Genomic DNA, 141,478 nt, shown 5'->3' with positions numbered 1-141,478 from the left:
ATACATGCTAATCATAATGCCCCCTTTCTTCCCCCCGCCCCCGTATCCCTCCCTTCTCACCCATCCTCCCCAGTCCCTTTCCCTTTGATAACTGTTAGTCCTTTCTTGGGTTCTGTGATTCTGCCGCTGTTTTGTTCCTTCAGTTTTTTCTTTGTTGTTATACTACACATATGAGTGAAATCATTTGGTACTTGTCGTTCTCCACCTGGCTTATTTCACTGAGCATAATATACCCTCTAGCTCCATCCATGTTGTCACAAGTGGTAGGATATGTTTTCTTCTTATGGCTGAATAATATTCCATTGTGTATATGTACCACATCTTCTTTATCCATTCATCTACTGACGGATACTTAGTTGCTACCATTTCATAGCTATTGTAAATAATGCTGTGATAAACAAAGGGGTGCGTCTGTCTTTTTCAAACTGGAGTGCTGAATTCCTAGGGTAAATTCCTAGAAGTGGAATTCCTGGGTCAAATGGTATTTCTATTTTGAGCTTTTTGAGGGACCTCCATACTGCTTTCCACAATGGTTGAACTAATTTACATTCCCACCAGCAGTGTAGGAGGGTTCCAATTTCTCCACGACCTCACCAACATTTGTTGTTTGTTTTATATTTTTTAAAATACAACAAATACAACTATTCCTAAAAGAGAGACCAGTGGATACAGTACAACAGCTAAGCTACATCTACATCAGGGGGAACTCAGCATCTCGTGAAGGGGTAAGATAGAAGCCGTGGACTGGTGGGACCCAAGTGCACTCCCCACTCCAGCTCACCAGGAGGAGGAAAGGAGTCAGAGCAGGGAGGGAGTGAAAGCCCAGGACTGCTAAACAAGCAGCTCTAGTAATCTGCACCAGGAGTGCAGACACATACTGCATGGTGTGCTGGATATTAGAGAAATGGAAAAGCAAAATCTGTGAGTGAGTCCCCGAAACCAGCACCACTGGGAGAAAAGAAAAGCAAGTGCTTTTAGAAAGTCTTAAAGGGGCAGGGACTTCACAGCTAGATGGAGGCATCCTGGCACACTCAGCCCAGAAGCTGGGAATCCTGGGGAACTTCAAGTCCCCTAACCCCCTGGGCAGCAGTGCAGCTCTGAAGTCCCTCATGGCAGTAACCAGCTTGCCAGTCATTACCCTGGCTGGCATGGCCCCCGACACAGTGGTACAGCAGCTGGAGAGCTGCGGTGGAGCAGCCGGGGGCAGCCGTTCCCCCAGCAGCCTCCCAGAATCTCCTCCCAGTGCACAGCCACCTGGGCTAAACCCAAAGGCCACCGCTGGCATGCAGCTGCCTGGCACAGGAAGAAGAAACTGGGGCAAGGCATGAAGGAGCATCCCTCTCGCAGGAGAGCACACCCAGCATGCAGGCCACTCTCTGCAGGGCTCTGGGCTACCCTGATGGTGACCCTGTCCATGGCAGCTTAGGTGATTAATCTGGAGGCTGCTGCAGGAGGGTAGGTAACAGACACAGGCAGTGGAGAAGGGCAAGGCAACCAGCAAGCAGGAAAGGACTTTGTTCTCCCAGCTGACACACATGCGACTTGCCTACAGCTACCTCTATCACCATGAAAAGACAGAAGAATCTGGTCCAGTCCAGAATTAACAAGACAACCCCTGAGAAAGGGCCTGGAGAGATAGATTTAACCAATCTTCCTGAAAAAGAATTTAAAATAAAGGTCATAACCATGCTTGTGGACATGCAGAGAAATATGCCAGAGCTAAAGGATCAAGTTAGGAGGGAGAAAACAAAAATAAAATAATCTCTGGAAGGACTTAAGAGCAGACTGAATGAGGTGCAAGAGGCTGTTAATGGAACAGAAATGATACATAATGATAAAGGGGTCAGTCCAACAGGAATATAGAGAAGCTGAGGAAGAGAGAGATAAAAAGATCTCCAGGAATGAAAGAATATTAAGAGAACTGTGTGACCAATCCAAACAGAACAATATTCGCATTATAGGAGTACCAGAAGAAGAAGAAGAGAGAAAAAGGGATAGAAAGTGTATTTGAAGAAATAATTGCTGAAAACTTCCCCAAACTGGGGGAGGAAATAGTCTCTCAGATCATGGAGGCCCACAGATCTCCTAACACAAGGGACGCAAGGTGGATAACACCAAGACATATAATAATTAAAATGACAATGATCAAAGACAAGGACAGAGTATTAAAATCAGCCAGAGGGAAAAAAAGGTCTTCTACAAAGGAAAACCCATCAGGCTATCATCAGAATTCTCAACAGAAACCTTACAGGCCAGAAGAGAATGGCATGATATACTTAATGCAATGAAACAGAAGGACCTTGAACCAAGAATACTGTATCCAGCACGATTATCATTTAAATATGAAGGAGGGATTAAACAATTTCCAGACAAGCAAAAGTTGAGGGAATTTGCCTCCCACAAACCACCTCTACAGGGTATTTTAAAGGGACTTCTCTAGATAGAAGCACTCCTAAGGCTAAATAGATGTCACCAGAGAAAATAAAATCACAGCAAAGAAAGCAGACCAACCAAATACAAACTAAAGGCAAAAAATAAAATCAACTATACACAAAAGCAGTCAAAGGAAACACAAAAGCGTACAGATTAAAACACGTAACATATAAAGAATGGAGGAGGAGGAATAAGAAGGGAGAGAAATAATGAATCATCAGACTGTGTTTATAATAGCTTAATAAGCGAGTTAAGTTAGATGGTTAGATAGTAAAGAAGCTACCCTTGAACCTTGGTAGCCACGAATCTAAAGCCTGCAATGGCAATAAGTGCATATCTTTCAAAAATCACCCTAATTGTAAATGGACTGAATGCACCAATCAAAAGATACAGAGTAATGGAATGGATAAAAAAGCAAGATCCACCTATATGCTGCTTACAAGAGACTCACCTCAAACCCAAAGACATACACAGACTAAAAGTCAAGGGATGGAAAAAGATTTTTCATGCATACAACAGGGAGAAAAAAAGCAGGTATTGCAGTACTGGCATCAGATAAAATAGACTTCAAAACAAAGAAAGTAACAAGAGATAAAGAAGGACATTACATAATGATAAAGGGGTCAGTCCAACAACAGGATATAAGCATTATAAATACAGAGGAGCACCAACATATGTGAAACAAATACTAACAGAATTAAAGGAGGAAATAGAATGCAATGCATTCGTTCTAGGAGACTTCAACACACCACTCACTCCAAAGGACAGATCCACCAGACAGAAAATAAGTAAGGACACAGTGGCACTGACACACTAGAACAGATGGACCTAACAGACATCTACAGAACTCTACATACAAAAGCAGCAGGATACACATTCTTCTCAAGTGCACATGGAACATTTTCCAGTATAGACCACATACTAGGCCACAAAAAGAGCCTCAGTAAATTCAAAAAGATTGAAATTCTACCGACCAACTTCTCAGACCACAAAGGCATAAAACTAGAAATTAATTGTACAAAGAAAACAAAATGGCTCACAAACACACAGTGGCTTAACAACATGCTCCTAAATAATCAATGGATCAATGACCAAATTAAAACAGAGATCCAACAATATATGGAGACAAGTGACAACAATAGCATAAAGCCCCAACTTCTGTGGCATACAGTGAAGGCAGTTCTAAGATGAAAGTATATAGCAATCCAGGCATATTTAAAGAAGGAAGAACAATCCCAAATGAATGGTCTAAAGTCACAATTATTGAAACTGGAAAAAGAAGAACAAATGAGGGCCAAAGTCAGCAGAAGGAGGGACATAATAAAGATCAGAGAAGAAATAAATAAGATTGAGAAGAAAAAAACAATAGAAAAAAATCAATGAAACCAAGAGCTGGTTCTTTGAGAAAATAAACAAAATAGATAAGCACCTGGCCAGAATTATTAAGAGAAAAAGAGAATCGATACATCAACAGAATCAGAAATGAGAAATGAAAATCACGACGAACCCCCCAGACATACAAAGAATGATTAGAGAATATTATGAAAATCTATATGCTAACAAGCTGGAAAACCTAGGAGAAATGGACAGCTTCCTAGAAAAAGACAACTTTCCAAGACTGACCAAGGAAGAAACAGAAAATCTGAACAGACAAATTACCAGCAAAGAAATTTAATCATCAATCAAAAACCTACCCAAGAACAAAACCCCTAGGCCACATGGATTCACCACTGAATTTCATCAGACATATAGAGAAGACATAATACCCATTCTCCTTAAAGTCTTCCAAAAAATAGAAGAGGAGGGAATACTTCCAAACTCATTCTATGAAGCCAGCATCACTATAATACCAATACCAGGCAAAGACCCCACTAAAAAAGAAAATTACAGCCCAATATCCCTGATGAACATAGATGCAAAAATACTCAACAAAATATTATCAAACCGAATTAAAAAATACATCAAGAGGATTATACACCATGATCAAGTGGGATTCATCTCAGGGATACAAGGATGGTACAACATTCGGAAATCCATCAACATCATCCAACACATCAACAAAAAGAAGGACAAAAACCACATGATCATCCCATAGACGCTGTAAAAGCATTTGACAAAATTCAACATCCATTCATGATGAAAACTCTCAACAAAATAGGCTTAGAGGGCAAGTGCCTCAACATAACAAAGGCCATATACGACAAACCCACAGCCAACATCATACTTAACAGCGAGAAGCTGAAAGCTTTTCCTCTAAGATCGGGAACAAGACAGCAATGCCCACTCTCCCCACTGCTGTTCAATGTAGTACTGGAGGTCATAGCCATGGCAATCAGACAAAACAAAGAAATACAAGGCATTCAGATTGATAAAGAAGAAGTCAAACTGTCACTATTTGCAGATGACATGATATTGTACATAAAAGACCCTAAAGACTCCATTCCAAAACTACTAGAACTAATACCTGAATTCAGCAAAGTTGCAGGATACAAAAGTAATATGCAGAAATCTGTTGCTTTCCTATACACTAATGATGAGCTAACAAAAAGGGAAATCAGGAAAACAATTTCATTCACAATTGCATTAAGAAGAATAAAATACCTAGGAATAAACCTAACCAAGGAAGTGAAAGACCTATACCATGAAAACTACAAGACACTCTTAAGAGAAATTAAAGAGAACACTAACAAATGGAAACTCATTCCATGCTCTTGACTAGGAAGAATTAATATTGTCAAAATTGCCATCCTCTGTAAAGCAATCTACAGATTCAATGCCATCCCTATCAAAATACCTACAACATTCTTCAACGAATTGGAACAAATAGTTTAAAAATTCATACCGAACCACAAAAGACCCCAAATAGCCAAAGCAATCCTGAGAAGGAAGGAAGAATAAAGCAGGGGCATCTCACTTCCCAACTTCAAGCTCTACTACAAAGCCACAGTAATCAAGAAAAGTTAGTAATGGCACAAGAACAGACCCACACACCAGTGGAACAGAATAGGGAGTCCGTATGAACCCAAACATAACAGTCAACTAATATATGATAAAAGAGCCATGGACATACAATGGAGAAATGACAGCCTCTTCAACAGCTGGTGTTGGCAAAACTGGACAGCTACATGTAAGAGAATGAAACCGGATCATTGTCTAACATCATACATAAAAGTAAATTTGAAGTGGATCAAAGATGTGACTGTAAGCCATGAAACCATAAAACTCTTTAGAAAAAAAACATAGGCAGGGAGGCGGAGCCAACATGGCGGCGTGAGTAGGACAGTGGGAATCTCCTCCCAAAAACATATATACTTTTGAAAATACAACAAACACAACTAGCCCTAAAAGAGAGACCAGAAGACGCAGGACAGTGGCCAGACTGCAGCTACACCAGCAAGAAACCAGCGACTGGTGAAGGGGGTGAGATACAAGCCCCGGCCCGGCGGGACCCGAGGACCCTCCCCCCAGCTCCCAGCGGGAGAAAAATAGGCAGAGCGGGAGGGAGACGGAGCCCAGGACTGCCGAACACCCAGCCCCAGCCATCCGGGCCAGAGCGCAGACACAGTACATGCCCAGGGGGCCCTGGATACTGGGGGAACAGGGAGTAAGACCTCTGAGCGGGTGCTGAAGCTGATGCCCCTGTGACAAAGAAAAGCGGGGGCTTTTTGAAAGTCTTAAAGGGACAGGGACTTAACAGCTTGACGGAAACAACCCAGGTCACAGTACAGCAGCTGGAAATTACAGGGAAAACCGGGTGCACTAACCCCCTGGGCAACAACTCTGAGACCCCTCACGGAGGCAAACAGTCAAGCAGCCCCCCCATCCATTACCCCACCGGGCGCTGCGAAAGCAGAGAAGCAGCCTGAGACAAATTCCGCCCACAGAAAGGGAAATTTCTCCCTTCCGGCCGGGCAAGACACAAAGACCCACTCTACACGCAATTACCCAACACAAGCCACTAGGGGTCGCAGTTGTCCCAGTAAAGAAAGGCCAGTAGCAAGTGAAAATTTTGGCCCTCCCAGCTGACAGTCAATAGCACCTGTCAACATGAAAAGGCAAAAAAATATGATCCAGACAAGACTAACCCAGACAGCTTCAGCATCTGCTACATCTTCCCCTGAGAAGGAATCTGGGGAGATAGATTTAGCCAGTCTACCTGAAAAAGAATTCAAAACAAAAGTCATAACCATGCTGATGGACTTGCAGAGAAATATGCAAGAACTAAGGAAGGAGAATTCAGAAATAAAACAAGCCCTGGAAGGACTTCAAAACAGAATGGACGAGATGCAAGAGACCATTAATGGACTAGAAAACAGAGAACAGGAACGCAGAGAAGCTGATGCAGAGAGAGATAAAAGGATCTCCAGGAATGAAAGAATTTTAAGAGAGCTGAGTGATCAATCTAAAAGGAATAATATAAGAATCATAGGTATTCCAGAAGAAGTAGAGAGAGAAAAGGGGATAGAAAATGTCTCTGAAGAAATAATTGCTGAAAATTTCCCCAAACTAGGGGAAGAAATGGCCTCTCAGACCACAGAGGTACACAGAACTCCCATGACAAGGGATCCAAGGAGGGCAACACCAAGACACATAATAATTAAAATGGCAAAGATCAAAGACAAGGACAAAGTATTACAAGCAGCCAGAGAGAAAAAAAAGGTTACCTACAAAGGAAAACCCATCAGGCTATCATCAGACTTCTCAACAGAAACCCTACAGGCCAGAAGAGAATGGCATGATATACTTAATGCAATGAAACAGAAGGGCCTCGAACCAAGACTACTGTATCCAGCACGAATATCATTTAAATATGAAGGAGGGATTAAACAATTCCCAGACAAGCAAAAGTTGAGGGAATTTGCCTCCCACAAACCACCTCTACAGGGCATCCTACAGGGACTGCTCTAGATGGGAGCACTCCTAAAAAGAGCACACAACAAAACACCCAACATATGAAGAAGGGAGGAGGAGGAATAAGAAGGGAGAGAAATAAAGAATCATCAGATTGTGTTTATAATAGCTCAACAAGTGAGTTAAGTTAGACAGTAAGACAGTAAAGAAGCTAACCCTAAACCTTTGGTAACCACAAACTTAAAGCCTGCAATGGCAATAAATTCATACCTTTCAATAATCACCCTAAATGTAAATGGACTGAATGCACCAATCAAAAGACACAGAGTAATAGAATGGATAAAAAAGCAAGATCCATCCATATGCTGCTTACAAGAGACTCACCTCAAACCCAAAGACGCGCACAGACTTAAAGTCAAGGGATGGAAAAAGATATTTCAAGCAAACAACAGAGAGAAGAAAGCAGGTGTTGCAATTCTGGTATCAGACAAAACAGACTTCAAAGTAAAGAAAGTAACAAAAGACAAAGAAGGACATTACATAATGATAAAGGGCTCAGTCCATCAAGAGGATATAACCATTATAAATATATATGCACCCAATACAGGAGCACCAACATACCTGAAACAAATATTAACAGAACTAAAGGAGGAAATAGAATGCAATGCATTCATTCTAGGAGACTTCAACACACCACTCACTCCAAAGGACAGATCCACCAGACAGAAAATAAGTAAGGACACAGAGGCACTGAACAACACACTAGAACAGATGGACCTAATAGACATCTACAGAACTCTACATCCAAAAGCAACAGGATACACGTTCTTCTCAAGTGCACATGGAACATTCTCCAGAATAGACCACATACTAGGACACAAAAAGAGCCTCAGTAAATTCCAAAAGATTGAAATCCTACCAACCAACTTTTCAGACCACAAAGGCATTAAACTAGAAATAAACTGTTCAAAGAAAGCAAAAAGGCTCACAAACACATGGAGGCTAAACAACACGCTCCTAAATAATCAATGGATCAATGACCAAATCAAAATGGAGATCCAGCAATATATGGAAACAAATGACAACAACAACACTAAGCCCCAACTTCTGTGGGACGCAGCAAAAGCAGTCTTAAGAGGAAAGTATATAGCACTCCAAGCATATTTAAAAAAGGAAGAGCAATCCCAAATGAACGGTCTAATGTCACAACTATCAAAATTGGAAAAAGAAGAACAAATGAGGCCTAAGGTAAGCAGAAGGAGGGACATAATAAAGATCAGAGAAGAAATAAATAAAATTGAGAAGAATAAAACAATAGCAAAAATCAATGAAACCAAGAGCTGGTTCTTCGAGAAAATAAACAAAATAGATAAGCCTCTAGCCAGACTTATTAAGAGGAAAAGAGAGTCAACACAAATCAACAGTATCAGAAATGAGAAAGGAAAAATCACAACAGATCCCGCAGAAATACAAAGAATTATTAGAGACTACTATGAAAACCTATATGCTAACAAGCTGGGAAACCTAGGAGAAATGGACAACTTCCTAGAAAAATACAACCTTCCAAGACTGACCCAAAAAGAAACAGAAAATCTAAACAGACCAATTACCAGCAACGAAATTGAAGAGGTAATCAAAAAACTACCAAAGAACAAAATCCCCGGGCCAGATGGATTTACCTCGGAATTTTATCAGACATACAGGGAAGACATAATACCCATTCTCCTTAAAGTTTTCCAAGAAATAGAAGAGGAGGGGATACTCCCAAACTCATTCTATGAAGCTAACATCACCCTAATACCAAAACCAGGCAAAGACACCACCAAAAAAGAAAACTACAGACCAATATCCCTGATGAACGTAGACGCAAAAATACTCAACAAAATTTTAGCAAACCGAATTCAAAAATACATCAAAACCATCGTACACCATGGCCAAGTGGGATTCATCCCAGGGATGCAAGGATGGCACAACATTCGAAAGTCCATCAATATCATCCACCACATCAACAAAAAGAAAGACAAAAACCACATGATCATCTCCATAGATGCTGAAAAAGCATTTGACAAAGTTCAACATCCATTCATGATAAAAACTCTCAGCAAAATGGGAATAGAGGGCAAGTACCTCAACATAATAAAGGCCATCTATGAAAAACCCACAGCCAACATTATATTGAATAGCGAGAAGCTGAAAGCATTTCCGCTGAGATCGGGAACTAGACAGGGATGCCCACTCTCCCCACTGTTATTTAACATTGTACTAGAGATCCTAGCCACGGCAATCAGACAAAACAAAAAAATACAAGGAATCCAGATTGGCAAAGAAGAAGTCAAACTGTCACTATTTGCAGATGACATGATACTGTACATAAAAAAACCCTAAAGACTCCACCCCAGAACTACTAGAACTGATATCGGAATACAGCAAAGTTGCAGGATACAAAATCAACACACAGAAATCTGTGGCTTTCCTATATACCAACAATGAACCAACAGAAAGAGAAATCAGGAAAACAACTCCATTCACAATTGCATCAAAAAAAATAAAATACCTAGGAATAAACCTAACCAAAGAAGTGAAAGACTTATATTCTGAAAACTACAAGTCACTCTTAAAAGAAATTAAAGGGTACACTAACAGATGGAAACGCATCCCATGCTCATGGCTAGGAAGAATTAATATCGTCAAAATGGCCATCATGCCCAAAGCAATATACAGATTTGATGCAATCCCTATGAAACTACCAGCAACATTCTTCAATGAACTGGAACAAACAATTCAAAAATTCATATGGAACCACCAAAGACCCCGAATAGCCAAAGCAATCCTGAGGAAGAAGAATAAAGTAGGGGGGATCTCACTCCCCAACTTCAAGCTCTATTATAAAGCCATAGTAATCAAGACAATTTGGTACTGGCACAAGAACAGAGCCACAGACCAATGGAACAGACTAGACAATCCAGACATTAACTCAGACATATATGGTCAATTAATATTTGATAAAGGAGCCATGGACATACAATGGCGAAATGACAGTCTCTTCAACAGATGGTGCTGGCAAAACTGGACAGCTACATGTAGGAGAATGAAACTGGACCATCGTCTAAACCCATATACAAAAGTAAACTCAAAATGGATCAAAGACCTGAATGTAAGTCATGAAACCATTAAACTCTTGGAAGAAAACATAGGCACAAACCTCTTAGACATAAACATGAGTGACCTCTTCTTGAACATATCTCCCCGGGCAAGGAAAACAACAGCAAAAATGAACAAGTGGGACTATATTAAGCTGAAAAGCTTCTGTACAGCAAAAGACACCATCAATAGAACAAAAAGGAACCCTACAGTATGGGAGAATATCTTTGAAAATGACACATCCGATAAAGGCTTGACGTCCAGAATATATAAAGAGCTCACACGCCTCAACAAACAAAAAACAAATAACCCAATTAAAAAATGGGCAAAGGAACTGAACAGACGGTTCTCCAAAAAAGAAATACAGATGGCCAACAGACACATGAAAAGATGCTCCACATCGCTAATTATCAGAGAAATGCAAATTAAAACTACAATGAGGTATCACCTCACACCAGTAAGGATGGCTGCCATCCAAAAGACAAACAACAACAAATGTTGGCGAGGCTGTGGAGAAAGGGGAACCCTCCTACACTGCTGGTGGGAATGTAAACTTGTTCAACCATTGTGGAAAGCAGTATGGAGGTACATCAAAATGCTCAAAACAGACATACCATTTGACCCAGGAATTGCACTCCTAGGAATTTACCCTAAGAATGCAGCAATCAAGTATGAGAAAGACCAATGTACCCCTATGTTTATCGCAGCACTATTTACAATAGCCAAGAATTGGAAGCAACCTAAATGTCCATCGATAGATGAATGGATAAAGAAGATGTGGTACATATACACAATGGAATACTACTCAGCCATAAGAAAAGGGCAAATCCAACCATTTGCAGCAACATGGATGGAGCTGGAGGGTATTTTGCTCAGTGAAACAAGCCAAGCAGAGAAAGAGAAATACCAAATGATTTCACTCATCTGTGGAATATAAGAACAAAGGAAAAACTGAAGGAACAAAACAGCAGCAGAATCACAGAACTCAAGAATGGACTAACAGGTACCAAAGGGAAAGGGACTGGGGAGGATGGGTGGGTAGGGAGGGATAAGGGGGGGAGAAGTAGGGGGGTATTAAGATTAGCATCCATAGCAGGGTGGGAGAAAGGGGAGGGCTGTACAACACAGAGAAGACAAGTAGTGATTCTACAACAGGTTGCTACGCTGATGGACAGTGACTGTAAAGGAGTATATAGGGGGGACCTGGTATAGGGGAGAGCCTAGTAAACAAAGTATTCGTCATGTAAGTGTAGATTAATGATTAAAAAAAAATGCAGTTCCTATGTGGTGACCTCTAATGAGTTCTACACAATGATATAAAGGACATATAAAAGTGTAGGCAAAGGGTCTGTTTGTGTTTATACAGAGGATCAAAGCCTAATTTGGCTACCCCGAAAATGAACTAAGATACGATATGAAAAAGAACTTCCAACATCAGCACTCTCGGGAAGACTCATGACAGAAGATGATCAGAAAAAAAAAAAAAAAAAAACTTCAACAAAGATCCACGCACTGTCACAGGTGTAGATGCACTCATCCCACCAGTTCCTGGACTTGCCATGGGAAAGATGAAGGAGATATCTAAGCTGGCCTGTGCATGCAGTAAAACAAAAATTGGACTGGATCTATACTGTTGGAACTCAACCAAGAATTAGGAGAAGTGCAAATTGTAGTGCTCCAAAATCTTACAACTACAGACTATTTACTGTTAAAAGAACATATGGGATGTGAACAGTCCCCAGGAATGGGTTGTTTTAATTTGTCTGATTTCTCTCAGACTGTTCAAGTTCAGTTGGACAATATCCACCATATCATAGATAAGTTTTCACAAATGCCTAAGGTGCCTAACTGGTTTTCTTGGTTTCACTGGAGATGGCTGGTAATTACAGGTATGCTTTGGTTACGTAACTGTACTCCTATTATGTTAATGTGTGTGCGCAATTTAAGTAGTAGCTTAAAATATATACATGCTGAAGTTACTCTACAAGAAGATATGTCAAAGAAATAATCAATCTTCCCATGTTTTCTCCCGCCTGCTACTTCTATAGCTTTTCTTCTTCCTTCCTAATTACAACGAATTCTTAAATAGAATTCGTGCCTCATATCAAATTTACCGAGTATCATAACTCCTCCAAGTGGTAAAGATACCTCAAGACAAATGCTGGGCATAGAAGCCACAGGGCATAAATATGCAAAGAAATAAAAAGCTAACCATTTCAAACAATAAGGCTTCTCTCTCACTTACCAACTTAACATTTCCCTGTGTGGCCCCGGAAGATGACTGGTTAGCCAGAGACGGGTAAGATTCCTCAAGGGAGGAACAACCTAAGACAGGCACAGTCGCTGGGGGGTCATCAGGTGAGAAATTGGGGATCAACAGAGGTGAGGCTTAGAACCTCACCCCCCCTGTTCTGAGAGAAATCTTCTGCATATGTGGATGTTTTATTGCCCTTGTCTAGCTTGGATTAACACATAGTCTACAGGCACACACCTGATCATATACATTTGCTCTCTTACAACACTAAACTATGTTTTCTACCTTTATGTTGTATCTACCTACCACTTCAGCATCTTATTAAAAATAATAAAGAGAGAAATGTGGTATCCACATATAAATCAAGTATAAAAATCAAATGTGTATTCATATTTGAACTGACTGTTTATAGTTCATAATGCATGAGCAAAACCAAAAGTTTCTGTGATGACTGCCCTTGTACTGTTCACCATGTAACTTATTCACTATGTAAGAATTTGTTCTCCATGTAAGAACTTGTTCGTTATGCTTCAGAAGATTGGAGACTGACGAAAATTAGGCTTGGGGTGGATTAATGATTGTGCATTGAGCATTGACTCCCCTATACAGAATTTTATTGTTGTTAACAACCATTTGATCAATAAAAATGAGAGATGCCCTAACAACAACAACCAAGAAAAAGTACACACTTCCAATTGTAAAATAAATAAGCAACCGGGATGTAATGTATAGCATAAGGAATATAGTCAAAATATTGTAACAACTTGGTATGGTGATAGCTGGTACTTAGAATTATCATGTATATAAATGTTGAATCACTGTGTTGTACACCTGAAACTAATGTAATGTAATACTGTGTGTCAACTACCCTTCAATAAAAAATAATTATCTAAAAAAAAAAAAAAAAAAAAAAGAACATATGGGATGTGAACAGTCCCCAGGAATGGGTTGTTTTAATTTGTCTGATTTCTCTCAGACTGTTCAAGTTCAGTTGGACAATATCCACCATATCATAGATAAGTTTTCACAAATGCCTAAGGTGCCTAACTGGTTTTCTTGGTTTCACTGGAGATGGCTGGTAATTACAGGTATGCTTTGGTTAGGTAACTATATTCCTATTATGTTAATGTGTGTGCGCAATTTAATTAGTAGTTTAAAACCTATACATGCTGAAGTTACTCTACAAGAAGATATGTCAAAGAAATAATCAATCTTCCCAGGTTTTCTTCTGCCTGCTACTTCTGTAGCTTTTCTTCTTCCTACCTAATCACAACCTTTAAATAGAACTCGTGCCACATGTCGAATTTACCGAGTATCATAATTCTTCCAAGTGGTAAAGACACCTCAAGACAAATGCTGGGCATAGAAGCCACAGGGCATAAATATGCAAAGAAGTAAAAAGCTAACCTTTTCAAACGATAAGGCTTCTCTCTCACTTACCAACTTAACATTTCCCTGTATGGCCCCGGAAGATGACTGGTTAGCCAGAGACGGGTAAGATTCCTCAAGGGAGGAACAACCTAAGACAGGCACAGTCGCAGGGGGCCATCTGGTGAGAAAATGGGGAGCAGCAGAGGTGAGGCTTAGAACCTCCCCCCTCATGTTCTGAGAGAAATCTTCTGCATACATGGATATTTATTGCCCTCGTCTAGCGCGGATTAACACATAGTCTACAGGCACACACCTGATCATCTACATTTGCTCTCTTACAACACTAAACTCTGTTTTCTACCTTTATCTCGTATCTACCTACCACTTCAGCATTTTATTAAAAATAATAATAATAGAGAAATGTGGTATCCACATATAAATCAGGTTTAAAAATCAAATGAATATTCATATTTGAACTGTGTATAGTTCATAATGCATTAACAAAACCGAAAGCTTCTGTGATGACTGCCCTTGCACTGTTCACCATGTAACTTATTCACTATGTAAGAATTTGTACTCCATGTAAGAATTTGTTCGTTATGCATCAGAAGATTGGAGACTGACGAAAATTGGGCTTGGGGTGGATTAATGATTGTGCATTGAGTATTGACCCCCCTATACAGAGATTTGTTGTGGTTAACAACTATTTGATCAATAAATATGAGAGATGCCCTCACAATATATATATATATATATATATATATATATATATATATATATATATATATATAAACACACTTCCAATTGTAAAATAAATAAGTAACCGGGATGTAATGTATAGCATAAGGAATATAGTCAAAATATTGTAACAACTTGGTATGGTGATACCTGGTACCTAGAAATATCATGTATATAAATGTTGAGTCGCTGTGTTGTACACCTGAAACTAATGTAATGCAATGCTGTTGTCAACTACCCTTCAATAAAAAAAAAAAAAAAAGCTTGTTTATCTGTTGAAAGGTATTTAAATAATTTCCCATTTTATTGTCTTTTATTCAGAAACTGAAGCTTGTACCATTTCTATTTTGGAATTTATTTCATTTATTGTGGCTTAATGTAAAGTCAATTTTTGTGATTTCTTTGTGTAGCTTAAAAAATGGTGTTTCATAAGAATCAAATATAAACATACAATCATAAAAAAAAAAAAACATAGGCAAAAATCTCTTGGACATAAACATGAGCGACTTCTTCATGAACATATCTCCCTGGGCAAGGGAAACAAAAGCAAAAATGAACAACTGGGACCACATCAAACTGAAAAGCTCCTGAATATCAAAGGACACCAGCAATAGTATGGGAGAGTATATTCATAAATGACAGATCCGATAAAGGGTTGACATCCAAAATATATAAAGAGCTCATGCACCTCAACAAACAAAAAGCAAATAATCCATTTAAAAAATGGGCAGAGAAGCTGAACAGACACTTCTCCAAAGAAGAAATTCAGATGGACAACAGACACATGAAAAGATGCTCCACATCGCTTGTCATCAGAGAAATGCAAATTAAAACCACAATGAGATATCACCTCACACCAGTAAGAATCGCCACCATCCAAAAGACAAACAACAACAAATGTTGGCAAGGATGTGGAGAAAGGGGAACCCTCCTACACTGCTGGTGGGAATGTAAATTAGTTCAACCATTGTGGAAAGCAGTATGGGGATTCCTCAAAAAACTCAATATAGAAATACCATTTAACCCAGGAATTCCACTCCTAGGAATTTACCCTAAGAATGTAGTAGCCCAGTTTGAAAAAGACATATGCACCCCTATGTTTATCACAGCATTATTTACAATAGCCATGAAATGGAAGAAACCTAAGTGTCCATTTGTAGATGAATTGATAAAGAAGATATGGTACATACACACAATGGAATATTATTCAGCCATAAGAAGAAAACAAATCTTATTATTTGCAACAACATGGATGGAGCTACAGGGTATTAATGCTCAGTGATATAAGCCAGGTGGAGAAAGACAAGTATCAAATGATTTCACTCATATGTGGAGTGTAAGAACAAAGAAAAAACTGAAGGAGTGAAACAGCAGCAGACTCACAGAACCCAAGAATGGACTAACAGTTACCAAAGGGAAAGGGACCAGGGAGGAGGGGTGGGAAGGGGGGAATAAGGGGGGGGCATTATGATTGGCATGCATAATGTGTGGGGGGTGTCACGTGGAAGGCTGTACAGCAGGGAGAGGACAGGTTTCTACAGCTTCTTACTACGTTGATGGACAGTGACTGCAATGGGGTATGTGGGGTGAACTTAGTGATGGGGGGAGTCTAGTAAACATAATATTCCTCATGCAATTGCAGATTAATGATACCAAAATAAAAAATAAATAAATAAAATAAAAATAAAAATATATAAGGAAATACCTTGGAATAAATTTTTAATAAATGATGCAGAAGATTTGAATGCTGCTAATCACAAAACATTGTTGAAAGATAAAGAAGACCCAAATTAATGGAAAGACATCCTTCATTTTTAGATTGGAAGACTTAATATTGTTAAGATGGCAGTACTGTTAGTGGAGGCAGTTAGATAGACATGAACAGGAGGGGAGAAAGGAGGGGGACAGACCACCCAGTCTCCACCCAGACTGCCCTGTCTCCCTTATGCCAACCCCATTTGCAGTTCAGCACAAACTGATAAGTATAAATACTGGTCACTGGGACCTTCCCAATTTTACAGCATATGCAATTAAGGGAGCATTGTTGCTTCTGTTCCTGGGGCCATCATAACATCATTATATCATTTATATTACAGTTTTGGGCCCACCATGAGTTTCTCTTAGATGCTCATGAGACAAATGACAAACACAAACTTGCAAAAAGAAGCTAAAAGGGAGGGAACAAGGTGATCCAAAAGATGGTGTGAAAAATGACAAAATGGGAGGGAGGCATCCAAATAAACCCCCATAAAAGACACAATGTAAAAATCAGCCTGTTCCTCTGTCTCTGGAGCTTACTTTCCTTTCACTTTACTAAATAACCCCCCCCCAACCCCTGCAGCTTTAACTCCCTATCAGTTCTCTCAACTGAATTCTTTCCTTCAAGGAGACAGAATACAAGTACTGAGGAATTCGACAGTCCATCTCCCGGTAACAATACTACCCCAAATGATCTACAGATTCAGTGTAATATCTATAAAACTCCAATGAGTTTTTCAGTAGAAATGGAAGAGCAAACCCTCAAATTCACGAATCCCAAGGGGACCCAAAGAGCCAAAAGTTTTGAAAGAGAATAAGTTGAAGAATTCACACTTCCCAATGTCAAAACTTACTACAGTGCTATAGAAATCAAAACACTGTAGTACTGGTATAGGGATAGATGCAGATCAGTGCAATAGAAATGAAAGTCCAGAAATAAAGCCATACATCTGAGGTCAAATAATTTCTGTAGGGGTGCCAAAAAGTTCAATATGGAAAAAAAATGCTGTTGGGACAACTGGATATCCACATGCAAAAGAATAAAGCTGGATCCCTACCCACATCATAGATAAAAATTAACTCCAAATGGATCAACAACCTACATGAAAGAGCTAAAAGCATAAAACTCTTAGAAGAAAATCAAGTGGTAAATATTCATGACCTTGGATGAATGGAGTCTTATTTATGACTCTAAAAGCATGAATAACAAAAGAAAAAATATACAAATTGGACTTACAGCAGGCATTTACAGCTGTAAAATTTCTAAGCACTGGTTTAGCTGCATCTCATATGTTTCAGTATGTAATGTTTTCATTTTCATTCATTTCAAAATATTTCCTAATTTTCATTGTAATTTTTTATTTGATTAATTGGTTTTTTAAGTGTTTTGCTTTATTTCCATGTATTTGTATATTTCTCAAATTTCCTCCTGTTATTGCTTCATAATTTCATTGTACTGTTGTAAAAGCTGTATGATTCATTTTTCACTGTCAGTGGATGAAATATCAAATAATTTGCATTTATGGATGATTGGCAATATGAAATCATGACATTGTACCCCTGTAACTAATATAATGTTACAACATTGATTGTACCACAAAAGAAGTTGTATGGTTCAATGCTTTTAAATTTACTAAGATGTGTTTTGTGACAACATTCCATATACACTTGATAAAAAAAAGTATATTCTGCTGCTGTATGGAGTATTCTCTAGAATTCTATCAAGTCTGGTTGGTGTATCATATTCAAGTTGTCTATTTTCTTCTTGACCATCTGTCTAGTAGCTCTATCATTAATAGTGGGTACAAAATTACCCAATTATTATTGTTGAATTGTCTATTTCTGTCTTCAGTTCTATCAGAAACACTGTCAACCAAGAATTCTATTATCCTGGAAAAATTATCCTTCAAAAATTAAGGAGAAATAAAGCTTCTGTACAGTAAAGGACACCATCAGTAAGACAAAAAGACATTCTACAGTATGGGAGAATATATTCATAAATGACATATCTGATAAGGGGTTGACATCCAAAATATATAAAGAGCTCATGCACCTCAACAAACAAAAAGCAAATAATCCATTTAAAAAATGGGCAGAGAAGCTGAACAGACACTTCTCCAAAGAAGAAATTCAGATGGACAACAGACACATGAAAAGATGCTCCACATCGCTTGTCATCAGAGAAATGCAAATTAAAACAACAATGAGATATCACCTCACACCAGTAAGGATCTCCACCATCCAAAAGACAAACAACAACAAATGTTGGTGAGGATGTGGAGAAAGGGGAACCCTCCTACACTGCTGGTGGTAATGTAAATTAGTTTAACCATTGTGGAAAGCAGTATGGAGGTTCCTGAAAAAACTCAAAATAGAAATGCCATTTGACCCAGGAATTCCACTCCTAGGAATTTACCCTAAGAATGCAGGAGCCCAGTTTGAAAAAGACATATGCACCCCTATGTTTATCACAGCACTATTTACAATAGCCAAGAAATGGAAGCAACCTAAGTGTCCATCAGTAGATGAATTGATGAAGAAGATGTGGTACATATACACAATGGAACATTATTCAGCCATAAGAAGAAAACAAATCCTATTACTTGCAACAACATGGATAGAGCTAGAGGGTATTATGCTCAGTGAAATAAGCCAGGTGGAGAAAGACAAGTATCAAATGATTTCACTCATATGTGGAGTATAAGAACAAAGGAAAGACTGAAGGAACAAAACAGCAGCAGACTCACAGAACCCAAGAATGGACTAACAGTTACTAAAGGGAAAGGGACTAGGGAGGATGGGTGGGAAGGGAGGGATAAGGGGGAAAAGGGGGCATTATGATTAGCACACATAATGTAGGGGAGGGCACGGGGAAGACAGTAAACACAGAGAAGATAAGTAATGATTCTATAGTATCTTACTATGCTGATGGACAGTGACTGTAATGGGGTATGTGGGGGGGACTTGATAATAGAGGGAGTCTAGTAACCATAATGTTGTTCAAGTAATTGTACATTAACAATACCAAAATTTTAAAAATTAAGGAGAAATTAAGACATTTCTAAATAAACAAAAGTTCAGGAAGGTCATTGTCAGTAGACCTTCCTTATAAGAAATGTTAAAGGGGCTACTTCAGGCAGAAATGAAAAGATACTAGACAGTAACACAAAGCCATAAGAAAAAATTAAGAACACTTGCAAAGGGCCTCTCAGCCTTAGCACCATCTTTTTAGAAACCTTTATACTATGAGAGTAAAGTGGAGGAAGAAGCAATGCACAGGCTTGAAGCAAAAAACAAGAAAGATGAAGTAGAGGCCCAAGAAAACCACTAGCTTGTGCACCATGGAAGCCACAGGAGCAGAAATAAGGAAATGCAGAGGCTAGGGACATTGGCACAGATTGTTGGACTGCATGCCTACTGTCTATGACTTGTCTCAGTGCATCTAGAATATCCATCATCTTCTGATTGTAGAGGCCACCTTTGAGAGACCCACCTTGCTCATAACAAAACAGTCCCTTTTGGTCCTTTGCCTTGGATCTGCATCATTCTGGACTATTTATGTTCTCAGTTGTGAACTCAAGCTGAATGTAACACGTGTACAATAAATCATCTCTTCTGCTCTCTTAGCTGAAGGGAAAAATAAAGAACACTAGTACAGGTAATTTCATAAGTAAATATAAAAGCCAGTATTATTCTATTTTTGGTTTGATTTGTAACTTCTATGTTTTTCCTATATAATTTAAAAGGCAGTGAATAAGATAATAATTATAAATCCATGTTAACTGGCATACAATGTATAAAGATGCTAACAGAATTAAAGGGGGAAATAGAATGTAATGCATTCATTTTAGGAGACTTCAACACACCACTCACTCCAAAGGACAGATCAACCAGATAGAAAGTAAGTAAGGAGAGAGAGGCACTGAACAATATATTGGAACAGATGAACCTAAGAGACATTTACTTAACACTCCACCCAAAAGCAGCAGGATACACATTCTTCTCAAGTGCACATGTAATCTTTTCAAGAATAGATCAAATACTAGGCCACAAAAAGAGCCTCAGTAAATTGAAGAAGATTGAAGTTGTCCCAACCAGCATCTCAGACCACAAAGGTAGGAAATGAGAAATAAATTATGCAAAGGAAATAAAAAATCCCACAAACACATGGAGGCTTAACAACATGCTTCTAAATAACCAATGGATCAATTACCAAATGAGAACAGAGATCAAGCAATATATGGAGACAATTGAAAACAATAACCCAACATTGCAAAATCTGTGGGACTCAGTGAAGGCTGTGTTAAGAGGGAAGTATATTGCAATACAGGCTTACCTCAGGAAAGAAGAACAATCCCATATGAACAGTCTAAACTCACAATTACTGGAACTAGAAAAAGAAGAACAAATGATGCCCAAAGTCAGTAGAAGGGGGGACATAATATAGATGAGAGCAGAAATAAATAAAATCGAGAAGAATAAAACAAAAGAAAGAATCAATGCAAGCAGGCGCTGGTTCTCTGAGAAAATAAACAAAATAGATAAGCCCTTAGCTAGACTTATCAAGAAAAAAGAGTCTACATACATAAACACAATCAGAACTGAGAAAGGAAAAATCACTATGGACACGAGAGAAATGCAAAGAATTATTATAGAATACTGTGAAAAATTATATCCTAAGAAATTGGATAACCTAGAAGAAATGGACAACTTCCTAGAAAAATATAACCTTCCAAGGCTTAGCCAGGAAGAAACAGAAAATCTGAACAAATTATCAGCAACAAAACTGAATTGTTAATCAAAAAACGACCTAAGAACAAAACCCCTGGACCAGATGGCTTCACCACTGAATTTTATCAAACATTTAGCAAAGACCTAATGCCCATCCTCCTTAAAGGGTTCCAAAAAGTAGAAGAGGAGAGAATACTTCAACCTCATTTTATGAGGCCAGCATCATTCTAATACCAAAACCAGACAAAGACACCACAGAAAAATAAAATTACACACCAATATTCCTGATGAACATAGATGCAAAAATACTCAACAAAATATTATCAAATTGAATTTAAAAATACATAAAAATATCATCCAAAATGATCACGTGGGATTTATTTCAGGGATGCAAGGATCGTATAATATTAGAAAATCCATCAACATCATACACCATCTCAACAAAAAGGACAAAAACCACATGATCATCTACATAGATGCTGAAGAAGCATTCAATAAAATTCAACATCCATTCATGATAAAACTCTCAACAAAATGGGTATAGAAGGCAAGTACCTCACATAATAAAGGCCACATAAGGCAAACCCACAGCCAACATCATACTTAACAGCAAGAAGCTGAAAGCTTTTCCTTTAAGATTGGGAACAAGACAAGGATGCCCACTCTCCCCAGTTTTATTCAACATAGTATTGGAGGTGATAGCCGCAGCAATCAGACAACAAAGAAATACAAGGCATTCAGATTGGTAAAGAAGAAGTTAAACTGTCACTGTTTGCAGATGACATGACATTGTACACAACAAAACCCTAAAGAATCCACCCCAAAATCACTGAGTTCAGCAAAGTTGCAGGATACAAAATCAATACACAGAAATCTGTGGCATTCCTATATACTAATGATGAGCTGGTGGAAAGAGAAATCAGGAAAACAATTCTGAAGGGCCCCCACTAGTAAGATGGCAAACTTCCGGCTTCTCTTCCGGGTCCTCAGTTTCCGACGGCGCCACCTAAAGACCAATCACCTCTCTCCCCACTCCCACTCCCAGCACCTAGCCAATAGCCACCAGCCCCGTAGAAGTAACACCACAATCACCCCATGCCCCTTCCTATATAACCCAGCACTTTTCCCCAATAAAGCGGAATTCTCCGGTGAATTGCTGCTGTGTGTCGCTCCTTTCCTTTCATTGAATTGCTGCTGTGTGTTGCTCCTTTCCTTTCATTGGTGCCGAAACCCGGGAGATGGGACAGCCCAACTGGGCCCCGTCTTCCCCCCGACACCAGCAGCAGCTTGCCCTCGTCCTCTTTTTCCGGCGCTGGCTCCTCACACTCACCACTCCTCTTTGGCCTTTAGGTAAGTTTTCCCCCAGAGTGGGCCACTCTTCCCCGAGCTATCGCAGTGCCATTGACCATGATCGTCCGGCAAGGCCCTGACGCTCAGGGACAAAGAAAGAACTCTCCCTGCCTCCGGCCTTCACGGCTGCAGCAGACCCTCAGGCCCCCCTCCAACAGCCATAAATTGCCACCTCTGGCCTTCACAGCTGCTGCAGACCCTCAGGCCCCCCTCCAACAGCCATAAATTGCCGCCTCTGGCCTTCACGGCTGCAGCAGACCCTCAGGGCCCCCTCCAACAGCCATAAGCCCTGCCTCAGGCCTTCAGAGCTGCGACAGACCCTCAGGTCCATCCTCCAACAGCCATAAATGAGGTGACTCCTTTGTGGATAAGAATACTCCCTTTTCCACTCCTTCCGTTTTACCTGCCGAAATCCGTTCCGTCCGCCGAAAACTCCTAGTACTAGGTACCTTGGACTCCGGCACTCTGCCTTCTTAGAGAAGTCTGGGTGACGACCCACACTTCCTAAGAAACCGACTCATATACGAGTTTCCGCAGACCACCAAGGATCATCGGGGACGCCCTTTGTCTCCTTGCAGTCTGTTCCCAGTCCGAGGATCTCCGTTCGTCTTCCCCTGTTTGTCTCCTTCTCTGTCCTCTAGCCATGGGAGCCTCCTCATCCCTCCCTAGAAGTTCACCTCTTAAATGCCTGCTCAAGTATCTAGCCACCCTCTCCCTGACGCCTGATATAAAACCAAAACTTCTCCGCAAATACTGCTCCCAAGATTGGCCGACATAGCCCCTAAACAGTAACAACCAATGGCCCGCAGGGGGAACTCTTGATCCTAACATCACTCGCGATCTCTTTAACTACTGCCAGCGCCTGAAAAACTGGAAGGAGATTCCCTATACCGAAGCTTTCCGCCTCCTCCCGCCCCCCACTCCAAGTTCTCCTAGCCTGCAAGCCGTCTTCCCCGCAAAAGCCTCCCGTTCACTCCCTTCCCCCTCTTCCTTCCGCCTCCCTCGCAGCTGCTGCATCCTCCTCCCTCATCCTCCCCCCAAGTTCTCCTAGCCTGCAAGCCGTCTCCCCCACAGAAACCTCCCATTCACTCCCTTCCCACTCCTCTCCTACAACAGCCCCTCCCCCTTCCTCCACCATCTCCTCCCCCACCTCACCCCCCTGCAGATCAAGCCTAAGCCTTTCAGCTCCCCTCTAAGTTCCAACAGCCTCCTCTGTCTTTGCCCCCATCACCTGTTTCTCCCCCACAGACTGAGCCAGAACCCTTCAGTCCCCCTCACACTCAGTCCCGAGGGCCTCCCAAAATTATCACCCCCCCTCCGAGAAGTACCAAAATCCGAAGGCATCGTGCGTGTTCACGTCCAGTTCTCCTTAAGAGATTTAGCCCAACTTGAGAAACACCTAAGTTCCTTTTCCACTGATCCCACAACATATATCAGAGAGTTTCAATAGATCCTCCAGTCGTACAGCCTCACACATCATGACATTTTCATGCTCCTAGCCAATACCCTCCTTCCTGAAGAGCATAGATGAGTTTGAGACTTCGGCCAAACGCACGCCACCTAAACCCACAGGACTGACCCCACCTATCCCCCTAGCCCCACCGCTGTCCCTGAACAAGACGCACACTGAGATTGTAACACCACTGTGAGTCTCCACTCTCGAGATATCTTCGCCTGCTGCTTAATAGCAAGTCTGAAAAAAACAGCTCGTAAATAATCAATTTTCAAAAGCTCCCTCCGAGTTCTTAGCCAGACTCACTCAAGCCCTATTACAGTATACCAGCCTGGACCCAGAAACGCCTGATAGAAGACATGTCCTTATGACATACTTCCTCTAACGTTAGAACAGGGCCCCGCTACCCCACAGACTGAGATCTTAACAGTAGCCTTTAAAGTCTTCCATAACCGGGAGGAGGAGAAGGAACGCCGTAAACGAAAGGCTGATCAGGCCAATTTCCAAATGTTAGCCCAGCTGATAAAACCACAACCTGGGCGCTCTTCTACAAACAAGCCCCCCGCAGGAGCTTGTTTCAAGTGCAGACAAGAAGGACATTGGTCAAGGGCATGCCCCTACCCCAGATCTCCTACCGCCCCATGCCCCAGATGCCACAAAAAGGGCCACTGGAGGTCTGATTGCCCAGCCACCCGAAGGGGAGGCTGGACAAACAACCCCCATCCTAAGCCCGCCGTAGTGGGGCTGGCAGAAGAAGATTGACGGGGCCTGGGAGCTTCTCGCCTGACCATTTCCATCACCAAACAGGAGCCCAGGGTTACTTCAGTAATAGACGGTTGCCCCATCTCCTTCCTCCTAGATACAGGAGCCACCTTCTCAGTCTTGCAGGAATACTGGGGCCCTACCACACCTGCCATTACTCCTATAGTCAGGGTAGGAAGTAAACAGATTTTCCCATTAAACCCCCCCTTTTATGCACAATCCAAGACAATCCCATACCTTTCTCCCACTCCTTCCTGGTTATGCCCCAGTGTCCCCATCCCCTTACTAAGACGGGAGATCCTTTCTCTCCTCCATGTTTCCATAACTATATCCACTCCCACAGCCCCCAGTACTCCCTTTCTAATGGCCCTCATAGCCGACGACCCCCCTCTACCCAATGAAAGCTCCAGTTCCGCCCTCATACACCCTGTAAATCCCAGAGTTTGAGACATTACAAGCCCCTCTGTAGCTCTATGTCCTCCTTCCTCCATCAAATTATGTGACCCCTCTCAGTATATCTGTCAGGCCCAATACCCCCTAACCGCTTCAGCCCTCATAGGCCTCCAACCCATCATCCAAGATCTCTTAAACAAAAATTACCTTAGACCCACTCACTCCCCGTTTAATACCCCCATATTAGCTGTTAAAAAAACCAACGAATCTTTCCGCCTCATCCAAGACCTTCGCCTCATCAACATAGCCGTTATCCCTATCCATCCCTTAGTCCCAAATCCATACACCCTTTTATCGCTGCCCTGCCTTAGCCTCCCGAGACCCCTCCTCCCAAGATTTTTTCGCCTTCACCTGGACGGACCCATACACAAGACATTCTGAACAACTCACTTGGACAGTTTTGCCACAAGTCTTCCGAGTCCACCTTATTACAATACGTAGACGATCTTCTACTCTGCAGTCCCTCGTGAGAACAGTCTCAACTTGACACTGCCTCCCTACTTAACCTTCTAGCTTCCAGAAGTTACCGAGTATCCCCCGTCAAAGCTCAAATCTCTTCCCCTTCTGTCACTTACCTCCGATTTCTTCTATCTCAACAAAGAAAGTCCATTACCTTAGACAGAAAACAGCTCCTCTCTGACCTGCCCATTCCCAAAACCAAGACAGAAATCCTTTCCTTTCTAGGCCTAGCTGGGTATTTTAGAGCGCGGATCCCTAACTTCTCCCTGTTGGCAAGACCCCTATACAACCTCAGCAAGGGCCCCCCTGAAGAACCATTATCATCCTCACCCCGACACTCCTTCATTAAGCTCCGTCAAGCCCTTGTAGAAGCTCCAGCTCTCCATCTCCCTGATTTGTCGAAACCCTTCTCATTATACATTCATGAGAAGTCCAGTCAAGCTCTAGGAGTCTTAGGCCAATATTATGGCCCATCCTTTGCCCCAGTAGCTTATCTCTCCAAGCAATTAGACCCCAGAGTTCGGGGATGGGCCTCCTGCCTACGAGCATTAGCCGCTGGGCAGCTCTTGCAGAAAGAAGCTCATAAACTAACTTTCGGGGCACCCCTTACCATTCTGTCCCCACATCACCTAAAAGATCTCTTAACCTACAAAAGTTTACAGACTCTCCCTCCCTCCAGACTCCTAACCTTACTGTCCTCTTTCCTCCAAAATCCAGACATTTCTTTCCTCCCCTGCCAGCCCCTGAATCCGGCCACTCTTCTTCCTCTACCCTACGCTCCTCATACTCCCTCGCATGATTGCCTGGAAGCCCTTCACAACTTCCTTCCATGCCATTCCACGATCTCCGAAGGAGCCCTCTCACATTCCGACCTCATCTGGTTTACTGATGGGTCCTCCTTTAAACATGAGGGCACCCACTATGCAGGATACGCAGTAGTCTCTCTCGAAGACGTCATTGAGGCACAAGCCCTGCCCCCTGGTACAACCAATCAACAGGCCGAACTCATTGCAGCCACCAGAGCTTGCACTCTGGCCCGGGACACGTCTCTCACACTGTACACTGACTCCAAGTACATATTCCACATTCTCTTGTCTCATGCGGCAGTATGGAAAGAATGAGGCCTCCTCACCACAAAAGGAAATTCTGTAACTAATTCAGCCTTAATTACTAAACTTCTAAAAGCCTCACAACTCCCACACCGACTAGGCATAGCCCACTGCAAATCACATCAGAAAGATGACTCCCCCATTGCAAGAAGTAACAACGAAGCTGATGGAGTAGCCCGGTCAGTTGCCCTATCAGAAGACAGACCAGACAACAATCCATCTGCCCTTGCAGTTTTAGCCTTATCACAAGACACCCTCTGTTCCCAGGACAAAGAGTCTCTCTTCTGCTTCTTACACGATCTGTTCCATTCCAGCCCCCAATCCTTGACCCATTTTTTACAATCCTTTTTTTCTCTCTCTCCTGAAGACAAAACCCTCCTTAACGAAATCACCCGCAAGTGCACAATCTGCCAACGCACTAACCCTAATACCCCCCTCAAAGCCCGACCCTTCCCAGCTCATCAAGCAAGAAGTAATGTCCCCGCCGCAGATTGTCAAATAGACTTCACTAATATGCCCCCTGTACAGCGTACCAAATACCTACTCGTGATAGTAGATACATTTTCAGGATGTGTTGAAGCTTTCCCCACCACTAACAAACAAGCGTCCGCAGTTGCCTCTATCCTCCTCACCCAGATCTTTCCTAGGTTCGGGATGCCCACCTCCCTCCAATCAGATAACGGCCCTGAGTTCACTGCCCAAATTATCCAGAACCTCTCCAAGTCGCTCTCGCTCCCCTGGCATTTACATTGTCCTTATCGACCACAAGCTTCAGGAAAAGTAGAAAGAACCAATAGAACTCTAAAGGACATCCTGACCAAACTATCTCTAGAACTACACCTTGACTGGGTTCACTTACTTCCCTTAGCTCTACTCCGCATTCGGGCCCTCCCAAAGAAACCTTCCTTCTTGTCGCCCTTTGAGATCATGTACGGCCGCCTGATTCTACCCCCGGGGCTCCCTTCCCACAAAGGACCAATTCCTTCCAATATAGCCCTTCCGCTACTCTCTCTACTCCGCACTGAATTGTGGAAATATCAAGATTGGCTCCTTCCTGATCCATCTGCCTCCCAAAATCCTCCTGTTTTACAGCCCGGCCAACTAGTGTTTTATAAGTCACCAGAGGACCGGCCTTCTCTCACCCCGAAATGGGAAGGTCCACACCCAGTTATTCTCTGCACCCCCTCAGCCGCCAATCTCTTACTGCCTGATAACTCTGTCACCCCTTAGATTCATATCTCCAGGTTGAAACCAAATACCCAAGACCCACCTTCTCTGGACACCCAAGACCCATCAGTCACAATCCAGAGTCCTTCAGATACAGACCAAGATGCTGTCTACTCTACCACACCTCATCCCTCTGATCCCTTGAAACTCCACATCTCCCATTCACCCCCTTTGCCATCCATACCCGAATCATGACTTTTTCCTCCTTTACTGCTCTCTTGTTTTTTCTCCTCATTCCTACTGCCACCCCAGCCTCCTTTGTATGGCGATTCAAAGTAAGATAGACTTACATGCAGCATCAAACAAAAGTTACTGCCCTCATTGCCACGTCAGACTGCCCTCTAAAAGGCTGCTCCAAGCCTTTATACCTCCACTTTCCTCCCTCCACCAAAGTGTTCACTAGCAGCTACCTTTATTCTCCCTACCTCTGCTTCCTCTATGACCAAAGACAAGCCTATTGCAGGCGATGGCAAGACACCTACGGGGGATGTCCCTACAGGTCTTGCACCATTCACTACATGGGTAACTCCCAGTACCCACAGTATTACTCCTCCAACCGTTTCATGAAATACCCCAACAGCTCATTCTCCTTATCAATCCCAGATCCCTGGGACTCTCGATGGGCCGCCGAGGTCACAGCCTCAGTTTACTATGGGGGGTCCTCAACCCCCCACAGTACCCTTCATATCTCTCAAGAGTATGTTCCCTCTCACTCCCAAATCTCTCAAGTTGCATCAGATATCAGACATTCCGAAAAAGTCATTATCCAAACTCTTGACGGCACTTCTTCATCTTCTTATTTCTCCTACTCTTAGTTACAGCTTATTCAAGACACCACCATCTTTCTCAACCACACCCTCAACACCGCCAATTGTTTCTTGTGCGCATCACTACAGTGCCCATTGCTGGCCGCCGTGCCCCTTAATATTTCCAACTACTCCTTACATGCAGAAGGACAACCCCTCTGCCCCCTGGCAGACATACCCCTGTGAGAACCAGAATACGCAGATAATCTCACCATCCACCACTGTGTAAGCCCAGCTCCACCCCCCTCCAGCGCACTTCACTGCCTCTCTATCTACACCCCTACCTCCTGCTCTAAGACTTTCACTCAACCGCGACACTTCTTTTGGTGTAATGGCAGTCTTTTCAACTCACCACCTCAGCCATTAGTGCAGGGTTTTTGAGAAGAGCCTTGAGTCACTCTCTATGGGCAATTAGAAATCTCAACGACAAACTTGAAAAAGCCCTGACATCCACTGCCGATTTCCTAGCCTCTCTCCAAAGACAGGTCACTTCGCTAGCTAAAGTCACCCTCCAAAACTGTCAGGCCTTAGATCTGCTTACAGCCGAGAAGGGCAGCACCTGCATCTTCCTTCGAGAGGAGTGCTGCTATTACATCAACGAATCCAGCATTGTAGAAACTGACATTACCAAACTCACCGACCTTGCCTCCAGCCTCCACTCTGCTTCCAATTCCAACCCATTCTCTTCAATACTAACAAACCCCCTCCTTACCTGGCTCTGGCCCATTGCAGGTCCCATAATAATCATTCTCCTTGCCTGTCTCTTCTTACCCTGTATAATGAAGTTCATCAAATCCCAAGTCAGAAAAATCTCTAATCAAACTTTCAACCAGCTTTTACTCAGAAACTATCAGCTTCTGGCCACAGAAGATCCCTCACCCTCACGTAACCTCCTCACCACACGCTGAGATGGACCCCACTCTCCGCTGGAAACTGTTCCTGGAAACAATGGCCGCAGACGCCTGGCTTCTGGCACCCGTATCCTCTTGGCACCATTAAAATCAACAAGTCCTCGACCTATGGTTACAGGGAACCTTCATTGATTTCCAACCTAAAGAAGTCCACATCTACTCGTCCTTACTGTGGGGAGTCCTATCAACCCTTTCCCCCCAATCCTCAAGCCCTCACTCCCTTCTCCGCCCCCGTTCAGCAGGAAGCAGTCAGAGAGAAAGCAACGTCCACAACCCCATAGAGGAGAAAGGGGGGAATGAAGGGCCTCCACCAGTAAGATGGCAAACTTCCGGCTTCTCTTCCGGGTCCTCAGTTCCCGACGGCGCCACCTAAAGACCAATCACCTCTCTCCCCACTCCCACTCCCAGCACCTAGCCAATAGCCACCAGCCCCATAGAAGTAACACCACAATCACCCCATGCCCCTTCCTATATAACCCAGCACCTTTCCCCAATAAAGCGGAATTCTCTGGTGAATTGCTGCTGTGTGTCGCTCCTTTCCTTTCAAATTCCATTCACAATCACAACAAAAAGAATAAAATACCTAAGAATAAACCTAACCAAGGAGGTGAAAGACCTATACTCTGAAAACTACAAGACACTCAGGAGAGAAATCAAAGAAGACACCAATAAATGGAAATACATTCTGCACTCATGGTTAGGAAGAATTAATATTGTCAAGATGGCCATCCTGCCTAAAGCAATCTACAGTTTAAATGCAATCACTATCACGATACCAGTGGCATTCTTCAACAAACTAGAACAAAGAGTTCTAAAATTCATATGGAACCACAGAAAACCCCAAATAGCCAAAGCAATCCTGAGAAGGAAGAATAAAGCTGGGGAGATTACACTCCCTGACTTCAAACTCTACTACAAAGCCACAGTAATCAAGAACAGACCCATAGATCAATGGAACAAAATACAGAGCCCAGATAGAAACCCAAGCATATATGGTCAATTAATATACAATAAAGGAGCTATAGACATACAATGGGGAAATGATAGCCTCTCCAACAGCTGGTGTTGGCAAGAGAATGAAACTGGATTATTGTTTAACTGCATACACAAAAGTAAATTCGAAATGGATCAAAGACCTGAACGTAAGTCATGAAACCATAAAACTCTTAGAAGAAAACATAGGCAAAAATTTCTTGAATATAAACATGAGCAACTTTTTTCCTGAACACATCTCTTCGGGCAAGGGAAACAAAAGCTAAAACAAACAAATGGAACTACATTAAGGCAAAAAGCTTCTGTACAGCAAAGGACACCATCAGTAGAATAAAAAGGCACCCCACAATATGGGAGAATATACTCGTAAACGACATATCCAACAAGGGGTTAACATCCAAAATATATAAAGAACTCACATGCTTCAATACCCAAAAAGCAAATAAGCCGATTAAAAAATGGGTGGAGGATATGAAGAGACAATTCTCCAAAGAAGAAATTCAGATGGCCAACAGGCACATGAAAAGATACCCCACATTGCTAATTTTCAGGGAAACACAAATTAAAACCACAATGAGATATCACCTCACACCAGTTAGGATGTACAACATCCAAAAGACAAGGAGCAACAAATGCTGGCAAAGATGCAGAGAAAGGGGAACCCTCCTACACTGCTGGTGGGAATGTAACATAGTTCAACCATTGTGGAAAACAATATGGAGGTTCTTCAAAAAACTAAAAACAGAAATACCATTTGGCCCAGGAATTCCACTCCTAGCAATTTGTCCATAGAAAACAAGTTCTCAGATTCAAAAAGACATAGGCACCCCTATGTTTATCACAGCACTATTTACAACAGCCAAGATATGGAAGTAACCTTAGTGTCCTTCAGTAAATGAACGGCTAAAGAAGATTTGGTACATATACACAATGGAATATTATTCAGCCATAAGAAGAAAACAAATCCTACCATTTGCAACAACATAGATGGAGCTAGATGGTATTATGCTCAGTGAAATAAGCCAGGCAGAGAAAGACAAGTACCAAATGATTTCCCTCAGTTGTGGAATATAACAACGAAGCAAAACTGAAGGAACAAAACAGCAGCAGACTCATAGACTCCAAAAAGGGACTAGCAGTGACCAAAGGGGAGGGAGAAGGGGATTGAGGGGCATTACGATTGGCACACATGGTGTGTGTGTGGGGTGGATCATGGGGAAGACAGTGTAGCAGAGAGAAGACAAGTAGTGACTCTGTGGCATCTTACTATACTGATGGACAGTGATTGCAATGGGGTATAGGGGGACTTGATAATATGGGTGAATGTAGTAACCACAGTGTTTTTCTTTCCTTTTTATTAAGGTATGATTGATATACACTCTTACAAAGGTTTCACATGAAAAGACAATGTGGTTACTACATTTACCCATATTATCAAGTCTCCACCCATACCCCAATGCAGTCACTGTCCATCAGTGCAGCAAGTTGCCGGAGATCCACTATGTGCCTTTTCTGTGCTACACTGTTCTCCCCATGATCCCCCACACCATGTGTACTAAACATAATACCCCTCAGTCCCTTTCTCCCTCCCTCCCCACCTGCCCTCCCACACCCCTCCCCTTTGGTAACCACTAGTTCATTCTTGGAATCTCTCTCTTGAGTCTGCTGCCATTTTGATCCTTCAGTTTTGCTTCATTGTTATACTCCACAAATGAGGGAAATCATTTGGCATTTGTCTTTCTCCGCCTGGCTTATTTCACAGAGCATAATGTCCTCCAGCTCCATCCATGTTGTTGCAAATGGTAGCATTTGTTTCTTTCTTATGGCTGAATAGTATTCCATTGTATATATGCACCACATCTTCTTTATCCATTCATCTACAGATGGACACTTAGGTTGCTTCCATATCTTGGCTATTGTAAACAGTGGTCCGATAAACATAGGGGTGCATATGTCTTTTTGAATCTGAAAAGTTGTATTCTTTGGGTATATTCCAAGGAGTGGGATTCCGGAGTCAAATGGTATTTCTATTTTTAGTTTTTTGAGGAACCTCCAGATTGCTTTCCACAATTGTTGAACTAGCTTACATTCCCACCAGCATTGTAGGAGGGTTCCCCTTTCTCCACATCTTCACCAGGATTTGTTGTTCTTAGTCTTCAATGCTGGCCATCCTTACTGGTGTGAGGTGATATCTCATTGTGGTTTTAATATGCATTTCCCTGATGATTAGTGATGAGGAGCATCTTTTCATGTGTCTGTTGGCCATCTGAATTTCTTCTTTGGAGAACTGTCTCTTCATATCCTCTGCCCATTTGTTAATCGGGTTATTTGCTTTTCGGGTGTGGAGGTCTGTAAGTTCTTTATATATTTTGGATGTTAACTGCTTGTTGGATATGTCATTTACAAATATATTCTCCCATACTCTAGGATGCCTTTTTGTTTCATTGATGATGTCCTTTGCCATCCAAAAACGTTTTAGTTTGATGTAGTCCCTTGAGTTCATTTTTCCTTTTGTTTCCCTTTCTCAAGGAGATGGGTTCAGAAAGAAGTTTCTCATTCTTACATTCAGGAGATGTTTGCCTATGTTGTCTTCTAAGAGTTTTATGGTTTCATGATTTACATTCAAGTCTTTAATCCACTTCAAGTTTACTTTTGTGTATGGGGTTAAACAATAATCCAGTTTCATTCTCTTGCCAACACCAGCTGTTGAAGAGGCTGTCATTTACCCATTGTATGTCCATGGCTCCCTTATCATATATTGATTGACCATATATGGTTGGGTTTATATCAGGGCTCTCTAGTCTGTTCCATTGGTCTATGGTCTGTTCTTGTGCCAGTACCAAACCACCACAATGTTTTTCATGTGAAACCTTCATAAGAGTGTATATCAATGATACCTTAATTTGTAAATAAAAGAATGATCTTGGCTGTAGATTTTTCATGTATTTATTTTATAAGATGAGGAAGTTCCCTTCTATTGAGTTTTCATTTCAGCTATTGTGTTTTTAATTTCTAAAAGTTCTATTTAGCTTTTTAAAAATCTGGTAGGTCACTTGGCAATGCTGATGCAGGTGTTTCTTGCTCCTTGCAAAGATTTTTCAGTTCTATGTTTTCTTTCTTTAAACATAATAAGCAGAGATATTTTATAATTTTGGTGTGGGAATTCCAATATGTGAAATGTTTACAGGTTGGTTTCTGCTTTGTGTTATTTCTCTGTGTACTTACATAATTCTGACTGTATATTATTCTTATATACAGTCAGAATTTGTTTCCACCATTTGCTTAAATGCTACCAATATACAGTCACTCAAACTAAATTTACAGCTTGAAGATTTTTTTCTCTCTCTTTTTGGCTACACAAGTGATGTGACTTGGAGCTACATACATATCTACCCCAGGGCTTGATTGTCATCACAACTTCTCAGAAAGTTTCTTCCTTCTGCTCTGCTACTCAGCACCAAGGAACTTGTTTTGCAATCCCCTGGAGCAAGGAGCCTGAGCCAGGTTACTTCTGGGTTACTCCTGGTTACTCCTTTTGATCACAGCAAGGCATCATCTCTTCTTAATCACAGGCAGATCCAGGGACTTGGATTTCTGTTCTGCCACATTTTCACCTGGTTTGAAAAATTCTTTCAGGGAAAAGTCAGCCTCAGTGCTCAGGTTCCTCTCTGGGTTCATACTTTTACTTAGATTTTAGCCTGGTAATTCCTTCTTTGGTTTTTCAGCACTTTTAAGTTTTGTTTTGTTTTGTTTTTTGTTTTTTTTTTGTGTGTGTGTAAGGGGGTTACTGTATATGTTATCCCATGTTCTTATTGTTTTGAGTGAGTATACTGGTCTAAATAACCTGCCATATTTACCAGAAAGGGCTCTCTGCTTTCAAGCTTCAAAAAGTGCTATTTATCCCTTAGGTGCTCTCATCTCCTCTCTAGTTCTCTTTGTCTTTGTGTACCTAAACTTGATAAAAACTTTTACTATCATTTTCAAAGAGTTTCAGGGAAAGTTAGAGATAAGTGTCTGCAGACCACCAGATTTAAACAAAAGTCTCCCAGTAATCTCATTGTTATATCATGTTTACCAATAAAACTGTGACTAAACAGATAAAAGTCTAGAGGCTTCTTGCTGGTCCTGTCACTTGATAGCTGATTTCCAATTTGGGGAAATTGTTCCACAAGAGGACCTCTTTACTAGAGAGTAGCTGCCCTTCCCTCTCTTCTCCTCCCTGTCTTTGGCCTACAGTGTTGTACTCACTGTGCACACTGGCAGCCACTACTCCATTGCTCCTTCTCCCGCCCCCCACCATAATCAAGATTTGAGGGAGTTAAAATCGCCTTAGTGGTTTAAATTGAAAAGATTTCCCAAGTGATTCTGATAAGACCCCCTCACTCATTAGAGACTCACCCGGGGTTGATAACTCTTAGCCCTTATAGAGCAAGAGGAAGCCGTGTTGACCCTTGACTACCAAACCCTGTTTTGTGCTCCAGTCACATCTGTGTCCTCTGATTGAAACATTTCACTTGTAAATATTGTCAATATCTATTTTCTCAAGACCCAAGCTTCCTCCACTCCAGCCCATTCTACCTCAATTGATGGCAACTCCTCCTTCAGTTGTTCAGGTCAAAAACCTTAGAGTGATTCTTAACTCCTCTTTATCTCATACTCCATTTCCAATCTTTTGAGAAATCCTGTGGGCTCTACCTTCAAAACGTATCCAGAATCTGACCACCTCTCATCACTTCACCATGATAAAAACTACTATCATCTCCTCCACACTGTGGCTTGCATTATTTCAATAACCTTCTAGCAAGCCTCCCTGCTTCTATCCTTGCTTCTTTGACTGGTTCCATAACAGCCAGAATGGTTAATTTAATATATAAATCAGATGATGTCACTCTTCTGCTCAGAACTCTGCAGTGGCTCCCTGTATCAGAGCAAAGGCCAAGAATACAAGACCTGCACTTCCTCCTTGTTTCCCACCACTCTCCTCACTCACCATGCTCCAGTCACTCTCCTCTCCTTGCTGTTCTTCAGTAACCTGAGTCAGCCGTTCCTTCTGCCTGGCATGCTCTTCTGCCAGATAGCCCATTGGCCTCCTTCAATTCTTTGATCAGATCTTCCTTTCTCACTGGTGTCTAACCTGGCAGTGACCCATTTAATGATGCAACCTGCTCCCTCTTATCTTGCTCCACAGTAGTCCTCCCCTACCGACAGTTTCACCTGCAGTTTCTGTTGCCCAGGGCCATTGCAACAGATGATCGCAGACGATCCTTCTTCTGACAGGTCATGTGAAGGTCGTCATGTGAAGGTCAACGTAGCGTAATACTACGTCATTCACCTCACTTCACCTCATCACATAGGCACTACATCATCTCACATCATGACAAGAGGGGTGAGTACAGTACAATAAAATATTTTGAGAGAGAGACCACATTCACATAAAACTTTTATTGCAGTATAGTTATAAAACTGTCCTATTTTATTATTAGTTATTATTGCTAACCTCTCACTGTGCCTAATTTATAAATTAAACTTTATCATAAGTATGTATGTATAGGAATAAACATAGTAGATACAGGGTTCCTGTAGTTTCAAGGACCCATCTGCAGTTTCAGGGATCCACTGGGGGTCTTGGAAGATACCTGCCATAGATAAGGGACAATGACTGTGCTTTTTTTTTTTTTTCCATAGCCTCGTCCGGTCTTCTAACACTACATAGTGTATTATCTCCCTTGTTAGAATACAAGCTACAAGACGTTTGTTTTGTTCACTGAGCCCCAAAACTTAGAACAGTGTCCAGCACACAAAGTAGCTCAATAAATATTTAATTTAGACACTAAGTGCCTATATTCCCAATACTCCAGCTAAGAGGTATAACTAACAATATGGGAGTGGGGAACCCAGGGGTTCTTAGACTCCCTCTACTTCACCCACACCTGGGAGAGCAGCTACTTTGAATGGAAACACGGAATTTTCAGTTCACCAAAGCCCTTTCTCTGCTCAGCTTCTCAAAAGCGGGCGTCTGAGGCTCATCGCGTCCAACCTGGCCGAGGTCCGCTTTCCCCCAGCGCCAGGGTCACTCCGGGGATGGTACTCGACTCATCAACCAACCAATCAAAATCTCTGTCCTTTTTTCCCCTTAAAGGGCTGTGCCAAGAGGGGCAGGGCGAAGCAAACAGCAGGTGGGCCTTCTTCTGGGGCAGTCGCCTAGGTCACCGCAAAGCCTTCCCGTAGCTGAGGAAAGTAGGCGAGGCGGAGAGGCAGACACACCGCCTCTACCCACGGCGCAACCGGGACTGGCTCGCCACTGTCTAGCCATGCCCCGAACCCCCGGCCCCAACGGTTGGCAGCTGCGGATAGGTTCCAAGGCTCCTGCATGCGGAGGGGACTTCCAAGGCCGAGACACCTTAGCGCCTCCCCGAGTATTCGCCCTGGCCCGGCCCAGGGAGAGGTGCTTGTTCCCGGACCCTGCGAACATAGGCTCCCTGGTTATTCATTCAGGCCGCCGTGCGAGGGCTAGTAAATTCTGAGAAACCTCGGCGCATGGCAGCACCTCTTCTAAGCATCTGTTGAAAGAGGATCGGACTCAATAGATGATCTCCGAGGAACCAGCCTTGTGTGACGGGCCCTATTGTCCATGGAAGTCCCTGAGCTTCTCTGGGCTTTGGCTTCCTCAAATGTAAATGAATAAACATTCAGAACGGGCCGTGGCTCCGGTACTTACTTGCTGCGTAGCCTTGTACATGTCACACCTTATTTCTAGGCTTGTTTTCTCATCTCAATGTGAAGGGATCGGACTAGATGTTCTCTTAAGTCCCTTCTAGTTCTTCCTAGCTATGAAACAGACTTGATAACATGTGTAAAGGTTCTTTGTAAATGTTTGATGTATATACAAATTGTAAGGAATTCATATTGCTAACTCCCTATCCTCCTCCGCTTTCTGTACTCAGAAGTGAGGTAGGGCAGGGACACGGGACAAGCATCATGATTAATTTTTCCTACCTATGATTTAAAATGCCAAGATGTAAATAATATAGTAAGAAAACAGAAGGGACTCCACCTTAAGGATAACATTTTAAAAACTGGGGAGTTAGGAGGTAAGATTCCTAAAATATCTTATGGTAATCAGCCAATAACTGACCATATGCTAAGGCAGGGAAAGCAGTCTTAAATGATAATGTCCCCACAGCTTGAAGGTAACCAGTGTCTTGGAGAAGTACAGAATCAAGAAATTCCTTGTGCCGAGTTTATCTTACAGAATATCTAGAGGACTGAATATGAATGGTAATATAATGTCTCTCTCTCACTGGAGATAGACATCATGAGACCATATGTCAAGCTCACACCATCACTCCCTCCCCTTCCCTCTGACCTTTGTCCCATTCTTGAAAGCCTTAAAAACTAATCCTAAGCCCTTAAGTGCACCTCCTTTCTGAGGTTGCTGGCGTGTACACCCCTTTCTTCAAGTGTGTACTTTTTGCCTTAAATAGACTTCTTTCTGCTTAACCTACTGTGTTTTGTCTCTGCACTCTTCCGTGGTAAGCATCTTTGCTATTTTGTTATTTCATTCTATTTTCTAGACTTAAGCACTAGTCTTCTCTCTCTCTGTTCTACTTCAGACCAGTAGGGAAGGGTTACTGAGATCTCTGATTTGGGCTTTCAAGTTCCTGTTGCCTGGGTGACCCAGAGGAGACTGCAGCTGTAAGATCATGCTCCTTAGCAGCTTACCCGAAAATTTCCTTTCTTTGCTTTAGGTAAGTTCTCAGAACATAACCTCACTCCACAGCTCCCTCAAATCCTGGGGTATAAGGGGCATAGTTCCCATGCCGTGCAGATTCAAGTGATCACTGGACGCCAGGTAACCCTGGCTTTAGAATTTGGCAAGGGATTTGCCTGAACCAAGCAAGAGTTCAATGAGCTCCCCTTTCCTCCCTCTGCTCTCCCTTGCTCTCTGCTGCCTTCATGGCTGCTGCCCTTCAGTACTACTCTCGCTTTAGAGAATTTCTTCCTTACCTACACTCATCCAACCTCTTAGAGAATTCTTTCTCGACCACAGTCAAGAACCTTCCCCGGTCCAGGCTGAGGTTTCACCTAGTTCACAGGGAGAAACCTCCCCAGATGCAGCTGCCAGACAACAGAAATTCCAGATATATAGAGAAAAGTCTAGAATGGCACCTCAAAATAAAACAAGAGACTGTCAACAGATACCTGAAAGGCTGATTGCCTGCAGCTAAGGAGGTGATGCTGGAGATGAGCGGGATAATCCTCTATATGCTATACTTTAACCCCCTCACTTTACAGAAGAGAAAACGTTGAGAGCAACTTCTCAGGCTAATATGAGGAAGAATCCAGGTTTTTTACTCGACTCCTTGATCAGTCCCTTTATATGTTGTGTTGGCAAACAAAAGGCATAAATGTGTAAAAACAGGTAAATAAATTGCCCACAGAAATAAAAGCAAACACTTTAATTTGTAGCACTTCACACTTTCACTTACTTAGGATTTCTATCCGGCCTACATTTGGGGTGACTTACAGAGTAGTAATAGAGAATAAAAAATAAAACAGAAGCAAGTTATTTCCCTCTTGTTTTTCTTTCTACCCTTATCTCCTGGAAGAGCTGCTAAATTCTGATGTTCAATGCCTCTTTGTGATATTCTTTAGTGGTCACCCACCTACCTTCCCCCCAAAAAGCCAATTAAAGCCAAAAACAAGACGTGCCATTTATGTGAAACGTCCAGACTAGGCAAATCTAGACAATACATGGAAGGTTGCCTGGAGGGCAGGGTATGTGAGCTGGGGGAGCAAGAAGGGGATGAACGGGAATAAGAAGTGATTCCTAGTCAACATGAAGTTTATTTTGGGACTGATAACAATGTTCTAAAGTTATGGTGATGGTTGCACAACTCTGAATAGACTAAAAATCACCGAATTGTCCATTTTAAGTAAGTGAAGTGTATGGAATGTGAATTCTCTCTCAGTGAAGCTCTTACAAGAGATGTACCACAAAGCAAATACAACAAACCAGTGTTTGCATTTGCTTTTTCCCTTACTTCTGTGTGTTTACATCCTCATACTCTCATTCTTAGATCTGGCTGGCTGTTCTGGGCCAATTGTCCTTGCAGAAGCTTTCTGCATCTCCCAGTGTGTCACCCCGAGGGTTGCGGACCTCCTGCCCCAGCCACCGCTTTACACTCTGCCCAGCACCATGTAACTGAAGGAAGCATGCTAGCCCCGCTGATCACCCGCTCAGCTGACACCTCACTTCTTGGCTACCCTGGATAGAACTGGGATGAAGAAAGGAAAGATATACATGGCAAAACAGAGGTGAGTCTTGCAAGAGATTGAAGAAGTGAGAAACTGTTCAGGGGGAATCAGAAAGAACAAAAGGGACTGTTGAAAAGGAAAATAATTAGCTTCCATCTTTTGTGATTTTTTTTCCATCCTGTACTATTTTGGGGACGGCAAGTAGTAGTTGAGTAGCTTCCCTCATGGTCTACATTGTCTTCTTGCTGGAGTTCTTGGAGCATCACACAGTTGGTAGTTACACAACTACTTCCTTTAAGTCTTCTTTAAAAGTTTACCTCCTCAGGTCTCACCATCTCCCCACCTTCCCTGTCCAAAACTCCAGCACTCTCCTTGGCCCTGACACTTCCTGCCCCTTTTCCCCATGTAATTTTTGTTATTTGTTATCTGTTCTTAGAATTTAACCACTGTAAGGGAAGGAATTTTTTCATTGTTTTAACTTTTATCTGTTTTATTCACAACCATATCTATATGCTTAAAACAGCACAAAGTACTCAGTACATATTGATTAAATGAATGAGTGAACTAATGAAACTACTCCATGCTGAGCACTTTTGCAACGAAGAGAGAAAATCTTAAAAGAGTACCTTGTAAACCTGGCAGATACGTAGCAAGGAGGCAAGGAAGATAAATACATGAGATTTTTTTCTCATTTGGATCCACCTAAAAAAAGGTCCTGAATACAAGGAGAGAGAAGTCTAAAATGACATTTGAGCAGTGAAGGGCTAGGGTGATGGACTCGTAACCCAGAAGTCAACAGTTAGGGTTAGGGTTTTTTTTTTTGGGGGGGGGGGATTAGAAGAAATTTATTAGCAATGCTGACATTCCAGATTGGAACACAGAGGGGAGCAGGATTTAAGAAACCTAGATTATATTTTTCAATGCAGATAATTAAATTGCAAGAACTAAAATTGCAACATTCTAGAGTACAATTTTAAAAAGCGAATTGAAATACTATATACATATATGAGTGTACATATTGTTAAGTGTAGACTGGATTTTCCTAAGTGAACACTCCTTTGGAACCAGCCTCCAGTTCAAGAAATAAAGCACACAGAACCAGGGCTTTTTTAAGCCAAAGATAACACTAAAATCGTTTAAATCCCATAAGGGTAGACTTTCAGGAGGCAGGGGAGGCAGAGGACCCTGAGATAGTAATAACATATACTGTAGTATGCACTTTTATTTTTTACATATACAGTGCACTTTGACTGGACTGTTTCATATAGAGACACACAGTAGAGGATGAATGCCAGACACCCTTCTAATGATCAGAACTGGATTCTGATCCAAGCTGTAGCTGTCAGTATAACGTTTGCAAAATTGCGTAACATTTTAAGATTCATTTCCCTCTTCTGCAAAACAGAATACCTTCATAGTTATAAGGATCAGGTGAGATGAAAGATGAAAGTGTTTAATCAGTCTCTGGCACACAGTAGGTGTTCTTTCCCTGTCTGCAGTACCTTGTTGGGGAAGCTACAACTCCCTTCTGTGATTTCCTCCTGTGAATACAGGCTTGTTACTCAGGAGTTTGAAGCTACATTATCAGTCTGATATTTTTTAAAATCTGAAGTTTTTCTTTGGACTTTCTAAAAGAGTTTATTGATTTTGAAGATATATATCCTAATTCCTTGGTAGGGAGTTAAAGGATGTGAGAGAAAAACAGTGGAAAGGAGTTGGGGTTTGGCATTTGCTCTAGGTTTACTATTTGGCATATAGCCCAAAACCTGAATAAGCTGACAGCTGAGTCTCTGGGTCCTGCCCAACATGCCTCTTCACAGTCAAGATTTTTTTCTGCCTTTTTTGTTGTTGTTGAGTTCAAATACACATAAAACTTACCATCTTAACCATTTGAAGTGTGAAGTTCAGTGATATTAAACACAGCCTCAGATGTCTGGAAGGAGCACAGTGCTATGCACAGGAGTCCTGTATGAGTCCATGTGGACTCAAACTCCCAGCTGGGCCTGCTACTCTGTGGCCTTAGGCAAGTTACTCACGCACTGGAGCCTCACCCTTCTCATCTGCAAAGAGGAGATACTCATAGTATTGGCTCCACAGGGCTGGGGAGGCTGGAAGGAAGCCATGGGTATGAAGCACTTGGCAGTGCTTGGCTCAGAGTGCCTCAGTACATGTTAACCATTGTTTGTTATTCTAGAGCTCGGAATTCAGAATCAGAATCAGGTTGGGTTTCGCTCACAAGGTCACATGGATACAGCTGGGTCCCAGACATCGGCTGAATCCCGAGCAGAGCCTTCAGCTCAAGGGGTCTGTGAAGTGCTCCTGCCTCTCAGGACTGAGTAAGGCCTGTTCTCTGGGGCCACCTTCCATTCATCTGCACCACCAAGGCTTGGGAGGGCTTGCGGGTGGGTTGCTGCTTCCAGCTAGTCACTATCTAGTGCTGGTCTGGGGCACCTCCTTATGGCACATATTTCATCAGACATTACCAAATGTCTGCTGTATGCCAGGCACTGTGCTGGATGCTGGGGCAATGCAAAGATAGATAAAATCTGGACCCTGCCCTGAATCTTACAATCTAACTAGGGGGAGAAGATGCGTGTGGCTGTGTGCCTTACCCAGTTGATAATTATTTATGGATCACCTACCATGTGCAAGACATTGTGTAAGACACTGATTCAGGCTCAGCAACAGAAACTTCGAGGAAGGAGAAACGGTGGTGGTTTGGTTATACCCGGTGAAACCAGTGCCTGACCTCCAGAAAAGCTGATGAGATCAATGGATGGAGTTGGTTTGATGACTAGTTGTCAGGGAAAGTTTCACAGAGTAGAACTAGCCATGGACCTTACTACATAGACTTTACTCACTGGAGAAGATGGTGCAAAGATATGGTCCTCAAATTCACTTGAGAGGCTGCAAGGCAATTAATCTTGCTGTCTGTGAAGCTTCCTGTAGGGCCTGAGTGGAAACTCAAATGGCTGTGGAGTCCAAGAAAGAAAAGAAATGTGTGATGGAGGCCGGGTGCTTACTGTGCGGTCATTTCAAATGAATTCCCCTTGGTTTACTTTCCCTTTGTGCACTTCTAATAGAGACCCAGGTATCAAAAACCTGTTTCCCTATTGTAGGAAAAACATGGTTGTAAGCACAACAGCTGATCCTCAGGCTGAGAGACAGGGAGTAGCTGGGAGTGGAGGGGACTAAAGTGAGCTGAGGACACAGCCCCATCTAAAAGGGGCAGCCCCTTCTCAGTTCCAACCAGCTGCTGAATACAAGAATGTGGGCCAACTGTTTCCAACTCTACTGATATATCAAAAGCTGGATACCTGTTAGTTTCTTTCAAAATTAAATCTCTCAATTTTAAAGTAAATATCAACTTGAATTTTAAAAAGAAACTCTGCTGACCAGCTGAAACACATTTTCCAGTAGTAGCTACGAGTCTGTAACCTCTACTTAGGGAACCAAGAGAGGTCAGGTTAGAGAGGTGGGCTGAAGCCAAGTTTCAAATGGCCTTGAATGCCAAGCTAAAGAGTTTTGACTTGCGCTTACAGACAGCTTTAATTTTACAGGCTCCAAGCGTTCTTTGAACAAGCGAACGGCTTGATGCAAGGCTCTGGGGACTGGTGGAGTGGTGTGCGTGGCAATGGAAGCAGTCAGGTTACTGCAATAACACAGGTTTGTGACAATGAGATTGAAAGACGGTGGCAATGGAATTGGAAAGATTGGTTGAACCAAAAAAAAAAAAATAGTAAGGAGAGAGGCAGGAAAAAGGGTAACTGAACTCCCACTTGACTGAGAACGAACCATCTCTCTTGCTGGAAAGAGGAAGGCCAGCCAGGTTGGTTCGGGTCCACGGAGTTTAGAAAAGTGAGCCTGATGATGGAGTCATCACTCCAACGCGGGAGGGCTTAACAGCGCGAGGCAGTCCTGGCTCCGCTCCCTGCCCGCTGAGCGTCAAGGACCAGCCCGTCTATAAAATGGACTTTAAAGCAAGTCGCCTGTAAAATGGGGATGATGCCACCGACTTCTTAGGGTGGTTGTGGGGATTTAGGAGGCGGCGAACGGGTGTGCGCTTGGGGGAAGGAGGTACAAGCTTTCTTACCCGGGGCTCTGGAAGGCTCCAGGTCTCAGGGAGGGGGCGGCCAGCCTGCCGGGAGAGGACCCGAAGGCAGCGCGGGGCCAAGTTCAGAGTCACCCTGCCATGACCCCCGGTGCGCCCCATCGCAGCTCACAGCCGCTCCTCTGGAACTCGCGGGCAGGGCTGCCTCGCGGGGAATCGCGTCCGCCGCCGGTCCCCGCACCGCGCTCTCCGCGGGGACGTCAGGCCGAGCCCGAGCCGGGAGCGCGCCCGGAGGACTCCCGGAGTCCCGGCCGCGGCCGGAAGCTCCTCTTCCTTCGCCCACACGGGGCCTCTCTAGGAGCCCCGGGCGCCGGCATCTCTGTGGGAATAACCCCTTCGGCCCCAGCAGGCTAATCTACTGCTGGAGAAGTGGGTTCGCTCTGCAACGTAGAGCAACGATTGGATGATTACGGCACCTGTATTCAGAGGGCAGAGTCCAACTTTCCGGGTTCAGATCCCAGCTCAGTAAGGTGTGAGCGACCTTGGGAAGTTATTTCACCTCCTTGAGCCTCGGCTTTCTTATCTGTAAAATAACCGTATCCACCTCAAAGGCTTGCTGTAAGGAATCAACGAATTAATACACGTAAAGCAGTTACAATTGAGTACCTGACATAAAAAGTGCTCAATAAAGGCGTCATCATTATTCTTTTACTGCTCCCTTTTGAAAAAAACGGCGGTTGGTAGAGGGTTAATTTTGTGACATGAGAATAAGGTGCATGACAGAAATGATAGTAAGAGCTGCTATTTGTTGACAGCCTTCTTTGTGATGGGTTCCTTACCAACCATATCTCAGTGCCTGATGGCCGTTCTGTGAAGGGAGTATGATTGGCATTCCCATTTTATGCTGAAGAACTGGGTGTGAGTCAGAGTGTGATTTGAACTAAGACCCTCTGATTTCAGTGTTGTGCCTTGTCCTCTCCCCCACACTACATTTCTGATTTTGGAGACCTTCCCTGGGAATTCCAAACTACAGCACCATAGCCCATGGTGCTGTCACAAACACGGATGCCTAGTTAGTCCAGAGTTGAGGAGGCCATGCAAAATCCTAACTCCTGCAACAAACAAACACAATAATGAATGGTGCTGTCCCAGAATGGACACCATCCTTGTTTAGAGAAAAGGATCTTGTGACCTTAAGAAGAAGCAAGGTGCAGACATCCAAAGAGAGAACGGCACTGAGGATATATTTTAAGGATAAAATAAAATCATGCTTTTATGGCAAAAATGGTTACTGTGCAGTCTGACCTTTAACACAACCTCAGTCTGATGGACCATTATCTACCGTTTCCACTGTCAGTATTTCTCTGGGCAGTTTCCATTCAGCTCCAGTGTTTAGTACCAAAGGTCCTCAAAGTTTGTGAAAGCCTGGATAACACGGTCAGGCTGTCCTTTCATCTTTTCATGCCTTAGGGATTTAACAACTAGACATATAAGAAGAGGCCCAGGAAAGTGTGGGGATGAAGACTGTGATTGGCAAGGATGAGAAGCCAGGGCAAGATGAGGAGCTGGAGTTGATGATGCAGACTTTCTCACCTTCATACCCTTGACCATGCTGCTCCCATCACCTGGCTTAAGCTTTGAGAGGACAGGATGTTGTCTATCTTTTCTTCTGTACCCTAATGCAGAGAAAGTGTGGGCTTTCCCAAGATCACTCCACAGGTTAGTGATTTAGATAGAACAGGGCACTGAGCAGCTTGCAAAATGTACCCAAGGGCATGAAGAGGACAGGGGTGCTGCCCTAGTTCAAAGACCTTACACACTTTTTCCATCAAGGAAGAGCATGCCTGAACAGTACAGGGTGGGTGTTTTCCTGTAAGACTTCTTTTACATTTTTCCTTTCACTTTTCTATATTTTGAAAAAAAATCAATATAAAAAGATAAAAATGAAAAGCAGGCCACCCTTCTGCCTATACATTTCCCCATCCCCTACCATCAACTCCTGAGGTGAACACTGTTATCAGTTTCTTGTGTATTTTTCTAGAGATAGTCTGAATATGTGAGAGTGTCCTTTTAGAAAAACCAAAAAATGATAGGACATTGTAGTTACTTGCTTTTCCCCTTTTTTTCACATGACTACATATTTTGGAGAATGTTCCATGTCAGTTTGTACACATCTGCTTTAAATTTTCACAGCTGCCGAGTATCCCATTATATGGATTTGGCGTAATTAATCAATTTCCCTACCAGTGAACATGTAGATTACTTCTCTCTTTTTCTATGAAAACAACATTTCAGGGACTATCATTGTGCACATATCCTTGTGCACATGTGTCACCAAGCCTGTAAGATCTAGAAGTGGACTTACTGGGTCAAAGGGTGTTTGAATTTTGAATCATTGTAACCAAATTTTCCTTCCTTCTAAGAGACAGTGCAGATGTATGCTCTTAATAATAATGTTTGAGAGTGCCTATTTTTCCACATAGCATATAAACTTTTTTTGATTTATATTTGATCAACTTTTAGGTTAAAAATAGTATTTCATGATTGTTTTTATTTGCATTAGGAGATTTGTTTTGTAACAAACACTGGTAAGAGGAAACTGAAACCTAGCTCAGAGGTGTAAAATTTTAGGAAAGCATTGTGCTGCTTTGAATGAATCTATGTCTTCTGGTCTGACTTAGACAAGTAAAATAAGAAAATTTTGTCAATAAGCACTCCAAGTTACCTGACTCCTTGGACAAGTAATACAAGGGGAAATATATTAATAATACAAACCAAATACCAGGAAGCTTGATGTTTTATTCTATTGGAATTCTAAATCACATCATGAAATGGGTGATTTGTCAGTGAGATTGTGTGATGCAGGGAAGGGCCTTGACCCTGCAGGGTTGCGTTAAATCACAGCACTTACAGGCAAGGTGACCTTGGACAAGGTACTTCTATTTCTTCAGAATAAGATAGGAACAGCAGAGCCACCTGCCAGAGTTACAGCAAAAACTAAAATAATTCATGTAAAATGCCTGGCACAAAAGATATTAGTTAAAATGGAAAGAGGAAGGTCAAATCCAAACCCTCTGGGGTTATAGACCCCAGACCCTGAGAAAAAGGGAGGAAGGCTGGACAGATAACCTGGAGATTGAACAGCTGGAAGCCAGCACAGCTTTGATTCCTGGTAAAAGGAGGGCTTGCTCCAAACCTAATGGTCAGATCCCAGGGGTAAAAAAAACAGACAAACCACAAAACCTCCAAACCTCCAAATACTAGCCCCCTTACAGTGTGAAACAAAACCATCTTACCAGTTGGGTATTCCTAGGGCCCACCATGTTTCATTCCTTGTGAATGGCCCCTGGAGCTGTCAAGAGGAAATACTGTGTATCTTTCTACCAACCCCATAGAGCAGAAAGATATATATTGTAGCTAATCCCCTTATTGGGATCGTTTATGGCTGAATGTGTAATTTGTAACAGTGGCTTTAAAAGCATGAGTGGCTGGACTTATCCAGCCATGCTCTATGTCATACACCAATGGGGCTTTGTTTGCCCATCTGGCTCTCTGTTGGACTGGATCCAGAATTAGGGGATGGGACTGAAGACATGGCCCTCTGCATCACAGAATGTCATCTTAGTGAGGACTCAAAGGAGAACTTTTTCCTGAGCCTCACATGAATTATGCAACCCATATTTGCTAGAGCCTCTAGAAAGCTCTGCAAATCCATAACCCGCTTTTAGCAATTATATAAACAAAGCTTTATATCATGTTTTGTGTGCTAACCCTGGATGCATGTTATCATTTTCCCCCTTATTTTCTCTTTGCTGTTTTAGTTTTTGTCTTATTAATGACACTCTGCTACTACCGCTACTATCAGAGATAATGGCCAGTGTTCAGCAGCTATCAGTCCTACTCGATGCCAGGCATCTGTTGTATAAAATGTGGATCTATAAATGCCTCCAGTCCTTTTTGAAACCAAGTAAGGTATAAACAAAGAAACAAACAAACACAACTGCCAGATTCCCTCATCTGGCACCCATTTAGAGTGTCTTTAATATCTGAGACCGGATATATTAAAGAAAGGCTGCACTTCTTTGATTTCATAGTTCTCCTATGAACCTGTAATTTGGGAATAAACAAATCTACAAAGCAGAACAAGAACCTCTTAGCAGTCAGGGGCCATTAGTAAAGTGATAAAATCATTATAAACCTCAACCCCTAAGGCCCCAATAAGGAATGCAGTGATCACTGGAGGCCCACAGAGAACCCCAATACCAGACTACTCTCATGGCCTTTATATAGTGAAACAACAATGGGGAGTGGCAGTGGCCGTGTGGTCACTCATGCTGGGTCCAGGTCTAAGAACTGTCCTGCATTAATGAGTTTAACCCTCATATCCACCCTATCAAGTAGGAACTATTTTCTATTTTCTACAGTTACAAATTTTCAAGATCTAGTTTGTATAAATTTCAGCAACGCATTTAATAAAATCCCTCCTCTAATATTTTACACAGTAGGAAGATACAGGTGAGATATCCTGCATTTAGAGTCACAACTAATTACAAGATTATGTATCACTAAAGCCTAAGAAATGCTCATAGATTTGACCTAATAGTTCTACTTCTGAGACTATATTTTAAGAAAACAGTGAAAGTTTCAGAGACATATATTCTCAGAGATGTTCATCAAAGTTTTATTTATAAGAGCAAAACATAGAGGCAGTGTAAATATTCAATAGCAGCAAACATCAGCAAAATACGGTATATGTGGAAGGAATTGTATATACAGCCATTAAAATTATGAATGTGAATACAGTAAAGCAACAAAAACTAATAAGCTTAGAAAAAATACAGGAAGGAAATGCAACAAAAGGCAAAAATGGTTTAACTAGGAGCAGGTGAAAAAGAGAGCTTTCTTTATATTTCTTTAATATGGTTCTATTTTCTGTTGCAAAAAAATGTATATGAGCTGAAGATGAAATATGATGTTAATTAATGGGAGAAACAGGAAGACGGGAAGAAAACTCATGTCAGTGTGTGGACACACCTCATTCACTCTTCTGAGAAGTTGTTTCCGTTTTATGAATGAAGAAATGGAGATTCAGAGAAGGTCCAAAAATTAGAACAAGGTTTCACACCTAGAATGTGGTAGGAACAAGAGTTGCGACAAGGTCTGACTAGCTTTCTAGTTCATAGCCTTTCCCTACCAGGTTTCCCCCACACCACATAGAAGAGGGTGCCTTTGGGCCATTTACAGAAAGGTGCCCCTTCGGTGCAGAGGAATTGCAGAAAGGCCCCTCCTCTGGGCAGAAGCAGCCGGTGCCACAGCTTTTGGCTTTTGGACTAAGCCTGGGTTGAAATGCAACCACATCTGTCCCTGTCACTAGCACCTCTGTGCAGGACATAAAATGCACCAGCACCCACCTAGCAGGCAAGATGGTGCCCAGGTGATCTTAGGTGGTCCCTCAGTGCTCTCTCTGAGATAGTACCACCACAAAAAAGGCATCCTTCTGTTCTCTTTCAGGCCATTTGATTCCACCCAGGAGAGAGTCTCAGGTCAGGTGTAGGCCTATAACACCTCTCAATTCTGTGTGCCTGTCTCTGCCACTCTCTCTCATGCATACACACAAAACAAGCCCCTTAAACCCAGAGCCTTTGCCTTGATTATGCAACAATATATAGGTGACATTTATTAACATAATCTAATATTGAATTTTTTATTATGGTAAAATTCACAAAATATTCATGACTTCAACAATTTTGAGGCATACAATTCAGGGACATCTTATACATTTACAGTGATGTGCAACCCTCACCACTATCTAGTTCCAAAACACTTTCATCTCCCCAAAGAAAATCGTGTCATTCCCCATCTTTCCTCCCTCTAGCCCCAGTAACCACAAATCTGGATTCACCTTCATATAAATGTAATCATAAAATATGCAGCCTTCTCTATCTGGTTTCTTTCCATTAGCGTAATGTTTCCAAGGTTCCTCCATGTCTTAGCATGTGTCAGTACTACATTCCTTTTTATGGCTGAATCATATTCCATAATATAGAAACACACCACATTGTGTTTATCCATTCATTAGTTAAGGGACATTTGAGCTGTTTTTACTTTTTGACTATTATGAATAGTGCTGCCGTGAGCATTTGTGTTCAAGTCTTTGTGTGGATATGTTTTCATTTCTCTTGGGTAGACACCTGGAATTGCTGGGTCATATGGTAATTGTACGTCTAACTTCTTGAGGAATCACTCAACTGCTGTCCACTGTGCCTGTACCATTTTACATTCCTATCAGCAATGTATGAGGGTTCCAATTTCTCCACATCCTCATCTACACTGGTTATTTTCATAGTTTTTAAAGTTGTTATTATTATAACTGTCCTTGTGGGTGCAGAGTGGTATCTCATTGTGGTTTTGATTCTGCATTTCCCTGATAAGCATCTTTTCATTTGCTTATTGGCCATCTGTATATCTTCTTTGGAGAAATGTCCATTCAAGTTCTTTGCCCATTTTTAAATTGGATTGTCTTTATTGTTGAATATAATACCTTTATATAGTTTAGATATTAAGTCCCTTATTACATATGTGATTTGCTAATGTTTGCTCCCATTCTGTGGGTTGTTTTCACTTTCTTGATATTTTCCTTTGATATATAAATTTTTAAAAATTTTGATGAGGTCCAATTTACCTATTTTTTCTTTTTTTGCTTGTACTTTTGTATTATATCTAAGAAACCATGCCCACATCCAAGGTCATGAAGATGTACCCCTATGTTTTCTTCTAAAAGTTTTAGAGTTTCAGGTCTTAAATTTAGACCTTTGAACCATTTTGAGTTAGTTTTGCATTGTATTTATTTTTATACTTACAACAAGAAATTTTCTATTTATTATTCTGACATTGAGTTTCCTCCTCAGATATGCTTCTTGCAGTTAAGAAAAATAAATCAAATTCATGAAAAATATCAAATAAATAACAGTACAGAGGGTGCCCAGATGTGGCAAAGATGGTGAGTAAAACTTAGGATCCTGCAGTCAGACCATGACAAAGATAAGGGCGGTTATCCAGGGAAAACTGCAGTCAGGAAGGAAAGGTAGGACTTGGCTGGATTTTGAAGAAGGAAGCCCAAGACATGAAGTCAGAAAATCCAAATCCCCAGATGCCAATTTCTCACAGTTGCTCTGTGACTGCAACATGTTATCTGACCTATCTGAAGCCCTGTTCCCTTATGAGTAAAAAAGAGGAGGATAACACCAGCCTCTCAGAGGTCTCAAGACAACCAAATGCCTTGAGTCACATGAAAGTATAAGTTGTAAAATGCTTCATCAGTGTGAGTATCAGAGCCTAGACTTACGTTGGCTGGCAGGTGAACTTCAGAGTCCTGTTCACATGCCAGCCAATATAATTGCCCAAGAGGAGAGGAGGAGGGGAAGTGTTCTAGAGGAACAGGAATGAGTCAGGGCTTGGTGAGAGGCCCAGAAGCAGGACAGTCCTGACTGTGTTGGGGAGGGTTGGGTGGAAGAGCTTGGCGCTGCATGGCAGCAGGTACTACCTAGGAGAGCACTGTGCAGGGAGGCAGAAAGGCTGCTTGCAGTTGGGGCCAGGCCCTGGAGTGGGGGTTTGGATGGCACTGTTCTACAGGCACAATTCTAGGTTCCTTGGGTATGCCAGTGGTGGAATCAGGCTTCAAGTGTTTGGAGAGCTTACCGTATTAAGTATTTAAACTGTGTGTGGCAATATCATCTCTCCATCTGTCTTCAATCTCCTTTCCCATGCTTAGGCCACAACAGAGCTGTGTCCCCAGGGATGATGGGGATCTCTCCAAAAGGCTAGCCTACAGGCCACATATGAGTAAGAAATCAGCTAAATTTGATTTAACATGACTTGGGTCAATACAAACCTGAAAAGGAAATCAGTATGTTTTAAACCCAGGATTAACTTTATCCTCTAAATATTTACCATTTAAAAAGCTTTTTTTTAAAACTTGGAAATCATTAAGCAGAACAAAAGTTTACAAAGTTGTCTTCCTTTTTCCCCAGATCCTCAGACCTTCTCCCCAGAAGCAACTATTGTTTCCAGGCACTTACATATCCTCTCCAAAATAGTCAAGATTTACATAAAAGTTATTCATGGAGCCAGACACCTATGGTTGGAGAACCTCTGATCTGACTCTGTCATTTTTCAGATGAGGTAACTGAGGCCCAGCAGTTAGTGACTTATTTCAGATCACTCCATAATGTAAATATTTGCTTACAAAACAGTAACTTAACATGTAAATTTGTTTTATTTATTCAATTATAAATATAGTTTTCTATAGCTTAATCAAAGTTATTTTGACTTTTCAAAAATATGAAAAGTTCTGAAACTTCCAAAGTAATGAAAAAAAAAAACCCAACTCTCTATTGATAATGAGGATGGAGGATGGTGGAGGTGTTCTGAGGGGGAACACAATGGTGCTTTTGGGAAGACCTATGGTATCAGATGGGAGGGGAGAAGTGAAGGGGGTTGGAGTCAGGAGAACCCTTCAGAAAGTTATGGCAGCAGTGTAGGAATGAGAAGCAGGGGCTACTGCAGCCTGGAGCAGGGGGCTGGAACTGGTGGGCAGACTCAGCAGAGGTGCCATGGGCCTGAGGACCTACTGGCTAGGGACATGCAGAGGAGGGCACCACCCAGGCCATGGGGAACAGGATGTCTAGGTATCACATCAGGAAATGGAGCAGCTGAGACTGGGTTGAGTGTGAAGTGGACAACCTTGTTAAGCAAATGGAGAGAAAGTGCAAGCCCTCAAGGACAGGGGCAGGGCTGGGCAGCTAACACCTAAGGATTTTGGAACTGACCACATCAGAGTAGGAGATTTTTGAGGATGGAAACATAAAGGAAGGACTTGTTTCTGAGCCTGAAGGAACACAGTGGCTAGGAGGCACCAGAAGGGTAGAACTTGACAAGAAAATACTCAGGCAGCCCCTGCAGGTTCTGGAGCAGAGCAGCTGATCCTGGAATCCCACTCTCAGAGGTGGAAGGGACCTCTCAGTCCTTGGACCCAGCTCTTGTCCCACATTTGAGAACTATTCCTGAAAAGCTGGCCACATACACCCTGTGGGCATACACACCTCAGAGAAGAAGGCCCCATCCTTTGCTGGCAGCAGCACATTGCCCCCTCCCCTACCTGTGGTTACACAGCTATCCTGGTGGAAAGGCACCTTGGGTGGTGAGGTGAGCTACCTTCTCAGGCTCACCTTCCCAGCCTTCGCATCCCACCGCGAGAGTGTCCCCATCCAAGTCCTCCCAGGCTACACACCCCTTGAGTGTCTCAGAATGCAGTTTCCAGACTTCTGGCTCTCTTGAGCACCAGGCTAAGGACCATGTACTCTGATGAGTGAGAGTGAGGCAGACCTGGCTAGAGCTGGTCGGCTCTGAATTACTGAATTAATCGCATTTATTCCTCCTGCCCTTGGGAACCAAGGTTCATCCCCTTTCCAAAGAAGAGGAAGCTTAATCTTCAAGAGGCAAAGTGAGTTGCCCCAAATCACACCAGACAGTGAGGATGGAGCAGGGTTTGGACTAGGGTCTACCTCCAGGACCTCACTGCTCTCTCAGCAACCTGGGCCCCCAGGCCCAAGGACCTGCATTAAAGGATCATTTTGGAGGCTGGTGACCTGGTACCAACAAGAGCACGGTGATGGTTGTCCAGGAAAGGCATGGCAGTAGAGGGGTGGGTCATCTTCATCCTGTCAGAAGGGGCTCCTTCATGGCCTCTGTTGCCTACATAGTATACTGTGCCTCCCTAGGAGCAGGACATGCAAGTGCCCCCACCTCCACCTGGTTCCTCTCTTTAGGTCCTGGAGCAAGATGTCAGGGCTGAAAGGCTTATCCTGTGGTCGCAGGCACACATGAGCTGATCTGAGAATTGTGTGGTTAGGAGCCATGGTGGCTCTGAAGTCAACACTCCTGGGTTTGAATCCAGCTCTGTCACTAGTAAGTGGTGTACAAGTGACTACCCTTGGGACGATAATAGTATTGGCTTCATGAGTTGTTGTGAAGGGTCATGGAATTACTACATGCAAACCCTTGGAAGAGTGCCTGGCACATAGTAAATAACTCAATAAATGTAATTATGTCAGACAACATCATCCTCATATTTATTGCTCTGAACCTGAGGGACACAGACTAAAGGGTACAGAATCAACACCTAGAGTTAGATGGGTATTGGAGCATCAACAGGGAAAGATAATTGATATACTGAAACCACCTCTCAGCCTATGGCTGGGGACATAAGAATGGTAAGGACTGTGACAATCAGAAAGCCAGTGCCCCTCTAAAGAAGGAAGCTACTGCCCAGCCAAGTGCTGCCAAGTGAAAATTTGGCAACATAACATTGCCACATCTTTGGATTTTCTAAAGAGGTGGAAAAATTTGGACTTACATGTGAAATGTACTGATTTTTAAATGTGGCAATTAATTCAGTTTAAAAACAAATACTGTGTAGGCCACTCTTCTGAGTCTCCACGGTGCAGCTGTCCTGTACACTCACTGCTCCAAGGCCAGGTCAGGCCTTTGTAGCCCTTCAAGGGAGGAGACAGTAGTGAAGGTGGGATATATCCCCAAGCCTCTCAAATCCCAAGCTGGCCATCTTCTCACCCAATTCTCTCAGAGAGGGGTGGGAGAGTGTCTGTGAAAGAGCGTGGTTATGCTGCGGGAGCCCTGCAGTGGGGATTCTGCCCAACTTTATGCCATCTGTCCAGTCTGGAGATTGATTCAGAAACACTAAAGAGGCGGGAAGGTGACTTCATTCCACCGATTGGGTGAATTGAGCAACTATTACACGCCAGCCACTGTTCTAGGCACTGTGGAGACAGCAGTGAGTTTGAGAGGCCAAGCCCCTACTTGGGTGGAACTGATGTTAACCCATGTGCGTGCATACAGGTTGGGAGGGGGAGGTGCAGGTAGAGATAGATGGTAAACCTGCAAATGTTCTGATACGTGCTGTGAGAAACAGAGCAGGCAAGGACCAAGGAGGGGCAAAGGCCCTGAACTGAGAATGGTGTCAAGGGGAGCCCGTGATAAGACGGAGATGTGCCTGGCTAGGAAGATGGGTGGAGACAACGTTGAGAAGTAAGCAAAGGCAGGGCCCATGAGGCCCTCTTTTCCTGGTGGCCACACTCTCTGAACCCCAGAGGCAGGCCCAGAGGAGCTGCACTATCCTGAACAATTTTTGACATATGGTTTGCTCCCCCCTCCCCATCTCTGGACAGATAACCTTTTCACATTCTCCTGTAATTCCTTTGTGTCTATAATACACACATACACTACCAAAGTTCTTGAGTTCTTGAGGATAGAAAGCCTTGATTCTTTTTCAATTCTGAGGTCCCCCAACCTCTTTGTTCTCCCCAGGGCCCTGAAATAATAGGCTTCAATATGAAAATGTGTTCAATTGAAATAATGACATGGCTTTAAGCATGTTACTTCAGTTTCCTCTCCTGTAAAATGGGGATAATCATAGATTGTGATAAGGAAATGAGATAAAGGCTAAAAAATGGAAAGTCCAGATAACCTGGGCCGTGATAGGTCACTGGTGTTCCTGCTAAGAGCTGGGAGCCCCCTGAGCTACTGTGAAAGGCTCTTTTCCTCCTTGATCAGGGAACCCCCTATTGACTCCGCTCAGGCCACCATAGAGCCTCAGTTTCCTCCTCTGAGGGGAATTAATGGAGAAAGAGGGGCCTTACACCTGTCTTGGTAACCAGGGGGCAGAGGCTGCCACAAATCCCTTCTGGCTGCGTGTCCCCTCAGCCCAAACTCTTGTTGCCATGAGTTATTTCAGTTAAACCATTTTTAGCCTGTAGAATGTTCTCTCTCTTGGTCTGCCTTGGCAGCCCCTGCTCCCACCCCACAACCCAGGCTTCGGAGCCCTATCCCCACGTTGGAGTCCCAACAAAGGCAGGCCCCAGGGGACCAGCTGCCACCAAATCCGAGATAGGGCTTTCCAGAAGCGGCTGGCAGAGCCCCTGGGAGATGGAAAGTGCCCAGGAATCCGGAGACCTTCACTGGCATCTGGGTTCCCCCGAGAACCTGCTTCCACTGGAGACAGAGAGCAGGGTGCCATCTCAGCCACCTCGCTGTTCCCCCGTCCTCTTTTTTTCCCAGGCTGTGGAAGGCAAAGGGTTAAATCCCATAGAGCTGATGCTCTGACTCCAGGCTAGAGGGGCCCGGGAAGCTGGGGTCACTTCCTGCTCTGTCCCAGTCACCCTGAACTGGTCCCCGGGTCCTCAGCCTGGGATCACCCTTTGAGGAGGACCCCAGCGTCCTCGGCGTCTAGCCTGCCCCCCCGAGGTAGGGCATTCAAGGGGTTAAGTCCCCTGGGGCTGAATTCTGCCTTCCGGCCTTTCCCAGACCCCAGAGCCGTGAGTTGGGGACGCCTGGGTTCCTGGGGGGTGGTCCGGAGGGCCCGGGACGGCCGCCGGGAACAATGGAACGTGGGAGGCGGGGGCTGGGCCCGAACCCCCTCCCCGTCGGGCGCCGGGCGGTAGCGGCCCGGCAGGGGCCGCGATGGGCCGAGGATTCTGGGAAGAGCGCGAGGGTCTGGCTATGGGGGAGGGGAGGGCGTGAGCATTCTGGGAAGAGGGAATTCGGCCCGGCTGCAGCTCCGAGCCAGGCCGGGTGCCCCGGGGGCGGGGAGGGGAGGATGCCGGCTCCCCCTGGGAGCCAGAAGAGGGTCGCGAAACCAGCGTGAGCTGAAGTCCAGGGTGTGGGCCGGGGCGGGCGTCGGGGGGCTGGGGCCAGGGTGGCTTCATTCCTGTAGCTGCCTCCATGTCAGGGTCACCCTAGGCCGCTCTGCACACCTCTGAGGGGCAGCCTCCTTCTCTCCCTCCCTGCCTCGGCAACGGGGCTGGGGCGAGGTCGGAGGCCAGTACTCTGAGGACCGGGCCTGGGTCAGCTCCCAGCACATCTTGCCTCCCTGGGTCTTCCCACTTTCCTACTGCATGTGGGCCTTATCATTAACCCTTTCCCTTCTACTCTGGACCTCTGAGTTTGAATTTCTCTGGACAATTAAGGTACAGAAGCTCTTACCTGCCTTCAGTAAACACAGCAGGCCTCTTCCAAGTAGTCAGGCAGCCCCCAGTTTAACAGAGGTTCCTGCTTCCACCTCCCCAAAGACACTTACAGATGGGGGAGGAGGATTCTCATAGCCTGAGCTGCTGCAGAGATGAAGAAATTACTTACTTCCCCAAGTCTAACTGCTCTCTCTCCTCCTGCTGTTTGGCAGGGTTCAGCTAGCTCATGCTTCATTTTGGTTGCCTCCCTGTGCTGCCTCCAGGTTGTTGCCCATATCTCCTTGCACCTCTGCCTCCAAGACACACAGTGCCCACCCCCCACGACCACCCAAAGCCCAGGTCCTCCCTTTTAAGGGTCTAAATACTGTGGAAGTTGTATACTTAGCTCTTGTGGCCCTGTTCCCTCATCCTGGAATCACGGCAGCTTTTTTGGAGGGATGCTGGTTAAGTTTTACCAGGAGGACACTCTGAACTCCTGTTCCTTTGCTGCCATCTCCTAGCCAACTGAACTTTAAAGACAATGAACCAAACAGATTTTCCAGGAGCAAGGAGCATCTCATTAATTCAACAAAAATTTACCGAGCACTTATTATGTGTTAGGCATCATTGTAGGCATGGGATGCAGCAGCAACAAAACAAACAGACTAGAAGAAGGGGTACCAGGATGGGAGTGATAATGAAAGGCTTTGGTTGGGAGGACTCTGAGTTCATGGACGCAGATTGTTGGGTCTAATCTCTGGATCCAATCCCTCCTTTTACAGCTAAGGAATCCTCTTGGTCCCAGGAATTCCTGCACCCCATTCTCATGGCCAGCAGACTATGTCCGAGCTTTCGTCATCACCCAACTCCTGCCAGCAGCCCACATTTATGAGTTTCACATGACTCCCAAGGTCATCTCCCTCTCTCTGAGTCCAGGGCAAGCCAGACACAGAGCTTTGCGTTTCTGGTCTTAGTTCTGTCACTTCCCAGCCTGTGACCTTGGAGAAAGTTCCCCAGGCATTGATTTCCTAATCTGTAAAATGGACAGTCCAATTCCTGGGCCTCCTCACAGGACAGGGGGAGGACTGGGTGAGAAAGCAAGGACAGCACAGCAGGCACTGTGTCCGCTGCTGGGTACTGTCCACACTTTGTCCCTTCTCTTTTCCTTTGTTTCCCTCTCATGGTCATCCCTGCAGAAGCCCCTGATGGCTTTAAACTGCCCCTTTCCCTTACCTCCTGCTTGACCTTTCTGTGCTGGGATAACGGGAAAGGGCCCTGTCCTTTTGGAGGCCCCTGTCCCCTCAGGGAAATTGTGGTGGTTTCTCCTGGATTTTTTTTAACTTCAAGGGTTCCAGTTCTCTGTGGGGCTCATAAGGAAGTTTATTGGTCCCAATTAGCAGCCCCATTAAGGAGGAAAATTAGAGCCTTAATGAGCTTCCTCTGATTTGCAAAATAACAGGTTTCCCAGCCTCTGGGCATCAGAGGGATGGGGTGAGAGCCGTCTTCCTCTGTGGGTGTGGGATACCTCTTCAGCCCCCAGTCTGGGTTCAAAGGGTTATGACTGATGAGCTTTTAATTATTCTCTTAAATTCACCTACTTGCTTAGTTGTGATCTTAAGATCTGGAGTGAGAATCAGGCCTGTGGGAGCCACGTGAGACCTGAAGCCCCCTAAATTGGGGAATCGGAATCTGAAGTTCACATAAGGAGGAATAGGGGTGGCAGGTGGGCAGGTGGGCAGGTGGGGGAGTAGGGCTTGGGGAGTGATGGGAAGCTGGAGATCGGCTCCCATGTGTGCTCCTCTCTCCTTCTCCAGGGTTCCTGCAACACTGGGCAGTCCTGAGCTCTGGGATGGAGCCTGAGGCGGCACTGTGGGGCCCAGATCTGCAGGGTCCTGAGCAGAGCCCCAGCGATGCTCACAGAGGTGAGGGGCACAAGAAGGGACTATAGTCCTGACAAGACAGTGGACCCAGTTTAGGGAGGGGCCCAGACTCTGGGGAAACCCAGGGGAGGGAAGAGAGTCCCGACCCCATGTTCTGGAAGGAGATGGGGGCTGGAGACTCCCTTTCTCTCTGTAGGTGCCGACAGTGGGAACGAAGAGGAGAGCCCTCAGCAGGAAAGTTCTGGGGAGGATATCATCTTGGGAGATCCAGCTCAGAGTCCAGAATTCAAGGACCCATCAGAGATGCCCCTGGAGAGAGCCTCCCAGGATCCCTCAGTCCCCCAGGATTCCCCAACCCCACTGGGTGACTCCAACCCCTTGGACCATCAGACCCCTCTGGATACCCCTACCCCTGAAGTAGTACCCACCCCATCTGACTGGACCAAGGCCTGTGAGGCCAGTTGGCAGTGGGGAACCCTGACCACATGGAACAGCCCCTCAGTCCCAGCTAATGAGCCCAGCCTGCGGGAGCTGGTGCAAGGCCGCCCATCTGGGGCGGAGAAGCCCTACATCTGCAACGAGTGCGGCAAGAGCTTCAGCCAGTGGTCCAAGTTGCTCCGGCACCAGCGCATCCACACAGGTGAGCGGCCCAACACCTGCTCTGAGTGCGGCAAGAGCTTCACCCAGAGCTCGCATCTGGTGCAGCACCAGCGCACGCACACTGGCGAGAAGCCCTACAAGTGCCCCGACTGTGGCAAGTGCTTCAGCTGGAGCTCCAACCTGGTGCAGCACCAGCGCACGCACACAGGCGAGAAGCCCTACAAGTGCACTGAGTGCGAGAAGGCCTTCACCCAGAGCACCAACCTCATCAAGCACCAGCGCTCGCACACAGGCGAGAAGCCGTACAAGTGCGGTGAGTGCCGGCGGGCCTTCTACCGCAGCTCGGACCTCATCCAGCACCAGGCCACGCACACGGGTGAGAAGCCCTACAAGTGCCCCGAGTGCGGCAAGCGCTTCGGCCAGAACCACAACCTCCTCAAGCACCAGAAGATCCACGCTGGTGAGAAGCCGTACCGCTGCACTGAGTGCGGCAAGAGCTTTATCCAGAGCTCAGAGCTGACCCAGCACCAGCGCACGCACACCGGCGAGAAGCCCTACGAGTGCCTGGAGTGTGGCAAGAGCTTCGGCCACAGCTCCACCCTCATCAAGCACCAGCGGACTCATCTGCGCGAAGACCCCTTCAAGTGTCCGGTGTGTGGCAAGACCTTCACACTGAGCGCCACGCTGCTGCGGCACCAGCGCACGCACACTGGGGAGCGGCCCTACAAGTGCCCCGAGTGTGGTAAGAGCTTCAGTGTCAGCTCCAACCTCATCAACCACCAGCGCATCCACCGCGGCGAACGGCCCTACATCTGTGCCGACTGCGGCAAGAGCTTCATCATGAGCTCCACCCTCATCCGCCACCAGCGCATCCACACAGGTGAGAAGCCCTACAAGTGTTCCGACTGCGGAAAGAGCTTCATCCGCAGCTCCCACCTGATCCAGCACCGGCGCACCCACACGGGCGAGAAGCCCTACAAGTGTCCGGAGTGTGGCAAGAGCTTCAGCCAGAGTTCAAACCTCATCACCCATGTGCGCACCCACATGGATGAGAACCTCTTCGTGTGTGCCGACTGCGGGAAGGCCTTCCTGGAGGCGCACGAGCTGGAACAGCACCGAGTGGTCCACGAGAGGGGGAAGACCCCAGCCCGAAGAGCTCAGGGTGACACCCTACTGGGGCTCGGGGACCCTGCCCTGCTGACCCCACCTCCCGGAGCCAAACCACATAAGTGTCTTGTCTGTGGAAAAGGATTCAATGATGAGGGCATTTTCATGCAGCACCAGAGGATCCATATTGGAGAAAACCCCTACAAAAATGCAGATGGCCTCATCGCAAACCCAGCCCCCAAGCCGCCTCAGTTCCGACCTCCGAGGCTCCCTTTTGGAGGGAATTCCTATCCAGGTGCTGCAGAGGGCAGAGCTGACCCTCCTGGACAGTCCTTTAAGATGCCTGATGGACAGGAGTGCTTCAGCCAGAGGCTAGGCCTGCTCTCCTCCAAGTCCTACATTTGTTCCCACTGCGGAGAAAGCTTTCTGGATCGTGCTGTGCTCCTCCAACATCAGCTCACCCATGGCAATGAAAAGCCCTTTCTCTTTCCTGATTATAGGATTGGCCTAGGGGAAGGGGCTGGTCCCAGTCGCTTTCTAAGTGGGAAGCCCTTTAAATGCCCTGAATGCAAAAAAAGCTTTGGCCTCAGCTCTGAGCTGCTGCTGCACCAGAAAGTCCATGCAGGTGGGAAACCCCCGAAGAGTCCAGAGCTGGGGAAGAGTTCTTCTGTCCTCCTGGAGCACCTCAGGAGCCCCCTGGGGGCCAGACCTTACAGATGCTCAGATTGTGGGTCCTGCTTCCTTGATTGCCTGGCCCTCACCCAGCACCAGGAGACCCACACCCCAAAAAAGTCCCCTGGACCCGAGGACCCCCTTCCAGAGCCAGCCACGCAGTCCACAAACCAGGAAGATGAGGGAGAGGCCCCAACCCTAAAAGGAAGCAGCAGCCACCAGGAAGGGGAAGGGGAAAACCCCAAAACCCTCTTGGAAAAAAAACCCTATTTGTGCCCTGAGTGTGGAAATGGCTTCAAAGAAGTCGCAGCCCTCCTCCTCCATAGGAGCTGCCACCCAGGGGTCACCCTGTGAAATGGGTCTGGAGACCAGGAGCCTCTCTCTAATTGAGAGGAACACTGGATCTCCCCTAAAATTACATGGGGAAAGGAGGAAAACCCTATCAGATTGTAGAGATGTGGAGGATAAAGAACCCTGGGTAAAAATAGTGCTTTTACGTCAGTGATGAGAAACCTTATAAAATTGTTGGTGGGAACCACTTATAAGGCAGTAGAGAAAAACTGTTGGGTTAGAAACCTTATAAATATGTAGGAAAAAAAAAGCCCTTTAAGTCTAGCAGAAAAAAACCTATAAACCGTAGTGGATAAAAGCCCTATTAATTGTAGGAAGAGGTCCCAATGTGTCTCTAGACAACCCTATAAAACTGTATTGAAATCCTTGTGAAACTGTAGGGTCAGGGAAGTGCAGGGAGTATGATGGCCTTGACTTGGGAGGAGTGACCCTCAGAAGGTATAGAAGAGCCTCCTGTGGACTTGTCCCAGCGTTCTCTCCCACTGGATGATGGGGGAGCCTCTCTCCCAGAAGCCTTGGACAATGACACTGAGGAAAATGCTCAGCTGGGGAGTAGTGTGGGAATTGGGAGGCACTGGAAAAGGGAAGAAAACAGGAGAAAACTAAGTGCTGAGGAGCACTCAGATCCACAGAAGGGAAACAACCCAGGAGCTAGGAGGAGAAAGTCCGGCTCCTTGCACTGGGAGTCCCTTGGGGTATGAAGCCAATCTTAAATGTGTGTTAGAGGAAGAGGCCCATGGAATTCCTTATCAGAAAGAGCCCAAATATGGGGAAGGAGAAAAAATGATGGCAAGCCTTTTTAAAAGCTGAGGTTTGGGGTGCATAGAAATTTTAAGAATACTGGGAAATTACCACACAAATTAGGGGGATTTCTGTTAGAGTTCTTTGAGGAAAGCAAACTAAGGTGGAGAAGCTGTGTTCAGATGGAACCCAGCAAACTGGCTGCCTCAACCTCCCTGTTTCTGGGAGCTTGTTAAACTTCAAGTACAAGCAGATTGCAGCTCAGACCACTAGGGCTCTTCCCCAGCCAGGTAGGACCACCCTTTCCCCAGCCCAGCTGGGGCCTTGTACTCTGAGAGACCTCCAGGGATGGAGGGTCCCTCCTGCCACATTCTCAGGTCTCACTGTCAGGAAGCTTCTCCTGACATCTAACTGCCACCAGTCGTGCTGCAGTGGCAGCCCATTTCCTCTATCCTCAGTGGAGAGGGAGAATTGCTGCTAGTCGACCTCCAAAGAATAAAGCCCTTCAGAGATTCAAGGCCTGTGTGTGGTTAAATCCTCCCTAGACTTCTCTTCTCCAAGTCAACAAGAGCCAGTTGTGGGTTCTCTGTGGCAACAAAGAACAGCAAGTCGACAGGACAGAGAGCTTTGATTAGCCAGCAATATGCTTTTAAACCTCTCATCTGAGCTGTTGGCAAGGCTGCTGGCAGGCTGAGCCAGCTTGCATGTAGCAGTGGGTGTCCCAACACCCCACAGACTGCACCACAGGTCCCCGGAGACTATATGGAGGCCTGACCACCTTCCTCACCCTGGTACCCGGAGCCCTCTGAGGTTGTGACAACCCCATCCAATCACAGTCTTGGGAAGGGATTCATTTCACCCACTTGGCTCCTCTCCTTAGCCAGAAACCTTCAGAGGGAAATGGAAGGATGAGAAACACTCCCGGCCAGGCCTGTCTCCTGTCCTCACACATCACACACAATTACCCGCATTAAACCCAGCCAAAGCTGCTGACGTGAATGGGTGTGTGTGGCAAGGGAGACTGTTGCCCTGTGAAATGGTTGAAGAGAGAAATCTCTTGAAACATCTGAAACAGAACCCTACCCCCTAGCCCTAGAGACCCTTAAATAAGGAGAGGGCTCTGTCCTGTGCTGGGCCCAGAGGAAGTGCCACTGACACACTGGGACCAGTGGTCTGCAGTAAGAACTGAGATACCAGGTGAGGTGGCCCTTCAGGAGTCGCATCCCTGAAGAGGTGACCCGAATTTCTACACAGCTGTGGAAGAGACATCTAATTCCATTATGTTAATGTTTAAAAGGTGAAAGTCTTCACCCTTCATTTCTCTTGCCCCCAAAGGGATAACCCTCAAATTCAAGGATCAAAATCTAGAATATTGTAGGAGGAAAAACCCAGGTCTGCTGGGGATAAGGAAAAGAAAGGCCTTGTCTGTGGGGAGATCCTTGGTAACATCTGCATAAAGTCCCAACCCACCCAAGTGCCAGGCTTGAAAGCACTGCTGAGAGGCAAGGAGCCTGCTGAATCTCTGCTGACAGAAGCATCAACAAAGGGGGTGTCCCTGCGACTGAGGAAAAAGGAGACAATCCTCCAAGCAAAGCAGATTTTTTTCCCCCTCTAAGATGGTAGCAGAAAGAAACTTCAGTTGTAGAAACAAACCCCTTGTAAAGCTAGCAGCAGATCCCCTTGGAAATAAGGCTGAGATCTGTCTCCAGAAGAGCCCTGGGGAGCAGTCTTTTGGGCTCAGTGGACAGTCCGGGGGGAAGTGGTCAGTGTGGTCAATGGCCAACTGCAGGCCTCTTGAGGACTAGGGTGTAGCATACATAGGATACTCGTGTGTTGTAGGCATGGGTGAGGGCCAGGATTGTCAGTTCTGGTACTGATGGATCATGTGGACACTTCTTAGTTGGGGTCTGGGGTCTCATAGCAGGAAAGGGGCAGAATCAGAGAATCTGGAGGTGTGGCCTGCTTTCTCTTGCCCTCAAACTCCCTTTAGCCAAGTGCTTCCCTCCCAGAGCGAGCTACATCTTAGGAGGAACTAAGCAGGCTAGGGGAGGTGGCAGTGTCCAGTCCCTCTCATCAACTGAGCCAGAGACCCAGGGGTTGCAGCACTTGTCCACCAGAACTGAGTCTGGAAGGCACAGTTGTTGCCAAACCCTCTTATCCAACTCCATGCAGGCCTGACTCCAGAAGTACCCCAATGGAGGGGCCCAACAGACAAGGTCACAGTCATTGGTGAAAGCAGAGGGGAGAGTAGAATCTGATCCTGAGCTTTGGGTGAAACTTGAAACTGCTATGGATATGGAGATCAGACAGCAACTTGAATGAACTGGGAATGAATCCTGAATGATGGGGAAACTTAAAACCATCACAACCAAGAGGTGGGGTTCTATGACAGCTGCCCCTGAGGTGAGCAGCCCCCAGACTCCTTTGCACCCATTAAGTCCCCTCACCTGACTTGTCCCCCTGGAGTGAAAAGTGGCCCCATTTTAGAGTGTTGTGTGTCAGTAACAGCGTTGTGTCACCTTTGGTCATGTTGATTAGTTGAAGAGAATAAAGGGAATAAGATTTCCTGGGTGTTTGCTGTCTTCTCTTTCAAGCCTACAGCAAGCTGAAAGAGCTTGTCTTCTCCCAGAGCTAGGTCCAGACTGAGGCTCAGAGAAGGGCAGCAACTTGCCCAAGATCCCCAACAAGGCAGACAGGGAAACCAGAATGGCCAGGAGCAGGCTCTGCTGCCAACCAAGCCTCCCCCATTGCTGGGCCTGCCCAGGCCTGCCCTGGGCTCCACCCTATCTGGGCCAGGCAGGACTGCTTGATGAATCCTCAATTCTAGGCCTGCTTCAGCACTATCTCCTGGGCCTACATCTGGCCATGGCCCCTTAGTGGCTGTGATTTGCTCAAACCCATCATCTGCCTCTGCCCCATCCAGGAAGCTGCCTCCACCTTCCTGTGCCTCTCTGACCCAGACTCCCCAGGCAGGCTCCCTGTTTGTCCTTCCCCTTCCCCATCTGGAAAGCAAGGAGGTAGTGGAAAGGGACTTGCTTTTCACACAGGGGTGAGTAATGAAGGTTCTCCTACATTCCCTGTGTTGCCAGGCTGTGGGCACTGAAGTACATCAGAACTGGTACCAGCACAGGAGTCCCCAGGGAAGTGAGGAAAAGAGTAGGCACTGGTGCAGTGGTTGGCTCAGACTTAGCAGAAGGAGCCATGGACCCAGATAGTGCCTGCCCAGCGGTGAGTCAGTAAACACGATGAGGGATGAAGGTTGCAGTAACAGTAAGTAGTACAGGTAGTGACCAGGGGTGGGGTGGGAGATGGGTGGTGCATAATAGGTGGCAGCTTAAGATCACAGATGCATGAGCCTGATGGAGAGTAGAGGCCAAATGTGAAGTGTCTTGTTTGAGGGTCTTGGGGATCGGGCACCAATGTCGATGGGGAATTTCTTAAGGAGAGTGACATGATCTTTACCCCAACAACCACCCCTCCACCTTCCTACCCCCACTCCACCTGCAGTGGTGATTATCCAGGTCTGGAGCTCAGGAAAGAGAACTGGGCTGGAGGAATTCGGCCATAGCAGCTTAGCTGTAGCCATGGCCATGGACTGGCACACCTGGGGAGAGTGGCAGAGTAGAAAGAGGGTCCAGCTTAGGGGTAGAGGAAGAGGACCCCAGAAAACAGCAAGTTCTCTTGAACCAGGAGAATGTAGCACTACAGGGCCCAAGGGAAGTCTGAAGAGAGTAGTCAAGGTCAAATGCTTCACTAGAGCCTGTAGCCAGTCACAGACAGTAGCCCTAGTTCTGGCTAAAACAAGCACCGTTGCCACTGAGGCCAACATCTGCTCACCCCCAATAGGCCAAAGTCAAGTTTGGTCCACTGGGAGCTCTGGCCTGTCCATCCCAGGGGGGGCCTCACTGCCACTGAGACCACTGGGTCTGCTGGTGGAGGGGCCTCACTAGCTCCTATAGCAGATCCTCCCAGCACTGGGCAGGTTCTTTACAAACCAACTTTAATGGAGTTTACTCTATCCTGCCACTGAAATTCTGGCATCTATACTATTCCTTTGGACTTGAGCCTGAACAAGTGGCTTGATGCCTACTTTATTAGGTATGAGGACTCACAAGATTTTAGGCCCTGTGGATATAAAGACCGGCCTAGGGCAGATACTTGGAAAGGTGATGTGTGGTTACTTGCATTTACTTAAAGGGCCCATGTGGAGGTGACTTCTGGGAGAGGGTAGAGCCCAGAGGATTGGCTGACTCCAAGCACTCTTGGGAACAGCTGTCCTGCCCTATCTCTATGATGTAACATGCAGCGTTCTCCCCACCCCTGGCCGCAGCCCATCCCAGCCACAGGCCACTTCCTTGGCGGACCACTGCCATCCCCTGCCGCAGCCCGTGCCTCAGCAAGCATGCCCACCACCACCAGCCCAGTGCCGGAAATCACTGTTCCATGTATCTCAGTCTTTAGTCCAACCTGGTCCAGCCACTGCGGCTACACTGAAATGCTGCATGCCAGATGGGGCCCAAAGGTGCGACTGCTGCCAAGCCCGCGGCCGCTACTGTGGCCATGTACCCAACTCCAGCTGCGACACCAACCACATTCAGCACCCAGCCTAGCGCAGGCTCCAGTACAGCTTCTGTGATGGGCTCCTTCCGTGGGCCCGACAGCACCCTGAATCACAGGCGCCACTCAACGCATGGTGCCCACGGACTCAGCCTGCGCAAAGTTGTAATGAAGGAAGTCACTCGCTGAGGTGTCCTAATCAGTCTGTCCGAGAGGGAGGGGTGGGTTAAAGCTGCTAGGGAGGGACAGAACAAAGTCCTTGCCCGCCCCTCTGAGGACCTCGCTGCTAAGTGCCAATAAAGGCCTACATTTTCCAGGATGCAACTCGTGGTTCCCGGCAATGACTGCAGGGGACGTGGCGAGTCAGTCCGCCCCCGTAGGAGCGGGAAGGTCGACTGGCAAAAGGCCTCAACCACGCTCTTTGTAAACAAACTGCTCCCAAGGACCCAGTCCATGACCCCAGATCGCAGTTAGGTCTAAGTGTATTAACTAAGTATTGGGAGTGGGCAGGAGCAGGGTCTCTCATCTGCACACGTCCTCCAGGTTCACACACTAGCCAGGACAGCTCCTGGACAGGTGTTAGCAGGTAAAATCTGGGACCATGTTTAGCACAGGAAGACTGGCTACTGGGACCACAGCCTGAGGGTTGGACATTTATTCATAACAATTAACAGCCTACACAAGACTTCTCCAGAGCAGGGGGTGTGGGTCTAGGTGGACCCTTGCACCTGTCAGCAGCTCTACCTTCCAGGCCCTGGAGTTTGCTTGGGCAGGCAGCACAGAAGTATAATGGGGGGCTCAGTCATAGGGTGTTAGATGAAGCTCTTCTACCTGGAATGACTGGAAGTTGGCCCAGTGGCTAGTCTGTTTCTTCCCTGCTGGAAGTTTCACCTCCACTACAATTGAGACCACCAGGACAAAAGCAGGGTCAGGACTGGGGACCCAGTGAAGTCTTGGGAAGCATGAGGTGGGGGTAAGTGGGCTTGAGAGTGAGAGAGATTGGGAGGGACCTGATAAGAATATAACCTGATGATCTTGGTTCAGCATTCCCAAGATGAAGGCAGGGTGACTGCAGCAATATAGAGCTTCCCAGAGGAACAGGCCAGTGCCCTGCCAAGGGGGTACCTCCTTCATCCCTTAGCACAACAGCCAGACTAAAGAGCCCAGGGAACTCCACAGAAGGGAAGCCCTGCTCAGGCCTGGGAGGCAGTGGGTGAAGAAAGTCTCCCTGGGGCCCAGAGCTGTTTCAGAGCAAGGGGCTGGGGATCTGGTCCACCTGTGATCCTCATTTGTGGGTATGTAAGCAGCAAGTGAGCTTCCTCTCAGGGAGGTAGGGAGAATTTTCCCCTTTGGGCTAGGGTGGGCCCATGGAAATAGTTGGGAAAGGTTAGGGCCAGCTTCCAGGAGACTCAGTTGAGTTTCTGGGCCCCTCAAACCTCTCATAGCAGACCCTTCCTGCAGTACGGGTGCCCCTTAGGCTAAAGCTGTGACCATAGGAAAGGTAGAACTGAGCTTGGCTGATCCCACTCCCACTGGCATGCACTGGGGCCCCCAAACCACCCAAGTACAGAGGGGCTGGGTCCACAGAATTTGGAATGGAGGGTGGGGGCAACTGGATGTGGGCAGAGGAAGGACTGGAAGCACAGCCCCCAGGGTCCATGGGTATTCCAAAGTCCCCTGAGTTACGGGTTCAGCTGATGTAGACACGGTGGAAGTCGTGGGCACCAAAGGCTGCGTTGCACTTGGGGCACTTCCTCTGGCGGGCCTCATAGCGGCCCCGCACGCACTCGAAGCAGAAAACGTGGAAGCACTTGGTAAGGACTGCATCCTTCTTGCGGGTGTTACAGCAGGGGCAGGTCAACCGCGCCTGGGCCGGGCAAAGGCATCAGCTTGGGAACAATCCTGATGGTGCCCAGACCCCATGCTGACAGCAGGAGATGGTCCAGGCTAAAGCCCAACCTATAACCTGATGATCTTGGTTCAGCTAAGGGGCTGACTACATCTAACTCTCCTATAACCAGGAAGGTGGGAACGAGCATTCTCCAGATGAAGAACTGAGGCTCAGAGGCAGAGGTCTTAGAACTAGAAAGCTGAGTCCAGATTCTAAACTGGACAGTGACAGCCAGTGGTCAACATGCCTTCTCTTAAGACCAATGACTCACAGGCTCAGCCCGGGCTCCTTTACTCAGGGGTTTCATCTGTTGCCCTTCTGCCTTCTCCAGCAAAACCCCAATCCCAGCATAAGCCAACTATCTACCTTCTCTTCACTTGTACCTCTTAAGTCACAGCTGGACATGGCAGTGCTACCAGAAATTGGCTGTCTCTACCCTCATCTGGCCTGCCCCTGGTGCTGCCCAGAGATCCTGCTATGGGTTCCTGGGCTCACTTCACTGCAGAGGCTTCACAGATCTCTCCACCTGCCACCAGGTCTTACCTCCAATACCAGACATGATTCCCTTAACTAACATTCCTCCTCCAATCATCAAGTCCCAGCCTATCCCACTGCCTCAGCAACACCCCCAGCTTCACCTCTTCCCAGTCATTTAGAACCTTCCTCACAGCATAACAGGCTCCCAAGTCAGTCTCTTCCTGGGAGACCCTTCCCTTCTCCCCATGGCTGCCTGCAGATACCTCTGCCCCATCAAGACCAAACTGCTTTAAAAGGTTTCTTATTTACTAACTCACCCTCTGCTCCCTCCTCCCTCCAGCTGGTGACAGTGCAGGTGATCCAGGCTCCACCTCCACCAAAGAACCATTCCCACCAAGACTACCAAGTCCAAGGGCAGCTCTCAACACTCATGTTATTTGCCTTCTTGCCAGCCTGGATCCTGCCTGCCCCAGACGATTGAAAACTCTTCCCTACCAATCTGCTCTCCATCACTCCCTCCTCTGGAACCACAGGCTTCTCTCTCTCCCTCCATAAAGGAAAAGGATGACCCACCCTCTTCATGTCACACTCCCTCCCTGGGTGACCACAGTCAAAACGGGGCTTCCATCTCAAGCCTGTGTTCTCCAAACCAGCTCTTTTGCTTTGAGTGCCTTCCTAAATAGCCTCCCAAGAGGTCCCACAGGAACCTTGTTGTCAACATCCTTGAGCATTGTCCACCAAAAGCCTGCTCCTCCACAGCCTTCCTAATTCCACTAAGTGTCATTTGTCATCCACCTAATTTCTCAAATCAGGAACCCAGTTCTCCTCAGTACCTCCCTCTCCCTCACTCCAATGCATTCAATCCATCCCAGAGTCCAAGCACTTGCGCCTCCTAAATAACTTCTGATCTTCTTGTCTCTAACACCTTAGGCTAGCTGAATATTGTTTTTGCCTCAATAATGGCAAAAGCTGAATACATCTACCTGCCTCTAGTCTGTCCCCTCTCTAGCCCAAATCCAGCAGCAAATCAGACCACATCACTCTGGTTTAAAATCCTCTGATGTCTCCACACTGCCTACAGGAAAAGCCAAGCACCTCAATCTGGCTCACCAAGCCCTTCAGGATCTGACACTGCTCAACATCCCCAGACCTGCCATTCACCACAAAACCATGTTGTCCTCTAACTGCAATGTCCAGCAATCTGTCCTCTTGCATGCCTCTCTCAACTAGGGATCTCCACCTCTGCCTTTCCCTTTGCTGGAACCCCATCCTCATTCCTCACAGCCAACTCTGAACCACATTCTTCAGGTTTCCCTTGGATGATATTCCTTCCAGGAAGCCTACTGACCCCCAGGGCTGGTTTAAGTGCCTCCCCTGACTTCCTATGGTCCCTCTTTCCCCTGCCATCACACTGTTCACCCACTGAACAGGAGAATTACTTGGCTGCCTCCTCCAAAAGACTGTCAGTTTCAATAGATCTGAGACCAGGTCTAGTTCTCAGTCCTTCCACACCTACCCAGGCACTATGCCTGGCATGTAAAATGTGTACAATCCTTGGTCAGTTGTCTGACCTCCACAACCAGGGTTCTACTCATTTTCCGCTATTCTACCTTATTTCCAGGTTTCCCACTATAGCTCTCACCAACCTCCCAGCTAAGATTCCCAGATTGCTGTGGCGCAACTTGGCCCCACAGTCCCACCTTGTACTCCTTGATCTCCTCCTGGAGGATTTCGTCAGCATCTGCATAAACTTCCACCTTCCTCTGCTTCTCCAGCTTGCGCCGTAGTCGTGAGATATCCTCCTGGGGCAGGAGAGGGGCTAGACTAAATGCAAAGTACTTCATCCTGAACCACCCATCCCCAGGTGACATCAGTGACCCTGGGACACCCTGCCACCACCCCATGCACACACCTGAGCCCTCTTTAGGTTGAAGCTTTCTTTTTCTCGAGCAGCCCGGCTTTCTGCCAGGCAAGGCTGGATCTCTCGAAGCCGTGTCTGCACATGCTCCAGCTGCACCTTTAAGTCCTCAGCCAGCTGGGCTGCTTCCACAGCCTGAAAGTGGGTGGGACAGGGAGGAGGGCACCATTCGCCTGAGCCTGGGGAGTCAGGTGTTTGGAGTCATGGTCCATGGGTGCTTGTGTCAAATGTTCTAGTGGATCAAATCTAATATCCTCACTGGAGCTGATCCTGCCTCTAACCACTCAACCCCCACCACCTTCTATTCTCTCTCACTCCTAACACTTGAGAGTTCCTCACCTGCAAATGCTCCCTCCTGTCTGTGAACCTTCACAGGTTTCTCTCTGCTCCCCTTGACTCCCCCGACACACACTTTTTCCTGCAACTCCCTCACGTGTAAGCTCCAATAGCTGCTGAGAAGAGGCTCCCTTGCTATTCTTTCTAACACCTTAGTTTACTTTATAAAGCTTACTGATCTATAACATTATTTTACCTGTGGGATTATTGGTTTGCTATCTGCCCCTCAAAACTGGGAATTCTCACTTCTGGAGCAACCCTCTTGTTGCATGGTCTACCTAGCACACAGAACAGGTCCTGGTAAGTAACAAGGTCATAATACTACTTAAATGAATGAAGAAAATAAAAGCCCAGTAAGGGAAAGATAAAAATCAATGTTAACCTTAAACCCTTACTAGAAGCTAGATATTTCTTGGGTTTAATACAACTACATGATGAGACCCAGCATCCCCATTTTACAACTAAACATTGCAGTGGTCAAGATGTGGGTTCTGGGGCCAAAGGAGACCCAGACCCAAATCCCAGGCCCGCTCTTTCTCAAGCAAGTCAACTGACCTCCTTGAGCCTAAATTTCCTCACTTATGAAAGGTGGATAACAACAAAAACCATGTTAGGATTATTGTGAGACCATGATGTGACCAATCACAGAAAGCCATCAGCACAGGGTATGGAACACAGTTAAGTGTTCGAGAAGTGAGCTGGGTTGGGAGAGAAGGCATGTTGCTTCCCTCTGGCCTCACCTTCCTCTTATTGAGCTCCAGGGCCTGGCTGCGCAGTGTCAGCTCCTTCTCCACACCCCCAAGGCTACCTTGCAAGGCCCGTTCTTTTTCCTCCAGTTTCTGCACTGTCAGCAGCTGGGCATCCACCTAAGGACAGAGGTAGGGACTCAGTGCTAAGGAGCTCCTGCCTCTCCAGCTCCACCCAAGTCCAGGGTAGCCATACCTGGGACTTGAGGCCAAGAACTTGCTCGCCCAACTCATCCTTCTCCTCCCGCAGTAGCTTATGAATCTGGTTGGCCTTGATCCGCTCTGACATCAGCTTAAAGTTGGCATCATCCTTTTCCCGCAACTGCTGTAGCAGCCGTCCATTCTGCTCCTGCATGTCCTCAAAAGCCTGCCCTGTCACATCCATCTCTGACAGCAGAGCCTCCTCCTCCTGCAGCAAGTAGGCGGGGATGAGATGGAATGTGCTAGGACAGGTCAACACAGCTGAACCCACAGGAAAACATGGCTGAGAATCATGGCGTGAACCCACGCCACCTGCTAGAACACCCAACAGGGGCTTAAGGGAATCCCAACCACCAGAAGCAAGCAGAACAACAATGGGGGTCATACCTGCTTGGTGGCACCCAACTTGCGCTGCAGGTGTTCTATCTGCTCCTCTGCCTGCCGAATGCGCCGCAGGGCATCCTCATCTGCAATCTTCTTGCTCTCCCTTCGATCCCTCTCCTCCAGTTCCCGGATGCGGCTCCGCAGTTCATCAACCTACAGCCACCAGATGGAGGGAGCACTCTTGTCACTGCCCCCTGCTGACCTAGGATTCTGCTCTGGTCAGAACCCCTTGGGGCCATCTCTGCATGCCCCATGGGCCCCACCTGCCCTCACCTCAGCCTTGGCCTTACGTTCAGCTGCCATGAGCTGCACCTTATCCCGTTGCTCCTTGGGTGCTGACTTGTACATGTCTAGCAGGAGCTTCATCTCCTTCTGGCTTTCCTGGGCCTTCCTGGGGGAGGTACAAAGACAGGCTTGGTGAGTCAGGCTGGAGGCCACTTGGTAGGGGTAGAAAGGAGACAGGAATAAGGCCTCACTTGAGCTCTGCTCGGAGACCTTTGAGGAGTTCTGACTCCTTCCTCTTCACCTCCTCCACTTTGGCCTTCTCCCGATCAGCCCTTGATAGAGCTGAGGCCACAGTTGGGGGTCCTAGGCCAGGCCCTTCCCGCTCCCGAAGCTCCCGCTTGGGCCTGGCCTCAGGTTCTCGGCCCCGGGAGGTGGGGCCCTGGGATCCCGTGGTTATGGCCTGGACATCTTCCTCAGAGGGGACCAGCTCCTCCTTCTTCACTGAGGTGGTGGGAGTGGTGGCACCAGGCACTGAAGCCATTTCCTTTCTACCATCAGGGAAACTGACAGAGCCTAGCCCACCCTCTTCTTTCCCTGGGGCTGGGGCACTGAGGCTGGAGTCCTCCAGGTGGCCCGGGTTGGGGATGGAGTGGGTAGAGCCACTGGCCTGGGCCCGGAGCTGCAAAGACAGAGGGAGCACAGGGCTGAAGTGAGACAGTGCTCACTGGGGTTTAGCCAAGGGTTTTTCCCCCAAGCAGTCCCCTCCTCACCTTGCCAATCTCAGCCTGCACTTCCCGCAGCTTCCGCTTGTACCGCTGGGCATCCCCCTTTAGCTGGTGGTTGTGGTTTTGGAGGCTGCTGATTAGATGGCGCATCTCACGGTTGATAGGCCCTGGGGGAGGGTCAGGAAGTAAGGGGTGGAACTGGCCACTAATATAGGGGCCCAATCCTCAATGGGGGAAGAGGCAGAGCCAGAGCTATCACTGCCATTATGGAGGAAAGACAAACTCAGGCCTCAGACAGAGTGTGATCTCATCAAAGTAACAAGATAGACTTGAAGGAAATCCGCCCAAAAGAAACTCTACATTGCCTAATTGTGTTATTCCCACTAATGTAGACTTTTAAAAATATTTCCAAATTTCCTTCAGGAACACATACCTGCAACATTTACCAAAGTTAGTTAGTTCACTTACTTCAGATTTTTAAACAAGTATCTTCTCAGTTATGTTTTCTTGGCCTTCCCACTCAAAACTGCAATACCCTTTCTCCTAATACTTCTTTATCCTCCTTCTCTGCTTTTACTTTCCTTGTTGTGTTTGTTCCTATGTAACATACACATTCTATTTCCTTCTTTGTTTGTCCTCCCTCATTACAACTCTACTCCACAATAGCAGGCATTCTTTGTGTTTCATCCATGGGCACAATCCCAAAGACTAGAACAGGGCCTGGCTCACAGGTGGTGGTCAATAAAGTGAGTGACTATTTCTAAGAGAAGACATCCTAAGGCTAGAGAACCACAGATGGGGCCAAGAGCACATGTTTGGGCTGAGCTGGCTCTACCAGTGGCCTCAGCTGGCTGTACCTTGGAGCCAGGTGGTGTGATCCCTGTTTTCCACAGGGAGATGAAGCTCTGGGAAAGGAAGGGGCTTAATCTCCTGCATCTGATTAAGTAGCAGCCCCACACCAGGGCCCACCATCTCAGGCAAGGCCCCATTTCCACCCTGTCCTCACCACATACCTGCCTGCTCATTGGCTGCCAGGTTCTGTTCAAACTCGATGCGCAGCATCTCATACTCCTTGCGTACCTGGGCCAGTGTGTCCTCCAGCTGGATAACCTCTGTGCGTAGCTTCTTCTGCAGCCCCAGCTCATCACTCTGGGGGTTGAAGCATTTAGGACCCATATAACACCCTAGCCCCCTGGCAAAACCCTCCCTTTTTCCTTTGGTCTCAGTCCTTAGTGACTTAGGAAGAATTTATTCCCAAAGGATCCCTGGCAGGACACAAAGCCTTTTTAAAGCCCTGGAACACTGTAACTCTCAGGGTCTACCCTATCCCTGTTCCTGGACCATACCTCCATGTGCTCAATGTGTCTCAGGTGGGAGTTCTTGGTGGCCAGCAGTAGCCCCCGGGCCTCATCCAGCTGGGTCTTCACTTGCAGTGATTCATTGTAGAGCAGCGAGAACTGGGCCTGCAACATTCGGTACTCCCCTGTCTCCCGAACCACTTCCTCAGGGAGGCTCCGTAGCGCCACCTAGGGGTGGGGATGCCCAAAAGTGATCAGTAAGAGGATTTAGGGCTCAGCCCCTACCTTGCGGGCTCAGGCCTCCCAGCCCCAAATGCAGCCTACCTTGAGGTGCTCATTGGTCCGCACAGCCCCCTGAAGTTCAGCCTGCAGCTTCTCTAGCTCTGCCATGCGACTGTTGGCTAATTCTTGGTTTTCTTCCAACTCTGCATTCAACATCTCAAACTGTGGGGTGAGAGCACTATGGGAGGCAGGGCCAGGCCAGGAATCATGCTTCCCTCACATCTCCACCATATACCCCATCCATCCAGCTTCCTTATGTACAGCAATGGATTCTGAAGCCCCAGGAACAAGCCAGACCCAAGCCAGACTCCCAGGCAAGTGGGAGAAAATTTAATACTGCACAATCAGTGCTGGGAACCAACACTCGTAATTGACAAAGAGTGAGGGAAGCCTTCCTCAAGGACCTGAAAAGTGAACTGAAGTAAAGGGAAACAGCACTGTGACCCCCACAGAATGAAGAAAATATGCAATAACCCAGAGGCAAGAGAGCCAAGGCAGGACAGGGAAAGAGACAGTGAGTTAATGCACCCTCCCAGTGAGACCATTCCTCAGCCACCCCGTGACAATGCCAACTGACTCCAACATAGTTCTGTTTCTTTCTTTCCTAAGTTTTTCCTTTGTTGTAACTATGACCAACTGATACATCACTTTACTTACTTTTTGTCTGTTCCCCCAACTAAAATCTAGGCTCCCTGTAAGCTTTGATTTTTATTTATTTTGTTCTCCAATATGCCCGCTCCCTAACACAGTGCCTAAGACTTAGCAATCAGCAATTATTTGCTGAATACATATGTGAACGAATGAAAAAATAACAAGGTGAGTGACAGGTGATGGGGAAGAGACTCAGAGACTGTGAGCAGATGTTTGTCCTTAATTCTGAGGGTAATTTCAAGAGTGGCATAGAGAAAAGGTTATGGGAGAGATTAGAAAGAATGAAGTCTGCTCACCTTCTGCATGCTGAGTGTGATCTGGCCCCCCTGGAAGCCTGATGAGCTCCCAGACACATAGTAGCCAGAGTTGAGCTGTGGAGAGGAGAGAGAGAGAAGTGGGTGGGAAGGGGAAAAGCTAGGGCTTTACCCAGCCCTGGCTCCATGGGACCCAGAACTCTTAGCCTCACCTGCTCCAAGGCCTCTGCCAGGTGCTTATTGAGCTTTTGCTCACGCTTGCGCAACTTCTCAATATCCCACTGTAGGTCCTCTACCGTTGTCTCCATCTCCAGCACCTTAGTTTCTGCTGATGTCACTTTATCCAGGAGCTCAGAATACTGGAGACAATGAAAGGAGCAGATGCTTAGACGAGGGGTCCTGGCTCCAAGGGCCTTGGGTGCCCATCTGACCCAAATCCTGCCCTGGTTCTAATCCCAACCCCAAAAGCCCAAATCCCACCTCCAGTGAGATGCGGTGGTGCTTCTCCTGTAGCTGGGTGGCCAAGTCCTGTAGCCGCCGGTTCTCACGTCCCAGCTCCCGGGTGCGTGCCCGAGCCACCTCGCTGGGGGGCTCACTATCCCCTGGAAAGGCAGGGCTCGGTTAAGAGCCAAGTCCAGGGCAATGGGTCAAAGTACTAACTCATTATGGAGTCTGTTATGTGCTCAGTGTGATCCACCAGCTGTCTTGCCAATTTCTCATGACAAAGCCAGGAGTCTTTATCCCCACTGTACAAAGGACTAAACCAGCTCAGAGAGAAGAGCCATTTGCTCAAAATGCCTAGGCCAGAATGACACCTAAGACTGGGAGAAACCTGTTAGTCTGCAAAGCCTGGGCACTTGCTGCTATGCCTTGTGGATCAGTAACTGCCACCAAGATTTATGCAAAGTGCTCCAGAGGTCTCCAGTCATAAGAGGGTGGTCTCACAAGCTTCAACAACCCCTCCCACCCTCTCTAGAGATCAATTCTGGGAATCAAGGCAGGATCTCCCATCTACAACATAATCCTTCCCTTGAGAACATGGCTGATTTATTCCTTGGGGAATTGTGGCTGCCTGTGGGCCAAGGGCATTGATGAGAGAATATAACAATGCAAATGAGAACAGACACTCCTGGGGTGGGGGCACAAAGAACTAACCTCGGCTGTATACTCGTTGACAGAGTTCCTCCACCTGACGCTGTAGGCAGTCTGAGGCCTCTACCACACGGGACACAGCTGCCTTAGAGAACTCCATCTGGCCCTGCAGCTGCAACTCCACCTCCTCACTACTGCTGGCACCCAGAGCAACCACAAAAGCCAAGGCTGGCTCACTGAGAGGCGGCCGCAGCTGCACTGGCAAAGGTTCTGGGAGGGATGGACAAACCCTTATGAAGACAACAGCAGCATTTATCACCATTCTGTACCAAGCTCCAGACTAGGCCCTTCAACACTATTGCTGAGTCAACATAACCAACACCTGTAGTAGTCAGCCCCACCTTGAAAATGAAACAACTGAGGTTCAGAATGAGCGAGTAATTTCCTCAAAGCCACAGAACTCCCAAATCACTCAAGAAAGCCTTGTCTGCTTCCTATCTAAATTAGAACCACACTGTGTATACATACACTAATCCCCTTTGAGAAACCTCTGCAGCTTTTACTTATGGCTTATGATCACTTCTTTCCTCATGGCAGGGGTAGTATTTCTTTTTGCTTATTTTTGTCTCCTTCAAGCCAAGTATATAGTTCACACTCATTAATACTTTTTTGAACTAAATGAGTGTCAAAACATGAACTGCACTATGAACCAAGTCATGAACATTCTAAAGCCTGTGTTCTTACTCAAATGCACTTTGCTGCCGAAACTGAAATCAACTGTGTGTGTGGGAGGGGAGGCAGAGGATTCAGGAGCCTAATATCAAATTCCCCTCCTCTCTAAGACCTTTCCCAGAATTTAATTAAGCTCCCCGGATCCTAGGGCTCCAGCCCTACCCCTCAACTCTGATGTCCCTGGCTCTGTGAGAGGGGTCTCATCATGTGTTGGGCCCTCCTGGGTTAGAGGCGCCTCTGTCCCTGAAGACAGCTCCCCCTGGTTCTCATGGTGTCGGAGAAGGGCTTCCACAGTGTCATCCAGCTGGAGGGAGAAAGCACCAAAAATGTTACAAATCCCTCAGGTGCTTTCCCAGCATGATAATCCTTTCCCAGTATAGGAGTCTGAGAACTGGCAGCTGGATCAAGGCCAGTTCTTGGAAAGCAGAGGGACATCCACCTGGGCCCAGTAGCGGTTGACAATGAGAAGTGTGGCATCATCTGTGGCCTGCCGCTTCTCCAGCTTCTCAATTCGTTCTCGGAGTTCATCTTCACAAGCCTGCCTCTGTTCCAACCGCTCTGCTAGTTTCTTGTTCTTGAACTGCAGAACCTTCAGGTCCATTTCCTCCTACCAAAGAAAATGAAGAGGCTGAGGAGAGGAGCAAGCAGGGCCCAAGAACCAAACAGAGAGAGAGACAAAGAACAGCAACTAGAATAGGTGTGAAAGGGAAGTATCCTCAGACAAACTCCTAAAAGGATTTAAAGAGGCTTAGGCAACCAAAGAAAACATCTTGGTTGTGAGTGGGATCACACTATGCTTCTGCCTCTTCAAGTCTTTGACAAATCACATCCATATGGGAAACTGTTTCCTATCTGTAACGGGAACGCAGACTTCATGTCCTGGGTTTCCTTCAACGGAGTAATCTGTAAAGTGGATCCTGTGAAGCTTGGGGAACTGGGAATAAGGTTATTGATGATTTGGGTGGAGAACAGAAATGGGAGGCTGGCAAGTTATAAAAGCTGGGGCAAGGAGGAGTCAAGATGGCAGCATGAGTAGGGCAGCGGAAATCTCCTCCCAAAACCATATATATTTTTAAAAATACAACAAATACAACTAAAGGAGAGACCAGAAGATACAGTATAACAGTCAGGCTACATCTACATCTGCGAGAACTCAGCATCTCACAAAGGGGGTAAGATACAAGCTGCAGCCCGGCGGGACCCGAGCATTCCCCACACCCCAGCTAACCAGTGGGAGGAAAAGAGTCGGAGCAGGAGGGAGTGAAAGCCCAGGACTGCTAAGCAACCAGCTCTAGTAACCCGCACTGGGAGCGCAAACACACAGTGCACAGTGTGCTGGATATTAGAGAAACAGAAAAGCAAAATCTGTGAGTGGGTCCCTGCAACTGGCTCCCCTGGGACAAAAGAAAAGCGAGTGCTTTTTGAAAGAGTTAAAGGGACAGGGACCTCACAGCTGGACAGAATCATCTGGCACACTCAGCCCAGCAGCTGGGAATCCCGGGGAACTCCAGGCACCCTAATCCTCTGGGCGGCAGCGCAACTCTGAAGCCCCTCATAAGCAGCCTGCCAGTTGTTCCCCTGGCTGGCAAGGCCCCCGACACAGCGGCCCAGTAGCCTGAGAGTGGCAGTAGCCAAGTGGCCCGGGAGCGGGCACACGCGCTGGCAGTAGCATCAGCCAAGTGTGCCTGCAGCAGCAGCTTACCACCCCAGGAGCAGACATGCCTCTAGCAGCCGCCCAGGATCTCCTCCCAGAGCGCAGACGCCTGGGCCAGACCCAAAAGTGACTGCCAGTGCACAGCTGCCTAGTGCAGGCAGAAGAAACCAGGGCAAGGCGTGAAGGGGCGCTGCTCTTGCAGGAGAACACACCCGGCGCGTCTGCCACTCTCTGCAGTGCTCTGGGCTACCCTGACGGTGACCCTGCCCACGGCAGCTTAGGGAATTAACCCGGAGGCTGCTCCAGGAGTGCAGGTACCCGACACAGGCAGGGGAGAAGGGCAAGGTGACCAGCAAGCAGGAAAGGACTTTGTTCTCCCAGCTGATACACGCACTACCTGCCTACAGCTACCGCTATCGCCATGAAAAAGCCAAAGAATGTGGTCCACTCCAGAATTACCCAGACAACCCCTGAGAGAGGGCCTGGGAAGATAGATTTAACCAATCTCCCCGAAAAAGAAATCAAAATAAAGGTCATAACCATGCTGATGGACCTGCAGAGAAATATGCAAGAGCTAAAGGATCAAGTAGGGAGGGAGAATACAGAAATAAAACAATCTCTGAAAGGACTTAAGAGCAGACTGGATGAGGTGCAAGAGGCCATTAATGGAATAGAAATCAGAGAACAGGAATACAGAGAAGCTGAGGCAGAGAGAGATAAAAGGATCTCCAGGAATGAAAGAATATTAAGAGAACTGTGTGACCAATCCAAAAGGAACAATATCCACATTATAGGGGTACCAGAAGAAGAAGAAGAGAGAAAAAAGAATAGAAAGTGTATTTGAAGAAATAATTGCTGAAAACTTCCCCAAACTGGGGGAGGAAATAGTCTCTCAGACTATGGAGGCCCACAGAACTCCTACCACAAGGGACCCAAAGAGGACAACACCAAGACATGTATTAATTAACATGGGAAAGATCAAAGACAAGGACAGAGTATTAAAGGCAGCCAGAGAGAGTAAAAGGTCACCTACAAAGGAAAACCCATCAGGCTATCATCATATTTCTCAACAGAAACCTTACAGGCGAGAAGAGAATGCATGATATATTTAATGCAATGAAACAGAAGGGCCTTGAGCCAAGAATACTATGTCCAGCATGAATATCAGTTAAATATGAAGGAGGGATTAAACAATTCCCAGAAAAACAAAAGTTGCGAGAATTTGCCTCCCACAAACCACTTCTACAGGATATTTTAATGGGCCTGCTCTAGATGGAAGCACTCCTAAGGCTAAACAGATGTCACCAGAGAAAATTAAATCACACCAAAGAAAGCATACCAACCAAACACTAACTAAAGGCAAATAATAAAATCAACTACTCACAAAAGTAGTCAAAGGAAACACAAAAGAGTACAGAATAAAACACCTAACATAAAGAACAGAGGAGGAGGAATAAGAAGAGAGAGAAATAAAGAATCATCAAACTGTGTTTATAATAGCTTAATAAGAGAGTTAAGTTAGACAGCTAGATAGTAAAGAAGCTACCCTTGAACCTTTAGTAACCATAAATCTAAAGCCTGCAATGGCAGTAAGTACATATCTTTCAATAATCACCCTAAAAGTAAATGGACTGAATGCACCAATCAAAACAGAGTATCAGAATGGATAACAAAGCAAGACCCATCTATATGCTGCTTACAAGAGACTCACCTCAAACCCAAAGACATACACAGGCTAAAAGTCAAGGGATGGAAAAAGATATTTCATGCAAACAATATGGAGAAAAAAGCAGGTGTAGCAGTACTGGTATCAGACAAAATAGACTTCAAAACAAAGAAAGTGACAAGAGATAAAGAAGGACATTACATAATGATAAAGGGGTCAGTCCAACAAGAGGATATAACCATTATAAATACATATGCACCCAATACAGGAGCACCAACATATGTGAAACAAATACTAACAAAATTAAAGGAGGAAATAGAATGCAGTGCATTAGTTCTAGGAGACTTCAACACACCACTCACTCCAAAGGACAGATCCAGCAGACAGAAAATAAGTAAAGACACAGAGGCACTGAACAACACACTAGAACACATGAACTTAACAGACATCTACAGAACTCTACACCCAAAAGCAGCAGGATGCACATTCTTCTCAAGTGTACATGGAACATTTTCCAGAATAGACCACATACTAGGCCACAAAAAGAGCCTCAGTAAATTCAAAAAGACTGAAATTCTACCAGCCAACTTCTCAGACCACAAAGGCATAAAACTAGAAATTAATTGTACAAAGAAAACAAAAAGGCTCACAAACACATGGAGGCTTAACAACATGCTCCAAAATAATAAATGAATCAATGACCAAATTAAAACAGAGATAAAGCAATATATGGAGACAAATGACAATGACAGCATAAAGCCCCAACTTCTGTGGGACGCAGTGAAGGCAGTTCTAAGATGAAAGTATATAGCAAACCAGGCCTACTTACAGAAGGAAGAACAATCCCAAATGAATAGTCTGAAGTCACAATTATTGAAACTGGAAAAAGAAGAACAAATGAGGTGCAAAGTCAGCAGAAGGAGGGACATAATAAAGATCAGAGAAGAAATTAATTGAGAAGAATAAAATGATAGAAAAAAATCAATGAAACCAAGAGCTGGTTCTTTGAAAAAATAAACAAAATAGGTAAGCCCCTAGCCAGACTTATTAAGAGAAAAAGAGAATCTACACACATCAACAGAATCAGAAATGAGAAACAAAAAATCATGACGGACCCCACAGAAATACAAAAAATTATTAGAGAATACTATGAGAATCTATATGCTAACAAGCTGGAAAACCTAGAAGAAATGGACAACTTCCTAGAAAAATACAACTTACCAAGACTGACCAAGGAAGAAACAGAAAATCTGAACAAATTACCAGCAAAGAAATTGAATCAGTAATCAAAAAACTACCCAAGAACCTAATACCTGACCCAGATGGATTCACCGCTGAATTTTATCAAACATATAGAGAAGACATAATACCCATTCTCCTTAAAGTTTTCCAAAAAATAGAAGAGGAGGGAATATTTCCAAACTCATTCTATGAAGCCAGCATCACACTAATACCAAAACCAGGCAAAGACCCCACCAAAAAAGAAAATTACAGACCAATATCCCTGATGAACATAGATGCAAAAATACTTAACAAAATATTAGCAAACTGAATTAAAAAATACATCAAGAGGATCATACACCATGATCAAGTGGGATTCATCTCAGAGACGCAAGAATGGTACAACATTCGAAAATCCATCACCATCATCCACCACATCAACCAAAAGGGCAGAAACCACATGATCATTTCCAAAGACACTGAAAAAGCATTCAACAAAATTCAACATCCATTCATAATAAAAACTCTCAACAAAATGGTTATACAGGGCGAGTACCTCAACATAATAAAGGCCATATACAACAAACCCACAGCCAACATCATACTTAACTGCGAGAAGCAGAAAGCTTTTCCTCTAAGATTGGGACCAAGACAGGGATGTCCACTCTCCCCACTGTTGTTCAACATAGTACTGGAGGTCCTGGCCATGGCAATCAGGCAAAACAAAGAAATACAAGGCATCCAGATTGGTAAAGAAGTCAAACTGTCACTATTTGCAGATGACATGATATTGTACATAAAAAACCTTAAGGACTCCATTCAAAAACTACTAGAACTAATATCTGAATTCAGCAAAGTTGCAGGATACAAAATTAATACGCAAAAATCTGTTGCATTCCTATACACTAATGATGAACTAACAGAAAGAGAAATAAGGAAAACAATTCCATTCACAATTGCATCAAAAAGAATAAAATACCTAGGAATAAACCTAACCAAGGAAGTGAAAGACCTATACCCTGAAAACTACAAGACACTCTTAAGAGAAATTAAAGAGAACACTAACAAATGGAAACTCATTCCATGATCTTGGCTAGGAAGAATTAATATGGTCAAAATGGCCATCCTGCCTAAAGCAATCTGCAGATTCAATGCAATGCCTATCAAAATACTAACAACATTCTTCAACAACTGGAACAAATCGTTTTAAAATTCATATGGAACCACAAAAGACCCCAAATAGCCAAAGCAATCCTGAGAAGGAAGAATAAAGCAGGAGGCATCTCGCTTCCCAACTTCAAGCTCTACTACAAAGCCACAGTAATCAAGACAATTTGGTACTGGCACAAGAACAGAGCCACAGACCAGTGAAACAGAATAGAGAGTCCACATATTAACCCAAACATATATGGTCAATTAATATATGATAAAGGAGCCATGGATATACAATGGGGAAATGACAGTCTCTTCAACAGCTGGTGTTGGCAAAACTGGACAGCTACATGTAAGAGAATGAAATTGGATCACTGTCTAACCCCATACACAAAAGTAAATTAGAAATAGATCAAAGACCTGAATGTAAGTCATGAAACCATGAAACTCTTAGAAAAAAACATAAGGCAAAAATCTCTGGGACATAAACATGAATGACTTCCTCATAAACTTATCTGCCTGGGCAAGGGAAACAAAAGCAAAAATGAACAAGTGGAACTGTATCAAGCTGAAAAGCTTCTGTACAGCAAAGGACACCACCATTAGAAAAGGTATCCTACAGTATGGGAAAATGTATTCATAAACGACAGATCTGATAAAGGGTTGACATCCAAAATATATAAAGAGCTCATGCACCTCAACAAACCAAAAGCAAATAATCCAATAAAAAATGGTCAGAGGAGCTGAACAGACAGTTCTTCAGAAGAAATTCAGATGGCCAAAAGACACATGAAAAGACGCTCCACATTGCTAGTCATCAGAGAAATGCAAATTAAAACCACAATGAGATATCACCTCACACCAGTAAGGATCTCCACCATTCAAAAGACAAACAACAACAAATGTTGGTGAGGTTGTGGAGAAAGGGGAACCCTCCTACACTGTCGGAGGGAATGTAAACTAGTTCAACCATTGTGGAAAGCAGTATGGAGGTTCCTCAAAAAGCTCAAAATAGAAATACCATTTGACCCAGGAATTCCACTTCTAGGAATTTACCCTAAGAATGCAGCAGCCCAGTTTGAGAAATACATCTGCATCCCTATGTTTATCACAGCACTATTTACAGTAGCCAAGAAATGGAAGCAACCTAAGTGTCCATCAGTAGATGAATGGATAAAGAAGAGGTGGTACATATACACAATGGAATGTTATTCAGCCATAAGAAAAAAACAAATCCTATTACTTGCAACAACATGGATAGAGCTAGAGGGTATTATGCTCAGTGAAACAAGCCAGGTGGAGAAAGACAAGTACCAAATGATTTCACTCATATGTGAAATATAAGAACAAAGAAAATACTGAAGCAACAGAACAGCAGCAGAATCACAGAGCCCAAGAATGGACTAACAGTTACTAAAGGGAAAGGGACTGGGGAGGATGGGTGGGAAGGGAGGCATAAGGGGCGGGGGGGGGGGAGAAAGGGGGCATTACGATTAGCATGTATAATGTGTTGGGGTGCACGGGGAGAGCTGTGCAACACAGAGAAGACAAGTAGTGATTCTACAGCATCTTACTACGCTGATGGGCAATGATTGTAATGGGGTTTGTCGGGGGAACTGGTTGATGGGGGGAGTCTAGTAAACATAATGTTCCTCATATAATTGGAGATTAATGATACCAAAAAAAAAAAAAAAAGCTGGGGCAGGAGCCCACGAACCGTGGAAGAGATGCCTCCAAGCCGAATGGGCTCTATAAGCGTGGTTGTGGTCTTCTCCTCACGGTTCAGCTTTTTCTCTGGGGGTCCCGATGCCCCGTCTCCAGCGGCTCGTTTGTTGCCAGGCCCATACATGGCTGCGGCAGCAAGGTGCAGCGCAGGGTCTCCCGAGGGACGTCAGACAGGCGGAGACGGCACTTCTGTCACCTACATAAGAGAGCAAAGTTGTCGAAGCTGCCGGTGCTCCTCAAGCCCGTACACACCTAGTCGATCCCCACCCCCGACTGCCCTGGGCCCCTCAGCAGCAGCAGGATCAGCCTAGCACCGCCATCTTGCACTTCACAGGTCGGCGTCAGCCTCCCCAGCATCGAGCGCAGGCGCCAGAGGCAGTGCCGGATGTGGCGAAACTTCATTTCCTTTTTCTATTGGTCCCGCCTTGTCCCGCCTCTCCTGTGTGGTTTCTTCCGAAAGGCCTCCTCCTTCTCTCGGCGATTGGCCAGCGTTTAGGTCCCGTAGTAACTGACCCCACACTTCCACTCCCGAGCCCTGACATCGCCTGCCTATTACCGCTGCAGAGGGCACGGGGGTGGGGTCTGCGGCTTATTACGCACGCGCATCGCCCTCTCACTGATTGGTCAACGCTCTACACTTTTTCCCTTCCTTCACGAACACCTTAGCAACGGTCGCCGCTGAGATGGAGGGAGACGCCCCCCCGCAGATTGGCTACACCAGGCTCTCTGCGGCGTAGATTGGCTGGAGCGTCGCTAGAGGGCCAGGCTTGGCAGTCGCTGCTAGAGAACAGACTATCCCAGAACCCAGGCGGGACAGTCTGTGGTGACACAGCGGAGCAACGAGATGATCCGCCAGAAGTCCAGCCAATTCCTGGGACTGAGGATACAATCGGAACTTCAAGAGGCCTCCGAATTACGGCGGGAACCCGAAAAGGACCTCAGCTCAGTCAATGAATCGACTACGCGGACTGGAACAGGTGTGCGGACTGAGTCCGGGACCGCGGCTTCGGTGGAAGATGAAGATCCTGCAGCCAACTTGTTCCCGGTGAGGGCGGGAGAGAGTGGTCTGCTTCGGAAGGTTTCTAAAAGAGCTTCCCGGCAGGGCGTCACTCGTCTTTTGTTTACTAACGTCCAAGACGTTTCCCGGGCTGCCTTGGTGAAGAGGCAGGGGTGTGTGACCCCTATTGTTAATATGCTCAAGAATAATACTTAGGGCCTGCTGAAGCCTTGCCCAATGGCGTTCCTCATAGTCTTTAGAATGAGAAGGCAAGTTTGCGCGTTCTCAGACCTGCTGGAGATTCGCGACAGGCCAGGGACTAGAGAGCAGGGACAACCCAGCTCTGCCTTTCCCAACCCACTTTCTCTCCGCAGCCGCCGCTGCCCCAGCCCCGGATCTGCATGTGGTGAGTGTGAGGAAGACTTCACACTTGTATTATTCCTTTAGTGCCTCCCCGACAGTCCTGTCACACAGTCAGGGCACCCCCATTTTGCAGATGAGGAGACAGGCCCAGAGATGCAATTCCCCAAGTGACTAGAAGCCAGCAGTTCCGCCTCCCCAGCCCAAAGAGGTTGTGTGAGAAGGGAACCAAAGACTGAGGATATAAACAAAACATCATAGCTATGGGGCACTGTATAAATGGGGCACTGAGGCCCACAGGGGAATTTACCCAATGTCATATAGCAAGGGAGTGGTAGGGCAGAGACAAGAACCAAAGTTTCCTAACCTTAGGCTTTATAAGTGAAAAGGATCATAAAAGGTCATTTAAGCCATTCCCCTTATTAAAGATGGAGAAAGATGGAGGCCCAGAGAGCGAAGTGACTTGCCTAAGGCTACACAGCAAGTTGGTGGAAGGGCCAAACCCCAAACTCCTGTCTGGTTCCCAATTCAATGCTCCAGGCCTCATAACACTGTCATGAGACAAATGCATGATGACCACCACCATCTTTTCTCCTCTTTTCCTGACAGGAAGTACCTGGACATCCACTCCATGCACAGGCTGGAAAAGACAGCCACCGTTGAAGAGATGAGGGAGTACGGGGGATACCAGAGGGGGAAAGGCTGTGGGGGGTGGGCTTGAAAGGCATGAGGAATGCCTACCACCAAATCACGTGGGGCACTAGTGTGGAGTGGTGAAGGGAGGTTCCAGTTGTCATTTACTCCTTCCTTCCTCCCTCCCTCCCAAGGGTGCTGGCTGAGCTGCTAGGGCTAGGCTGTCCTAAGCAGAGCCTGAGGAATGCTATCACTCTGGACCTCTTCTCCCATGCACTTCTCTTCTGCCGCCAGCAGGGCTTCTCACTGGAACAGACATCAACAGCTTGTGCCCTGCTCCAAGATCTTCACAAGGCCTGTGTTGGTGAGAGGAGATGGCTACCAGAGGGTTTCAGCCCGAAGGATGGCAAAAGTGACCGTGGGAAGTAGAAGTAGGGGGATTACCACCTGGAATCTTTGTTCTGTCATTACTAGCAGTGTTATTACCACACACGTTATTTCAACTCTGAAACTCTCCATTTTCTTATCTATATAATAAGATACAGCACTACTTTATGAGGCTGTTCAGAGAAATACTATTATATAATATATGCTAATTTATGTATAGTGCTCAATAAAATATCTCCTAACCCCACCTACCCCTCCCCTTATTCTTGGAACTGATTTTCTTTCAGAATGTATGACAAGAACTGAAATTATGTATTTCTCAGTTTATTGTATGTTATTTCCACTAAACTATAAGCTTCTTAAGGGCAGGACCTTGTCTGTCTTGCTCAGTGCATAGAACAGTGCTCAATATGTGGGTACTCAGTATTTGCTGAAATTAAAACAATCAGGACTTAAACCTAGATATGTCCACCCTTCTAAAGCTCATGCTCAATAAAGTAGCTGTTTAGTGAGTGAAACAAATGATTGTCAGGGAGAGGTCTCATTGTCACATCTTGCTTTCACTCCCAGCAACCCCCTTGGGCAACGTGGAGGAATGTTACCGCTACTTCACCAGTGTTCTTTTTTGCCATGGAGTCAGGGTCAGTTCCCTCTTCACTGTGCTCCAGACAAGGGCTAGCCCAATCTCTCACCCTCTCCTCACTCACCCTCATCTTCCTCTGAAGGCCACAGTGGGCTCTCCCTGCTTCTGATGCTGGGCACTTGGAGAAAAGGCCAGGGCTTCTAACTCCCAATCATCCCACAGCGGCCCCCCTTCAGTATTGACCTCTTTAAGGAGGAACAGCTGCTGACCCTGGCAAATTACGTGGTCAACACCTACTTCCGACACTTCAAGCTCTACAAATATGTCTTCACGCCCCAGGTACTGGGCCACAAACTAGAAGAGGCCAGTCCTCAAGCTCCCCTTTCCCTCAGTGCAGACGCCCTCTTCCTCCGTCTTCCCAGGTGCAGCTGGATCTATCTTTGACTTACATGGGACTCCAGCCACCCAAGCTCTGGCCAGAAGATGAGATGGGTAAGGGAGAATGCCATGACTAGGGCTAGGGCTAGGCTGCGGCTGAGCTGGGGCTGGTTTTGGGGCTGAAGCCTCTTTCTGCTTCTGGCTTGCAGAGAAAAAAGAAGACGAGGAGGTAGAGGAGCAGGCAGTAACCCCACAGGAAGAGATACCAGAAACAGTGGTCCAGCCAAAGCAAGAGCCAAGTGAGGATCTGGAGGGGGTAGGATCCCGTGTGACTTGGGGCAGATGTAAAATTAAGGGTTTAGACCACATCAGGGCTTCAGACTTTTTGTTCTGGTTATGGTGTCCTTTCTCCAAATTATTCCGAAGTCCAAGATGACAGATAAAGCACAGCTGCTGTCAGTGAAGCAGGAGCTCCAGAAAGAGATTATTATAAAACCGATGACAATAACAGCCAGCACATATTTGGCAAACCATGTGCCAGAGAGGCCCTGTTTTCAGCATTTTACATCTGTTAACCCATTTACTCTCCCCCTCAATCCTAGGCACTAGGTGCTATCATAATCCACATTTTACATAGGAAGCTGAGGGATGGAAAGGTTAAATCACCTGCCTAAGGCCACACAACACTAAGCAGCAATCCAGAAGGTCAGGCATAGCCACTCTACTCACCTCTTACAGAAGGGCTGGCTGACATTTCCTGAACTGAAGTACCACTGTGCCTCAGAATCTTGGAGGTTGTGTTTGCCCAGCAAGGGGCAATCCCTCAGCCCCAGCAGCCTCTCTCCTGACATGCCCCTTCTTCCATGCCCCACAGGCCAGGTCTCCAACCTCCAAGCCTACATCAAGACCCAGCTGAATGAGGAGCTAAGGCAGCTCCAACAGCTGGTGGGAGAAAGGCTCAAGGCCAGCGAGGACAGACTCAGCAGCAAGTTAACCACACTAGAGCGGCCCTTCCAGCCACCTCCCAGCAAAGGCAAGAACAAGACCAAATGACCCTAACATTTTCCCCAATAAAGGCCTGGGCCAGAATGGCCCCCTCCCTGCCCCCTCTCCTAAGCACCTTCTGGGCTTTCCTGAGAAAGCCAGACATCAGACATGGGGCACTGGCTCCCTGGTCCACAGCAGACTTTATTGCATAGGCAGCACAGGCAGCACTGACAAGGCCCGGCTTAGCATTCTGAGTGGCTCCCTTCCACCTCAGCTCTCAGCCCAAAGCCCTGACTGGTGAGGTTAGGTGTACAGGGCTGGTCTTTATGGTAGTATGATTGGTGGTGGGCCTGGCCAAGAATGGGGGGGTGGGAGGGGCCTGAGGCCAGAGCCCAGAGGGAATGGAATGATAAAGATTCTCCTCCTGGAGATTCCTGCCTTCTGGGATTCCCCAGGGCTGAGGTGCTAGCCCAGTACCACCATGGCATCATCTTCAGGGATAGTAGCTGAGTCCCCCTCCTCTTCAGGGCCCATGATGGGAAATAGCCCAGGGGGCTGGTGCTGGAAGAGGGCTGCTCGGTTCTGCTGCTCACCCTTCTTCACCCAGTGCCCATAGAGCCGGAAGGCACAGCTGTCAATGAGGCGCCGCACTGGCCGCAGTGTGTAAGGGTCCCTCAACAGTGCACTCTTGGTTAGTGGTCGTACACGGTGGGTGCTTAAGGCCACTCGTCCAGCAGCCAGCACTGTCCACACTGCCACCTGGGAAGGAGGGGCACAGTGTGAGCACCAGTAGAGCATCAATCACAGGACAAAAAGCATGGGACAGAAGAGCAGGCCCAGCCCCTGACACACTCAGGCTTACCCGGAACCGCTGGCGGGGTGTGAGGTTCCAGGATTGGCTTCCTTCACAGCGCTCAAAGAAGGGGTGCTGTAGGGCTTGCTCAGCTGTCAGGCGTTCCTCAGGATCCACCTGCAGCAGCCTTGAGATCTAGGGGAAACTCCAGAGCATGAGGGGCAGCTCTTGGGCCTCCCTCCTTACCTTCTCACTGCCCCAGCTCACCAGGTCTTTGACAGTATTTGAACAGTCATCCCACTCGGGTGAACTAAACTGGTACTGGCCCTCCATGATCATGCGTAACATCAGGATCTGGCGTCGGTGCCAGAATGGTGGTGAGCCAGCCAGGAGTGTGAACAAAATCACCCCACAGGCCCAGCTGGGGAAGAGACCAGAGTCAGACAGGACTAGGTAATAGGGAAACATGTTAAAGGACAGTACACAAAGGGAAGGGGGAGACCAGAAACTCACAGGTCGACCTCCTTGCCATAGCCTGTGTGGGTTTCATCCATAGAGCACTTAAGGATCTCCGGTGCCAGATACCCAGGGGTCCCACACAAGTCTGGGGAGAGAGGGCTGAGATTGATGGGATGCTACCAGCCCCCTCATGGCCCTTAACCCCTGCTGAACAACTCAAATACCTGCCAAGGCTCCTGGTGGCCTTGTTGGGGAAACCTGACTTGGACTGACTTCAAGGTCCTACCTAACCATATCATTTGCCTTCTCCAAACATTCAGCCAAGCCAACCTACCCACTCCTCACACAACTTGTTACCAGGTTTTAATATACCTAACACACAGAAAACAAAACTTAAGTCTTTTCTGCATTCCTTTCTGCCTAAATCTATTCCTCCTCTTGTCATCTTTTCTTTGGTTAGTAGAACCACCACTCAAACCAAAGCGAACAAGAGGGAATATGGGATTTCTTAAAGCACATGCTGGTTAAGTCCCTTGTTTAAATCCCTTCCCTGGCTCCCCATTATGGCCTCAGGATCTAGACTCATGCTGCACAGAACCCTCCATGACTTGATCCAAGCCTCAATTTTTAGCTGCTTCTACCACTTTCAGACATCAATTCTTCTATTTCAGCAATTTCCAAACTGTGTTCCATGGCATACTTCTAAGATAGGCCTAAATTTAAAAACGAATCTTTGAGGAAATTCATTCCTACACCAAGTATTTAAGAATGCCTACCATGTACCAAACACCATACTAGTGGTGAATTACATGGGCCCTTACCAAGCCCACTGTCTACCAGAAAGCAAATGACAAATAATAGAGTAAAAGGTGTGTCATGCAGGGAGAATACACAAAAACAAAATGCAGGGGATCTAGAATTACCAAAGCCAAGGGAAAGGATGGAGTGGGCAGAGGCAAAGATGAATCCAGAAGGGGGTAAAGTGTATGTGGAAGCCCAAAGGGAAACAAAGCACAGCATCTACAAGACAGATGTGTAAGCCCACAGGTTGGAGACATGAGCTCTGGAGTCAGACTATCCAAGTTCAAATCCCAGTTACCTGACCTTGGGCAAGTCACCTCACCTCTTTAAGCCCATCTATAAACTGGAGACACAAACACTATCTCTCTCAAAGAGTTGTTGAAAGAATCTAGAGAAATAAGCCATGTAAAGACTTAATCTGGTGCTTAACTCACAGTAAATGCCCAGTTTATGTCAGCTATCAGTACGTCCAGTGCAAAGCCATGAAGGGAGAGAAGGTGACACACTAAAGGCTCTGAGGAGCCCCACAGTTGAAACTTGTTTTCTAATTGCACTAGAAATATTTCTGTCACAACAAGTATGGACACTGGGTAAGCCCAAGTCCCAGGGCACCAGGTGAGAAGTGCTGCCTGGCCACATCAGGCTCCTTGGCATCTGAGCAGCACCCCATGGCCTTGTACCTCTGCCAGAACCCTAACATGCAGCTGAGCCCTGTCATCCCCTGTTCCCTCTTTTTCCTTCTGGGATGAGCCCAGCCTCCCAAGGCCCTGCTCCAGAGCCTCCTCCTTTGTGGGCCCCTCCACCTGAATTAGGTGCTCTTTCTCTGGCCTTCCCCAGCATGGCCCCTTGCACACTGTATGACACTATCTGCTCCCTTGTCCATCTCCATCCTCCACAGGTCAGGAAGCCCACTGAGTTGCATACCAGGCTTTGTACCCAGAGGGTACTTGGGAAGTGCTCACTGACTTCTCCCCTTTTCTTGGTATCTGGGACTCAACTGTCAGACCCAGCCAACAAGCCTCAGGCTGGGTCTCCTACCCTCCCAAGCCTCTTAAGGGAACCAGGTCCCCTCACCTCGAAGCTTCTTGCCAGGTTCCAAGTGGCAGGAGAACCCAAAATCTGAAAGTCGGATCTGCATATTGTCATCTAGGAGAATATTCTCAGGCTTCAGGTCTCGATGCACAATGTTGTTGGCATGAAGAAAGCTCACTGCTTCCAGTAGAGACCTCATGATGGACCTGGGGGAGGTGCAGTCTCCTCCTCTGCTGCTCCCTGCCCTGCCCCACTCCCTGCTCACCCCACGGCACACAGGCTCAGCCATTACCTGGTTTCCTTTTCTGAGAGGGCGACCTTCTCTGTGAGATAGTCAAACAGCTCTCCCTTCCGCATCCTAAGGGATAGGAGGGGTTGGGAGGGAGGTGTACCTCACAGGGGGGCTGATAAGATAAGCCAGTGCCCATACTTTGAAAGAAGCCCAGTTAAAGAGATTCCTCTGTGGATAAACTGAAGGATCTCGAGAGAGTCCTCCAAAACTGAATTGGATGCCAGGGACAATTTGACTCAGTGGGTTGGCAGTTGAAATATCTATACTATTTTATCAAGAATCAGTGCCTCCTTGTGAAAGTAGTTTATAGGAGGAGATCCCTGTTAACTAAGAATAACCACACTCAAAAAGTCCTTTTAAAGTTAATCTATTTAGACCATGGACCAAAATTTCAGTTAACAGTGGCTAAAAATGGACTTTATTTTTAATTTTGCTTATTTTATCTTGTCTTTAACAATTGAGGTTAACTCCATCAATCCTTGAAGTGAAGAACACATCAGGCTTTGTTTTGGGGAGTAGCACTGTTCTGCAAAGTTGCACAGAGGAACAGATACTTCCTACCTCCCCTCTGACTTCTGCAGAGGGTTGTTTCTCTATGAAGACTCTGCATTTTTTCCAAGGGCCTCTCTTAAAAATCTGGTATTCAAATCATTCTCTTTTGAAGTACCTTTGCAACTGGTTTGCATTATATTGTACAATCTCTGACATTCAGAGTCAGACCAGAAAAAGAACTGCTGGGCAGAGACAGACACCAGTGTAGGGTGTTAAACAGTGAGATACTGGTGAGCAAGAATCTGTTTATAAGTGGTCACCTTACAGACACTCTCCTCTTAAAACAGCCTTTTCTTCCCTGCTAACCTTATAACCATGGGTGACTGAGACAGTGACCCATTGTATTTGGCTGGTCATGATTACTCTTGAAGAACTTGCCTCAATCAGGGCACTTAGGAAGATGGGCCAGAGCCACAGGTAGGGCAGGCAGGGCCTAGCTAGAGTAGAGGAAGGTGTGAGCAGAGTGATCTACAGCCCACTGTGCTCTAAGGCTGGGCCATGCATGTTGGTGAGGAGGAGGGTTCTCACATCAGGGCAGGGAGATACTCACAGGTCAAACACCAGGAACATGAAGCTAGAAGACTCGTAGGAATCGATGAGAGTGACTGGGGAAAGAGGCAGAAAGGAAGAGACAGAGCTGGAAAGGAGCGGATGCATGTTAAAGGGGCTTTCCACCCTGAGGCAGCAGTGGGCTCTTCCTGGGAAGGAAGTAGAACCACAGGGCACAGTAGGGACCCACTTTGAGGGGGAGTAGAGCCAGGAGGAAGGGAACAGAGGCGTGGAGGCAGTGTTGGGGAAAGTGGGCTGTGGGCAGGGCTAGCAGGAGGTGGCTATCAGCTAACAGTAGCAGGGAATGCAGCCTCACTGATGTGGGGGTGGCCGGCGACTTGGCGAAGGATGTGAATCTCTCGGTGTGTAGCTTCTCGCACCTCCTCCAGCTGCTCAGGACTCAGTCGCTCAGCTGTCACCTCCATAATCTTCACTGCAAACTCATGCCCAGTAGCTCGATGAACACAACGGCGGACCACAGAGCTCACTCCTCTGCCAGAGTCAGACAACACCCAAGTCATGGAATCCTGCTCTCCCATCTCCACAGAGTGGAGCCTCAGCATCTGGATACCCACACACCAGATGCTGAAGACCCATCCAGACAACAATGCAACCAGGGTGGAGCTTACCCTGGCCTCATGCAGCTTCACTATAGCCTCAGCAAGCAACCTAGGTACCCACAAGGTGCAATATGAAGCTCAAAGGCAAGGCAGGGGGGTCCTGGATTCAAATCCAGTCTGCAACACCCTCCATGGGTAAATCTTTTCCACACTGAGCCCCAAAATCTGCCCCTTGCCCTGGGATCCTCCAAGGAGAAAGTGGGAAAAAATTATGTAAGGCTCCCTCCAAAATATACTCACACTTCCCTGATAACCCCACCAAATCCCAGAGTTCCTCTATATAACCCAAGTGTCAGAGGCTCCAAACAAGTATTGGGCCACTGACTGGAAGACCAAATTGAGAATTAGGAGACCTTAGTTTAGGCTCCAGATTTGCCACTGATTAATCTCCAAGTGACCCACGGACATGAAGTGTCTGGGCTTGCACTTTGCCAGCTCTGAAACATGGCTAACGATACCGTCGAGGGATGTCAAAAGGTTTTAATGAGGTAGAGACAGGGAAGCCCATTTGGCATTGTAAAGAGAAAGTCATAGACGGGGATTCCCTTGCTTAGATTCTGTCACTGACTCCATATGACCCTACAAGTACCTTAGGTTAAGGTGCAAATCTCTCCAGGACCAGATCTCACATATTTTGTATGCTAGTTCTCTGACTGCCTTCACACAACTTTACAGCTATGCTCTCGTGGCCTCCTTTCCTTACATCAACTCCTTTTGCTTGGAATAACTCACCCACATCTGTGGCTCAGTCAAGAGATGCAAACTATCGACCTTCCAGCCATACAGCCCACAGATGTGTTCTGTTTTAGTCAGTGCACTATTCTTTACAAATCTGAACTCACATATCTTAGAGGGGACAAGAACTCTCCAGCTGCCACTGTGCTCACCATTTACTACCATCTTACTCTTGGCCACTTCACAGTTTTGATTTCATGCCCGATCACTAAGGGCATCTGATTTGTGGCTCCTTGTCTAATTTTTAATCATCTTTTAACAAACCTCTGAGAATCTGCTGAAAGCTGGAGACCTCTGGCCCATACAACCATTTTACAATTTCTGGGGGTTCAAAGACCCTCCAAGCCATCCAGCTAAGAATCCCTGCTTTAAGACCTAATGTAAATGACCCCTCCACCAATTCTTTGTGTCTTCCCCAGGAGGAAGGGGCCATTCCCTTCTCTGGCATCCCATAGCACCTTACCTGTAAAAGCATTCACTCTTCATTAAGCCTTCCTACTGTGTACCATGACTATCTACATGGGAAACCCAGGTCTTCAGATTCAAAGTCCAAGTTCTACTGATACACCCTAGTACCTTGTTCTCTGACCACCCCTTAAATGTTAAGGCTTCCTCAGAATCCCATCTTTGGCCCTGTTCTCTGGCTATGTACACTCTCCCTCAGTAATCTTACCCACCAACATGACTTCAACCATCATGCCCAGTAGTCTCCCTTAGGTGTCAGGCTAACATGTCTCACTGAAGATTATTCCTGAGGATCCTAGAAAGATCTCACTTTCATTATGAGCACTGAACACCTGATCTTTTGAAACTAGCTTCTCAATCCATATTCCTTGGCTCAATTAATGGCAATACCATTCCATTGGAATCATAAACTAGAAATAGAAATCTTGGTACAATTTTTGGCTTCTCCCTCTCCTTCACAATCCACCACAACCAACCAGTCCAGTCCATTCTGCATACCTCTCAAATCTGTTTCCTAGTACTTCACCCCCACAACCACAACAGCCTCCTCACTGATCTCCCTGCTATCAATCTCAACCACACTACAACCCATCTGCCATAATGCTTCTAGAATCAGCGTCTTAAAACAGCCCCAATCATGTCATTTGCTGCTTAAACACTTCCCAGCTTAATTCTCTACTAAGTTCTAAGTGTTCTTCATTACTCAGCAGAGCCCTACAGTAATTGTTCTCTTTTTAAATGATAGACCTAATACTTTCAACCACCTAGTTAACTGTGGAATGCACTCAACATTTCTTTCCATACTGCCTTCCTATTACTTAAAAGATAATAATCAAATACCAATTCCTTCATCTGTCATTTGAGGCCTTCACCAAACAGTCTTAGTCTCTTTTCAGCCTCATCTCTGGCTAAGACCCTGCTATCCAATCTTTGTTTCAGTGACTTGGAACTTATCACCACGTTCCAGAATGCACAAAGCTCTTTTAAAGCCTCAGGCCTTTATACATGAAGAAACTAGTACTCTGGGAAAAGTAATTTAGTGAGCATGTACAGGTACTTTAAAGTGCAAGAGAAACAGAAAAGACGGAGGAGAGAGACAAGGGCTCATACCACCACAATGATGGGGGGATGGGATGAAAAGGACCCTACCCTCTGACTTGTCTTCTCCAAAAAGGCTCTTTCTGCACACCTTGGCAGTGGAACCACTGTTCTTGCCTAAGGACTCTTCCCAGCCTGTGAATCCTATCTTACCTAATCCTGAATCTCTGCAGCATCTCAGGACCTGTATTTCAGCTTTCCCAATACTCTCTCCCCTGGTAACCTCCATTCAGTCCCAAGGGAATTAAATACCAACTATGTGAAAATTACTCCTGCTAAAATGTCTCAAGCCTTGATTTCACTTCAGAATTCCTGACCCTAATAGCCTTTTTGACATCTCCAAGCAATATCCAAAAGGAGTCTGAACAGCTCTAATGGTCACACCCCTGCCTGCTTTCCTGGCCTCAGCAGCATTCATCATAGCAGACCATGCCAACCTTCCAGAAGCACATTCTTTTCTTTTTTGTTTTTCTTTTTAACTCACAGATGGCTTCTCCTTAAGTTTTCTTTGCTGGCTTCTCCTCCTCTAACCCCTAAATAGTAACATGCCCCAGGGCCTGAGCCTAGGCCCCTTTCACTTCTGTCACTATTTTCTAGTCAACTATATGCTGATGCCTCCCAAATTTATAGCTCTAGCTCAGCTCTCTCCCTTGAGTTCCAGACTCATATACTCACTTGACAGCTCCAGCTGGATATCTCAAACCTAACTTCCAAAACGGAACTCTTGACTTGCTCCCCCTAATCTAATCCTTTCCTTCATTTCAGTAAATGGTACTCAAGTGGTCAAATCTAAATCCTAGAAGTTATTTTTGTTCTCTCTCCTTTCCATCATGGTCCATATCCAATCCTTGAGGAAACTACATCAATCTCCTTTCAAACCATCACCTAACTCGATCTGTTCACTCCATCTCTACCATCACCAGTCTAAACCAACACCATCAATAGCTTCCTAATTGGTTTCTTCTTTTTTATTTTTCCTAATTGGTTTCTATGTTTCATTCTTGCTCCTCTCCTCTCCATTCTCTGCCTAAGAGCCCAAATGATCTTTTTAAAATGCAGTAATACACCTGTACTGAGTACTTACTATGTGCCAGAAAGTGTTCTAAGAGTATCTTATTAACTCTTTCCCTCCTCACAGAAGAGGGTAGGATCTATTTTTACTCACAATTTTATAATAGAGAAACTGAGGCACAGAAAGGTTAAGTTCCTAGCCCCCAAATCACAGCAATGTCAATCAGATCATGTTACTACCCTGCTTGAAACCATGAGTTTCACTAGAATAAAATTTAAGTTCCTTATCATGGCTTAAAGGCCCCATACAATCTACCTCTATTTACTTCTCCAACTTAATTTTCTCCTCCTTGTCCCCCTTACTACATTCTAGTCACTATGATTATCTACCTATTTTATGAATAAGCCCTTTCCTGCCTTGACACTTTACAATTGCTGTTCCCTCTGTCCTGAATATATCTTGATTCAGCTCTCTACTTGTTCATTCAGCTCCATTAATTACTCTCATTCCATCACCCTATTTCCTCCCAGCACTCACGTTGATCTTTATCTTGTTTTCCTGTTTATTATCTGTTTTACCACTAGAATATAAATTCCAGAACAGAAACCTTATGGGTCTTGTATCCCCAGTGCCTAGTACAGTGCACCCAGTACAATGTACATGCTTAGGAAACCTTTGATGAACAAATGTCATCTGCCACTGCCTCCACATGTGAGGCCTTCCTTCTATTCTCCGTATTCTTAACTCCTACTCATCCTTAAGACCCAAATATCATGGCTTCTAGGAAGCTGTGGTTTTCCGAGTCCCCATGGCACCTTTTATAAAACCTGATAGTTTTTTTAATGCTCCTGTGTCTCTTTCAGATACTTCCTCTGGTGTACCTCCAGGGCTTAAACATCTCTTCCGTGTTCAGCTTTGTGCCTGGCATACAGAGGTGCTTTAACTACGTCTGTTGAACACATAAATGAATGAATTTGTGAAAAAGTGGGGGTTGACCCAGAATAAGAATCTAGTCACCGAATGTTCCTCGGTTACCCGCTGACCCCTCCCTCAGACGCGACTGTGTATCTTGGCTAGGACCCGACCTCCCTGGACCTCCGTTTCCCTGGCTTACGCCTCACCTGCCAATAACGTCCTTGGGGTCGTACTTCTGGTAAAATTCCTTGGCAGCGGCCCAGTCAGGCAGCTCATCCTCTGGCCCCACGTCCAGCGTCATTCCGTAGGCGGTGGGGGCCTTTGTGGAGGAAACGGAGGGCAGTGAGGGCAGGGAGGCCCATGTGCTCTGAGAGGACGCACATCGTGGCTCCCGGAAGCGCAGCCCTTGCGTCTGGGGCGCCAGGATCCTGGGGGTTGGGGACGGGGTGGGGGAAGGATCGGGACTGGGGAGACCCCACGAAAAGGCCTAGGAGGCGGGAGGGGTGGCAGGACAGGGACAGGGACGGGGAGGTGAGGGGAAAAGGTACGGAGGAAGGGAAGGGGCACACTGGCAGCCGGCTGTTGCTGCGCAGGCGCACTTGGGCGGGTCCTGGGATGGGGCGCGGGGTCTCACGCAGGCTTACCCGCAGGGGCGGGAAAAGAAGCCAGGGTCAACACGAGGTCGCTAGGTTTCGGGGTTCGTCTGTACTCGTTCACCTTACGCCCAGGCGGGGCCGGCAAAAACATTAGGCCCCGCCCCCATCATGTCTGCCAATGACCAGCACCGCCCGAAAACGAAGGTTCAAAAACCCTTCCAATTGGTAATTGGTAGTCCAATAGGAATCCCAGAGTTTCGAGCCTGGCGCAGACGTTGGAGCTCATTTACCAAAGGCTGCGACGCTAGGGCAGAGCTTTGGATGCTGCCAATCAGCAATCGGCGTCTGCTTGGAGGCAGCAGAGGGTGGAGCTTGTTGACAGGTAGTGCTGAAGGCATGTATCAGGACCCGGAAGTTAGGTTTACAGAGACGCCTGACCTCTAGGTATCTGGTACGCGGGATTTGTCGCTCTGAACTTGGACATGGCGCCTTCAGACTCCTCACAGCATCCCTGTCTGAATTCGGCTTTTTAATGTTAGCAACTTAGTCCAAAGCCTTGAGAGGCAGACTCCAGCTCTTAAAATGCTTCGCACAGACATCCTGGACCCTAACTTGGTCAACTTGGTGCGGTCAGAAGAGGTTCTCTCGTCCTGTGGCTGCTCCGACTCTTCAGTTCCTCCAGTCTAATGCTCACCGTCTGGGGTTATATATTTCCTAATCTTCCACCACCCACTTCCAAAGGCCTTGAGAAGTATCACACTCGTTCCAAGCCTGCCAGGTTGTGCAATTCGGCCAGGAGCGACTTCACAAGCCTCAGTGCCCAGCTAAACCCGGCATTCTCTTGGTGAATGTTTTTATATGAATAAATATTTATTGTCTAAGCACTAAAGTAACAGCAATGACAAAGGAGAGTTCCTACTCTTGTGAAGGTATGGTCTGGTGAGAGGCACAGATGGAATTCATATAATCTTCTAACAAATGTCTTTAAAATGTCACATTTTGGGATTTCAACCATATAGGAGAAAAACGAATCCAAGTAACTTTTTAACAGAATCATTTGACTTTTATGCCATCAATCTAATGACAAAATAATTGCAAAGAAAAATTGAACTTAATAAACTTGTTTGGTAGTATAAATGGGCTAATTATGCTGAAATTGAGCAAGGGAACATATTGATGTTGGCTGTCAAGGTTCTTACTGTGGGAATACCGAATTTGCAATGGGGAAAGACAACCTTATGACTGATTGAAATTGGAGGTATTTTTAAAAATAGGTAAAATTAGGCTAGCTCCAACCTCTCGAAGGGCCTAGAAACAGTAACATCCCAGTAGAAGGAGCACAGCTAGTGTCTTGACACTGGTTTCAAAGTAACAGTACCCAATAAAAGGAACCAGTATTCCTTGGGAGACAACAGCTAGTTCTCAGGCTGGAGCAGAGGAAGTAAGATGAGCATGAAATAATTGGTGTCAGAAAGTAAATGAAGGAAGATGGGGACTTACCAGAAGGACACAAGAACTAGGTTGAAGGGGTTTCCACAAATCAAAAGCATAGATAAGAACAATGAGACTGAGAGGGCCATGAGGTGGCCTTCTGATGTGCTAGAAATGGTCTAATTAGCCTAGGTAGTAATTACACAGGTGTGTTCATATAAAAATATTCACCAAGCCGTGCACTTAAGATCTGCTTTGTATCTTTACTGTATGTAAATTGTACCTCAACAACACATTTTAAGGAAAATGACAGTAATGCATATAATGAACTAAAAAACGAGACCATACTAACACTGAAAATTGTAAATAAATGGAAAAAAAGACTTCATATAATGCCAACTAATAAATATAGGCAGAATAACAACACATAATTGAAGCCTCTTAATAACTGCCTTGGGCAAAATAGGCATTAAAATTATTGGTGAAAATTTGCTAGGGAACAGACTATATATACTGATTGCTTTTTAATTAAAATGGAAAAAAGTTATCCTTACTTTGCAGAAATCTGACAGACCCAACCTTAACTAAACTGTCAATGTTACCATCAACAGTAAGAGGGCAAATAATTGACATCATGTGCCCTTGATGTGACATACTGAGGACACAAAACTTCCATATTTCTGCCAAAAATGCATAACCTAAATCCATTCATAAGAACCCAAATTGAGGGATATTCTACAAACTGGCCTTGCCTCAAAAATGCCATGAAAGGCAAAAATAGAAAGGATGAGAATCTACTAAAAATTGAAGGAGACTAAGGATATGACAGCTAAATGCAGAGTATTCACACACTGAAACTAAAGCAGAAAATAAACTGGTATAAGGGATGTTATTGGAACAACTGCCAAATTTGAGTATATATTAGAATATTGTACTGATGTTAACTTCATGGAATTATATAATTGTACTCGTTACGTAAGAGAATATCCTTGTTCTTAGGAGACAGATTATGAACTATTTAGGGATGAAGGGCTTTCAACTTACCCTCAAATGGTTCAGCAATAATAGTATGTATATTTAGAAAAACATAGGAATACCTCATTTTATTGCTCACTTTATATTGTGCTCTGCAGATACTGTTTTTACAAATTGAAAAGTTTGTGGCAACCCTATGTTGTCTATTAGTGCCATTTTTCCAAGAGCATTTGCTCACTTCAAGTCTCTGTGTCACATTTTAGTATTTCTTGCAATATTTCAAACTTTTTCATTGTATTTCTTGTGGTGATCAGTGATTATGACTTGCTGAAAGCTCAGATGACGGTTAACATTTTTTAGCAGTAAAGTTTTTAACTGATGTATGTACATTGTTTTTTAGATACAGACTACAGTATGGTGTAAGCCTAACTTTTACATGTATGCACTGGAAAACCAAAAATTCATTTGATTCACTTGCTTTATTGCAATATTTGCTCTTTTACAGTGGTTGGGAACTGAACCTGCAATATCTCCAAAGTATGCCTGTGTAAAGCAAATAGGTGAAAGGTTAAAAATTATAAATAATAAGTCTAGGTGAAAAATACATGACTTAATTGTACTATATTACTCTTCTGCAGGTCTGAAATCTTTTCAAAATAAAGAGTTAAAAAATAGTGAGACCTCATTTAATCAGTTTGGGGGAATGGGATATTCTATTCTAGTAAACTTAAAGCCGATCAAATATTAGCTGTGAAAAAGTTTCTGTAAAAATTTCTCTAAAATGTTGTTTCCCCAGGCAACACCTCACACCAATAATATCAGAATCTCTTAAGGGTAAATCCCAGGCATAAATAATTTTTAAGGCTCCCCATTGGTTCCATTGTGAAGTCAAAGTTGAAAACCACTGCCCTATGTATGGCTTCTACCCATTGCTGTAAATTCTAACCCCTGGGACCAACTACAGATTGTCTTCATTTCTTCTTGGAGCACTTTGTAACACTGAAGACAACCACCATGTGCCTCTCCTTCCCCTTTAATCTTCTCTCTTCAGTGTGCAACATCCCTAATTCCTTTGGGCGCTCTGCTGGTCTCTGAGTGGTGATCAAATAACCCCCAAATTCCATTCTCAAGGCACGTGTACTCCAAGAGACATGTACAAGAAGGTCCATAGCAGCATGACCCATAATATTCCCAAACTGGAAATATCCCAGAAGTCCACTAACAGAAAATGGACAAATCGTAATATATTCCTATAATGGTATGCTATACAATAACAAAAACTACAGCTACTCCAAATAGTGATGACTCTCACAATGCTAAGAAGCCAGACATACAAAGAATATATATGATTCCACTTATACAATGTTTGAATGCAGGCAAAACTAAAATACATTGTTAGAAGTCAGACCAGTAGTTACCTGTGAAGGAAGGGTGGACTAGTGATTGGGAGGGGTATAAAGGAGGCTTTGGAGTGCTGGCAGAGCAATTTTTTGACTGAATATTGGCTTCCAGATGTTTGATTTGTGTTAAATTATTGAGCTGTGTGGTTTTTTTTTTTGGACATTTTCCTGTATTGTGATCTATCTCACAATTCACAAAAATCTTAGGCAAAAGGCCTAAGATAAAGGATATGAAAATTCATTAACCATGCAAATTTCCATATAAGAGTGGTGGCTGCTATTATCCAACCCTTTCACTCCTCTCTCAACCCTGAAACCAAACTGCTGGGTTCATTCTCAGCTCCACCACTTACTAGCTGTGTAGTGTTGGGTAATGTGTGCCTGTTTCCTCAACTATAATATGAAAACAATGATCCTACTATTGAGTGAATGTGAGGACTGAAGGAGTTAAAAAATAGGAAATATGAGAACACAGCCTGGAATACAATGAGCACTTAAGAAGTAAGTAGCTGCTGCTACTAGTTCTCCTCCCTTCCTCCAGGGTCTCTGTTGATGTGTAAGGGAGAAAAGCTGGGGTCTTTCCAAGAAGGAAACTTCCAGAAGGAAAAGGGGAGGACTTTCCTTCTCTTGGAACTCCTAGGAGGGGGAAATGCAGACTTCTGCTATCAGTCAGATGTCCAAGGGCCGAGGGAAAAGCAGGGGAAGAACAATTAGGAGTATTTCACCACTAAAGAAATGTTTTTATTACAAAACAAATTCTAACAAAATCAGGCCTGGTTTTTGACCCACCTCTGGGTAGAGGTCCCAGTATGGAAGAGGCTGGGCGGAAGAGGAGATAGATGGTAGGCACTGAAAGAAGAGAGCAGACTGATCTCCCCTCATTGGTCCTAGCTGCTGCCTCCTTATATAAAGGGCTAGAAGAGCTCTTCCAAAGTCCTTTGAAAGGGGAACTATCCTTCCAGGAAGGACAACTGCTGGCACTGGATCCTAGCAATACCGCATTGCAGGATCCAGGTCTTGGCTGACTCTAGGCAGAGGCCACCAAGAGTCATTCAGCCTGGGCGATGGCGTAGGAGAGCAGCCACAGAAGCATGGAACCCAGAATGAGGACAGCAAGCCAGACAGCAAAGCTGGCCAGGATGAACCTCCAGGCCTGGGCCCCCCAGTGCACTGCCTCCTCGGACCGGCCTGCCTTATGCCGCTCTTCCGCCTGTGGGGGCAGGTTTTTGGTTAGGTTCTTCCCCTGCTTCTGCCCCAAAGTGCCCATTGCCCCGCTCCAATCTTCCATTCTTGTTCCAGCTCACAACCTCACACCCAAACCTTTTACTTTCCTTTCTAATTTCTATTTCTCATGCCTTGTCTGTAAAGTAAGGCGGCCACTCTGCTCTACCTACGTTTCAGGGTGGCATTGTTAGCACAAAGGATCACATACAGGGAAGTACTTTTCAACTGTTTCATTCTCCATCCTTTTCTATTCATCCAAGATTCATTCAGTTTGGAATTCCTGGAGTTTTTCACTCATGTCTAGACAACACCCCATTCTCATTAGCCCAATGGGCCTCACCTTTTCATTAAGGATTCTTTTTATTGTTTTGCCCTAATGAAATCCAGAAATTTTTATGATGATAGGAATACAGTTTCTAATTGTTAAAATATAACTAGGGTTAAGAAAAATTGAGCAGGATGTTTATATTAGCCTGTGTGGCCTTTCAAAAGGTACATGTGCAGTTTCTGTTAGGTGTTTTGAAATGGTGAAGCCCTGTCAAAAACTCCATAGCTTCATTACAAACTCCTTCAAATGGTTCTAATCACTGCACAGCTACCTCAAGTCTTGCCCCTTCCAATTCACCCTCCATGTAGGCCTTGAGAGCATATCTTACTGAAAACAAATCTGACCACATCACTCTCCCCTGCACAACACCCTGAATAGCTCCCCAGTACTTTCAATGTAGTTGTAACTCCAAAACACAACACTGGAAGCCCTTGGATATGGGAGCCCTCTGACCTCCTCCCTCACTATTTCTCCCTGGTCTCATCATGCTGAATTGATAATAATCCAGGTCTTTGTACATACTGTTCCCCTTACCTGGAATGCCCTTTCACTCTTATTCACTCATCCTTTAAGGTTACTCTCCTGTCACTTCCCCTAGGATGCCTTTCCTCTCACCTACTCTACTATACACACATACCACACATATGTATCCTGTCTTAACTCCCAGAACATGCTGTGCTTCCCCTATCATAGTACTCATCAGCTGCATTCCATTCATAATTACCCATTTTCACAGCCATCATTTTCATTGACTGTGGGCCCTTTGACAGCAAGAACCATGTCTTATTGTTTCTGGTACTAGGCCCAGAGACGAGCTCTGACAGGTACTTAGTAACTGATTAATGTAAATAGATCAAATATATGAAACTACTGCCTTACTATACTCACCCCCATGCTCCCATAGGAATTGCATTCCTCACCTTGATGGCAAACACAAGTGCCAGGACTCCCAGGCAAGAGCAGCCACAGATAATGCTAGTAGCTGCCCAGCAGCGGAGGCGGAGCCAGCAGCAGTGAATGGGGGATGGAGAACAAGCAGCTTCCATGTTGCTCATCAAGCTCTCCACTGCCTTCTCCTCGTCCTCCATCACCTGTGGGCGATAGTCAAGGTACTTGTAAGCCCAACAACTGAGCCCTTGGTCTGTCTTGCTCAGACTCCACCCCTCTGTGATCATATCCTCTTGGCCTAGTCCCTAAGGAATGCTGCCTTACTGGGGAGTTCCTCTAGTGACTCATAGAGCAAGAGAGGGTACATGTGGCTGGAATCCTTTTTCTCAGCCTAAGATTCTGAATCTTTACAGGCAAGCCAGTGTGAACACAGCATTATCTGCATTACTTGTTGTTTTGACAAGTGGGGAAAAGCAAAATGACAGGTGACCATTGAAGCAGGAGAGAAACAACAAATCTCAGACGCTAAGAATCTGAGATTATCCAAATTAATGATGTTAACTGTATTTCAAAGGGCCCTAAAATTCCCTTAAGTTCCTCAGAAGTTGCCCAATTGGGTCAGAGAATGGCACCCTAGATCCTGGACCCTTCAAGCAAAACAGTCATTTCATGTGAAAAGTTCTGGAATGTGGTAAAGAAAGGAAAAAGTACCCACCCACCGAGCTCTTCATGGTGGGAGAAACATCAGCAAAACCTTAGCTCCCCCAACTGGGGCCTCCTTTACTATGCTCTCTGCCACCTCCTCTCCATTTTAACTCAAGCCACACAGTTCGTTAACACTCTGAGTCTAAATGACCTCATAACCCAAACAGAAAGCTGCATAATGATGCCCTACTTAATCATTTGTCATCTCCCTATTTCCCAAGTCCACTGAGCTCTGGCACCCTCATTTCCAACCATTCCCCTACATCCTAGACAAAATGGAACCATTTGCAGTTCTTTGAGTAGCAGTAACCAAGGATAGAAAGGATGAAAGAGGCAGGGTAAGCAGAGAGCAAAGAATGGTAATGTGCTATAAAGCTGCAGGTGAGTGGGCATGAGAAATCAGATGAGGTAAACACAGTCATCAGACAACACAGGGTTCCACCGAGTTGAGATCAGAGAAAAGGAAAAAACAAACAAGGGCTCTTACCTGGCTATAGGCCTTGAGGAACTTTGAGTTTCAGCTTCTGCCTCAGGTTTGATTTGGCTTGGGTGGAGATGGAGCTGACTCAGGGCTCCAAGCCAAGCCCAGCGGTGTGGTTGGGTGGCCCGCCACCACCTTTAAAGCCCCAGGAGCTTGTAAAGGGGTGTGACTGCCTCAAACCAGTTTGGCTAGAGGAAATCAAGGACAAAAGATGGAACTAGAGGTAGGATGCCTGCCTTCTGGAAAAGGAATGAAAGCACCTAACAGGGATAAAAGCAGGTAAAAGTCTGAGGCATCAGAGAGCTCTGGGATAAAGTCCAGAACCAAGGAAATGGAAGGAGGGACAAACTATGAGTTGGAATGACAAACTGAAACTTTAGGGAAAGGAACCTTTCATCAGATTGACCAATTTCCCCTAGTCTTGGGTGCTGGGTGATTTTTCTGCCTCAAAGATGTCATTCTGGGTTGATGATCAGACTAGGGTTTGGCAAGAGCAAGAGAGAGAAAAACAATGCCCAAGTTCCCACCCAGCCCTCCACCAGACCAGAAAATCAGAAGCCTCCTTACGCGGATGCTCATACAGAAACTAAGTTTATTATTTTTTTCTTCTTAAAAAAAAAAGAAAAAAAAAAAACCTCATTGTAGAGAGCCCCTCCCCCTTTCCCTAATGGTGGGGGACTGTGAAGACAGCTGGGGAATCAAGTACAAGGGGGTGGGGAAAGAGACTATCTTGCCACCCTTAACACTGCCCAGCCATGTGGGGTGGAAGGGAAGGGGATAAGTGAAGAGCCCCATTTCCATGATAACCAGTTGCCTACCCCCTACTTTGGTGGAAAGAAGGGAGAAGGCCCCTCTGTCTCCCTGGAGGCTTTCCCCCTCAAAAGACTTCAAGTAGTGGTTAACAGAGTCAGGCCTGGTCATAGAGGAAGAGGGGCCATGGTGGAAAGCCTAGGTGGAAGGGCAGCCCTCTCACGTCTTGGCCTTGCGGCCTCTGTGACTAATGGTAGGGCCAGCCAGGTGGGGAGGGGCACTGCTGCGCAAGATGCGCTGGTCCCCTTGTTTGGTGGCCCCAGCAAGCCGGCGGGGGCCAGGCCGGCAACGTGGGGTCCCATCCCCTTCCTCCTCTTCTGAGGCCTCAGCTTCAGACTCATCTACTGAACCCTCAGGTCCCAGGGGACTTGGAGGCTGTAAGCGGCTCCGTTTTGCCAGCCCAGGACCCCCACCGACTGGAGCCCCTGGCCGTTTGCGAGGCACCTTCTCAGTCTCTAGTGGGGGAACTAGAGACCCTGGACGCAGCCGGGTTGAACGCAGTTTTGGAGCTAATGATGCCACAGGTGGTGTCAATTCTATCCCGCCTGGCCCACTATCTGCTAAATCCAGGTCATCCTGAATTACAGCCACTACCATGGACCCTTCACTCTTCCGTCCCCGTATTCCCTCCGCTTCAAGCCGCAAGCGGGCCAGGCGAGTGAGGGGGCGGCTTCCATCCTCATCAGAGGAGCTACCTTCACTCTCCCCCTGACCCTGGGGTTGCCGCCGCCTCCCCAATCCACAACTCTCAAGGACAGAAGAGCTGTCACGGTCCAAACTTGGGATCTGGCTGGGCCGAGGTGATGGTGGATTCTTGGGAGGCCGGCCCCTCTTCCGCTTGGGTGGGGATGTTGAAATGGTTAGAGTGGTGACAGTGTTGGTGACAGTAGCGGTGGGACAGGCTAGGAGTGGTGGGAGTGGTGGCAGGGGTGGTGGTAGCTGGAGTGGCTGTGTCCGGCTCTCTAAGCTGCCATCCCCTGGAGAGGAAATGGTCCCAGGAATGGGTAAATCTCGTGCCTTAGGGGGCCGCCCACGCCTTCTTTTCTCCACAGGTGATAGAACGATGGGCTCTGGTCTATGAATTGGCTGAGGTCCAAGAGGCTGTGGCCCAGGAATTAGCTGGGCTCCCAGGACAGGCTCTGCAACAATAAGGGTCTCAGTCCCAAGGACTGGGTCAGCCCCATTGGTTTTTCCCTTAAAGATGGATGAAGGTGCCTCATCCACCCCTCGCCCAGCATCTGCTGGAGACCTGTTCTTCTTGGGGGGCCTCCCCCTCCGACGTTTCACAGCTGGAGGTGTGATGGCAAGCAGTGCCCCTTCTCCATTCTCTGGGCTGCCCCCACCGGTCACCCCCAGCTCAATGTGACGGCGAGCTATGAAGGGCTGCTGGGTTGGAGTGGGCAGTGTGGATGGGGGTGCAGCTTCACAGGGCCCACTGGTGGGAGGTGAGGATTCCAGCCCCAACATGTTGTGGGTAGATGGGCTTCCTGGGCTGGCACCAGTCTCAGAGAACTCAGGCACTAGGCTGCTGGTAGCTCCCCGCTGCTGTCGCCGTCGCCTCACCAGTTCCTTTTCCTCTACCACAGTCACTAGCCGTCCTGGCAGCTTGCGAAGCACTTTGGGGCCTGGAGGCTGCCCTGACCGACAAGCTCCCTGACCCCTAATTTCTACATCGGCGCTGGTGCGACGCCTAGGGGGTCGGGCAGATGAAGGACCCTCAGGTGAGGAGGTGGCTGAGCATGAGGTTGATGGGGCTACGACTTCAGCTGAAACAAGTTCCTGCAGCTTCTCAGGGCTGGAGGTTGGGGTCTGGGCCTCCACCAGCTCTTCTGAGTTCCTGTCAGCCTCCAACGGCTCCTGAAGAAGCTCATCAGATGCTGCTGAAGGTGGGAGCTCCAGCCCATTGCTCTCACTCAGACACATGGGCACGTCACCATCAGGCAGCACTGTGAGGACGGTGCCCTCAGCAGGCTCTGGCACCTCCTGCTCTTGACCGTTGGGGATGCTGTCATCCTCCAGAGTTGGGCTAGGTGCAGAAGAGGTGAGAGAAATGTTCTTCTCTGACACAGGCAGGATCTCAACAGCAAGTGGCAAGAGATCCTGAGGGGGCACAAGAGTAAGTGGGGAAGTCTCGGAATTGGCCATATCATCCAGCTCCAGGGAGTCAGCAGATGCCAATGCCTGTGCACACAGTTCTGCCTCATGCCCCAAGCCCAAAGGGAGGTTGGTGACTGGAGGGGAGATGGGCAAAGAAGGTAGACTAAGCAGAAGAGGGGAGGAAGGAGTTAAGAGAGAAGTTTGGCCTGGAGGTAGGGTATGAGCTGGTGGAGGGGTACAGGCAGGAGGAGGGGTGCAGGCAGAAGAACAAGAGGGAGGAATCTGTGAGGGAGGAAGTGGAGAAGGCAAGATATGGACAGGAAACATGGTTATTGGATTTGGGGCTGAAAAGGGGGTTGGTGTGGGGATTGGGGCAGGAATTATAGGAGCTAAAGCTGGAGGGGGTCGAGGCTTAGGTGCTGGCCGGGTAACTCGCTCCCTGGAAGGGCTGCAGCGGGGGTGTGTGGAGGTACTGAGGGTATGATGGGTGGATATGACAGGAGTGTGGTTTGCCCCTTGGGTTTCAGCCCGGGCTCCACGAAGACGCTCACTGACGCGAGTCCCTGGCCTTTCAGGGGCCTTGGCCTTCTTACTGCGCCGGTGACTGCCTCCACCAGTCCCACAGGAAACCTCATTTCCAGCCCCTGGCCCCTCCTCTTCCTCTTGGGGTAGGCGGAACACCTCCTCCTTGGCTTGGTCCAGGTCCTTGCGGGCAGCTTCCACTTGCTCCTACCAATAGCAGAGCCCAAGGGGTGGTCAGAGGGAGACAAGCAGGGCTGGGAGTTAACAGAAAGCAAGCAGCTTCCCATTTCCATCTCCATCCCCTGGAAATACTCACTTCTGCCTGCTTGAGCTCCTCTCGGCTCACCTCCTCCAATGAGGCTTCCAGGAATTTCATGGCATAGCGCTCAATAGGGGTCAGCTGTGGGGAGGAGCAGTGGTGATGAACACAGGGACTTGGGGCCCAGGGCCCATCACCCTTGATTTTCACCAGGGAAGAAAGAAGGAGGGTCACAGAGTCTAGAGGAAGGAGTTGTGGAAGGTGAAGTTGAGAACCAGTGGGTCTGAAAATGACCTGTTCAACAAGGGCAGCAATTTCCTGCTCAGCCCGGGACATCTCCTCATCCTCAGCTCCAGTCCGACCAGCCTCCTCTCCCTCACCAGCAGGAAACCCATCATTCTCATTGAATTCTGCAAGCTCAGCCACCTGTTCAGCCTTGGCCTGGGTGGCTGCACGGATATCTTCTTCATCCTCTGCCCGACACAATGCCTACAAGGGTGTGAGGAAGAAAAACATGAAAATAGAACTCTACATCCTGTGATTTGATTATGGCAAAAATTTGAGGGCAAATTTACACCAAACCAAGTTTACAACAGAATTCAACTCTTTTTTGGGCCCCCAAAGTTATCAAAGCAACACAGCTGTCACAGTTATCAAAGCAACAAAGCAACACAAGATGGAATGGATTTGACCAGGACACCCACCAGAGACAAAATAATTGTTTCAGAGACCTCTAACTCTATTCCCTTTTTGTTTGAGTCAACCTTAGAGCTCTTTAAAATGGAAGTCCTGGAAAGTTTTGAATATAAAAAATCTGTAATTGTTTTCACTGAGATGCCTCCTGACAACAGACCAATCAACTACATTTGATCTTACGAAGGGCGCTTACACCAAAGTAACTGAGGGAAGTAGACTACACTGCGCTAAGCAGTAAGAGGAAGGCATTGGTAGGGAAAAACATATACCTGATACTCTACATCTATAGTTCCTAAATAACTGTCTACTTCTGAAAAATAAAACATCTAGACCACAATCCCTCAAAATCAGAATTTAGTGGATTTTGAGATAGGACGGACCCAGCAATTAAACCTTTCAAAAAGCTTTCCAAGTGATCCTATTATGCATCAATGTTTGGAAAGTAGTTTTACATTATGTACAAAAATCATTTCTTAGGTCCGCTATGCCATTTAGTTCTTAGCTCCTTCTCATTAGTTTTTCAGGAAAGTGGAAAGTGAGGCTCAGAAGATTAAACAGACTTGGCTTAACAAACACAATTATGAAGAAGCATTGATCTAATTCAACCTAGAACTAAGGACTACAAATCCTGTCTTTTTTCTGTAAAATCATGTGAACCAATATGCAACCTACTCATGGCTAACAAAGACCAACTGTAATCTGGGAAGTAGCAAGAACAGTTCTTCCACCACCAGACAAAGTCAACAGTCTATGAGACAACACACACTGTAACAACTAGCTCTACTCTACAGATTGCTCATTCTTTTCTTACCTGCTCCAGAATATGGGTCTGCTTGCTGGCCATAGTCTCCTCCTCCTCTTCCGGGGCAGAAGGTACAGATGAGCCAGATGGTTCCTCTAGGGGCATATCAAACAGCTCTCGGATGGTCTGCTTTGGAGAGAACAGAGGAAAAAGTGTCAGAGCCAATGAAATGCTGGTCCTAGGTCTACAGCTATAAGGCTCATAGCTCTTAAAAGTATCAGAAGCATTACTGAAGAGGCCAAAGCATTCTCTTTATAATAAGCAGGAGTAACTCCCACAGGCAGACTGCTTCTTTCTCTCTCACATAGGCTGTGAAATCTGAGTACCTGTTTAAAATAGGCTGTGGTGAAGTTGCCTCCCTCAATGGCCATGTCTCCCAACATTCTCTTCTGATTTGCTTTTTTTAGAATGTTCTCCTCCACTGTCCGTTCACTGATAAGCCTAGGGGGTGATGAAAACCATGTATGTATAAATAACCAAATACATCAATAATACCCTATCAGCAAAGGGGAAACAAATGAAGAGAGTCTAGGCAATACCTGTAAATGTGGACATCTCGTGTCTGGCCAATTCGGTGACAGCGATCCTGTGCCTGAGCATCCATGGTGGGATTCCAGTCGCTGTCATAAAAAACAACGGTGTCTGCTCCTGTCAAGTTCACACCTACACCCCCACTCCGAGTTGAAAGGATGAAGCAGAAAATGCGTTTGTCTGCATTGAATCGTTCCATCAAGGCCTAGAGGGAAAGGAAAAAGATAGTATTGGGAGACATATCTCAAAAAGAGACTCAAGATTTAGTGGGCCCCTCCTGGGACACCAGGCCTAGAAAAAGGAGACAGAAGCTAAGGTGAGCCTCTAAGGGATGCAGATGCCTGGGTTACCTGTCTCTGTTCAACTCTAGTAGAGCCATCCAGACGCAAATAGAGGTGGCCATGGTAGGTGAGAAACTGCTCCAATACATCCAGCATTCGGGTCATCTGGGTGAATATGAGCACCCGGTGGCCCTCCACCTTGAGCTGTCGCAACAGCACAGCCAATGTCTGCAACTTTCCTAAAGAGATATGAAGGAGTACAGGGAGCTAGAAGCTAGAATGGGAAGAATGTACAGCACTGAAGGCTGTAGATGAAAGATAATCAAAGCTTTGGGCCAGGGTTTTCAATTAACCTGAGAAATCAAAAATATTTTTTATATATTTACTTCCCTAGGTTCCCTTCTCCAGTCTCCTGTGTTATATCTAGCCTCTCTAACTAGGAGTAGGATAATACAGACCCTCAGGGGGGAAAAGGAATCCTGAGTGGTATATAAGCAGGAAACCTTAAAGTACTACCAGCTGAGTTATACCAACTGAAACCAAAACTGATTCATAGGATTTGTTGATGTTATGGCTTATAGACAGGGACTGAAGGTCACTGAGATCAGAACCACAAAGGTAGGATCTTGTGAATCTACCTAATTCAACCTCCCATAACGGTGAAATAATTTCTATAACATTTTGGATTAAGTCATTTTGAACACTTTTAACAAAGACTTCATCTACTCTGAATGACTTCAAATGTTATAAAATTATTTTACTAAAATATTTATTGAGCACATATTAATAAAAAAATCTACTAACTTTCTTATATTCTAAGACATTTAGGAAATCTCCTTAACATGTTACTATAGACATATCTGTGCAGGGTTGTAGCAGAAACTCCACTACTGTCCAACCATTCTTGGTTAACAGAACCTGATTAACACCATGAACACCTGGCAGAGATTCCTTGATTCCCAGGGAAGGCAAGCCTCAGTTCAACCCAAGAACATGAACCATAATTGGTCTAAATAAGCCATAGTTCCCCTTTTCAGTGACTAGGGATGGGCATGTGGCCCACTCTGAGCCAAGGAGCTGTGAAGCAGTCAACTGGTAAGAATTTCTTTCCAAGAAAAGAAGACTTGTCAAACCCTTTCTTCCTGCTTGGGGCCTTGGTGTCCTCCCTGAAGTTATGGCAGCCACCTTAAGACCATGAAGAAATAAGCATGAGAATAAAAAGATAAAAGCTAAGGATGGTAGGCAAAATACAAAGACCAGAAGGTCCTAAGTCCATGAATACACCACTATTCTCAGAATTTCTCATTAAGTAAACAATAAATGCCCCTGTGGTTTAAGCCACTGTTGGTTGGTTTTCTGTTATTTGAAGCCAAATGCATTACAACCAATAAATAGCCTTGCCTCTTCCCCAAACAAAATGTACTATTTACTGTGCCGTCTTGTACCACCACACACGTTTCCCCATTAATCTGAAAACTCTATGCTGTGCTATCTCATTTGCCACTGTGTCCCAAATTATCAGATATTCATAAAATAATCACTGAATGAGTTAGCACACATCTCAAGTTTCATCTGTCAATTAATGAATGCCAAGAACACAACATAAAGACTCTATTTCTCCATCTTGCCTGTAAGCATAATTTATAAAACTGTCTAATGTTTAATTAAATCCACAGAAACCTTATGTACAGCACTCTTGATATAAAACATTCTCGCTACCAAGACAGGAAGAGGTCAAGGGACACTCACTGTCAAGTGAACTCACCGCAGTCATACTGGATGAGCCTCAAGTCAGGGAACTGGGTGCGCATGTTACACACAATACGGTGCAAAGGACGAGCCCGGGGCCAGAGCTCACAGGCCAATTGCTCCTGGAAGGCTGCCTGACGTGGGGCCAACCAAGGAGGTGGGTGGCAGGCATGCAGGGAAGGGGAAGGTGCCTCCACAGGAGGCATGACAAAGATGAACCTGCAAAAGGAAGAAGTAGTATAAAAGATGGAACTTTGAAAGGCCCCAGAAGTTAGCACCTCCACCAGCCCTTACTACTACATCCACTCAGAGGCCCCAAGACCCACTTCCCATTAGCACTTAGCCCTGCCAACCTCTCAATGATTTCTGACAGCTGGTCTAGTCGTTGCTGGGGAAACAGTACAGCCTGGCAGGCAGCCTCAGTGTAAGTCCAAAAGGTGGGGTGGCTGGGGCCAGGAGAACGAGGACCAATGGGACTGCCAACAGGTTGGGGCAGGGTACAGAAATCCAGGACTTCAGTTCCATACACAGGTGCCAGGGCCCCATGAGCCTCACTAAGTTGGAAAATCCGTTCCAGGCGTTCAGACCGCTGTCGCTTTCGCTTTTCCTCCAGAGTGTCCTGGGGATCAGAGAAAAAAAAAAAAAAAGAAAGTCATTGGTGTCCTCAACAGAAAACCTGACAGCTCCTCCCAGAATTAAACATAACCTATGGAAACCGTAAGATTGAAAAATATACTATGCTTTCAGTAGTTTGCCAAGTTGTCAATAATGGAAGTTATTCCTTTCACAATGTTAAATGAATTAACTTCTCTGCAAGAGAAAATTAATCTTCCCTTGCATGCTACCAAAGCAGAATGCCTGAATATTCAAAATTAAGATCACATATCCAGGAAGTATATAGGAAAATACCCACAAATCATCCAGTCTATAAAACACATAACTCCAGAACATCCAAGTTAAATTTACCTTCTTGCAGAGGATCCAGAACAATCATGAAAAGCCTTCCTGAAATCACTGACCAGAACAGAGGGGCTAATCAAATCCACAGCTGGTTTCTGCCAAGGGACAGAATGGAATGGGCTGGGATTGGAATAGCTAACTAACCATCTAGGTATCAGCATCCTGAGAAACAGGGAGTGCCCTAGCAGACAGGAAATCATGACTTTGACCCAAACCTTTCCCATCTCTGTGCTTCCAGTTTCACAGGCAATAAAACCAAACTCTTTTTTGTAGCATTTATCACACTTGTAGTTTTACACTTATATGGTTCTCTGATTAATGTTTTCTACCACTAAACTGTAAAAGCCCAATATAACATGAACTGTATCTGATCTTGCTCACTTTAATCACCCAGTATCCTGCTCAGTATCTGGCACAAAGTAGGCTCACAATAAGTATCTGTTATTAGAATACACAAATAATGAAGGAGAGTAGACCTTAGGAAAGGTCCTAAAAAAAAGGCAGCATCCCAAATTTCCCTTGACTGCTACCTTAAGCTTGACATCTTGCCTCCTGGTGATATAAGTGAGCAAGGAAAGCATCCAAGCAGAGGGAAAAATCAATATAGGCCAACTCTCAAAAGTAGTAGCAAAGGAGAAAATATTTGCAAATCATGTATCAGAAAATATACCTGGATACTTGTATACAGAATTTATAAAGAGCCCTTATAACTCAGTAATAAAATTAAAATAAACCAATTAAAATTTTAAAAGGCAAAATCTGAACAGACATTTCTTCAAAGAAGATACACAAATGGCCAACAACCACTGAAAAGTCACTCAACATCATTAGTCATTAGGAAAATGCTTATCAAAACCACAAGATACCACTTAACACCAACCAGGATGGCTATAATAACAAAGACAACAATCATTGGCAAAGATGTGGATGGACAACCTGGAACCTTTACAGGCCTAGCAGAAATGTAAAATGACATAGCCACTCTGAAAAACTGTTTGGCAATTCTGCAACCACTAAACAGTTACTGAATGACCCAGAAATTCCACTTCTAGGTATACATCCACTATAAATGCAAATATATCAAAGACACAAAATCTTACATACAAATGCTCACAGCAGCATTATTCATTAACAGCCAAAAAGCACAAATAATCCAAATGCCCCCACATAGCTATATAAAATATGGCATATCCATACAATGGATTATTATTCAACATAAAGAAATGAAGTATTACTTGCTGTAACACAGGATGAACCTCAAAAACACTAAACTAAGGGAAAGAACAGTCACAAAAGACCATACGTTATGTAACTCCATAGGCAAATCTAGAGAGACAGAAAGTAGATTAGTGACTAGCTAGAGCTAGAAAGGATGGAGGGGGCTTCAGGGATGATGGCTAAGGGTGTAGGGTTTCTTCCTGGGGCCATGAAAATGTTTTAGCATGGACTGTGGCAATAGCTGCACCTATGTGAATGAACTAAAGTCACTGAATTTCACACTTTAAATAGGTGACTGTATGGTATATGATTTATATCTCAAACAGCACAGTGTCAAGAATCTGCTAATTGCAGAGTGAGCAAAATTTAGCACAGGTGGGGCTACCACCCTTGGACTAGGATTGAGGCTCTCTTCTCTCTACTGTAACAAGCCAGACCAACCTGACAACATAGAAAAAGACTAAAGGTGGAGTCAGTGACACTGACAAAGGGTAGGGAACTGGGGCTGAGGCAAAGAGTAAAAATCAGCTCTGAAAACAGAGTGAGAAAAAGACATGAGTGACTGGAGAGACTGACTAGACCTTTCTTCTTTTTAGTTCTTGGGTTGTTTAATTTGAGTTGCTAAGTTTAACTTAATCAAACACATATGGACCTATTATCTATGACAGAAAAAAAAAATGCCTACAAGAAAGTTCATGAAGGGACAGGGAAGAGAGTTCTTTTTATTGCCTACTTAATCACCAGGGAGATAAAAAAACTGTAAGAGATAATAACCATCAAAGTCAGAGCTCATGATATTTTGTGGTGCCAGCCCTCCCTTAGAAGTCCAAATGCTTGACAATGGTGAGGTCTTAGCAACTGAGAAAGTCTGTCTCTGAGGACTGCCTCTGTGGGGAAGAGGAAAAAGCAATGGAATCCACACATCTGTGTTGTCATAAATTTTGTAACCTTTGTACCATCACTTAATGGACTAGTTTCTTCTTCTGTCAAGTGGGGCAATAAGATAGCAACACTAACTCAAAAGAATAAGCAAGAACCAAAGAGACCAGTAATAACACGGTGACCTTGAACGTATCAGCAATTCACTGTTTTAAAAACATATTAGGTCCTCAATTATCCCTCTGAGAAAAGAACATGATTATTCCCATTTTACAGGTAAGAGTACAGGCCCATGGGAAGAGAAGGGACTTGTCCAATGTCATTCAAGTATTAGATCCACAAAATTCAGCTTTGTAATTTACCAAGATAAAAGTGGCATAATTTTATTATACCCACACTACCAACATTCCACAGAAATTCAACCTCCTGTTCCCTCTCCTTTGAGGCAGTAAAACTTACCAGATAGAAAGGGGAACGAGGTGGTGGTGGGGGCTGGCGTCGAGGCCGGGGACCACTGAACGAGGTAGCAGTGGAGGGAGGACTTGGGGGACCAGAGCGCAATGTCAGTGTCTCAGGCTCATCCTTGGAAACAGGCAGCCGGGATACCATGGTGACAGGCAAGGGAGCAGCGTCAGATGCCGAAATCATAAGGGATGATGCCTGGGAAGCTGAGGCCTGTGTTGAAGCCGGGGCCAGTGCCAGAGCTTGGGCTGTGGTTGGGCCCAAGGTGGGCACTGGAAGTGGGGCAGGGCTCAAGGTCAGTGTCTGCACTGAAGCTGGGACCAGGAGGGAAGCAGATGATGATACCGGAGCCAAAGTCAGTGTGTGAGCTGGGACTGGGCCCACTGGAGAAGCTGGAGCCAGAGTGGGTGCTGGAGCCAGAGACAGCGTCTGAGATGGACCCAGGGGTGGTCCTGGTGTCAAAGACAGTGTCTGTGCTGGAGCTGGTAATAAGGATGCTGCTGGAGTTAATGACAATGTCTGAGCTGGAAAGGGCCCTTGGGTGTTCCCCATTCCCAAAGAGTGTGTCTGAGATGGAGATGAGCCACCAAGAGTGGATGTTAAAGTTGGGGCTAAAGCCGGTGTCTGTGCAGAAGCTGGGCTTGGGAGAGGTGATGGAATTGGGACTGGTACCACAGTTTGAGTTGATGATGGAGCCAAGACAGGAGTTGCGGCTGGCACCAGTGAAGAAGCTGAGGCTAAAGGAGTTCCTGGAGTAGATGATGAAGCCAGAACTGGAACCGGAGTCTGTGATGGAGCGAGGACAGGAGCAGGACCTGGCGATGGAGCCAGGACTGGGAGAGAAGCCAGAGGAGGAGCTGGAGAAGGAGCCAGGATTGCTGTCTGTGGAGCCACCATGGGAGTCAAAGAGGTGGCCAGAGCCTGAGATGCAGAAGGTGCTGGAGCCAGAAGGGAAGCCTGAGCTGGAGCTGGATTTGGTGTTGCCGGAAAAGGATTGGCCAGAGAAGCTGGCACCAGGACGGGTGAACATGCTGGGGCCACCACTGAGTTCAACCCTGAAACATGTGAAGAGGCTGAAGCCAGCAACAGAGGGTGACCAGGTGCCTGAGATGGGGAGAGGGATGGAGTTGTGCCCAACCCTAGAGTCAAGGCTGACGCTGATGGGGAAGTCCCAGTTGGTGCCAAAGAGGGAGGTCCAGGAGCCGCTGAGACAACAGGGGCTAGTGTTGGAGTCACACTGGTCAACAGAGCTGGGCCCGAAGCCGAAACAGGCAAGGGGGCTGAGATGGGGATAGTAAGTGGAGCTGAGGCTGGGGCAGGAAGTGTGGTGGAGACAGAGATGGAAAATGAAGATGATGCTGGAACTGAAACTGTAGAGGACACAGGGCTAGCAAGGGGAGAGGAGCTGGGAACTGGCTTCGGAGAAGAGGCTGGCCCAGGGAGTGAAGACGGCACAGGGAGAGGAGAAGAGATGGTCAAGGGAGCAGCTCCGGGTGCTGAAGCTGTGGAGACAGAGGATGAGTTAGCCCCAGAATTCTTTTCTTGCTCCTTCTATTACCCTGACCCACCCTTTCTCTTAACCCAAAGCTTCACCTGTTTCCTAGAAAACCTTTGCTCCCATGCCATACGGTCAGATTCAAGGAATGTGACATTTCCTTTCCCTCGTGGTTCCAACAAACATATCTTGGAATTAGGCAAGGGCTCAGCAGCCTAGTTCTGGGGCCCACTGCAAAGGGAGTCATTATGCTGATAATGAAGGGATCTGTTTTGACTAAGAAACCCTGAGAACCACCCTATTTCTGTTCCTGACAAAAATTTCTGGCCTCAGCCACCTGGACTCACCACTGACTTCAGGAGAAGGGCTGTGGACCAGCTTGAGAAGGGGTCTCATCAGAGAGGATGTGGGCATGGGGGCCCGGGCAGTACTCAGCGTAGGTGTGGGTAGCCGGCCAGGGGTTAATGTGGGGTGTGAAGTCAACACAGCTGGAAGCCCAGAGCTCGGAGGCCGGGGTGTTGGGGCCAACGGAGGAACAGGAGTCAGTCCATCCCGAGGGGCCTGTCTTACTACAATCTTCACCACGCCTGTATTATTCACCATGGTTGGTGGCACTGCAAGAGGAAGCTACATTGAGAGGAAGGTAGAAAAGAAACAAGAGACCCAAAGGATGGAAGAAGTCCAGGGCAGGAGAGGGTAGCAGACAGATATTGGAGATACTGGCAAAGGAAAACAACACTGAGGGAAGGCTAGACAGACAATAGCCCAGGGCATGCCTGGAAGGACTGAGGCCAGCAAGGGCTAAGTAAGTAGGAAGGCCAGGAGCCTCACCCTGATTAGCAGCAAGCGGAAGGCTGAGGCCAGTGGGGGCAGGGGTGGTGCTGGGGGTCGAAGAAGGCAGCACAGAGACAGGGGTGGGGCCAGGGGTTGGGGCCACAGCCTGGATGAGGGCCACATGAGCAGGCTGGCTGATGAGGTGGTGCTGCCCCCCTGCTGACACCAGGTGCACCACATTCCCTGGGTTAAGGGAAGAGAGAAAGAGAGAGAAGCAGCTATCAGCCAGAGGAGGGCAGAGGCAAGGGCAATAGGAGAGGGAAAGAACAGAGAGGGGATAACTTTTCTAGAATGACCTTATCTTTATCTTTATCTTTACCAAAAGACCCCCCTCCAAACATTCCCTTTGGCGCCACCCACCAAAAGCTAGGCAAAGAAACATAAAGGCTAACATCTGAAAAGAGCCACAAAAACAAGGGGACAAAGAAAAAAGGAAAAAGGCAGGACAGGGGGTGGGTTTTACCTACTTTGCAGCGGGCGGGGCTGCCCCACAGCAAGCTGGCGCACCTGGGCACCAGACAAAGTCAGCTTGTTGCCCTGGATTTGGAAGGTGAGAGGTTTGCTTCCCCCTGCATTAGCCACTGGACGTTGTGCCAGTGAGGCTAACTGCCCGATGCTGACCACTTCACCTGCTACAAACAAAGAAGGGCTTAATGTACACACAGCTCACTCTGCTCAACACCACCTCACAGACAGGAGGCAGAAGTCTCCACTTCCTCAACCCTTTTCCTCAATTTACCATGTCCCAATAGCCTTCATCTACAGCCTTTGAGCTTTTGACACACTACTCCTTCCAGTCCCACTTAGCTGCTTAGCAATCTACTTTACATCCTCTAATGGCCTGCCACCATACTGAGCTAATCCCACCCCCTCCTCTATGCTGAACTTTTATCCCAAATAATTTTCTACTGCTAGACTTACCTACTTACCCATCTATGTGTCATCCGCCCCACTCCTGGAGGGCCCTTACTTGATTACGAATTATCAATGTCTGGTAAAATACATAATATATGTTAGCTACCTAGAATGTAAGAAACATAAAGGCTGATAATGTAAGAATGTAAGGATATCCTATGAGGACACTCTTATGTCCCTGAGATTTTTTCTTCTCCAGCTCCATGGCAGATAAGCTTTCTTCCTATCTCAAGTCCTTCACCTTTTCAGAGCCCTGGGAACTTACAGGGCAGGCGAGCTTGCATATCAGGAGACAGGATGAGGCGCTGTGGTGCAGGAGTAGGAGTTGGCACTGCCATGGTGGGAGCAGTGGCTGTGGTGGTAGAGGTGGTGGTGGCAGCAGAAGGGAAAGTGAAGCCTGGTGGCACTGTCAGGGGCTTCAATAGGCTGGAGGAGCCTGGGGGTGGAGCAGGACTCAGGCGAACAGGGGCAGGTGGGGCCGGCTTCAGGGACAGGGTTGGGGTGGGAGGCCGTGAGGTCCCCCCACTCAGGACCCCCAGTGGGGATGGCAACACTGTAGATACAAAGCAACCACCTGTCAGATATATGACTGGAGCCTTAGCCTGTTCCCAGAAACCACCATACGTATTCTCTTCTACCAGTCAAATACCACACCTGTCTCTAAACCAGCTCCTCAAACACCCTACTTTCACTTCTTCTTCCCCAGTCTGAATAATTTAGTTAAGCACTATTGCCACCCCAACCCCCGCCCCCAACATCCTGGCTCCCTTGCAACTCACCCTGGGGGAGAGGCCCACTGTTTGGCTGCAGTGGGGGCAACAGCACTGGGCCAGAAGGCCGGGATGCTGGAATAAGTGGGGGCCCAGCAGGTGAGGCCGACACCATCAGTGGTGCTGGCAAAACTGGAGGTGTTGGGCCAGGAGAGGGCTGGTCTGAGAGCTCAGGGCCTGTAGAGGGTCGGACTGGGACAGGGCCCAGAGGGGTCCGTGGGCTGTTCACCACCACCACTGTCCGGCCTTCTTGCTTGGGCACTGGCTGAAGCATCCTATGAGGAAAAAACAAAGGGGTGGGTGGAGAAGACAAATAAAAAGTAGAAAAAGAAAGGAATAAGGAAAACGAAGCAGAAAAATAGAGATTATAAAAGGAAAGGGGGAAAATGGAAAAGACCCAAAAGAGAAGAAGGGAAAGACATCAGAGATAAATGAAAAGCACCAAACAGATGGAGGGGGAAGAAAATCAATGACAAACACAAGGGCCCATCCCAAGACCCTCTTCTAGTTATTCTCTCCCCTTTCCTTCCACAGTATTTTGCACGCATCCCATATAAACATTCTAGCCTAGCCTCCAACTCTTTCCTTTCCATCCCAATTCCTCTCAGCCAGCTATAGCCATTTTCTTCTAGGAACCCCACCCCCTTATGCCTTAGCCCTGGTACCTGTTGACCTTCATCTTGACTGGCTTGGGTCGGGGTGGGGGGTCAGGAGCAGTAGCCACCTCTAGCAGTACCCGGTGGGAGAGGCGGTGCCGGGGTAGAAAAGTGTCAGCCTCATATCTAGAGACACGACCCTCCAGGCCAATAAGATCAAACCGACCCATGTCTATCCGCTGGCACAAGAAGGAACACAAAAGCATGGTGTCAAAGGGGCCAGTGTGGCTATGATTTCTTGGCTATACACCAAAAGTACAGGCAACGAAAAAAACAATTGATAAATTACACTGCATCAAAGGATGCTATCAACAGAGATAACAGGCAACACTAGAAGGGAACTAATATTTGCAAATCATGTATCTGCTAAGCGATTAACATTCAGAACATATAAAGAATTCCTACAATTCAACAAAAAAGCAACCCAATTAAAAAAACAGCAAACACTTGAATAGACGTTTCTTCAAAGAAGATACAAATTAAGCACATGAAAAATGTTCAACATCACTAATCATTATGGCAATGCAAATCAAAATCACAATGATGTATCACCTCACACCCATTAAGATAGCTACTATCAAAAAGCAGTAAACAACAGGTGATAGCAATGAAGTGAAGAAACTGGAACTCCTATGAATTGCTGGTGGGGATGTAAAACAGTGCAGCTGCTGTGGAAAACGGTATGGCAGTTCATCAAAAAATTAAAATTAGAATTACCATATGATCCAACAATTCTACTTCTAAGGATATACCCAAAACAAACAAAAGCAGGGGCTTGAACAGATATTTGTATATGTATGTGCATAGCAGCATTATTCACAAAAGCCAAAAGGTAGAAGCAACCCAGTGTACACTGATGGATAAACAGTTAAAATATTCTATACACAGATAAATTTTACATATATACATGTATACATATAAAATGAAATATTACCCAACCTTAAAAAGGAAGGCAATTCTGACACATGCTGCAAGATGGATGAACCTTAAAGACATTATTAGGTGAAATAAGCCAGTCACAAAAGGATAAATACTGTATGATTCTATTTATGTAAGTACCTAGGGTAGTCATGGGAACAGAAAGGAATAGTGGCTACCGAGAGCTGGGAGGAGGTGGCAGGGGGAAAGGGGAAGTTATTATTTAATGGGTATAGAGTTTCAGTTTGGAAGGATGATAAGAGTTCTGAAGATGGATGGTGGTGATGGTTGCACAACAATGTGAATGTAGTTAATATCACTGAACCATACAGTTAAAATGGTAAAAACTTACTACACATATTTCACCACAATAAGAACAAAAATTTGGAGGAGTGGTAAGTGGCCATAAAGAGGGAAGGAGTAGGTACGAAAAATAATATCTAACTACTATTAATATGCCAGGGACTTCCAAAAATATTAACACAATTCTCACAAACACTGCAGAACAGGCCTTTTGATCACTATTTTGAAGTGCAAACAAACTTATGGTTAGAGGTTAATAAGTACCGTGCCCCAAGCCACATGGCTAGAAAACAAGAAAACTAGGGAAATTATGCTGAGATGACCCGGAGGTATGGATGCAGGTCAGACTCTAGCCTAAGAAAAAAGGTACAGGGATGGATTAATGCTAATAACCTCGGAAGCAACTACTTACCTGGAGGGGATGAACATCAGTGGCCCTTAGCACTAGAGAGGCGGTGCTGAAGCAGATGCCTGGTGTGATGAACGGGGAGGTAACAGGTCGAGGATCAAATAGATTTGGATGATTACAGACTTTACGCAGCTGCATCAAAATGTTGATGACACTCATGAAATGGCCTGTGGCTAGTGTCTCCTTAGTTCTGGGAGAGAAGAAAAATAAATGGGACATCCTGTCACCTCTGCTCTAATCTAGGGTCCCAGGGCTCACCCTCAGTTCTCCCTTACGTGGTCTGTGCCATGAAGTCATCATAGAGGCAGCGTTGGCGTTTGGATAGCCGGCAGCGGATAACGTGCTCGTACTTTTTAGGCATCTGCTTCTCAACATCCACCTTAACTCGGCGCAGCAAAAAAGGCCGCAAAACCTAAAAGCAAATAAGCAGGAGGGTGACAGAAGAACAGCAGGCACTGAGTCCTTCTAGCTGGGCCTTGGCCTGATGACGTAGTAAGCACTATCTTAGCCCATCAGTAAACACTCATAGAGCAACACCAGGAACCAATAACACAAAGATGAGTCAGATGCAAGCCCTCCTCTCTCAAGGAATTTACTGTCTGTTGAAGCAGACAGATATAAAGTTGATGATACTATAACATCTGAGATCATAAAAAGAAGCACTAAGGGCAGAGCAACTAACTATGCAAAAGGGATGACTCAACTTACATTCAAGGAGTAACTGTAAATTTGTAAGATTACAAAAGTAAAGCTAGTAGAGAAGCTGAGAATAAAAACTGAGGCACTGACAGCAGCATAGAAAACAAAAGGCAAATCTATGATCTCAGGAGGTAAAATCTGACAGCACACAGTCATCAAGTTGACATGGAAGAAATGAAATAAGGGAATAAAATGAAGGAACAAGTATAATCAAGAATGACTTCTTGGTTTCTGGTTTGATTTACCAAAATGATAGTGTGATTGACCAAAATGAAGTCAAAATGACAAGGACAGAATGAGTTCAAGAGGAATTTTCAATTTAAGACATCAAGTCAGAAATTTAAATACAGGTCAAGTGACTCAGAGTCAAGGGATTAAAAATATGAATTGAAGAGTCTTTAAAGCCTTATGAATGATTATGCCTATGATATATGTAAATTGGAAAACTAAAAAATAAAGATCAGAATGCTGAGAGATGTTACTGAAAAGCTGGACAAAGGAAGAGGAATCAGAGAAGACAGAAAAAAAAAAAGAAAGGAGAGACACAATGAGACAGAAAACATAAATACAAAGCTGAAGAAAGCCTGATGTAGAGAAATCCAAGCAGGGACTGATCACCAGTGTGATTCTACTCAGAGAAGAACAGAAATATCACCATTAAAAAAACGCCTAAGATGAGGTCACTCAATTTGGCAAAGGGTTAGTCATTAGAACACTGAAGCCTGATAACTAGGTGAATTCAGCTCATCGTTGACCTCCCTCTCCCTAAGTTTTCTGGGAATTGCCCTTGGTTCCTCATCATTCCCCAATACCTATGGCAAAATGTTAAGGCCCTACCTTGTGAAGGCGTTTGACCAGACCTTCATTGTATTCTTGGCTACCCTCAATCATGCCAGTTAGGGGGTTAGAGAACCATTCTTTGAATTCGCGATGAGACTGGAAGACATGGGGCATCAAAAAGTGCATCAAGGACCACAGTTCCATAAGGCTGTTCTGCAAGGGGGTTCCCGTCAGGAGCAGGCGTCTCTGGCTGCAAAAAAATGAGAGGAAATAAGAGGGAGGATGGTCAGTAAGGTCCCCAACATCTGAGCATCTCACCCTTTAGGCCAAGGCAACCATCCCACAAATCCCCATCATCTCCATCTCCACCTGTTAAAGTTGAGCAGTGATTGCCAGCGCTGTGACTTAAAGTTCTTGATGTTCTGAGCCTCATCCAGAATGAGATAACGCCAGTTCTTGCGGCGGAAGGCCTGGTGGTCCTGCAGCACCAGCTTGTAAGACGTGATACACACATGGAAGGCATTGGGCTTGGTCCAGCCCTGAGGTATCAGGAGAAAGTAGCAGACAGTGGGGTGAAAAAAAAAGAAAGGACAAAGGGAAGACATGCTAAAGTCCTCAAGGGACAGAAGTGAGGTTGGGAGAAAAGAGAAAGTCCCAAGAGCAGAATGTAGCAACAAAAAAGGGAGGGAAAGGAACTCATCTGAGGAAAGAGGCCTAAAAGTTAACAGGCACCAACAGGGAGTGGGGGGAAGTGATCATATGAAGGAGCAAACCTGCCGCTTGAGCTTCCTCTCTTTTTGTGCTCCATAGTAAGTAAGGATTTTAAAGCTGGGACACCAACGTTTCAGCTCCATTTCCCAGTTCAACATCACACTGGTGGGGACAATGATCAAATGGGGACCCCAGTTACCTGTTCAGCAAAAGAATGAGAGATGTACAGCAAGGTAACTATAGTTAATAATATGACGTTGCATGTTTGAAAGTTGGTAAGAGAGTAGATTTTCAAAATTCTCATAAGAAAAAGAACTTTTTTGGTAACTGTGATTCCAGATGTTAACTAGATTTACTGAAATCATTTCACAACATATACAAATATGGAAATATGTTGTACCCCTGAAACATGTTTTATGTCAATTATACCTTAATTTTAAAAAATAAGAAAGGTCTTAAATACAGAATTAAAAAACAAAAATGAGAGATGGTAAGAAAACAAACTTGAGGTTCTGTTTCCTCAGGTATAACCCTGACCACTCTGACCTAATGGCTCTAAGAATCCTAGCACCTATGTTGGCCTCTCGATACTGACCAGAATGAAGCTAAGATAGGTAGTAAAAGAGTGTTTCACTATCTTGCAGCTGGAGTCACCACTAAACAAGCTTCCCAGGGAGCTGGCCAAGGAGACCCAAGAGGAAAGAACCTGCCTAGTTACCTTTCTCACAGGCCAAGTGGGCAAGCAGGGAGATGGTCTGGATTGTCTTGCCTAGTCCCATCTCGTCAGCAAGAATGCCATTAAGCTTCTTCTCATACATTGTAACCAGCCAGTCCAGCCCAATGTGTTGGTACTCCCGGAGCTGACCCCGCAAGAGCAGAGGGATGGGTGTCTTCACCTGGTGGGAAGAAGAGAGGTATCATGGTGGAACTGAGGCATCTGTCACTGAGCAACAGGAATGTCAAGATATGCAAAAGCAGAAGGTTGGCCTGAGGGTACCTGGGTAGTGGCCAAGGTGTAACCCTTGGGCTGGAGACTTTCAGCTGCTGCAGCTATATCAGTAATTTCTTTCTTAGGACCTAGAGAGGTGGTGGGCCCTGGGGTGGGAGGTCCACTGCCTCCATCTGCTTCACTCTGCTCTTCATCCGGGGCAAGCAAGTACTCCACTCCAAAGTCATCATCTTCCTCCTCTTCTTCATCTGCTTGGCTCTGTGATTGGGACTCTTCAGACTCATCAGACTGAGATTCCTCTGATTCTGAACTGCTTATTTCTTCCTCCTCTGAGTGCTCATCTTCCACTTCCTCGCTTTGCTCCTCAGCAGAATCTAAAACACAAGACCAAGGCTTATTGCTCATCATACCTGCTCTTCCAGTGCCTGCCCTCCCCAGCTCCTGTCTCATGACCACACACTCACCTAATTGACTGCTACTATCTTCTTGAGGAACCTCATCAGCTTCTGTGGCCCCCTCTGGTTCACAGTCAGAGCTGTTAGCTGCAACCTCATCTTCATCTTCCTCTTCGCTACTCCCAGAACCTGGGGCAGAGGCATCAGAGGCATAGGCTCCTGAATATTGTTGCAGTAGCTCCTCCATAGATAGCTCACCTGGAGAAGAAATGGGGTTAAGCTTTGGGTGCTTGAGGAAGAGGAAGGAGAGATCTGAGTGGTGTCAGTTCATTTTACCTAAGTCTCTGTAGAGATTGCTAGCCCCACATCTGAGGAGAGACAAAAGTTTACTTTCAGTACCAGCTACTAAAACCAAGCCCCACAACCTGGGCTAGAACTGTGGATAATGCTGTCTTCTGCTGAGAAGGCCACTATCAATCTATGAATTTCCCTTTAAGGTTCAAGTCAAACGTGACCAATACCCTCTTACAATAGCTCTTCCCTCCACTGAACTATCACATCACTTGCCCGGCATAACCAGGCATCATATTCTATTTGTAATTATTTGTTTATAAATCTTTGTCATTAGACCTGAAATTCCTCCAAGGGGGATAAAAAATATCTTATTCATGTCTTTATCCTTGGCACTCTCCACAGAGGAGACATTTAGTGGATGCTCAGTAAAATGTCTAGTGAATGTCACCTTCTCGAGCCAACTCGCTCAGCTCCATGGCATGATCCACCTCCCCTTCCAACTGCTCCTCAGCTGCTATGGTATCCTCTTCATCTTCCGCTACAGAAAAGAATGAAGCAAGATCAGTGAAGACAGAGCCACAAAACAGAGCCTAAGTGGAAAAGGTAAGAAAAAGCCTGAAATATTAGGTCCAGACAATTCAAGGGGTTAAGAGGCAACAGGAAAAAAAACAGGCCTGACCCTCATCCTCATTGGCAGTAAACTCTTCATCATCCTCATCTGGATGCCAAGGCTGTTTGTTGCACTGTGTGACAGAGGAATGTGGGCGCTTTACCTGCATGGCAAAGGATGAAAAAAGAGAGAAGGGAGAGGGCCCAAGGTTAGAACAAGAGAAAGGCACGATACTGAATAAGATATCACAAAATAGTCTCTCTGTCCCACTGAGTGACAGCTGCCACTGGCATAGTCCCAGGGCAAGGATGAAATCAAGGGTTTTCTTTCAGCACCAGCTACCAAATCCTGGCCCCACTACCTGGGGAAGGACCTGTGAAAGTGCTAGAAATGTAGGTTCCTAACACCATCCCAAAGCACTCAGACATATGGAAAAACAGAGGTTAGGTCTGCAATAGATATTAAGGTTAAGGTTACCATCCCAACCCCAAACCTACAAACCAGTAAAGGAGTATGAGGGCCATTTCAGACAAGTGGCAAAGCCCAGAATAAGCATTTTTTCAAGGTCACACTATTTAAAGAATAGAGTACAGTACACTCTTCCACTACAGCATCAGAAACTGCCCACCGCAGACTCCAACTTGCCCCAAACCGTAATTCTTCCCTATCCATCCCCAAATGAAAGCCAGTTGCCCTTAATCAGGGAGGACTCCTAAAAACCACAAACTTGTAAGGGCAGAACTCAGTCCTTGAACCTCTCTCCCTCTGCTCCCACTGTGAGTCCTCCCCCTCTGTCCTTACCTTTAATACCTGAGAGGGCTCTTCTTCACCACCTTCTTCAGGCCCATCTCGGGTATCACTATCATGAGATGAGGGGGTTCTAGAGGGGCTGGAAGGCCCTCCTAGCAGCTGAGCGGGGAGGGAACGGAGAAGCTCTTCCAGTGGCAGTTCTCCCTCATGGCGAAGCAACTCAATCTCACGCCTCTGGGTCTCTGCATCATTTCCTTCCTGTTGTTCTTCAACCTCAATCGTCTCCTCATCATCTTCTTCTTCTTCCTCTTGGGGTTGGAAGTCCCCATCTATAGCAGGAGAACAAGGTCACAAAGTCCACGGGGCCCTGCAAGCCACAGGGTGGGTTTTCAGCTCTGGAAAGGGCACATGAGGAAGAGTAACAGAGCTAAAGAGGACACACACCTTCATCATCCAGTTGGGAAACCAGTAGTGGAGGACTAGAGGCAGCTGAGGAGGAGCCAAGGCAAGGGGAAGAGCCTGCTTTGCTGGAGGCTAGTGGCTGGTTGAGGCTCTGAGACAGAAGATCTGAGTACTTTTCAGTTTGCCCCACAATGAAGTCTAGGTGCAGATCCAGAGCTTTTTTGCGCTTTTCCTCGAGCCGAGACTGTTGTTTGAATTGCACCACCTGCCACAAGGATGAAATGGACAGGTCACCAAGATAATCATTTATGTATTCATGTGCTCTTTTACCCAACATTTAGGGAAGCCTCCTCTATGCTAGGCCCTGGGATGGCTTTTTAGCAGAGAAGAGCTAAAAGACCCTAAGTGTGCTTCTGAAGAAAGCATAAAGAAGTACAGGGGAGAGATGAGACAGCTTAACCCCAGGCAACAGAAATGTCATTAAAATTCTCAAAATTATAACACCCACTCTCTCAAGGAAAAGTTTTGATCATTCATGCTACCATACTACCCACCAACCAAACCCAAGGCATTTCTTTCCCAATCCCTGTTGCCTACCTTTTCCACATTGCTCCAGAACTGCCTGACATCCTTGGCCATGGTAGAGGCAATTCGGCGCAGCTTGGCCTGCTCCTCCCTCCGAGCCCGTTCTTCTTTCTGCCGCTGCTCCTCGTGGTGCCGGATCACCATGCGCACCACCTGCAGGAATGAGGATCCAGGGTGAAAACACTCCAAGGCCAGTCCCTCGCCCTTCCCCAAGTTAAAGGCAAAGAGAAAAATCAATGCCAAGAAACCTGGGAAGTCAGAGCTTGCCTCTTGGGACTGGGAATTGATAAACAATCTCTACTTTTGTTTGGTTACCTTCCAACCAATCCACCTACCAAGGAAAAGCAAACCTGGGAAAGAAATGGAAGGTAGGCCCAGTTGAGGACATACCTTACGAGCCACACCCCGTTTCCAACGGCGCTCCTGAGCAAAGTCAGCAGAGAGCCACTGCATCTCTTCACACAGATAGTCCCAGTGGCCTTTGGGGCGGGGAGGCTCAGGCACTTTAGGCAGTCTCTTCAGTGACCAAAAACCTTCCTTCCGCAGCTCAGCAATCCGAGTCTCAATTTCAGCCTCCTAATGAGAAAGAGCTAGGTCAGTCAAGTTACCAGAAATATACTCCACCTCATTACCATGGCTGAATTCCTGAGCATTGACTACACATAGGCACTGACTGGACTGATTGTTTTATGCTTGTTTTAAATCCACATACCAATCCTACACATACCACTCTCTTCAGGTGAGTAAAAAAAACAGTTCTAATGACTTCAGATGCCAGATTTCATGCTCTTTCCATTATTTCCATTGAAATTTCCATGCCCCATGAATATAAGGGAGATGTGGGAAAACACCCCAAGGGGAACTTCTCAGAGAAGCAGGGAGTGCATGCTTCGTTACTGACTCTAGATTCAAAGGATCTTTATCACAATAGAATTCCATTTATGCAAGGATCTGTTCATGCTTAGAAATATGCTATAAAATGCAGTTTACACAATCTTGGTTTCTGTTTTTAAAAATATTTTTATGAAATGGCATATTTTGTTGAAGATAATACTGACAGGTTGCACATGATAATATTAACAGTGGTTAGCATAATAAAAAGATCATTTTCTACATTGATTATATTTCATAAGGAAAAAAATAACAGCATTTGAGCTTTTTTTTTATTTAACAGAGGTGACTTAAGAACTCATGACAACTGCTTTACTCTTGTCCTCTCCTGACAAAATCTAAATCAGAAGAAGTAACGACCAGAGATAAAACAGGGAACTAAGTGGTCTGATGAAGGAAACATCATGACAGACATAGGTATTAAACCAATGGCTCTCAAATTTGAGCATGCACCAGAATCATCTAGAGTGCTTTGTAAGACAGATTGCTGGGCCCCACCCACAGTTTTAAAATGAGTAAGTGGAAGAGGGGCACTAAGAATTTGCATTCTATCAAGTTCTCAGGTGATAATGAAGCTGCTGGCCTAGGGACCGCACTTACCACAGCATAAGTATTAAAAGGCTACGAGACAGAAATGAGAAGTAGAAATCAATAAATCTTAAGAGCCTCACATTTACAAAGCACTTTCATGTATACTTTCCCCATTAATTTAAACTTCATAATAGTCTAGAGATTATTACACCGTCCCCCTCTTATAGAAAAGGAAATAAGGCTCAGAGTTCAAGTAACCTGCTCAAGATCATGTTAAGACAGAGCCTATAATCTTAAGTGTATGACAAGGAAAGAAATGTAAATGCCCGTGGGACATTAAGAATTGAAGGAAGAAGACTACCAAGAAGCCTCATTGACCTTCCCAATACATACATGCTTGGCCTGCTCTGCAATCTCAGCATGGCTCTTCTCCCACTTTGGGCCCTTGTTAGCAAAGTCAGCAGCCTGGGGTAAGCTGAGGCCCTCCAGGGGCACTGTGGCACCATTTGGGGGCCCTGGAGGTCCATCCAGAGAGGAATCTTGAGTTATATGCTGGGGGGAGATGCCACCTGCCCCACTAGAGGCTGGGGAACTGGATGAGGCAGGAGACACAGGATTGCTGCCTGTCATGCCGTCCGACACCATCTAGAAAAGGGGAAAATGATTGATAAAATGAATACTTATCACTGTACCGAGAGTTTCCTATCATTCTAACCTTCACAAGAAAAAACTCTGGAGTAAGGTATTCTCATTTTTATAAATACAAACATTTGGGATAGGTTCCATAAAGTACTCAAGATGGCAGAACCAAGTTTATAGTGGATGGTTGGCATGCAAAAATCATCACAGCCTGATATTTATGCAGTTGCCAAGTTCAAGAATACTACTATAGCATATGACTTCAAATTTTAATGGTCCTTTCAGAAACTCAGTGATTTCACTCACAGAAACAACTATTTTTCCCTCCTTTCCACAGCAAGTATGGCAGAATGCAAATGAATTCCAAAAGCCACCAAATTCAAATGGCATCAAAAACCCCCCAAAATTACCTAACTCTCTTTACGTTCATCACAAATCTTGGTAGTTTCCTATACTGGGGAGGCAGGTGGGACTGGCCATTGTTCTTAAACATCCACCTATTACAAGCTACTGCACAGGCAATAAGAAGTAGAGTTCAAGTTCCTGCTTAAATGTGGATAGTGAGGGAACTCATGAAATTCACTCCAGCACACAAACTTGCCAGTGTGCACTTAAATTACTACCTCATTTCAACAAGACAGTATGTCACAAAATTTCCTAGCTGCTCATGAAAATTATAAGTATCAAATCCATAACCATTAAAGGCCTACTGTATGCAAACCTAGGTCTGTCTGGTGACAAAAGCCACTTTTCCTACCCCCTGCACTTCTTTGGTATGAAAAAAGAATGAACACTACACACCATCAAATAATGCTTACCTTGTTTCAGTTCCAAAAGAAACTGAGCTATCCTCAAAGCCCACAGTCTCAGAAGCATGTCCCAATCTCCATTTCCAACCTGGCCTAATTCAAGCATTTTCAGGTAATGAGAAGTTTTCACACTCTGAGAGTTCAATGATACAAGTAGAATGTGAGTATCCAATAGGCTTGACAGCCCACCTGAGCACCAAAGATTCTACAAACTCAGCTATCCAGGTAACTAGGATCATAGAAATGTGGCTAAAACCTGCCACATTCCTTCTGCCTCAAAGCCGGCAGCCCACAAGGCAGAAGCACAGAAGAAACCCTCCCCACTTTCAAACCTGTGTCTGCAGGATTGGGAGCTGAGGGTGAGCAGGGGAGGGGCTGCTCTGCATGGTCCCACTCCCAGGCTCCTCTTTGGATGCCTGAAGAATGACTGGGTTGTTGTCACCACTGCTGCTGGCCGAGGGGCTGGCGTCCGGCTGCAGGGCATGCTGGGAGCTGGCCTCATTCTGGGCCACCGGCCACCGGGACCCGCCTTCCAGGGCCCGGGGCCCACTAGGGCGTCCCAGCCTCCGCTCAGGTCCACTGGCCTCTGGAGCAACTACAGTTGGGAAAAAGAGTAGAAATGGTATTTTAAAAAATTAAAAAAGAAAACAGGAGTAAATTAAGGAAAAAAGATATATCAACAGTTATGTTAGCCTACATTCTTGAGCATCTACTATGTACCACATATTCTACTAAGTACTTACCTTATGTGTTCTACAATCCTCATATTTACCTTATGAACAAGATGCTTTTCACACAGTAATAAAATTAACCTTTATTTAGCTTCTCCTACACAGTGAGGAGAGAACCATGCAGAAAAAAATCCCTGACCTAAATGGAGCTTCTATTCTAATATTTCTCTATTTTATAAATTAGGAAATCAGGACACAAAGAGACCAAAAAGGTCACACAGAGGAAAGTGGTAGGAAGACTTAAACCTAGGTAGTCTTATGTCAAAACCACGGAGGACGTACTAATGCTACTCCTTGATAGAGAGAGGGTGATCAGATCTTTCTCTATCCATAGTCCCAGTTCTGTTGTGTCACTGTTATCAAACGAGAGATACTTCTTTCACTAATTATCTCAAACATCAGTACACAAAATGGTATCTGAACCCTCACCTGTGTGAGCTGAGACCACAGCCCCTGTGGAAGTCTGTACTTCCACGGTGCCGCCGTACTGAGGAGAATCAGGCCTGCAACAGAAGAGCAGCAAAATACGACTGAGGAACCAATCCCATTCACCAACATCCATCAAAGCCTTCTTTACACCAATGTTTGAGGTTTTTAAACATAATTAAGTCAGTTCAAAGGCTTAAAAGAAGAGTTACAGTAGCAGGAAAAGCTCACATATTTTGGAATAATAAAAGCAAATCGTGTTTTATGAAAACAGAATTCCCTAGGGACATTAAGATTCTAGCTATGGGGAGGCGTAGGGAAGTGAAACAACAAAAAAGCTTAAAAAGCTTAAGGCCCCAACCACTGAATGGAAGGCAAGTAAAGCAAAAGAGCTGTCGCATCTAGAAGAGCTAAAAAAGATGCTGGCTGCCTGGCAGCCTGCTCTCCATTCCAGTGAGGGCTTAACATAGTCACAGGAGAATCCTCTCTTCTTCAGGTCAGGGCCCTGTGACTCCTATACCTGTGCTGTAAGACACTTCCACAAACACAAGAACTTGAGCAAAAGACAACAGAGGATCAGTCAGATGGGAGGAAAGCCACAAACAGTAAAGAACCTGCCCCGGAAACAGGCAGGGTAAACCCACACAAGGCCCGGAAGTGTTTCCCCACTGTTTAAGGTAATTCCTTAACTATCGTGCAGCCTTTGATTCACTCCCTCCTCCAAAACAGATTCAGAGACCCAAGCTAACCAGAATCCAAGACGTTTGAACTCTTGACCCCAGGCTTCATTACCGTCCCCCAACCCCTTCCAACAGATTGACCAAACGTCACCCCTGACCTCTGCCCCAAGTTACCACTAGCCCTAAAATAGCCCCGCCCCCTCCCAGACTCCCACCCCACCCATCGTGCGCAACTGACTGGGGGAGGGGCCCGCGCGTGCGCGCCTAGAGGCGGAGTGTTCCGGCTGCGCGCACCGCCCGGGGGCTCCCGCCGGAACCCAAACCCACGCACGGAAGGGTCGCGGGGCTGGGGATCCTCTCATCCCTGCCCATCAAGAAGCCCCCACCACCACCACCACCACCACCACCACCACCACCACCACCACCACCACCACCACCAGACCGCGAAAGGCTGAGATAAGGGAGGGTTCGTGCCGCCAAGTCCTGGTTTCTGACTGGATATGGTGGGCGCGCGCCCCGACTGCTCATCCCACGCCCCCCTTTCTCTTCCCGCGCGCCCCTGAGCGGGGGCTGGAGTTAACGAGCGGGCAGGAGCGCACCTGGGTCCGTTCTTTCAGGGCTCGTTCGCTCACTCGGGCACGCGTGCGCAGACGGGAGGGAGGGGAGAAGAGACGCGCCCCGGCCCAGTACCGGCCGGCATGGCCCACTTCAGCCTGCCTCTATGGGCGCGCGCCGACAGCCTCGCGCACCGGCCCGGGGCCCCGGCAGAAGGTGCGCGCGCAGCACCCCGGGAAGGTGGGAGGGGAGGCGGCGGTAGAAAGATGCGCGCGCAGTCACCCGTCAGGGGAGGGGGAACTGTGGAGCGTCCGCCATCTTGTCTCCCTCTCCTTACCTGTGTCCTCGGGGGCGTGCGCACCACCCCCCTCCCGCCGAGGAGGGGGGAGGGCCCCCTCTTGGCCACCGCCTTCGCGGCCTTTAAATTCCCCTGGGGCCCACGGCTATTGCCACCGCCTTGCTTCCACTGGTTTCTCTCACGGCACAGAGATGCAGGCGGTGGGTGGGGAAAATGGGAGACGCTACTCCCAGGGAATTGCCGCCGCCGCTTCCGAGGCCTCGCCAAAATGGCCGCCGTCGTCTCGGCCGCCACCACCACCACCAACACCACCACCACTACCACCAACACAGCTCGCTATCGCTGCCGCCGGCGCGGCCCGTCCTCTCGCGAGAGACTGTAACCCAGGTTGGAGCCGGGAGGCTCGCGTGCTAGCGTCGGGCGCTGCCGGAGGCGCAAGGCAGGCTGGGAGATGTAGTCCGTCCGGAGGCTATGCGTTTAGCTCGCAGAAGAGCGCGTCTTTCCCACAGAAGCTGCCGGGACAGGAGAGCTGCCGTGCGACTGCGAACCCGGACCATTTACTCCTTTTTTAAAATAGATAACCCAGAGAGCTGAAGCAATTCGTCAAGATACCTTCAGCAAATTAGTAGTGAAGCGTGGACCTCTAGATTCCCACGGCGGTCCATTTATACAGAGCTGCTGCGTTTAACTCGGGTGGTATTCCCAATAGCTTCCAAGCGCCTAAGTCGCCTGTTGGCCAACTTCATAGGTTAAGAACCCTTTTAAGACTTTGATGCCCTCACCCTTAGAGTAATAACAGCTGCCTTCTACTGGGGCCACTTTGTGCACTGATTAATCTCTCTTAATCCCAACAATAACCCGATTTACAGATGGATTGAGGCTCATGGATATCCAGCGACAGAACAGCATTCATACCCAAGCAGTCTCTCACAAGGATATGCACACTCTCAAAATTTACCACCTAAATACCCCTTACGTGCCGGGTAAAAAAGCCATGATAAAGCTCTCATTCAGCTTTTTCATCCACTCAGTTTAGCTCTTCCCTATTCTGCTCAAAGACTTAATCATTCTCTGTCACTGATTTGAAGTCCTCTTTTTCTCACAGCAAAGGCCAAAGGCTGAAAACTTAAAAACCCAAAAGGTCCAGGAAGATAATGGAAATAAAGTGAAAAGGGGCAAGTGAGGATCAGACCATATATATGTTCTGTCCAAAAGCAGCAGCAACTGTTCAACCCACTATTCCAGTGGTCACCTTATAGGAATGTGGGCCAAAATACATCTAAGGGTCAGATTCAGCCACAGGTTGCCAGTTTGCTACCTTTGGCCTATGTTGGAGCCTCAAGACACTTAGAAGCACCCAGGACAGATTGTTTGATTTAAAAAGTGGATGAATGCCCAACCATTTAGGCCCTGTTCAAAGTATTTTCTGCACCAAGGTTACATATTTCTGAGACCACATTATAGAACCACATGGAACTCCCAAGAGAACTCACATCTCTTGGTCTTCCCTAATGCTTTTTCATTCTTTTTTCAACTATTCCTTCAAAACTCAGCTGAAGGACCGCAACTCCCAGGTGATCTCTCTTGACCACCCCAGGCTGGTTAATATCCCTTTTGTCTCCCATAGCCTCTTGGGTTTCATGAAGTATTGATTGCTGTGTATCTGTATTCTTGAACTGTCCAACCCATCCCAGAAAAGCATTACTAACCCCTTGAGGGTAGGGGCATGGTTTATACATGAAAATACACTATGCCAGTCTCAAAAAGATTATTCAAAAAATGTATTAGTGTGAATTATTTATAACACTTTATTAAAAATAAAAACAACTGATAATAGATTAATGAGCTCAAACTCAAAGTAAATCCAAAATCTCTATTTCCTTGACTATCACCCTGACCCAGCTACCATCATCTCTTGCTTGGATTACTCCTGACTGGGCTTTCCACTTCTGTTTCCCTTTACTCTATTCTCCATCCCAGCAACCAGAGTGACCCTTTAAGTCAGATCATGTTGCTCTCACTCTTAAGACCCACAGATAGCATCTTAGTCCATTTAAATGAAAACCCAAATTATGTATCATGGTTTAAAATCCCCACAGGACAGACATGTTGAGCCAAAGAAGCCAGACACAAGGTTATATACAGATGATTCCACTATATAAAGTTCAAGAGCAGGCAAAATTAATTGATGGTGATAAAAATCAAGACAATGACCATTAAGAAAGAGGGATTTTAACTTGCGTGGAGGCACAAGGGGCATGGTAGAAATATATCAGAGGTTGATAAACTATGGCCCAAAGGGCAAGTCTAACCCACTACTGATTTTTTACATCCCACAAACAAAAAATAGTTTTACATTTTCAAATGGTTGAGGAAAAAGCAAAAGAAAAATATTTTGGGATGGATGGAAATTCTATGTAATTCAAATTTCAGTGTCCATAACTATGTTGGACCCCCACCATGTCTGTTCATTTACATTGCATCTATAGCTGCTTTCCTACTACAATGACAGAGGTGAGTGGTTGCAACAGAGGCCACAGGCCCACAAAGCCTAAACTATTTTCTCTCAGGCACATTACAAAAAACGTTTGCTGACCCTTGTTCTATATCTTGATGTTGGTGAGGTCACATCCATGGGTATATACTGATGTAAACGTTCACTGAGCTGTGCACTTAAAGTCTGTATGTAAAGTACACTTTACATACCTCACAGCATGTATTTTATACCTAAATCAAAAAAATAAAGTAACCCTGTCTATCTTTTTTTTTTAACCTCATTCACCACTGCTCACTATTCTACAGCCAGCATGCTCTTCTCCACACTATCCCTTAAGTTCATTTAATCTTCCAGGGCCTTCTGTTTTTTTCCCGCTCAGAAAGTTTTTCTCATGGCTAGCACCCTCACAACACTTTTCATGAATGCCTTCGCTCAAACGCTTCCTCAGAGAGGGTCCCTGACATTAAATAGCCCTTTCATTGCCAGTCACTCTCTCTGTCACATGCTTTCTTTACAACACATACCTGAAATTATGCATTTATTTGTATGCTTATTTATTGTCTGCCCCCCTGCCCACTAAAAGATAAGTTCCTTGAGAGAACAGACATTGTAACAGGGTAAACAGTACCCTCTAGACAATTAATGAATAAAAAATATTTCAAACAACACTGTGAAGAACAGCTTGTTTGTTCCATTTGACAAATGAAACTTGTTGAATGAAAAGTGAATGATGAAGGTCCAGTACTGGCAATTATCAGTTCTTCCCAAATTGATCTGTAGATACAGTGTAATCAAAATCCAACCATTATTTTGTAGGTATCAACAAACTGATTCTACAGTTTATATGGAGAAGCAAAAGACCAACAGTCACCACCACAATATTGAAGAAGAACAAAGTTGAAGGACTGATACTCCCTGACTTCAAGACTTACTAAAAAGGTGCAGAAATCAAGACTGTGATATTGGCAAAAGAATAGAAAATAGGTCAATGGGACAGAATAGAGAGCTCAGTAATAAACCCACATAAATGTAGTCACCTGATCTTTGATAAAGGAGCAAAGGCAATACAATAGAGTAAAGAGTCTTTTCAACAGATGGTGCTGAAACAACTGGACATCCACATGCAAAACAATCTAGACACACATCTAAAACTCTTCCTGAAAATTAACTCAAAATGGGTTACAGACCTAAAAGTACAAGACAATGAAACTCCTAGAAGATAAAATAAGGAAAACCTAGATAACGTTGCATATAACTATAATAACATTAGATACAACAACAAAGGTATAATCCATGTAAGAAATAATAGATAAGCTGGACTTCACTGAGATTAAAAACTTATGGTCTGCAAAAGACAATGTCAAGAGAATGAGAAGACAAGCCACAGACTGGAAGGAAATATTTGCAAAAAATATTTTGTAACAACAACAAAAGGGTAAGGAACTGTTATCCAAAATACAATTCCCTAAAAAGACTTAAAAATAAGGTAACACAGCAGACAGGATTAAAGAAGGCAACATGAGAGGTGAGACAGAGGCCTCCTCTCAAAACCATATCTAATACGAAAATATAATTAATACAACTAATCCTGAAAGAGCAACAGGAAAGAAGGCTGCACCAGACTGCATACACCTAGAGAAAAGTACAGGCCTCATGGAACAGGGTAAAGAACCAAAGCCATGATCCAATGGGACCCAAGCCTTTCCCCCACCCCAGCTCACCAGCAGGAGGAAGAGAAATGGAGCCGGGAGGGAGTGGAGGCCTGGGACTATTGAACATCTAGCCCTGGACATCTGCTCTGGGAGCATGAACCTACATTGCCTGGTGCTCTGGTGATTAGTGGGGTTGGAAAGCTAAGATGGGCAGAATACCTGGAGAGACTGAGATTCCAGCTGCTTGTGGAAAACAAGGATCCATATACAGCTGCTCTGGGACAAAAGAAAGGTGGGCAGTTGAGAGACTTCCTAACAACGAGAGGGCTGCTAAAGGGGCAAGGATTGCACAGATCTTACTGCTCAGGAGAAAGGACAGGTAGACAAAATTTTCTGGGTATGCTCTGCCCAGCAGGTTGGGAACTTTCAGGAGCTTCAGGTGCTCCAACCCCCTGGCTGGCTATGCAGCTCCAAGGCCCCCCACCATGATAGCAGCCTGCTGCACATTCCTTCTGGCCAGACCACACCTGGCTTGCAAACAGCAACCCCTGCCCTGGTGTCAGCCCAGCCAGAGGAAAGCCCTGCCTATAGCAGCCACAAATACAAATCATAGAGGCTTACACCTATGAGGTTGGCCCACTGGTTCTGGCAGTGGAGACAGGCATAGCAGGCAGGAAATATCTCTT

The 141,478-nt window shown here is 45.9% G+C and overlaps 6 protein-coding genes, 1 long non-coding RNA gene and 1 other non-coding gene across 21 annotated transcripts; 2 read left to right on the top strand and 6 right to left on the bottom strand.

The window, feature by feature from the left end:
- Nucleotides 1-48,772: 48,772 nt before the first annotated feature.
- Nucleotides 48,773-57,293, bottom strand: LOC118933221 (uncharacterized). The gene is made up of 3 exons (XR_005033039.2): nucleotides 57,166-57,293; nucleotides 51,808-51,934; nucleotides 48,773-49,234 (listed from the first exon to the last, which is right to left on the bottom strand). It is a non-coding gene; the product is annotated as an uncharacterized LOC118933221 (long non-coding RNA).
- ZNF629 (zinc finger protein 629) lies at nucleotides 55,135-65,050 on the top strand. Of its 3 annotated transcripts, none has more exons than XM_036927276.2 (3): nucleotides 55,135-56,427; nucleotides 58,943-59,050; nucleotides 59,205-65,050. In XM_036927276.2, exons 2-3 carry the CDS (start codon nucleotides 58,978-58,980, stop codon nucleotides 61,739-61,741), a joined length of 2,610 nt encoding a protein of 869 aa, XP_036783171.1. In that variant the 5' UTR covers nucleotides 55,135-56,427; nucleotides 58,943-58,977; the 3' UTR covers nucleotides 61,742-65,050. The 3 variants fall into 3 exon arrangements, with proteins under 3 accessions (XP_036783171.1, XP_036783170.1, XP_036783172.1); XM_036927275.2 differs by having other exon boundaries at nucleotides 55,136-56,498; XM_036927277.2 differs by lacking the exon at nucleotides 58,943-59,050 and having other exon boundaries at nucleotides 55,136-56,498.
- Nucleotides 65,051-67,660: 2,610 nt separating this feature from the next.
- On the bottom strand, nucleotides 67,661-86,295 carry RNF40 (ring finger protein 40). 3 transcript variants are annotated; one of them, XM_036927273.2, is made up of 20 exons: nucleotides 85,934-86,295; nucleotides 85,659-85,862; nucleotides 78,688-78,855; nucleotides 78,411-78,552; nucleotides 77,580-77,786; nucleotides 76,905-77,026; nucleotides 76,637-76,783; nucleotides 76,467-76,541; nucleotides 75,562-75,681; nucleotides 75,286-75,465; nucleotides 74,953-75,088; nucleotides 73,985-74,106; nucleotides 73,466-73,893; nucleotides 73,263-73,380; nucleotides 72,993-73,142; nucleotides 72,601-72,813; nucleotides 72,399-72,524; nucleotides 71,317-71,457; nucleotides 71,105-71,206; nucleotides 67,661-68,903 (listed from the first exon to the last, which is right to left on the bottom strand). In XM_036927273.2, the coding sequence occupies exons 2-20, from the start codon at nucleotides 85,788-85,790 to the stop codon at nucleotides 68,727-68,729; spliced, it is 3,006 nt and encodes a 1,001-aa protein (XP_036783168.1). In that variant the 5' UTR covers nucleotides 85,791-85,862; nucleotides 85,934-86,295; the 3' UTR covers nucleotides 67,661-68,726. The 3 variants fall into 3 exon arrangements, 2 of the variants coding, with proteins under 2 accessions (XP_036783168.1, XP_036783169.1); XM_036927274.2 differs by having other exon boundaries at nucleotides 85,944-86,295; XR_005033038.2 differs by lacking the exons at nucleotides 67,661-68,903; nucleotides 85,934-86,295 and having other exon boundaries at nucleotides 71,101-71,206; nucleotides 71,317-71,501; nucleotides 85,659-85,926.
- On the top strand, nucleotides 86,296-90,057 carry CFAP119 (cilia and flagella associated protein 119). 4 transcript variants are annotated; one of them, XM_036927285.2, is made up of 9 exons: nucleotides 86,297-86,643; nucleotides 87,038-87,069; nucleotides 87,633-87,698; nucleotides 87,851-88,020; nucleotides 88,614-88,684; nucleotides 88,849-88,965; nucleotides 89,049-89,118; nucleotides 89,214-89,303; nucleotides 89,879-90,057. In XM_036927285.2, exons 1-9 carry the CDS (start codon nucleotides 86,617-86,619, stop codon nucleotides 90,055-90,057), a joined length of 822 nt encoding a protein of 273 aa, XP_036783180.1. In that variant the 5' UTR covers nucleotides 86,297-86,616. The 4 variants fall into 4 exon arrangements, with proteins under 4 accessions (XP_057343136.1, XP_036783180.1, XP_036783178.1 ...); XM_036927283.2 differs by having other exon boundaries at nucleotides 86,313-86,711; XM_057487153.1 differs by lacking the exon at nucleotides 87,038-87,069 and having other exon boundaries at nucleotides 86,296-86,711.
- A 117-nt stretch (nucleotides 90,058-90,174) lies between these two features.
- Nucleotides 90,175-100,124, bottom strand: PHKG2 (phosphorylase kinase catalytic subunit gamma 2). The gene is made up of 10 exons (XM_036927280.2): nucleotides 99,959-100,124; nucleotides 99,521-99,633; nucleotides 94,786-94,961; nucleotides 94,471-94,525; nucleotides 93,369-93,434; nucleotides 93,119-93,282; nucleotides 91,298-91,388; nucleotides 91,052-91,205; nucleotides 90,854-90,979; nucleotides 90,175-90,750 (listed from the first exon to the last, which is right to left on the bottom strand). The coding sequence occupies exons 2-10, from the start codon at nucleotides 99,613-99,615 to the stop codon at nucleotides 90,457-90,459; spliced, it is 1,221 nt and encodes a 406-aa protein (XP_036783175.1). The 5' UTR covers nucleotides 99,616-99,633; nucleotides 99,959-100,124; the 3' UTR covers nucleotides 90,175-90,456.
- A 2,652-nt stretch (nucleotides 100,125-102,776) lies between these two features.
- TMEM265 (transmembrane protein 265) lies at nucleotides 102,777-107,855 on the bottom strand. The gene is made up of 3 exons (XM_036927286.2): nucleotides 107,349-107,855; nucleotides 106,189-106,359; nucleotides 102,777-104,926 (listed from the first exon to the last, which is right to left on the bottom strand). Exons 2-3 carry the CDS (start codon nucleotides 106,354-106,356, stop codon nucleotides 104,765-104,767), a joined length of 330 nt encoding a protein of 109 aa, XP_036783181.1. The 5' UTR covers nucleotides 106,357-106,359; nucleotides 107,349-107,855; the 3' UTR covers nucleotides 102,777-104,764.
- A 62-nt stretch (nucleotides 107,856-107,917) lies between these two features.
- SRCAP (Snf2 related CREBBP activator protein) lies at nucleotides 107,918-136,821 on the bottom strand. 7 transcript variants are annotated; one of them, XM_036927268.2, is made up of 34 exons: nucleotides 136,683-136,821; nucleotides 135,114-135,187; nucleotides 134,286-134,548; nucleotides 132,899-133,150; nucleotides 131,474-131,659; nucleotides 131,096-131,236; nucleotides 130,541-130,763; nucleotides 130,148-130,425; nucleotides 129,416-129,509; nucleotides 129,185-129,274; nucleotides 128,512-128,700; nucleotides 128,096-128,421; nucleotides 127,817-127,994; nucleotides 127,161-127,297; nucleotides 126,757-126,926; nucleotides 126,445-126,637; nucleotides 125,184-125,320; nucleotides 124,912-125,098; nucleotides 123,288-123,457; nucleotides 122,632-122,897; nucleotides 122,118-122,405; nucleotides 121,405-121,569; nucleotides 120,935-121,120; nucleotides 120,451-120,717; nucleotides 118,606-120,110; nucleotides 115,443-115,708; nucleotides 115,106-115,308; nucleotides 113,410-113,579; nucleotides 113,068-113,264; nucleotides 112,855-112,969; nucleotides 112,538-112,657; nucleotides 111,325-111,519; nucleotides 111,088-111,171; nucleotides 107,918-110,978 (listed from the first exon to the last, which is right to left on the bottom strand). In XM_036927268.2, exons 3-34 carry the CDS (start codon nucleotides 134,337-134,339, stop codon nucleotides 108,312-108,314), a joined length of 9,699 nt encoding a protein of 3,232 aa, XP_036783163.2. In that variant the 5' UTR covers nucleotides 134,340-134,548; nucleotides 135,114-135,187; nucleotides 136,683-136,821; the 3' UTR covers nucleotides 107,918-108,311. The 7 variants fall into 7 exon arrangements, with proteins under 7 accessions (XP_036783163.2, XP_036783161.2, XP_057343133.1 ...); XM_036927266.2 differs by lacking the exon at nucleotides 136,683-136,821 and adding an exon at nucleotides 136,390-136,528; XM_057487150.1 differs by lacking the exon at nucleotides 136,683-136,821 and adding an exon at nucleotides 136,390-136,528 and having other exon boundaries at nucleotides 120,454-120,717.
- Nucleotides 129,606-129,734, bottom strand: LOC118933240 (small nucleolar RNA SNORA30/SNORA37 family). Its single transcript, XR_005033049.1, has one exon. It is a non-coding gene; the product is annotated as a small nucleolar RNA SNORA30/SNORA37 family (small nucleolar RNA).
- Nucleotides 136,822-141,478: the final 4,657 nt, after the last annotated feature.

The sequence above is a fragment of the Manis pentadactyla genome, chromosome 10 (assembly GCF_030020395.1).
Source record: "Manis pentadactyla isolate mManPen7 chromosome 10, mManPen7.hap1, whole genome shotgun sequence".
NCBI lineage: Eukaryota > Metazoa > Chordata > Mammalia > Pholidota > Manidae > Manis > Manis pentadactyla.
Note: the sequence above shows the minus strand (reverse complement) of the source record. Positions and strands in the feature narration are given on the sequence as shown.

Coding starts and splice junctions, on each gene's coding strand:
- SRCAP (XM_036927268.2), bottom strand. CDS start 134,339: ATGCAGAGCAGCCCCTCCCCTGCTCACCCTCAGCTCCCAATCCTGCAG. Junction 128,701..129,184: donor GAGCGAGTTGGCTCGAGAAG/GTGACATTCACT, acceptor TTTCTTCTCCAG/GTGAGCTATCTATGGAGGAG. Junction 112,970..113,067: donor CGAGATGTCCACATTTACAG/GTATTGCCTAGA, acceptor ATCACCCCCTAG/GCTTATCAGTGAACGGACAG.
- CFAP119 (XM_036927283.2), top strand. CDS start 86,511: ATGATCCGCCAGAAGTCCAGCCAATTCCTGGGACTGAGGATACAATCG. Junction 87,070..87,632: donor CAGCCCCGGATCTGCATGTG/GTGAGTGTGAGG, acceptor TTTTCCTGACAG/GAAGTACCTGGACATCCACT. Junction 87,699..87,850: donor ACCGTTGAAGAGATGAGGGA/GTACGGGGGATA, acceptor CTCCCTCCCAAG/GGTGCTGGCTGAGCTGCTAG.
- RNF40 (XM_036927273.2), bottom strand. CDS start 85,790: ATGTATGGGCCTGGCAACAAACGAGCCGCTGGAGACGGGGCATCGGGA. Junction 78,553..78,687: donor TCAACCGCTACTGGGCCCAG/GTGGATGTCCCT, acceptor TTCTCCCTCCAG/CTGGATGACACTGTGGAAGC. Junction 68,904..71,104: donor AGGAGATCAAGGAGTACAAG/GTGGGACTGTGG, acceptor TGCCCGGCCCAG/GCGCGGTTGACCTGCCCCTG.
- TMEM265 (XM_036927286.2), bottom strand. CDS start 106,356: ATGGAGGACGAGGAGAAGGCAGTGGAGAGCTTGATGAGCAACATGGAA. Junction 104,927..106,188: donor CACTTGTGTTTGCCATCAAG/GTGAGGAATGCA, acceptor CTGCCCCCACAG/GCGGAAGAGCGGCATAAGGC.
- ZNF629 (XM_036927276.2), top strand. CDS start 58,978: ATGGAGCCTGAGGCGGCACTGTGGGGCCCAGATCTGCAGGGTCCTGAG. Junction 59,051..59,204: donor CCCCAGCGATGCTCACAGAG/GTGAGGGGCACA, acceptor TTCTCTCTGTAG/GTGCCGACAGTGGGAACGAA.
- PHKG2 (XM_036927280.2), bottom strand. CDS start 99,615: ATGACGCTGGACGTGGGGCCAGAGGATGAGCTGCCTGACTGGGCCGCT. Junction 93,435..94,470: donor ATGTTCCTGGTGTTTGACCT/GTGAGTATCTCC, acceptor CCTATCCCTTAG/GATGCGGAAGGGAGAGCTGT. Junction 91,206..91,297: donor TATGGCAAGGAGGTCGACCT/GTGAGTTTCTGG, acceptor TCTCTTCCCCAG/CTGGGCCTGTGGGGTGATTT.